The sequence below is a fragment of the Coenobita brevimanus genome, chromosome 47, assembly GCF_032717465.1.
Source record: "Coenobita brevimanus isolate Jiangsu-jjx chromosome 47, ASM3271746v2, whole genome shotgun sequence".
Taxonomy (NCBI): domain Eukaryota; kingdom Metazoa; phylum Arthropoda; class Malacostraca; order Decapoda; family Coenobitidae; genus Coenobita; species Coenobita brevimanus.
This window is the reverse complement of record NC_137000.1, coordinates 1079550-1223728: the sequence shown is the minus strand read 5'-3', so window position 1 is coordinate 1223728 and position 144179 is coordinate 1079550. Positions and strand designations below refer to the sequence as shown.

The 144179-nt window shown below is 44.0% G+C and overlaps 1 protein-coding gene across 1 annotated transcript; it reads left to right on the top strand.

Moving 5' to 3' along the window:
• Positions 1–55010: 55010 nt before the first annotated feature.
• myo (growth/differentiation factor myoglianin) lies at positions 55011–143323 on the top strand. Its single transcript, XM_080271637.1, has 4 exons — positions 55011–55587; positions 127963–128162; positions 142384–142566; positions 142940–143323. The coding sequence occupies exons 1-4, from the start codon at positions 55011–55013 to the stop codon at positions 143321–143323; spliced, it is 1344 nt and encodes a 447-aa protein (XP_080127763.1).
• Positions 143324–144179: the final 856 nt, after the last annotated feature.

Below are 144179 nucleotides of genomic sequence, written 5' to 3'. Positions count from 1 at the left end.
GTTCATTCACACCCACCACCCTTGGCCTTCATCCACCACTGTCAGCTCCAGAAACATCATCAGCTACTGACTATATTTCGTTCACCTTAACACTGCGGTTCCCCCCCTCCCCCCCCTTTTTTCTTTGCAGGGTAGTTCCCGTTGCTCAGTGACAGAAAAAAACACAATACGACGTCTCTACACCCTTTCTATAACACTTCTTCATGACTAGTACCTTATTCTTCTACCAATCTTTTGTTACAGTTCAGTACTCAAGATGGATGAATGACAATCTGAGGCTAAGTTGAAGCAGGCAGAGTATATGTTCCTCTTTCAACGGCCTGGCATCTCCGTGTCCATAATCACCTCTTACATCCTCTTCGTCATTTCTTCTTCCTCCAGCCCAACAACCTGCAGTGCAATGGGTAAAACTGCACGGGTAACTTGTACACCACCTTCAACATTTTGATCATCCCTTCTAAGTACCAACACTTTGTATATTGTCTGCCGCTGCCTGACAAAGAACACACCAGGTACACTGTTATGAATTGTTCCTTACTGGGAAGCAGCCATGCCTACTCTACAGTGCACTGCCTAGTAGTGTGGTATGAAGCTACATTCGTAAAGAAACAATGCCTTGAGTAATCAAAATCACTGTAGTCCTTCTTTTGAAACACAGCACAGCAAATACTAGTATAGGTATTCTGTTCACGAATGCATCAGCCTCAAATTTAACTCTGTACTGGAATTTTCAAGGTTACAGTGAATCATAGTTTGAAGTTACGCATTCTGGTGTCTGGGGGTAATCGAGTGTTCTGCATGAGGGCGTGTGCGTGTGCGACGGCAGTGTGTCATTACCACCACACATTCCTCTTTCCCTCCTGGACATTGCCCTCGTCCCCCTCCCCTCACTACACTAAGGGGGCGCCGTCCCTGTCTCAGTCCTCAACTCACGCCAGGAGGGTTAAGAAAGGTCAAGGATGGAAGGCGTCATTAATGAAGGTGATGGTGAGGGTAGGATGGTGGGTGATAGTGATAATGATGCTAATGGTAATGATAATGACGATGATAGTAATGGTGGGAATAACTTCAGGGTTGATAGTGAACGTAGACTGGTAGGTGATGATGCTAATGACTCAGAGTGATAATGGTAGGCGTAATAAGTGATAGTGATAGTGTTGATGACAATGAGAGTGAGGGTGGAATAACTTCAAGATGATGGTCATGGTTGTGTGGTAAGCGATAATAATGGTGAATCTGGATGATAGTATTGGTAAGCGTAGTAAGTGATAGGCTAATAGTGATGATGATAATGAAAGTGAGGGTGGGTGTGGCTGGTGGTAGCGGTGGGGTGGTGAGTGATGATGACCAGTGAGGGTGACAGTAATGGTGTGCGTAGTATGTGATAGTAACGGTGACAGTGATTATAATTATCGTGAAGATGATGGCGATAGTGCGGAAGTGGGTGATGATAATGAATCAGTATGATAGTAATGAATTGCGTCTTTAAGGCCCAATTTCTCCAGTAAAATAAATTAAAAAACTTACAAGGCCCATAAAAATCTAGTAACTAGATCTATTAGCATACTGCTTATAAAAATACATTATCAAATACACTTCAGCCGAAAGACAAAATTTAAATTTGTTTGTGTAGAAAAATGTCAGATTTCTATAATGCGTTGATGGTCTACGCGGATTAGGAAAAGTCTAGGTACTTCCACAATATTTGCCAAAATATCATTGGATATGAAATGCTTTCGTACGAGTATATCTGTTATCCCGATGATTGAAGAATCCTAAATATAGCCGTTTTCTTCCTCACAGTGAATTACATAATGCCAAAACGTGTGCAAAAACTTGGAGTTTGCCTTTGCTGTTTGTCGTGACATGTGACGTGGTTTACAAACTTTCAGCGACAGTCACTGTACAGGATAACCTGAACTTAGTAACAGTAATATCGAGACTTCTTTGATGGCAGGTAATCGTAAAGCTTTTTTGTTTTTGTTTTTTTTCTCCTCTGCTTAACACCGATGACAAATGGAGAGTCTGTTATCAAATTGGCTGTTTTTTTTGTCTGATAAATTTTGTCACTATACCTGTGTATGGCTTTCTTCATGCCACTTATGTGCAATTAAAGTGTATTCTAGTCACTCGGAGGCTGACGCTTCCGCCACTTTATCAGTTCTTTCATTAATGTGGAAGCTAAAACATTGCACAGGATCCATACCAATGAGCTCTAACACTGAGAAGTTAATGGCAAGTGACGATGATGACGAATGAAGGCGAATCTACAGGAAGTGATGGTGGGGAAGTCAGTAAGTGGTAATGTGGACGTTCTGGTGAGTGGCTATGAGAAGTGATCACAAGTTCGATATGGAGTCACGAGTGAAGAAAGTGAGGAGTGTGCTTGCGGTGGCGGACAGTGATGACAGGTGTGAGCCGTGGTGAAGATGTAGGTAAGTAATGGCGGTAGTGGTGATGCGTGGGCCTGATGGTGAGGGTGGTGAGGAGTGATTATGATGAAAGTGGTGAATATCAGTATGTATAGGAGCGGGTGAGAATGATGAGTAATGGTGAGGATGGTAAATGACGGTGGTGGCAAGTGAGAAATGATGAGCTTAGTGATGAATGACAGTATGAAGATAATGAGAGTGGTGATGAAGGATATGAAGCTGATGAGGTGAAGGCATGAGAAAAAGATGCCAAAGACAAAGTGGAAGAAATATAACTGCTAAAGAGAACTGCCATCACCATCCCTATGTCCTGTCTTATCTATTTTAGTAAACTTTTCTTACACACACACACACACACACACACACACACACACACACACACACACACAGATCCAGCCACCTTCCGCACACAACGTCGTAAAGAATTATGTAAGCGTTCGATTCTCGCGTGGCTCAACCCCAACTACCAATCTTGTTACAAATAAAGGGTTAAGACGCCTTCCCCCCCGCATTACACACACACACACACACACACACACACACACACCACCCCGCTCTGCCAACTCCCCTGACCTACCACAACACCACAGCTCAAGTCATGCAGGCTCAGGAGTCACGTTCATCTTTTCTTACTCATAATCAGGGGTCCTCTCTCATCAAGTGCAGTAGCTTTGTGTTCTAGTCTGGCAGCCCTTTTGTTCTGACTTTTATACAGCGTTCTCATATCACCCAGTTTTGTCTCTTGCTATGTTTTTACACTTTATACACTGCTGCTCTTACGTAATTATTTACTCAGTTACTCACGCATATGTATTTACAATTACACAAGTTAGATTACCACATTATCATTTACTCATTACCATTTTCCCATTCAACATAATAGCTTTATGTTATCCCAAGGGATATGGGGTAATGGAATCTACCTACTTTTTTGTTTTAGTGTGTATATATATATATATATATATATATATATATATATATGTGTGTGTGTGTGTGTGTGTGTGTGTGTGTGTGTGTGTGTGTGTGTGCGTGCGAACGTGCATGTGCGTGCGATAACAGCCAGACAGCCACTACTAATCCTTCTGTCTACCGTCCCAGTATCCAGGCCACGCTCCACCTCGTCCTAGTTCCCAGCAAGTCAACACCACAACGCTCAGTGAACCTCACCCTCGTCAACAACACCATTTTATACTAACAAGATTTTGATCCGATGTTACTAAGTTTTTAATCCTGCCAACCTTTTCTCCATTCCCTCTCTGGAAACCAAAAAATACTAGCTATATATATATATATATTACATGAGTCATAAGAGTGACTTGTGGTAAAAGGATCAATGCTCGGGTCTTCCCCCACTGTGCAATGTAGCTGTCCCACACAACACCTGCAGTTCAATCAATTTCAATTAGACTCTACAGCAAAAGAAGAGATATGGAAATGCAGCTTTCCAGGAGTGAACAAGAATCTTTTTAAACGATTGCCAAAGTCTATATAAACGTTGGGCTTTAAGTTAAAATGACAGTGATAATGCTACAGCGATAACGAATATAATAAACTTATGCTTGAAAGAATTTAGATTTATGTTTGCAATATTTTAGGAGATTCCATCAGTAATACATAACCTGGATGATTCTCCAAGGAAATATCCCAATCGAGGGGTCTTGTTGACGTTTCCATGGCGGTAAATGAGACAGAGTTCGGATCCTATCCAATACGATGTCAGATTTTTTGCCAAGCCAACCGAGTCTTCTCCGAATCGCGAGCTGACCGTGATGACTGATGATGATGATTGATGGTAATGATGACAATGACGTCGATGATGATGATGTTGACGGTGATGACCCAAAGGAAATCATTCGTATCACCATATAAGAATATTTCGATCAAATGGCATTCCGAGCCCCGTAGCAAACCAGGCGCGTCGGAACCGTAGTGCGACACCCACCTCACGTTACGACTAGCGATGCGGAGACAGATCGATTTAATGATTTTTTTTGGTCCGCCTCACCTCATTAGCGTCTCGTCTATATGCGGGGAAGCGGTGCATTATTCAGCTGCCCGGCTACAGTGTTCCCTCTTAAGTGGCTGCATCGCGAACATAGTAACCTGCACTTCAAATGGCTCGATCAAGGGAGGGCAAAGGAGGGGAACAGAGAGAAGGTGAAAAAGAGGAGAGGGAAGATGGGAGAGAGGGGAGAGGAGAAGGGGAGACATGGAAGGGAAGAGGAGTAAAGAGAGGGGATATGGCGAGAAAATGGAAGAGAGAGGAAAAGAAGGGAAAGGTTGAGGAAAGGGATGAGAAAAGAGAGGGGACCGGGGGAAAGATTGGAGGGAAAACGGGGATTATGGAGAAAAGAGAGGAAGAAAGGAGGGGAAAGGGATGGGAAGGGTAAAGGAGGGAGAGAAGGGGAACAAAGTGTGAGGAAGGGAAACAAAAGAAGGGAAGTGAGTGGAGAGAGAGAGAGAAAGACAGTGTGGAGGGGAAGAGAAACAGGAGAGACGGATAGAGGGTGGCATGACAACGAGGTGGTGGATTGTTAGGCAACCGGGTATTGGATATTGGTAGGACAGTTAGAACCGATATGGTGATTAAAGGAGAATGACACCAGCCCTGTTATCCTTAGAGGTCTCCATTTAGCTGAATAAGAGAGAGAGAGAGAGAGAGAGAGAGAGAGAGAGAGAGAGAGAGAGAGAGAGAGAGAGAGAGAGACAGACAGACAGACAGACAGACAGACAGAAAGGAAGGGGGAGAAAAACGGAATGGTAGGAAGAAGAGAAGCGAGAATCAAAGGGTGACGGAAAGTTAAACACAGGAAGGGAGGCAGGGAGGGAGGGAAGGCTGTAGGGAGGGAAGAGAGAAAGCAAGAGAACTAAAGAGGTAAAAGAAAGAGAAATTAGAAAGACAGAGCGAGGAACGAAGGGAGAGAGGGAGGAGAAAGAACACGAAAACCAGAAAATGAAAAAAAGAAAGAGAAACGTAAACAAAAAAATTGAGATGACGGGGAGAGTACGATGACGCAGAAGGAGAGAGAAGACTACGCTGCCATTTAAGACGAACCTGCGTCAGTTTCCTACGTGTTCCATCTTTTATTCACTGACTTGGCGACGGGGAGGCGGAGCAGAACAAGGGAGAGAAGGAGAGCAAGAAAGGAGGAACAAGAAGATGAAGAAAGAAACTGAAAACAATCAACGAAAGAAAAATAGAAAAGGGGAGTGGGAAGGCAGAGAAGGGATGACTAAATTATAAGCCGGAGAAAGGATATAAAACATGAGAGAGAGAGAGAGAGAGAGAGAGAGAGAGAGAGAGAGAGAGAGAGAGAGAGATGAAAAACTACAGTGAGATGTCTGTTACTTCACTGATGCTACGAACAGACATTTTATTCATCAGAAAATGGTGGTAACACTGGTGGTGGTGGTGATAGCTATGATGATGGTGGTGGTGGTGGTGGCGGCAGTTGTGATAATGATGGTGGCGCTAGCTGTTATGGTGTTGATGGTGGTATCTGTGATAATGATGGTAGTGGTAGTAACTGTGATAACGATGGTGGTGTTGGTGGTGGTGGTAACTGTTTGGAAACGGCACTCATTTGGACAAGTGCTTTGCAACCCTTCTGGGTCAGAGGATGGCTCTAACTTGGACCACGAGGCTCACGAGCGCGCTCGTGTGTGTGTGTGTGTGTGTGTGTGTGTGTGTGTGTGTGTGTAGATATATACAGATAGGCAGATAGGAAAATAACACATTTTGTGTGTGTGTGTGTGTGTGTGTGTGTGTGTGTGTGTGTGTGTGTGTGTGTGTAGATATATACAGATAGGCAGATAGGAAAATAACACATTTTGTGTGTGTGTGTGTGTGTGTGTGTGTGTGTGTGTGTGTGTGTGTGTGTGTGTGTGTGTGTGTGTGTATTACTGTACAAGTATGAATGAAAAACTTGAAAAGTTTGATTTTACTGCTAATTAAACTATGAGAAACATTTCTTTGAATGAACAGTCAGATTGGAAGGGGTGGGCATTTAAACATCTCTCTCTCTCTCTCTCTCTCTCTTCTCCTCACCCACAAATTGCTGAGTGGCACTTCAGTGAGCTCCTGCAACATGGCACCAATGGTTATGTCCATAAAATATAGCTGTGCTCAGTAGTATAGTTCTGTCACAACACACCCACTCTCCCTGGAGGAGATTACTAAATTTAATTGTCCTCATTTCGACTACAAATGAAATTCTTTTGGTAAAATTAAGTATTTCTGTTGTGTTTATCATTCCCCTAATGCCCCTCCAAAGCCGAGTTTATGTGACTCTCTGTCTTCACAACTAAGTGTCTTCAACATTAATACTGAATCAGAAATTACTATTCTGGGTGATTTTAATGTCCATAATGTTGAATGGCTCACTTATTCAGCCAGAACTGATGACTCTGGTCTTGAATGTGAGTTATTTGCAGACTCATTTAATCTCACCCAGTTAGTCAGTCAACCCACCCGCGTACCAGACAACCCCGATCAAAATCTCCACCTATTGGACTTGTTTCTAACAACTAATTCAGATAATTATAATGTCGAAGTGAAGTTCCCCCTCGGATCCTCGGATCATTGTCTGATTCAAGCCACCAGTTTAACACCTACCACACCCTCCTGCTCTGAACCTGTCTTGGTGACTAAATGGCACTACGACAGGGCAGACTGAGAGGGACTCCAAAATTTTTTCATGGATGTTCCTTGGACCTCCTTTTTCTCCTAAGATGCAAATTCCACACTGGGCCACATACAGAATTTCATTAAAGTCGGCATGGAAACATTCATTCCCCATCATAGCTACAGAAAAAGATGTAATTCTCCTAAATGGTTTGACCATAATTGTGCTAGAGTAACAGAACATAAAACAACAGCCTATAGCACTTATACAAGGACCAAAACCAAAGAAGCCTTTACCTATTATAGAAATATCAGAAACCTTGCCAAACCTATTATCAATCTTTCTAAATCAATCTTTCTACATAGGCAAGCATACAGACTGCTAAACAACCCAAATGATAACCAAATATTCTGGTCAACCCTTAATTCATTCAAAACTAACTTCACTACCACCTCTTCCATTCCACTGTTACAGTCCCCCAATGGAAATCTACTAAGTGACCCACGTGGAAAAGCCAACCTTCTTGTTGACATTTTTTCAACAATCTCAACCCTAAATACAGAAAATCACAATATTCCTGTACTTGATTTTGATTCCCCTCAAACACCTCCTTTCATGATTCACACCAGATACGTACAAGCTGTATTACAGAATCTCTCAGCAGACAAAGCTACTGGTCCAGATGAAATTCCTTCAATAGTACTTAAAAATTGCTCCTCAGTGTTGGCTCCTTGGCAAACTTTTTCCGCTTATGCTTCCGTACCTCAAGTTTTCCAGCCTCTAGGAAAGAAGCAAATATCCATCCTGTTCCTAAAAAGGGGGCAACTTCTGATCCATCAAACTAAAGACCAATTGCAATAACTTCCGTTCTCGGTAAAGTTTTTGAGACACAAATTAACAAACACATAATGAAACGCCTAGAAATCAATAAATTAATCAATGACCGGCAGTACGGATTAAGACAAGAACGTTCAAATGTACACACTCTTTGCCTTCTTACCCATCAGATTAACAAAACAATAGACCAACACGGTGAAACACACACAACAGCACTTGATATTTCAAAAGCATTTGACAGAGTATGGCACCGGGCCTTATTGTCTAAGATGTCAAACTATGGCCTTGCATCTCTGGTTCCTCTAATTTCTTCTTACCTTCATAACAGAAAAATACGGGTCATGGTAGATGGAATTTATTCTCAGTTTCATTCCATAAATGCTGGCGGACCTCAGGGATCAGTTTTGGCGCCAACCCTCTTTTTCATTCATATAAATGACCTCCTATCTGTCACTCACAACCCAATACACTCTTAAGCTGACGACTCGACCCTTCATAGTTCTTTCACATTTAGTACCTCCTTTACACAATTTGATATAAATTCCCAAATAAACACAGCAATTTCTCTGAACCAGGACCTTTCTAAAATTAATCAATGGGAAAAAAAAAAAAAAAATGGTCTCATTTCATGCTAAGAAAACTAAATACATTAATTTCTCAAAAAAAAAAAAAAAAAAAAAAAAGAATCCCTCAGACTCTCACATAATTTTAAATGATGTCAATATTCCCATATCCACTACAACTGATATCCTAGGTGTTACTCTAAACCCCAACCTAAGCTGGACAGCTTATGTTAAATCCCTTGCTAAAAATGCTCCTAAATAATTGGGACTTATGTACAGATTTCGTGAGTTCTTCACTGACGAGCAGATGGCCACAATATACAAAAGTCATGTGCGTTCTCAGATCGAATACTGTTCACCACTGTGGAGTGGCTGTGGAGCGGTTGCACTGAGGCAGTTGGACAAAATTCAAAATAAAGCCATTAGATTAATCAATAATCCTGCCATTACGCAGGACCTGCCTCCATTATCAGTACGTAGAGATGTTGCTTCTATAGCATTATTTTATTGATATTTTTACCGTAAGTGCTCTGACGAACTGGCTTCAATTGTGCCTCCCCTTCACATTTTCTCCCGAAATACTCGGGCAGCTGGGAGCGCCCAAGAACTCACACTCTCTCCTTCGCAATGCAGAACCTCTGCTTATCAAAATTCATTTATCCCCAAAACTACTACTCTCTGGAATTCACTTCCTGGATGTTGCTTCCCACAAACATTTAATCCACTTCAATTTAAATCCAGTTGTTATAAACATTTTATGAATGGAGGATGCCTTTAGGCACAGGGACTTATTTTTTTTTCTTTGTTTTTCCTTTCTCCATTCATTATCCATAAAAAAAAAAAAAATGAACACCTACATCACACCTCCTTGAACCCCTTCAGTATTATGCCGCACTTAACCCCCCCCTCTTGATCGCACTGTGTTAATATGAAACACTAGACGATTTTATGCAGGTGAGGGTGAGTCACCTGACTTATCAGTATGGTAGGGAACTCTTCCGAGAAACTTCAAGATACCATCAACATACCTAGTGAAGCATAAACTTCTGAAAAAAATGGTGTCGTTAATTCCTATATTAAAGAGATAAATGTCGTCAATAGTATTATAGCAGCAACAGGGTTGTATGCATAGAGCAACCGTAGTCTACCTTCTTCGTCAATAGCGTAACTCTATCTCCACCTTTGCCTCAACAGCATCCATATTCTTTATACTCTAAGACATGAGTATTAAATATTGTACACTTTTAACCTGCATAGTAACGCATTAGCAAACTTCTACTCAAATGGAACCAGATCTTAGCGATAACTAGATTCAGAATTGGCAGCGCTGATCTCAAAGGCTCGTCTACGTAAGAAGGAAGCCAAAGTCTGTGCTCTCTGTCCGAACATTAGTTCGACTTCCCTCCAAGGTATACAGAATAAAACGAGATCTAAATAAGAATATTATATTGTATGAGGTAGTCATGCCTTGTTACACTAATCTACATCATTACTATTACCCACGTAATGATCGATGATAATGTGCTGTGGTGGGTGCAAAATATTGAGACCGGTTCCTCTTACTGGTGCTGTTTCATAATATTTATCAGTATCCGTTTCTTTCGGTCACTGGACATTTGAGCCTTATCATAACTCGTTTCAGTACGGTTCATCGCACCTTTCATCATACGGTTTCATAACCTGCTTTTCGGCAAAGGGCCGTACGTTTGAGTCGATAGAGGGAGAGAAGGGGAAGGAGCCAGTGTTAGGACACCTGACCGGCATTTTTATTCCTGGTCAGGTCTAAGCTTACTAGTACAGTACAATTAAAGAGCCTCTGTCCCATTAATGGAACGATTATGACAGTGTTTACTGAGAGGTTTATGCTTCACTTGTCCTGTTGATTATATCCTGAAAGTTTGTCGGAAAAGTTCCCAAACACCACCCTGTTTATCATCTCCATTAATGCGCTAATGGTCGGGCTAGCTCTATAATTTTATCAAGTCTAAGATTATTTAGTTCAACAGGAGGTGAGTCACTGGAGCCTGACTTAAAGTAATTTCATTCTGTCAAATGGTAGGCGATTTTACTCACCTGAGGGAAACCCTATCACACAAATGATTAAACAAGGTACTCTACAATATGTCAAGAGACATGCCTAGCTTTTGTAATTTTGTGCAATCTGAGAACCACTTCAATATGTTTTTAACTATGGATATTTACTATTTATAGCTAATTTACTTTTAAGGATTTATTAAATATCACCTTACAATACTCATGAACAATAACATCCTCTAATGAAAAACTGGAAAGTGTTATCTTCTTCCAATATTCTCAAGCTTTCTAATCCATATCTCGTTTTACTCTTTGACAACTGGGAGTTCTATCAGATGAACTAAATCGTCCTGTAGAAGCCTAAATATAATATGGAAATGCATCTGCTATTCCTTCCTCAACCTACTTTACTCTTCAGTACAGTACTCTCGTTTCCTTTAGGCTTCCTTCTATATTCCCCCCAGGGGTTTTTATCCTTCTCCATCCTTATATATCCCTTCCCCACCTCTACCTTCGTGGTCCCACTCCCCCTACATATTTTTAATACTTCTACTCCTATTAGGCCTCGTTCTCTCTTTCCAGGAGCTTACATTCTCCTCTAGCTGTGTGCTCCACCTTGCCATCTTTATTTTATTGGGATAGATAGATAGATAAATGGGGGCCTGTGCCCGTATTAATAAAAACTCCTAGGAGTACAAGTTTCTCTCAAAGTGAAATTTGTCTCCTAACTTCTAGAAGTACTCCTAAAAGTTACTTTCAGCTCCTAAGTTTACTCATAAAATCGCTAAAAAATAAAAGTCCTCCACAAGGACTATTAAGGAGTTAGGAGGGCTTTTAGTGACAGTAATCACAGTAGCTGCGTCCCTCAAACACCAAGAGACAAGACTACATAGACCATGGCTGACCGACACCACCCACCACGCAGAAATTTTCGAGCTCGGAAGGATGCATTCATGGAATATGATGATCAAGAACTTGTAAGAAGGTACCGTTTCGATCGTGAGGGCATTCTGCTTATTACTGATTTAGTAAGAGATGTACTGGAAAGACCCACACATTGAAACCATCCTCTCACACCCGAGATGAAAATGTTGATACTATTTACCTACCTTGCAACTGGAAAAATGCAGCAGTGTACTTGTGATGACTTTGGACCATCGCAGCCATCAGTGAGCAATGTGATAACGGAAACACTCTATGCTCTAACTGCTCCACACATTGTTAAGAGGTTTGTGAAGGTCCCTCGTACACTCCCTCCACCAGTTTCTTTCTCCTGAACTTATCTGCAGCCGTGGAATCTTGAAATTGTGCCATTGTTGACGGTCACTGTACCATGTACACACGATGCCCCGATGGTAGCAGGCACGATCAGCTGACCACACGATGTGTTTACATTTTATCCATTTCATCGACATTCGTAAAGAATCATAATATAAGGTCAAACAGATGTTGTTTCTGTATATAAAAACTAGTTTTTCATTTTTAAACTACATACTGATACTCTAAGGCTTTGTAATGGTAATTTTTTAAATATATTAAGCAGAGATTCTTTGTGTTGGTAACACTTCATGGTAGGAGCGAAATTACTACTACAAGTCCTCCTAGGAGGAACTTTTAGAGGCAACTCTCAGCTACAACCACTTTTAGTAGTAATTGTAGGAGTACTTCTAGAAGTTTTTATTAATACAGGCACTGTGGTCTATGAAGGCCTTGATAAGAAACAGAGGCTTGAGTGTTGCAGCTGCAAGAGGCTTACATGAAGGAGAGTTAGTGACAGCTTTAATATATGGATGCGAGCCTATGTTGTGGTATGAGAATGAAAAATCAAGAGTGTGAGCAGTGGAGATGGTACTGCTGAGGAATGTATGTGGAGTACAGAGAGAGGATAGGATACGAAATAATGTGATTCGTGAAAGATGCAGAGCAAGGAAGACTGTGGACACCAAAATCGAAGAGAGTACTGAGATGGTATGATTATGTGGAGAGAGTGGATAACATTGGAGTGGTGAGAAAGATACATCTGAGCGAATTTGAAGGAGGGAGGTGAGGTAGGCCAAGGAGAAGGTGTAGGGATGTGGTGGATGAGAGTGTGAGGATGAGAGGTATGAAGTCGGTGAGGCTAGGGAACTGACAAGAGATTGAGCTGGCTGGATGAATGATGAGAAGTGCATGATCAGGGATGTGGCACCCATTTTTAATGTGACAGCATCCGGATTGACTCTATCGGATACGCTTATGTGAAGCAACAGAACGTGGTGAAAGCTCTTGGCGTATCAGATGGAGCCAGGATTCCGAGGACTTCAATGATGAGTCAGTGGAAGCGTGGCCCACTGGACTGGGCAAACTTGAGCTGTCTGGATGTTGCTACTCCTCACCCTGCTCTAGGGTGGGAAAGGAGGTCTGAATGATGACGATGATGATGATGATGATGATGAGATAGACAGACAGATAGATAGACAGGTACGGTGGTTAGTGGGAAGAGAAGAGGTTCAAGAGGGTGAGTGGGTGAAGTAGAAAATGCAGAGGCTAGTAGCATGTATAGTTATCATGTTGGTGGTGGTAGTGTTGGAGATGAGTACTTTTTGTAGCCTAATTTTTATACACCCACGTACGACAGTCTGTGTGTGTGTGTGTGTGTGTGTGTGTGTGTGTGTGTGTGTGTGTGTGTGTAGGAAAGAATACTTCACTTGTTGCCGCTCCTTCCTACCCTTTCTATCCTTCCACCCCAGTTCCACTCACCCTTCCCTCCACGTGACTCACTACAGCCTGGAATCCCTTCATCTCCACCTTTTTTTTTTTTTTTTTTACCCCCCCCCCACATTTTTCTTCCCATCTTCCTCACCTCTCCCTCCCTCCCTCCCTCCTCTCCCACAGTTCTTTGACCCTTCCTCACGCCTCACGCCCCTCTCCCCTTCCTCCTCCCTCTCACCCCCACATAGAAGACCTTGACTCCCTCACCTCCTACTTCACCCCTTCCCCTACCCCCTCATTCGACACCTGGTCTCTCTCACTCCCACTTCTCCTCCTCCTCCTCCTCCTCCTCCTGCTCCTTTTCTTATGGATTGTAACTTTTCCTTTTCAGTCTTTCCTGTGAAATTTCCATGTCAGTTTTCCCATGCTGCATGGTGGTCCTTCTCACTTTTTCCTGGCAGATTTAACTGGAGGGTATGGAGGCGAGGGGCGCCTTCTTGCTATACTATCCTTATCCTTCAGCATGTACAGTACAATTAGATTTTGTAGTCGTAGTCTATTCAGTAACAAGCAGCCTCTAAAGGACCACAAGGTCTGTTGCTATTTGCTTTCCTTTGTATTCCTCATCCCCATCCACAACCTCATCCTCCTAATCCTTCTAATCCTCCTCTTATTCTATAGCGCACTTTCCCTGCCTCTCGTCTTTCTCTCCTGCTTTGTTCCTTTACCCTATATCCTCAGTACTGACCATTGGCTCCCATCTCCTTTGCCCCGAGGACGTCCTTTCTACAATATTTAAGATAACGCAAGATGATAAGTGGAGGCACTTGCCGTTCACTCAATGCAATAGTGTCATCAGGTGACTGCATCAGGAAACTGCACTGAATGACAAACAAAACTATTTACTGCTACCCAGAACACCACTTACTATGGTGGATAGCAACCGTAAAACCAAACAGACGCCTGGTGTTCTGGTGGATTATAGCACTTAAGCTGGATGGGCCCAGTAAAGGTTTTCATCCGAGGGTTGGTTGGGTGTTTATTCTCATATACTCTCATTCAGGAGTGAGCTAGGGTGGTCATTCTCGGTTTAATGTCAAGCCTCTACACTGCTGGGTGGGCAAGCAATAGTTGGATGGTAGAAAGGAAAATCAGATTTTATTCAGGTCAGAAAGGTAAGGATGTGTTATAGGCGTTCATGGATTTGGAGAAAACGTATGATAGAACTGAGAGGGAGGCTTTGTTGGTCTGTTTTGAGATTGTATGGACTTGATGGTAGGTTGTTAAAAGGTGTAAAAAGTTTTCGTGTAAATAGTGGAGCATGTGCAAGAGTGGGAAATACTGTCAGTGATTGGTTTCCTGTAAGAGTGGGGCTGCAGCAGGGATGTGTGATGTCGCCTTGGTTGTTTAATATTTGTATGGATGGTGTTCTAAGGGAGGTGAATGTGTGAGTGTTAGGTGGAGGTTTAAGTCTGGTGAATGCTGATGGTAGAGAGTGGAACCTAAATCAGCTGCTGTTTACAGATGATGCCGCACTGGTGGCTGGTTCGGAGGAGAGACTGCGACAGTTGGTAGAGGAGTTTGGAAGGGTGTGTGAAAGGAGGGAACTGAGAGTAAATGAGAATAAGAGTAAAGTGATGAAGTGTGCGGGGTTGGTAGATGGTAGAAGGATGAATATAGTTTTGAATGGTGAACTGCTTGAGGAGGTAGAGTGTTTTAAGTATTTAGAGTCACATGTTGCTGTGGATGGAAGAATAGGTGTAGAAGTGAAGTTTAGAATGAACGAAGTAGGAAAGGTGCTGGGAGGAATGGAAAAAAATGTTTAGATGTTGTTTGCTTAGAATGGACGTAAAGAGAAGGCTGTATGAAGGTGTAGTGGTACTGACTGCATTATATGGGGCTGAAACATGGAGTATGGGTGTAGCAGAGAGGAAAAGTTGGAATGTATTGGAGATGAGGTGTCTGAGGCGTATGTGTGGAGTGACACACATGGATCGAGTGAGAAATTATGAAGTGCGAAGGAGAACTGGACTTATGCTGATCGTGTTGAGCAGAGGGTATTGCGATGCTTTGGGCATGTGGAGAGAAGAGCAATTGGTGAAAAAGATAACTGGATCGGATGTCAGAGGTGTAAGGCTGAGAGGAAGACCACGAACAGGATGGATGGACAGTGTGAAGAGAGCGTTGGATGCAAGAGGGATGTCTGTAGAGCAAGGAAGAGTGGCTGTGCGTGACAGGAATGATTGGAAAGAAACTGTGAATGAATAAATGATGACGCGGCCCTGAGGGGATTTTCTCCCGCATTTGGTCTGATCAGCTGATCAGGTCAGGTGCGGATAAGGGGATGGGTCCATTATGATGTAGCAAGGGTAAACCAGCTCTGACGTCAGGCCCTACTGCGGATGTCGCTGATTGCAGTGCGCAGTTGACCCTCGTGCAGTGTTGTGCAGTGAAGATCTGTTCTTTCTATCTTTGGGGCTACAATACGAATAAATGTGTGTGTGTGGATGAGTAGATTGGGAGTGTGTCGTCCTGTTTCGGCTACCCCCTTTCCTTTGGGGGAAGCATCCTACAGATAGAAGAGACACCTGGGGTTGAAGAAGCAACCCCTCACTTCACCCTCGATCAACATTTCATCATAACTGACTCCTCTCTTTAACTCCCCGACCTTCTGACTACCTCCTCTGCTTCCAAACTACTTATACTACACCGACTGTCACTCATCAACCTTTATCCTCTTCCCCTTACTCAGCATCTGACTCCAGTGCCCCACCCTCTCTCCTACCACTTGCACCGCAGATGGAAACCTTAACACTCCCTGCCCCCTTATCATTACCACCTTAATTCTTGCCCGCTCTATGCCTCCCTAAAATACACCACCCAAAGTCTCCCCACTCTGTGCCAACTCACCCTACACCACACAGATTCTCCCTCACTCCATACCCACTCATCACACGCCACCCCAATTCTTCCCACTTCTCTGTCCAGTCATCAATCACCCAACGTCTCCCACACTCTATACCCATTCTCATACATCACCCAGCTTTCCCCGCACTCTATACTCATTCATAGTACATGACCCAACTTCCCCACTCTATACTCATTCACCATACAGTACATCATCCAACTTAACCCGAACTCTCTACCCATTCATCATGCATCACCCAAATTCTCCCCCACTTTATATCCATTCATCATACATCACCTAACTTCTCCACCACTATATATCCACTCATTATACATCACTCAACTTCTCCCCCACGCTATATCCATTCACCATACACCACTGTAATTCTTCCACATTCTACACCCACAGTACTCTTATTCTTCCAGACCATTCCAAGCCCTACCCCTGAGCTGCAGGCCACTCCCATCCCCAAGCTACACTTGCTCGTCGTCACACTCACTCCTCTCACACCATCTATTATCTACAATCATAACAAAATCCAAAGTGAGGAACGAAAACCCAGAATCCCTTCGCCTACGCTGGCATTTAAAAGAGACATCGTGGCAACGTACAAATTTTTCACACGCTTCTGTATTACAAATAGTTATTAACTCAGCTTCAGTCCAAGTGATTAGAGCTGTGCATTCTTCTGTATTCTCAAAAGAAAACTGTTATTTATCAGACTGGCAAGATTATGATAATTTGACCCAGCCACGCTGACTGGCTACCGCTGCAATGATCCAGATTTCCAAAACCTCAGTGCCACTTCGAGTAATGCAACACGTGAAATGTGACAAGTTATAAAATGTCCCTTTTCAAATAAGATCAGAAATATCATCTTTATCATCTTCTTCATTATCATTTTGGCTCATTATCCCAACCTATATCACTCCTAAATATAAGAAAGACAGGACCCAGAAGCAAAGAAACAGGCTAATAAGAAGTGAAAGGACTACAAGCAGCATGTCCGGTGAAACTGTGCTATAAAGATTAAGGCATGACACTCGTCCCATGATATAGTAAGGCATGACACTCGTCCCATGATATAGTAAGGCATGACACTAGTCCCATGATGTAGCAAGGCATGACACTCGTCCCATGATATATAGTAAGGCATGACACTCGTCCCATGATATAGTAAGGCATGACACTCGTCCCATGATATAGCAAGGCATGACACTCGTCCCATGATATAGTAAGGCATGACACTCGTCCCATGATATAGCAAGGCATGACACTCGTCCCATGATATAGTAAGGCATGACACTCGTCCCATGATATAGTAAGGCATGACACTCGTCCCATGATATAGCAAGGCATGACGCTCGTCCCATGATATAGTAAGGCATGGCGCTCGTCCCATGATATAGTAAGGCATGACACTCGTCCCATGATATAGTAAGGCATGACACTCGTCCCATAATACAGAAAAGTATTGTCCAGTCAAGGAACACCACCAAGCGGGGGTCAGGAGGGTCAGGGCGAGGCCTCGTGTGCTGGGAGAGATAAAGTTCCAGGGGACGTATTTATAAACTTTCTTATCTTACCCCCTTCAGTCCGATGGCGTCTTGTTTTATCCTACCACCGTACGTTTTTGCTTAGCTTATGCGAGGCCTCTTATACTGAAAAGATTAGTGCAGGTTATATCTAATCCCTCCAGCTTGGTCAGTCTCTCCCAAACTGAAGGAAATCGTCTGAAGGTAGTAGGAACACCATGAAAAGTACCTCATGGGACTGAGAGAATTAAGTTGTGCCAAAGGTTACTTATTTTCACTTCACCCCTGCACCTAACCTGACATTTCACATCTAAACTGAAATTAACCTTAAGATGAACGATTCCACCAAACACAGTGATTTCCAACAGCACTGTACTGCGATTAATTCATGGCTTGGGATCGTACAGTTAAGGAAGCTCCCTACCACCTTTTCCTTGCCAGTTTATTTTTGCATACAGCTCATTAATAATCCCGTATATGTAAACTTTGCCTTTCGTATTGCTGTTAAAAAAGTACAAACAACGCACAAGAGGGCAGCACGGCGTAATATGGAAAATAAATCGTTAAGGAAATGGTATTAGGGAGCTTGTTGGGATGGGTTATAAATATGGGGCAGGGAGTCCGCGGTGACGTCAGGCGGGGAGCATGTAGGGGTGCGGGAATTATTCAGTATTTGGGTGCGGGGATGATGGATGAGAGGGAGGCACAGGAACATCAGCCATACCTGGACTCAACTACAGTATCTGTTTAGCAAGTCTGTGTGTGTGTGTGTGTGTGTGTGTGTGTGTGTGTGTGTGTGTGTGTGTGTGTGTGTGTGTGTGTGTATGTGTGTGTGTGGAGAGAGAGAGAGAGAGAGAGAATCCTCCATATCTCACTCAGTCACTGAAAACATACTTGAGTCACTGAAATGCTTTACAAGATTTAGATTCATCTGGTCAAGACTGACAAACCTGATCATATACACGTCATACAACTCATCTAACAAACCGAGGGATTCACAAGTTTTGCATTACCTTGTCAGCCATGTGTATGTCAAACTGTATAACAGAAAAATAAAAAAATAAAACACTCCACACTTCGCTCAGTCACAGTAATTCACTCGAGTAAATGAGAGGTTTTACATACCTTAGATACGATTAGTTAACGTCCTCATTAAGATGGTGTCATTGTTAATCCTGTTAGCCGAGACTCTGAACTGGAAAAGTTTGATATAGGCATTGTCAACCTCATTCACATATAGGGGACACTTCCTAAGATTAAAAAAAGCATTCGACAGTGGCAAGAAAAAATATATAATCCGTCATCACTGAGAAAAACCTATGGAAGACGGAGTGATTAAAGAAACTTACCCTGGCAGCGAAACAGCCGTCAGATAACAAGAAATAAAAGTGAATTAAAACACAGTACATACATCTCGCCAACACACTATAAAATCACACATGTACACATCTCCGTCACGGAGTCTTTTCGTAGTACTGTAACATATTTTTCTATCTATCTATCTATTGTCAGAGGTGGCCACAAACAAATCGCCTCCATGTCGCCCTGTCCCCTCCCATTTCACTGCCCTGCTCCCAGCTCACACTCCCCTCTCTCATATACCTCTCCACTCCATCCCTCCATCTCATCCTTGGCCTCCCCCTCCCTTTCCCCCTCTCCACCTCACTCACATACACTCTCCTCGTTAGTCTCTGACTCTCCATCCTCTCCACATGGCCAAACATATTTTTGCTGCCAGATTATTAGCTTCAATTTCCGAAAGCCCCTGGCAGATATGTTAATGAAGGTTACAACTATCCCTTTTAGTTCGAAAGGCTATCCTGAGGTGAACAAATTCGTCCGGAGAGGGCAAGGCCAAAATAAACACACACACACACACACACACACACACACACACACACACACACACACACACACACACACACACACACACACACACACACACACACACACACACACACACACACACACACACACACACACACACACACACACACACACACACACACACACACAACTGAACGGGTTAACATACACACCGACTAATGGGCAAACACTTAACAAATAGGGAAGAAAACGTCGCTGGATGTTAAAAGATTAGTAATGCTGAAGCAAGGTTAAGAGACTTCAAATATTCTTGTGGTGAGAACAACACTCTACACCCTCACCCCCTACGCACCTCACTCACCTTCCTGCCTGACCCCTCCCTCCTTCCTCACCCTCCCATCCCATCCCTTCTCCAATCCAGGACAGAGTGGTCAGTGCCCTGCGTGTGTGTGTGTGTGTGTGTGTGTGTGTGTGTGTGTGTGTGTGTGTGTGTGTGTGTGTGTGTGTGTGTGTGTGTGTGTGTGTGTGTGTGTGTGTGTGTGTGTGTGTGTGTGTGTGTGTGTGTGTACAATGCGCACATGGGAGCTATGCCGGGACTTGTGTTGTAATTGATCCCACTATTCTTCCTTGCTCCAGTCTACCTGCCGTAAGGACACCCCTGCTGTTGCCAATACACCGCATCTCATGAAACGACGGGGATAAGCAGGACCCAAGCTGGTGGTGTTAGATGGCGTGCAGTGACCCCATCTAAGGGCGTGCCATGGAGACAGGGACTGCTGGGCCTCAGGGAAAGAACTGATTACTATCCGCCCAGAGTCGAATACGCACATACGCAGGCACGTGCGCGCAAAAAAAAAAAAAAAAAAGAAGATACAAGTTCAGTATTCTCTCTCTCTCTCTCTCTCTCTCTCACACACACACACACACACACACACACACACACACACACACACACACACACACACCTGGTGGCGCGGTTGATAGAGCACTCGACTCTCAGTTTAAGTGCCCCGAGTTAAAGCCCCGCTAAGACAGCGCCATTTGCGTGGGTGAGGTGCGCTCCCACCTGTCAAGTGCAGCTCAAGGCGCGCTGTGGTGGAAGACCTGCAAGAGTTCGAAACCCAGAAGGGTAAAGATTAGGCGATCTGAACCCTTGCGCCTACGCCTCACCCAAGCCTCGGTGAGGGTTGGCGGTGTAAGGGCGCTCCTCAGGAGCAGCCGGGGTCAGCCTGTTGGCCACCTTAGGTTAAGACACTAGATTAAGCACTTGTGTATTATCAGTCACTGACTGTAATGAATATATAAACCGAATATTATTATACTAGAACACACACACGCATACACAAACATACACACACGAACATACAACACACACACACACACACACACACACACACACACACACACACACACACACACACACACACACACACACACACACACACACCGGTCCTTCCCCCCTACTCCGGGCCGTGAGCCACCGCGACCTTGGCCAAGATGAGTCAAGATAACACACCTGGCGACAGGCCCGCGCGGGGGGCGGGGGTGTGGGGGACAGGAAAGGGGGAGGGAGGGGGCCGGGAAGTGCTGGGGAGAGAAGAACAAGAGGGGGGGCAGAGAGGAAGGAAAAGGGTTTGGGAGAAGAGCAGGGAGAAGGAAGAATAAGGGATGGGTGAGGATGAGCAGCACAGGAGGGAAGAGGGAGACGAGGACTGGGAGGGAGCAAATAATAGGAAGGCATGGAGAGGACAGAGAGTGGGGAGGAAAGACAAGGAGGGAGGAGAATAGTGAGTGGAAAGTGAGTGGTGAGAGAGAGAGAGGGGGGCTTGGAGAGGGAAGGGGATAGGGAATGAAGAGGAAAAGAGGGGAGAGTGGAGAAAGGGAAGGCAGAGGAAGAAAGGAGCGAGAGGGGGGAGGGTGAAGAGGAAGCAGGTAGAAAGAAAGAGGCCAGGTGAAAAAAAAGGTGAGAGCTGGTGATAAAGGGGTGGAGAGGGGACAGCATATGGAAGGAGGGAGGCACAGGGAGACAGCGGGAGGAGGAACGGGAGAGAGGAGAGTGAAAGATAGAGACGGGAAGAGGATGGAAGTGGGAGAGAGGACAGAAGAGTAAAAGAGGGAGAGGGGAAGAAAGGAACAAGGGAGGAAGAAAAGGAGTAGGGTAGAAGAAAGGAGGAATGTAGAGAGGGTGGGTGGAGGCGTCGAGATGCGCATAGGGCAGAGGGAGTGACACAGCTAACGGGGGAGAAGGGGAAGGTGGAGCAGATAGGGAACGTAGAGTAGATAGGGAAAGGTGGGGTTGAGAGGGGGTGGTGGGGTCCAGAGGGGGTAGTGGGGTTGAGAGGGGGTGGTGGGGTCGATAGGGGGTGGTGTAGTGGAAAAGTCAAGAGAAGCTGATATGAAAACAGAATATTAAAATAAAAGGGAGATTTGTAAAGATACCTTTACCTTAAAAGAGAGAGAAAAAAAGAAAAAGTTCATATGAAAATACAATTGGATTCCTTTTAGTAGAGCAGTTAGAAGGTGACACTTTTTTTTTACACTGCCGTTGAGAATTGCAGATGTTTCGTGATGTCCATGATGACCTAAACCTTCAGCCTATATAGACGGTTTATATTAGCATACGCTTCCTCATGTCACTGTGAATACTACACATATCTCTATCTGTCTATCTATCTATTTATCTATCTATATATCTATCTACACACACACACAGGACTGGAGAAGCGGGATGAGGACATTGTGCGAGAGTAAGGGGTGTGGGTCAGGGGTAAAGGGAAGGGAGAGTATTGCAGAGGGGAGAGGTAAGGGGAACTGAAGAGTTTGAGAGATTCGGAAGTGATCTTAGGGGAGGGGATGGAAAAGGTTGGAGAAGAGAGGTATTGTTCAGCAGACTGGCTGAGTGGAAGAGTGGTAAAAGCTGAAGAGGTGGGGTGAGGGCTGGAGAGGAGGAGTAAGGTAAGTGGAGAGCTTGGAGGTTGGAGGTCTAGGGAGATAAACTGGGCGCTGGGGTGATGGGGTGAGGGCTGGGGAAGAGAGGTGTGTTGAGTTGACGCGTGGGGATGTGGGACAAGGTCTGGGCAGGCGAGGTGAGGGCCGAGGTGGAAGTGAAGTGGGATAAAGGCTAGAGACCTGGGATGAGGGCTGGAGAGGCGGGGGAAAGACTGAGGAGGTAGGTATATGACGGAATGAGGGCTAGAGAGGTGGGGTGAGGGCTGGGGAAAGGGTGTGTAGTTGGGAGTGAGACGAGGTGAGGGCCAAGGAGGCGGGAGCTGCGAGGGCGATGGGCTAGAGAAATGCAGAAACTATGGCTGGAAAAAATATCAGGAGCATGAAGAGTGACGGGGGGAAGGGATGCGAGTGGCGGTGATGGAGAGGGGGGCGTGATAGAGGAAGGGAGGCAAGGGGGGTGAAGGAGGGAAGGACGGCGAACGAGGGGAGGGACGCTTAGGGAGGGAATGAGGAGAGGGGGGTTGGGGGAAGGAAAGGAACCGAGGGGGGGAGTGAGGGAAATAAGAGAAGCAAGGAGAGGAGGAAGGGGGGAGCAATCTAAACTTAGCGTTGACTCGGCCACACCCGCACCTTGGGAGAGGTCGTGGCCCTTGAGGTGGTCACTCAGGGTCACAGCGGCAGGTTCTCGGTCATATAAGGTAAAGCTCGGAGGGGTGGTGAATGACTCTAGCTCTGAAGGGACAAGGCAGATAGCACTAGGCGATGAGAGTCTGCAAAAGTTGTACCTTTCAAATAATGTCATGGAAGAGAAAGAAAACACCACTATATTTTTTTCGCCATGTCCGAATACACTGCGTTTAAAAGCCTGGAGGTCATAGACAGATGGAATACAGACTGACGAACACTATGCCAACATTATCCGAAAGCAGCCTTGGAATGTCAGTGTAGCATCATACCAGTTTAGGATTGCCACTGCCACTCCACACATCTGTAATAATACTGGGCTTGGCCTAGTAAAACACGTGAAGGAGCAGAATGTTCTTATACACACAGACCTTACAGTATGTCTATAATAGGTAAAATCCAGCGGCGTTTTTTAGGCCTGAGAGGGTGAGGGAGGGGCGGGGCTGAGTCACAGGTGGCGGGGGACAAGTTTTCCAGGCAGGCGTAATGGAGGACCAGATATGATACGGCGGCCCTCATCAGTCTCACTCACTCCATCACACCATTATGTTGGTAAACCTGTTAATTAGCTCATCAGCACAACACACATCAGATCCACATCATTTCCCGGGCCCAACTGAATAAAGAAAAAAATGGTATTCTCTTATATACGCCAGTATCTCTTTGAGGAAAGTACTGGCTATTGAAGCAGAGTAATAAATTATACAACTTAATACGATCCAGTCATCCATTTTTTACTCCTTCATTGGTCCATTACGATCACAGGGTCCTTGGGTTAGATTAATTAGTCCAGTCATTTACAGTGAGAGTGACCGATCACTTTCCTTTAGTGGCACTGTGTGACCAATAAATCCCCAACCAAACTCGGAGGTAAACCTTACAGGCTACGTCCGGCTGGAGCAACTTAACCTACTACACCATCAGGCGTCCAATTGATTACATGGTTACCCTCCAGCGCAGTATATGGTTTCCTGCGTTACATGAAACCACTTGGCTTGTCACTTAGTCCAGTGTCAGCTGAAGGCAACACTACAACAAGTGAGTGGATAGTGGGTGTCCGCACGTACGACGAGTAATGCGATCCTATTTCAATAAAATTGTTATCAACAGCTTCAAGTTGTTGATTTGGCCCGAAATTCAAACAACCATATTGGGCAAGATCTTAAGTGAGAGCTTTAGGAGAGGGATGCAAGTAACATATGAAAATGTATCTTGTGTAGAACGACTGCTGGGCCTCAGGGAAAGGCCTGTTCAGCCTATTCCCTGTGTAGGAAGCAATAATAATAATAATAATAATAATAATAATAATAATAATAACTGATAATTATTTTTAAGGTCACGTTCAATTAAACCCATCTTAACTATGAAACAGTTAGATGACGACTTCACAGAGTATAGATTTGTAATTTTTTCATTCACATCCAGTTTACCTCAAGGTTTTTCAAATTGCGTCATGTGTTTTTGTTTTAATACTAAACAGTACCGCAGAGGAAATAGCCAGGTCAGTGATTTTCCTACCTACATTTTATGCTCTGTGTAGAGACCAGCATAACAATAACAACAGCAGTTGCTATTCACTACTACTACTACTACTACGCCCTAGATCACTACAACCGTTACTACGCCTACGCTATCAAAGGTAATCTCTCCACATACCAGCATGCCTAACCCCCCAACCACCTTCTCCCTCCTCCTCCATTCCCTACCTAACGCATACCTACCCCTCTGCCTTATGTCTCCTTCCTTGGCCTCACACATTTTCAAAAACTTTCTCTTCTCGGATGTTTTTTCCCCCTGCTTTCTTCCCTAGCAACATCCCTGCTTTCGTTCTACCTCCTCCCCTACCCTCCTTCCTCCCTCTCTCTCCGTCTCTTACACTTCTCCCTCCTTCTCTTCCGTCCCCTCTTCCTACTTCTTTCCTCCCGTACTCGTCTGTTTTATGTAGGGCTTCACGATTAACTCTTTCAGCACTCTAACGACACATGCTTATTTTATTTAGCCTACCTGTAGACGGTTTCATTTAGGAAGAAACACCTCTCTGGCGGCAGGGATTAAAAGCATTTACTGACTTCTTCACTACTACGCCGGTTTTCCAAGTGTTAGAAGGCCGCTCAAGCTGGAGAGAGAATTTGTGTAATTTATATATTTTTAACTGACACTGTGTAAGTAATATACGGAAAAATATCAAACTACTAAGTCCCAAAATAAACTGATAAGAAAGAGGTGCTATACTCCGTTCGTCGTCGCCTGACAAACCATTCTCACAACCTGAATACCATTATACTAAGTCGTGGTTACATTAAATTCAATGAGCCTTAGTTGTAAGATAGGCCTGAGTTACCTTGGTTGCAAGTTAAACTGAGCACCAAATCTGACCATATGTGGCCATCAAATGACCTGATGGGTTAGGGATCTCGGTCAGATTGGTAGAAACTCGCCAGAGTGACGAGAACACAGCCAACTGACTCGTCCTCATCCTAATGACCACACCCCTCAGGTATTTCTTGTGTGATATTGTCAGTTTATATCTTAGCGCGATCAACTTCCTCTCCATTATTTTAGCTCTACACACAAACACAGACCAGGAGGAAGGGTGCAAGTTGAGGAGGGATAAGGGATTGGGCGGAAAGATAAGGAGACAGATAAGAATGGGTAGGGTGGCAAGAAGGGTGGGACAGAAGGAGAACGAGATGTACAGACGAAGTGAAGGATAAGCGGTGAGAAGGAATCTGAGCTCACTCACCAAGTAGTCTTCTTGCAGCCAAAATCTAAAGATTAGTCTTTAGATGTTGCTAGCAGCCTTTGTAGTTAGACCACTGATCCGTGTCAAGATCATTAGATCCCCAGCCACCTTACTTCCTTGAACCAGTTAATTCTCCTTTACACCTCTCTTTACTGCCACTACACCTAGGTGTTTAAGCGCTTCCATCACTTTCAGTTTTTTTCATTCACCAATACATCGCACTGAGCCACCTGCTCACTCAACATGAATTATGCTACTTTCATGTTCATTTATTTTCTGACCACCCAGTCTCAAACATCTACAAAAGTAAATTAGTCTACAAAGACTCGATTTACTATTAGCAATAAGTACAGCACAATTTCCACTGGTCCACTTAGTGTTTGAAATACGAGTTACGCACAACTTTCTTTCCTGACACGTCTTTCTGCCGACGTCAATATCACTTTCTCGTGACACAGTACATAATGACCCTTTATATCACACAGGATTCGTACTAACTGTGCCGCCCAGGTTATACATCACAAAGACTCTAAAGACCTTTTAAATGTGTTATATCACTGTACGAAGTTATTTCGAACCTTTTACTGAAATAATTTCGTATGCTGTCCACACACAATTACCATACTTGATAAAACTTAAAGATACCAGTTCATGAAACACGCAATTGCAAAAGCACATTTTCGGAGACCTGCATGATGTGCTAACGATTGTGTTGCCAAATTCACTCGTCATGCTGTTTGATAATTGTCCTGTTTACAAGCTTTCTCTTCATATGTTTTTAAATCCTCCCACACACCCATCTTTGAGGAAGGCATTAGGGTCGGGTTAATTATGGTGATAATAATTTGTGCTTTTTTTTTCCATAGCCAAGACTAACACCAAGGCATCCTACAGTCAGGCAAAGAGATCCCAAAATCATCCTTCACTTACATCCTTCAACCTCACGCTGGATCATGTGTAGAGTACAAAGTTTACGTTCGCCAAGCAGTTACTACAAGCCCAGAGTTCACCAAATATCTCAGGTGTTTTGGACAACTGATAAGGAAGAAGAATGTCAGGCCTGAACTTGGAATGTCGGGGTGAGGGACTAGGGAGGAAAAGTGGGGGGAGGGTAGGGGAGGTGGAGTGTGGGGTTGAGGTGAGGTGAGGGAATGGGAGGAGGGGAAGAGACTGGGTGAGTGGATGGACGGAGAGGTGGAAAGGGAGTGAGGGGAGTGAGGGGATGGGTGGAGAGGGGGAGGAGTGAGGGGATGGGTGGAGAGAGGGAGAGGGTGTGAAGAGATAGGAAGAGGGGAAGAGACTGGATAAGGCGATGAGTGGAGTGGAGAAGATGGGGTGAAGGGATGAGTGGAGAAGATGGGGTGAAGGGATGAGTGGAGAGAGGGAGAAGGGGTGAGGGGATGGGTGTAGCTGGGGTAAGGGACATGAGATGATGGGAGGTGAAGGGGTGTATATAGTTTGATTTAAGTGTGTGTGTGTGTGTGTGTGTGTGTGTGTGTGTGTGTGTGTGTGTGTGTGTGTGTGTGTGTGTGTGTGTGTGTGTGTGTGTGTGTGTGTGTCAGATATGAGTGAGTGAAATAAGAAGAAAGGGAAGCGAAATGTGGCAATAAGAAGGGAAAAGAGAGAGAGAGAGAGAGAGAGAGAGAGAGAGAGAGAGAGAGAGAGAGAGAGAGAGAGAGAGAGACGAGGAAGAGATAGAGAAGAAGAGATTAAAGAGAGGGGAATGAAAATGAGAAATGGGAATGAGAAGAAACGAAAGGGAAGTAAGCAGAAGAAGAGGGATGAAGAAGAAAAGGGAAGAGGGAGGGAGAAAAAGTGAAGTGGAGGTAGTTAGGAAAAAGGAGAAAGATGACAGAAGGGGGAAGAGAGAGGAAAGGAGCAAGAAAGAGAGAGAGAAGGAGCAAGAGATGAGGAAGGGGAGAGGGGAGGAGGAAGATATGAGGAAGAGAGGGATGTGTTGGTAACCCCGAAGCCACCCGCATGTCCTGTTAAGGCATCTGGCACGTGTTGACGAGGAGTTACCCATCTTCCCCCATCCTTCCTCGACCTTCCCCATACAAGTCTCATCCTACCCTAGCCCTCACCTTCTTTTTGCCTCCCCATCCTAACCCATCATTTCCTGGTCTTTCCAATTCTTTCGCAGGCCTCTCGATCCTATCTATGGCCTTTTCATCCTTCACCACCCTTCCCCAGGCTTCCTAACTCCATCCCCATTCCACCCTTCCTTCAAATCCCTATACCATTTCTCTTCTTCGTCCTACCCCACGCCTCAAGGCCTCTCCATCCTTCCCACGCCTCTCCATCCTTCCTAAGGATTCCGCATACTATTCCAAACCTCTCTATCCTTCTCCAGGCCTTACCATCCTTCCCAGTGACTTCTCATCCTACCCTAGGCCTCCACATTATTCCCCATTCTACTCCAGCTCTACCCATCCTTTCCCACCCAACACCGGACCTCTCCATCCTTCCCCACCGTACATCATGACCTATCCATCCCGAACCATTCCTGCTATCGTCCCAGCCTACACTGCCACCACAACACTTCTCATACTGCAGCACAATCCACCACCACCTCTACACTCCCAATACCACAGCTGTTCTTTACCACCACTACCAGTACTGCCCTACGAAACTTTTTACATCACCACTGCAACAATTTTACAGCACCATCCTACACCACCACTACAGTCCTATTACTGCACTGCGGAACTTCCTCGAAATCACAGCTATACCAGTACTACAATAACATCACAAACTACAGTCACCACAACACTGCCCAGCACGAAACACACACTTCTCCTACACCTCCACCCGAGCACCGCCATTATGCCACTTCACACAGCGGATAAGTCAGCACCATAGATACGCACCAGCTGCCGAAGATGGATGTCTCCCACATGCAGTCAAATTACCTTGATTAATAATACAAACTCTAAGAATGTTACCACTTAACACTGACGTACTGCGGGATGAAAATGGCTTCAGCTTATCAGACACTTACTGTATAACTTAATCTCTGGAAGATTTCAGTCTCCTCAAGACGAGTCTCCCATAGTAATGGAGTTGAACTATTGAACGATACTTGACGTAGATGCAGGAAAACATAACCTGCTTACAATGCTTGGCTGTACTGGAAGGTAATTAGCGATTTCCAATAAACTTATCAACAATTGCTTCCTACCACCGGATAAAACTGCTACATAGAGTAACACTGATTTGACTCAAGATGTACGGCCTTTGTTAGCTGAACGAAGTTGCCTCTCCAACAAGTGACAAAGCAAACCAAAAGTACCAACAGTGAAACACCAGCCTCAGGTACTAAATCTCTCAACAAGGCCGTCCTTCCAAAAATTGTTACACAGGTTGTCCTTCATGGAGGTCATATTAAAGATAAGCGATATTCCTCGACGAATACCAGGCATACTCAAAACCTGTCTTGAGCATATTGATGAAAAGAAATAAACAGAGGGCAAGCTTTGAAAGGTCGTCATGTCCCTTCATATTTATCTATAGTCTCTTCACAGTGCAACTAAACACCCGAATACCATCAGAGTAAGAGAAACAAATTCTTGTATATTTTGAGAAGCTACGACCTCGAGCAACGTGTTGTGATGGATGATTAGAGGGCTTGGTTTCTGCCACTGCCACATATAAAGCTTGTATTGTATATGAGTGATGTCACAGGTATTGTAACTACGATAATATAAACGTATTTCGAGAGCCTGTGAATGTCTTAAGAAGAGGCACTTCTGAGAAACAAAAGACCACTTATTATTATTATTATTATTATTATTATCATACCGTATTGTAGTAGTAGCAACAGTTGTTCCCTAGGCGGTCTGGCCGAACAGCCGAGACCGGGTTTTCCCACAGAGCTCTCAAGGAGTGTATGTTGTGTTGTTGGTGCGGGCGATTGTGTACAGGGAGTCTTCCATAATGTGCTTAATCGTATGGGGTGTTGTGTTGCATCCTGGACAGGCATCAGCGACGGAGTCATCCAACCTCTTCTGATAACTCAAGAGGGCTGTATGATGCCCACATCTCAGCCTGGCCAGGTGGACCCTGTTCTCACGAGGGAGGTAGTATTCAGAAGGGTGGATATCAAGAGGCCGTGCTTGCAGCTGTGTGTTGTCTTTGAGTGAGTGAATGGAGCGGCGAGTGACTTGAGCATGGATATGCTTCTGGAAGCTGGTTTGAGGCGGGCGAGGGGAAAGAGATTACAGTGATTGTGTATGATATCGAGTGCTGGATACTGTACTGATGTTCCTTGGTGTGTGTGGATGTGCTGCCATGTAGTGTAGTGGCTGGTGTGGCTTTGCGGAGGCTGCAGCATATAGAATTTGTCTGCCTCTCATGTCAAGATGATCCTTGACTTTGAGGACTTTGGTTTTTGGTGTAGGTGGTCTGTGGGTGTAGTAGCTGTGCAGCCTGTGATTATTTTTTGGGCCTTGTTCTGTATGGTCTGTAGGGTCTTGTAGTGTGTTTTAGTGAGGTTAGAAGGCCAAGCACGGCCTGCATAATTCATCACTGAACATATATATTGTTTGTATACTGTGGTGGTGGTTTCTTTCTTGTGTCTGAATGTTGTATGGGCAAGTGACCTTAGGGCGTTGAGTCTTGGTATTAAATTATTTTTAATGTTTGTGATGTGTTGTTTAAAAGACATTGATGTTTTGTATGTTACACCAAGGATTTTGGGTGTGTGTACGTGTGTGGTAGGGGGGTGTTGTTTATGATGAGGTGTGGAATGTGACTATGTTCTGCTGTCCAGTTTGTGAGAAGGGTCACTGTAGATTTGGCTGGAGTTACTTTGAGTCTGTTTATGGTGAACCATTCGTGTAATGTGTGTTGAGGTAAGGTTGGAGGATGTGTGCAGCTGTGTTTGCGTTTTGGTGTGTACATATAAGTGTTATGTTGTCTGCATAGGAAGCTATATGTATCTGTGGCGTGTGGGGTGTGGGTACGTCGTGCATGTATAGGTTAAAGAGTGTAGGGGACAAAACAGATCCTTGAGGGACGTCGTTTGTGAAGTTTCTGATGTTCGATGACTGACCGGCAAAAGTTGCATGTGCACATCTGCCTGCTAAGTAGTCTGCCAGCCATCGTTTTGTGTTAATGTGCATGTTTGTGTCGAATATTTTGTTTGTGAGGTTATGGCGGGGGATGGCATCAAAAGCTTTGCTAATGTCTAGCGTGGTTAGGGGTGTTCTGTGTGGTGGCCTAGCTGAATTGATGCCATCAAAAACTCTTTATGTAAGGTCTGTAAGAAGAGTGTTTGTGGGGTGTTAAGGCCAAAACCATGTTATGATAGGGCTAGGGAGATGTGAGGTGTTATTAATTGTAATACCAGTCATTCAGTGACTTTGGAGGGAGTGCAGAGGAGTGTGATGGGGCGGTGTGAGGAAGGCAACGTGGGGTCTTTGTTGGGTTTGGGCATATTGGGCATTATGTTGTGTGAGTTGCTCTAGTTTAATATGTTGGTGAGTACTTGTATGCCTTATGGTCCAAGGCGTTGAAGGTGTATGTTGCTTATGTTGTCTGGGCCACAGGCAGATGAGTGTTTAAGGTTGCTGATGATGTGCTTCGTCTGGTTGTAAGTGAAGGGTGCGAAGTCTGGGTCTGTGGGGAACTGTGACTCCCTTGCATCGGATGACACGTCGGTCGTCGCGTTGGGGGTTTAGATGACTGACGTGTGAAGAGTAATTGATGAGAGTGTTTGCTTGTTGTTTGTTTGAGGGTATGATGTCTGTTGTTGTGATGGCAGCGTGTAATTATGTAGTGTTGCTGTTGGAGAGTGTGATGTTGTTTAGTGTTTTGTAGAGTTTGCTTGTGTTTATTTTATGATCAAGTGTTTGGAGATAATTATTCCAATTGTGTTTGCCGCTCTGATATTTTATTGTTTATTTGAGAGTTGAGTGCTTGTATTTGTTGTTCGGTGTCTTGTGTATGGGAAATTTCTCTAACAAGAATCCTTTCATGCAAGGGTAATGCTATTGACTGCGATATTCTTGTGCTAGCATGTAATGTAATAATAATAATATCTGTGAATAAAATATGTGGGTTTAGCAGGAACTTGTTATAGTTCAAGGGCATATTATATCCATTCTAAATTTCCGAAGGCATCTTCGGGATCGGCACTACAAGCTGGCATCTCCTAAAAGCCTGAAGTAGGTCGGCCGATAAATAGGACGATGAAGTGAGTCTGGGGCAATATAAGCGTTCTCCTCGCACTGTCAGCGTGCTACGCAAAGTGAGAGGGATAAACTGAGAATACCAGCGTAGCTAACGAAAGAAGCGAAGAAATTTAGAAAACAGGAAGAGGGCAGGTTACCAAAGGATACAGAGACTGTAAAGTGAAATGAAGTGTCAGGAGGTGCAACTGGAAAACTGGTATCGCACACAAGCATAAAAACAAACTGCAAGCAACGACCAAGTAAATGTAAAACAGGAGGAGGATGCGAGGCCCATATGACAGTAGGAAAGCTTGAACTCGCTGCGTTCATCAAGGAAACTAGTAGGGCGAGGTTAGCTGTCCTAGCATGTCCTTCTGCCTGCCTGCTTGCCTGACTGCATGCCTGCCTAATGGCCTAATCGCACATTATCTCCAAACCAGTTTCTCGGTACAAAACCAGGTCTACACGAGATATTAAGCAAACTCTTGGCTTGGAAACTAAACCCACTTGATTTTGCAACACCAGCTTCTATTTTGTTCAGCTGCGTAAGCCTTTTTGTAGCTTATCTGTGTACAACACTCTGTTTAATCACTTGAAGAAATCCTTTATAACTTCGCCATTGCACTATCTTCTGTTTTAATCTGTTTCGTAAATAGCCTACATAGTAACTTCACCAATGCATTAACTTCTATCCCAATCAGCTGCGTAAATCTTCTGTAATTTCATATTTTTAATAATTAGGATAAATCCTTTGTAACTTCATCAGCTTCTTACCGTTTATTCTAAACAGTTAAGAATATCCTTTGTATCTTCATGAATGCAGCGTTGTGGCACCATTGCGTGTCTCCATTCACCTTCAGATGAATGGGGGAATGAGATGGGAGGCATCTGTACGCCTGAGCAATGTCACAACCCTACGGTCAATGTGGTACCGTGGCGTGAAGACGTCATCTCGGCCACCACTTGGTGGTATGTTGTTGGTCTACGGAGCTTAGTCGTTCACGCTGTATTCAGTGATATCCATCATGCACTTCACCACATTACAGTGAGGCCATCACCCTCTTGTAAATCAGTACCGACAGAGAGTACAACCCACACACAACCCACTCAGCCTTCATTGTCATACCGCGCAACAAACCACACCACATTTGTTGTATCTTTCACACAACACAAGACAGTCCTTCAACACAACTTTTACAAAGGCTCTGTGGAACTGTTCCTTAGGCTGCAGTACCGGTATCTGTCAGCCACCTGATAGTAAACCAAGCAAGCAGCAGAAACACCAGCAGCAGCAAAACAAACAAGAACAACAACAACAACAACAACAATAATGATAATAATAATAATAATAATAATAATAAATAATAATAATAATAATAAAAATAACAAAAACTGTTACACAAATAAGTATGCAGTGTGAAATACAAGTAAAAAAACAAACACCAGATGATGCTAGATGAACTCCCTCAAATCACCTGAACTCATCTGAGACTATTATACAGATAGGAACCTTGCCTACAAATAGCCGGGGCTATGCGCGCATCGTCGGCTGATTTATCCGGCCTCTCTCTTCATTAGCTCATTGCCCTCTCAAGGTCTCCCGCTGGACTACACGCATCCTTAACCCAGGCACCCCCACCCCAGTGTGTTTCCCCCCCTTCCGTGCCTGCTTTGGCGGATGAGAGCTATTTTTATCAAGCCCATGTTGTTGTAGGTGTGAGGTGAAGTTATTTATATCGCGGTGACGATGCGGGGCTGGTGATGGTATCTGAAGGGGCGGTCACACACGCTCCGAAAATAGCTCACACCAGGGAAGGGGATAGGTTGGGGGTGGCAGGCCGAGAGGGAGGAATGAGGTTTAGCTTGGTTTGTGTCTTGATTTTGTGGGACAGAGAAGAAGCTGAGGAATGTTTGTATCACCAGGCAAAATCCGTTGATCGCTTATCTTGGTGTCATAGTAGTAAATAGGTTAAATATAAGTTCATAAATATGATTTAAACTATTAACAGATTATCAAGTATTATATGGTCTATGAATGTGCGTGGATGTAGTACGATTGAGGCTCTAACAGGGAGGAGACTGGGAGAATGTTTGTGAGAAGAAAGTTGGATGTGTTAGCTTTGAGTGTGATAAAAATGAAAGGGAAAGGTGAGTCTAAGTTTGGAAGTGTAAATGGAAGATTGTCAGGTGTTGATAGAGGAAGGGCAAGAGAAGGTGTGGCCTTGTTAGTGAGCCCGGAAGTAAAGCAGTGTGTGACTGAATGGAAGGAATGTCATCGAGGCTGTTGTGGGTGAATGAGAAATTTCAACGTGAGTTGTGGGTATTTGTGAGTGCATAGTAGTGAAAGGGAAGCAGAAGCGAGGGAGTCTTTCTGGAATGATGTTGATGAGTGTCTTCAGAGCTTTGGAGCGAATATCAATGCGTTAATGATAGGAGATCTGAATGCTAGAGTGGGAAATGTAGCAGTTGAAGGTGTAGTTGGTATGCATGGTGTGCCTGGAGGAAATGAAAATGGGGAACGAATGCTAGGGATGTGTATTGAGCAAGAGATAGTGATTGGAAATACCTTGTTTGGGGAGAAAGATATTATAATTATACATGGGTGAGACAGGAGGGTGGAAGGGTTGTTGATAGGGCATTGATGGACTATGTGGTTGTGGCCAGAAATGTAATAGAAAGATTGTTGGATGTGAGAGTTTTAAGAGGGAAGGGTGGAGGTATGTCTGACCACTACCGGGTGGAGGGAAAGTTGAGAGTAGGTAAGAGATGGGTAAGAGATAGGAGAGGTAGGTGTGGAAGGGAGGTTCTGAAAGTGAGTTGGATAAAAGAGAGAAAATGAGAGTATCAGGAGAATTTGAAAGATGAGTGGAATGCAGTGAAAGATCAGGATAATGGCAGTGTGGAGGAGGAATGGCAATTGTTTAAGAGTGCTGTGGTGGGGCATGCCAAAGAGGTGTATGGTGTGAGACAAGTGGGTGGTGGTGCAAGTAAAGGAAGTGAATGGTGGTGTGAGGAAGTAAGTATGGCTGTGGCTGAGAGACGTGCATATGAAGTGTGGCTACAGAGGAAGGATGAGGTGTCATATGAGAGGTATAAGGAAAAGAGGAATAGGGCGAAAAGGGCTGTGCGTGATGCTAAAGTGGCAGTAGATGAGAGGTGGAGTAGGCGGTCGACTGAGAATTTTCAACAGAATAAGAAAATGTTTTGGAAGGTGGTGAAAACGGTGCGAAACGGAGAGTCTGGGAAGGAAGAGCAAGTAAAAGCAGAGGATGGAAGGATGTTAATTTAGATGGATGCAGCAAGGAAGGGATGGGCGGAGTGTTTTGAAAGACTGTTAAGTGTAGAGGAGGAAAGGGAGGCTGAGATTGTGGCAGATGGAAGGGTGCAAGGAATAAATGTGTTGGGAGAGCTGAATGATTCTTTGATCACGATGGAGGAAGTGCAGGAGGCAGTAAAGGAGATGAAAACAGGGAAAGCTGCAGGTATGAATGGGGGTGCTATGGAATGCCTGAAAGATGGTGGAGCGACTATTGTTGACTGGTTAGTATGACTGCTGAATGTGTGCTTGGTGCCAGTTGACTGGGCAAGTGCTTGTGTGGTCCCGCTGTACAAAGGTAAGGGTGATAAATATGAATGTACTAGCTTGTTGAGTGTTGTAGGTAAGGTGTATGGTATAGCGTTAATTAAGAGGGTTAGAGAGGGTACAGAGGGAGTGATTGGTGATGAGCAGTGTGGCTTTAGCAGAGGGAGGGGATGCGTGGCTCAGGTGTTTGCTGTGAGACAGGTGTGTGAAAAGTATTTAGCGAAAGGTAAGGATGCGTTTTGGGCATTCATAGATTTAGAGAAAGCGTATGATAGAAGTGATGGGGAGGCTTTGTGGACTGTTTTAAGATTGTACGGACTTGATGGTAGGTTACTAAAAGGAGTGAAAAGTTTTTATGTAAAAAATAGAGCGTGTGTAAGAATGGGAAATACTGTGAGTGATTGGTTTCCCGTGAGAGTGGGGCTGCGGCAGGGATGTGTGATGTCACCTTGGTTGTTTAATATTTATATGGTTGGTGTTGTAAGGGAAGTGAATGCAAGAATGTTAGGTGGTCTAAGTCTGGTGAATATTGATGGTTGAAAGTGGAATCTGAAGCAGCTGCAGTTTGTGGATGATACTGCACTGGTGGCTGATTCAGAGGAGAGATTGAGACAGTTGGTAGAGGAGTTTGGAAGGGTGTGTGAAAGGAGGAAACTGTAAGTATATGAGAATAAGAGTAAAGTGATGAAGTGTGCGAGGTTGGTAGATGGTAGGAGGATGAATATAATTGTGAATGGCAAGTTGCTTGAGGAGGTAGAGTGTTTTAAGCATGTAGGGTCACATGTTACTGTGGATGGAAGAATACATGAAGAAGTGAAGTTTAGAATGAATGAAGTGGGAAAAATGCTGAGAGAAATGAAGAAAGTGTTTAGATGCCGGTCACTTACAATGGAGGTAAGACGAAGGGTGTATGGGGGTGTTGTGGTACCGACTGCGTTATATAGGGCTGAAACATGGAATATGGATGTAGCAGAGAGGAAAAGTTGGAATGTAATGGAGATGAGGTGTCTGAGGAGTATGTGTGGAGTGACGCATATGGATCGAGTGAGAAATGATGAAGTGCGAAGGAGAACTGGAGTTGTGCGGGAGATGGCTGACCGAGTTGAACAGAGGGTGTTGCGATGGTTTGGGCATATGGTGAGAAAGAATGATGAGCGATTGGTGGAAAAGATAACTAGATCTGATGTGAGAGGTGTAAGGCTGAGAGGAAGAACATAAATAGGATGGATGGACAGTGTGAAAAGAGCGTTGGATGCGAAAGGGATGTCTGTTGAGCAAGGAAAAGTGGCTGTGCGTGATAGAAATGAATTGAGAGAAATTGTGAGTGAATAAATGATGATGCAGCCCTGAGGGGATATTCTCCCGCATTTTGTATGATCAGCTGATCAGGTCAGGTGAGAGTAAGGAGATGGATCCATTATGATGTGGCAGGGGTAATCCAGTTCTGTTGTCGGGCCCTGCTGCGGATGTCACTAATTGCACTGCGCAGTTGACCCTTGTGCGGTGTGGTGCGGTGAGGATCTGTCCCCTCTCCCCTTTGGGGCTAAGATGCGAATGAATGTGTTTGAGTTGATGGGTAAATTGGAAGTGTGTCGTCCTGTCTCGGCTACCTCCTTTTCCTTGGCGGAAGCAGCTTGGGTAAACAGATAGATAGAATCAGACATACGATGAAGTACAGCTTTCACACTTCTTTGCCATGTATATTAGAATATAAACAGGAGGAGCACTCAGTGAAGCGCATCTCTCCGACAAGGGCAACGTAATTTCTCATCACTGATTAGGTTTTCACGAAAAATGTTTTCCGGATCCAGAATCTGTAATACGATTCGGATCAGTCCCCGAGGTTAATAAGACTGTTTCCTAGGACATGGACCATCTATTCACCAAATTTGGTCCAGATCTCTCTTTTAGTGTTTGAGCAGTCCTGTTAAAAGACAAACTAACAAAGAGATAAACAGACAGGGATGAGAATACAGTATACTCTCCATGTCGGAGTGAACTACAGGGCAAAAAGCTATATTATTATTATTAGCTTCTGCAAGGTCACACTACACTCAACACACACATGAATATGAATGTTCATACTAACACAAATAATGATGTACAGTATGTGCACACACTAATACTCTCATTATTCCACACATACTCAAATTTCATACTCAAATGGGCAACACACACACACACACACACACACACACACACACACACACACACACACACACACACACACACACACAGATGAAGTTATGTAAGACGCGAATGTGAGGGGTGACAGTGAACCAGCAAAGGAGGCCACGGCGGGGGTGAGGCGAGCGAGGGGTGGGGTGAGGGCGAAAAGGGGTGAAGGGAAGGAGAGTGTGATGGGAGGAGAGGGTGAGAGGATGAGGAGAGGGTGAGAGGATGAGAGGGAGAGGGTGAAAGGAAGAGGAGAAGAAGAAAAAGAAGAAGAAGAGAGAAAGAGAAGAAAAGAGTGAGGAGAAGAGGGTGAAGGGAAGAGAAGAAGAAGAAGGAGAAGAGAGAAAGAGAAGAAAAGGGTGAGAGGAAGAGGAGAAGAAGAAGAGGGAAAGAGAAGAAAGGGCTGAGGGGAGGAGAAGAAAAGGGTGAGGGAAGGAGATGGAAAGGGTGAGAAGGAGAAGGAAAGGGTGAGGGAAGGAGAAGAGTGAGAGGAGAAGGGGAGGGATGAAAGGAATGAAACTCTGAAGGGGAGAAGGACTGTTCCAAAAAGGGAAATGGTGGCAGATGAGAACGTATAAGGGGTGGGTAAGAAGGGAGGAAGGAAAGGGTGAGGGTAAGGGCGCGTCCACACGTGTTATCGAACAAGTGCTGGCAATATGTAAGCAACACAGTAAAGAACAGGCTGCAAACATGTTGGGAACAGCAGCGTCCAGATCATGTTGGCAACATCATGATGAACTCTCAGCTGCCTGGTATGGACACACTTATCCCACTGCCTCTGCCGCCAGTGTTCGAAGCTGCACTGAAACATATTTGCATACATCTGTCCAAACACTGCTACATACATGTACTCGAACATGTTGCCAGCTGTGTTGCCAACATATGTTCGAGGGCTCGTGTGGACGCACCCTAAGAAAAGCTAAGAGTGAAGGGAAAGGAAAAGGAAGGGAGGTATAAGGGAAGGAAATAACTGGGAGGAAGGTCAGGGGTAAAGGGAAGGAAGATATGACGAGAGGAAGGAGTAAGAAGAAGGAAGTGTATGGGGAAAGAAAAGAGTGAAGAGTGAGATGGAAGAACAGTGTGAGAATTCCGGCAAGGTTGAGAGGATTAGTGGAGAGAGGAAGGGGAGTAAGGGGATGAGTGAAGGGAGAAGAGGGAACAGTGAGAGAAGAAAAGGGAAGATAAGGGAGGGAAAACAGAAGAGTGGGGAAGGAAAAAAGAAAACAGTGAGGAACAACTTGAGGGGAAGGGAAAAGTTGAGGGGAAGGGGAAGATTGAGAGAAGGAAAGTTATTTGGGGAAGGAGATGAGGAAAGAAGAGGGAAAGGGTAAGGTGAAGGGGGTGGGAAATTGTAGGGGAAGGTATGAAAGATGATTAACTGTGAAGGGGGAGAAAGTGTGAGGGAAAGGGAAGGCATAAAGGGAAGGGATGAGTGTGAGGAAGGGAGGATTGAGGGGAGGGGAAGAGTGAGATGAGGGGAGGTATTAAGGGGACGGTAGAGTGAGAGGAAGGGAGGTAAGAGGGGATGTGTAGAATGAGAGGAAGGTAGGTACGAAGGCAAGGGAAGAGTGATAGGAAGGGAGGTATGAGGGAAGGAAATAAATGGGAGGAAGGTCGGGGGTAAAGGGAGGGAAGATGTGAAGGGCAGAGGGATGAGGACGCGTTGGAGGAAGGAAGATGAAGGGAGAGATGAGGTGAGGGGATCCGAGAGAGTGAAGGGAAGGGAAGGGTGAGAAGAGGCAAAGTAAGAGGGGGAGGAAGGGTGTGGGGAGGGAGGAGGAAAGGGGAGGAAAAGTATGACGAAGCAGAGGGAGTGAGTACGTGAGGGAACAAAAGAGAGAAAACATGACGGGAGGGTAAGAAGGAACTAATGTGTGAGAGGAGAGGAGTGAGATTTGACGGGGGAGGGGAGAGGCGGAGGGGAGAGGAATTATGAAAGGGAAGCGCGTTCAAGGGGAAAACCCGGAGAAAAAAAAGTAGGGTTTAGCAAAAAAGCAATTTAGATTTGGTAATGAGGAAAAGGGCATGGGTTTAACGAAGAAAGAAAAGGAGAGACGTGTGAAGGGAGTGGAGGAGGTTGAGATGGGATAGAAGGATGAATGAGAAAGAGGAGAAGTAGGAGAGAGAGAGAGAGAGAGAGAGAGAGAGAGAGAGAGAGAGAGAGAGAGAGAGGAATGCAAAGAAAGCAGTTGTGAGCGGAGAGAGGAGAGGCTGGATAAGAAAGAGGAGTTTGAAGAGGAAAAGGGGGGGACTTGGAAAGGAAGGGGGGAGAGGTTAGACAGAAGAGTAGGGAAAGGTGAAGGGATGGGTGAAGAGAGAGGAGTAAGGGGAGAGAGAGAGAGAGAGAGAGAGAGAGAGAGAGAGAGAGTGAGGACCGAAGGGAGAGAAGAGAGGACGGAGGAATAAAAGAAGATGAGTAAATACAGGAGACAAATGGGAAAGGAGAGAAGAGAAACAAGGAATGGAGAGGGAAGATTAACCCCTCCTAAACTTAATAAAATCGTCTGGATGAAATAAGAAGAAAGCAGAGAAATCGTCCCGCTGGTGAAGGGGTTGATGGAAACTGCTTTTAATCCATTAATGATAAAGGTCGTTTTGCGTTAGGTGGCCCAGAGGATGCTGTAATAAGGTAAATAGGTGTCATCGTACTGAAGATGATAACACAAGGTAGATGAGGAGAGGGAAAGGTGAGGGAAGAGATGTTTGTGGGGAGGGAACAGTAAGGAAAACTAAGGTCTTTTAGGGAGAAATAATTAGAGAGTGAGGGAGAGGTGAAGGTAGAGAGAGGGAGAGGTGAAGGGGAGAGGAGGAGAGGTGAGGGGGGGAGAAAGAGAAGGCGAGGGGAGAGGAGGAGAGGTGAGGGGGGAGAAAGAGAAGGCGAGGGGAGAGAGGGGTCTGGGTGGAGGGTGGGGTAAGGGGAACTAGACCGCGCGAGAGGGGAGATGAGGAAAAGGTGAGTGGAGAATGACGAAGAGAAAAGAGATTGTGAGGACATGAACTCTGAGATGGAAGGGTGTTATGTTTTCACCCCTGGCTGTGTGTTTCTGTCCACAAGATTACAGGAAAACCGACTGGAAGATCAAGATAAAAGTTCATTAGAAAGATTCATCTAATCCAGGAACGAACAGTTTAAATTTTTGATGAAAGTTAGTCCGTTCTTTTCACTCGTTTATGTCTGTTTGTCTGTATGTTCACTAAACAATAAAACACAAAAAGAGGGACCATGATGCAAATTTATGATGTCTCTAAGGATTGAAGGATAGGGGATTCAAACACTGAAGAAAGTAAGCCTGATGTCAGTCATAAGGTAACTTGTCCCAACCAACGACCTACTCACTGCCTTTCCTCTGACGAAGATAGTCACCAGGTGCAGGGGTAATCTACAGTTACTCTTCAGCCTGGTGTAATCCTGGGCAGCGCAGAGAAGAGACCGAACATTGGAGCATTGCTATAGACGTTCTCACTGCTCTCTGCTGGTTCGGGGATGGACCACAGAACCACAAAGACGAGTGAGTTCTGTCACGGATATACTTAAAAATGGTTAAACAGCAAGCAAAGCATATAAGCACATCGGTTTGAGAACTATTTCATTTACTTTTGAAACTCGCTGGCAGCATACACGAATATGGAAAGAGTTTGTACATTTACTACTAATACATTCGTAACCCCAAACGAAGTTTTTAATCAAACGGCCATTTATAGTCTTCACACACACACACACACACACACACACACACACACACACACACAGCTGCGACCACATACACAACCAATTATACACACAAAAACACATCCCACTTGTCCAGCTGTTCACTTTTTCACTAAGGTAACGTCCTTTACTACTGCTGCAGCCGGACGATTTATTCAACGCTGGGGAAACGTCTCGCAGTGATGGGGTTAGACACGACCTTTATTCATTAAACTCCCTAACTCTGAAGTCTCCCAAAAGCTAAATAAAATCGTCAGGAGATAACAATAATGAAAGGAGAAAAATGAGGTAATTAAACGATAGACACAATTAAGGCATGAAAGCATAAGAAAGACAAATAAAGAAAGGAGAGGTAAGCACACTCGAGAGGCAAGTAAATACAAGAAAGGGAAATAAACATAGTTAAGGTAAGTAAACACAGTTAAGACAATCACAGTCAGGGGACGTAAACACAAGAGGCAAGTAAACAGAAGAGAGAGGCACCAGAGAGGCAAATACTATACACACGACAGACATGTAAACACAAACATGGCAAGTAAACATGGGAACAGCACGTAAACAGAGGCAAGTCAAAACAGTTAAGGCAAGTGAACATGGTAACGGGAAGTAAGCACAGGAACAGCATGTAAATACAGGAAAGGCAAGTAACGGAACCCCAGCAAGCATCAGCCTCTGTTGACCTTACCTCCACCTCACGTCCTTGCCTACCTGGCCGTCCCTGACCTCTCCTCACTACTTCCTTTACGTCGTACAGGCAGGGGCATAAACTATCATTATATTCCACTACTTCTGATTCACACTTAGGAAATTTCCGTCATTTTCCTCCCTCACGTATCATATTAATGAAGGGAAAATCATGTGAAGACGAAGCCGCCGACTGAAATTGCAAGTATTGATGTTTCCAGGAAGACAACAACGAAACTAGTTGCGGGCGTGTGCATACAATCTTCATATGACTTCCATAATTATTTTGCAGCCAAATGACTTCGTGTTAGCTTTATATATTGATATGTTTGAAAATTTTATTTGATTAACACTGTATTAAAAGACATTACTACAGTAGAATGTAAGTAATCGGTTTCAAGCTACGAAGAATAACTGTCCTGAGGTTTAGATGTTTAGTTTAGGTAGTTTAGTGGCTCCCTTCATCTTAATCATGCTGAAACTTCTTTTCCTCATTTTATTGAGTAAATATGTTCATACAATTATACTTATGAAAGAACTGATAAAGGAAACACTTCTATCTATCTATTGCCAGACGCCTCAATCCCGTTTGGGGTGGCCACAAACAAATCGCCTCCAAGTGAAATGGCGGGGGACAGGAAACACTTACAGAACAGTAATTTATTTGACAGCATGTTTTTTTCTTTTCTTTTTTTTTTCAATTTAAGTTATCAGGTGAAGACTGGCAGCTCTGAGGGAGTTCGTGAACGCTCCTATTTTGCTCTTAGAAAGCCCCATATACTTCCTTGTTTCTGTTACATCTTTTCTACAGAATGTCAGTGACAATATTAACTAAACTAGATTGTGATCCTATTTACCTTTTTTTTTTTTTTTGCCAGTTTCAGGTAGAGGACTGGTATATGTGTGTGTGTGTGTGTGTGTGTGTGTGTGTGTGTGTGTGTGTGTGTGTGTGTGTGTGTGTGTGTGTGTGTGTGCTCTTACTTGACCACATGTATTTACCACCAGAGGAGATACCATAGCCATGTCCAACCCTATGACAGCCTGTTATGGATGCATAGATCTACTGCTGTGTGCTTGCAGCTGTACCCCATTGTATTCTCATTACATACTGGCAATACAATCCCATCTCAAAACACTAGGGTTGACCTGGCTTTCAGTGGCAGTAGGGGTTTGGTATCAACTACACTGTTTCCTGCAGTCTACTCCCACTATGTTCTCAGCCAATGGGAGGTGTCAAAATCAACCTTAAGTTCCATCTACTAACTTACCCAATCAGTGTGACGAGCCAGTACCCTTGACGTCACACCCACTGGCGCCTATCACACCATACAGTACTGTAAGCTACTTATGGAAGGTACATTGTCACTTTCCTAAGCTCCATCACCAGGATGACTCAGGAAATTCTTACACACACACACACACACACACACACACACACACACACACACACACACACACACACACACACAGGAAACTGAGAATACAGACGCTTTTACAAGAAGAAAAAAAAAGGCTTTAGTCCTTTTACCTTGGTCCAGATTTTTGTCCTATTGTTGTTTTTTTCACGTATCCCATTGGCAAAATAAGACAATACTATGTTCTTTCCGTAGAACTTTTTTTTTTATGACTAATAACATTCTAGAATTAATCTCCTGCTACAACTCTATAATCAAGCTGGAGTGATGGTAATTTTAGGCCAGGCTAGAATGAAAAAGGTATAGTTACTGATCATCAAACTTTGCCCGAACGATATTCTTGCACTTTGCAATCTGAACAATGGTGCAACAACACACAGAACCATCTGTTGTCGTGATGGGACTTCTGCCATATTCACGCGTCAGCTATCAAGATTACTGGTTAAGATTCGTCAGCTTGCTAGTCCAACCTATAAGAACCAAGGTCCGGAGATCTGGACTTTGGTAAGAACCACTTTCATTTTTCCACTTGAAAACGAATGAGTCGCCAAGGAGGAGGAAGGCCTCTAGCTCTGCCTCACTTGCATGGATTATGCGAGTACTAGCCTTGTCCAAATCTTACAGGATTCTCATGCATATCTTTGAGGTGCATGACTTCTTTGCCCAAGATCATTTTCAGCCTGGCAACCTCTGGTAACCTTTCCAGAGTCCTATATCAGTATACCTCTGACGGGTCTAAAAGGATTTGCTATGACAAACCTTTTCCAGCCTTCCCTTGTCCCTCACTCCCACATCAGATACAACAACGCGAGTCTTGTTTAATATTCAGTGCATAAGTAGACGCTACATCACCCACGCCTCCAACATCACCTGACCACCGTTCTGACCCAAGGTGAACTTCCATAAGAGGATACAAGGGTAGAAAAGGGGGAGAGGGAGTCACTCACTTCCTCTTGGCACTGACATTCACCCAGGCAGGAACAGGAAGTATGGTGGAACGGGGTATACAACTGACGAGGCGAGACAGGATCAACGGTGTGATTGGAGCGGCAAGACAAGAAGCAGTGACGTGGGGTAAGATTGGACGATGCAGGGGTGTCGCGGGGTAGACTGGGACGGGGAAGGTTGTAACGGGGTAGAATGGAACTGGGTTGGGTGTGACAGGGCAGGATGGAAAGGGGCTGGGTGGGGCAGGATGGAACGGGGTTACGTTATGCGGGACGGGATAAGACGGTGTGGGGTCGGGAAGGGCGGACGGGGTAAGGTGGGACAAGATCGGGCAGGGTGGGACGAGGAAGGAATGAACGTAAAGGGTGGAGCAGGATGGGAGGGGGTAGGGTGAGTGGGACAGGATAGGGTGGGATGGGATGGGGCAAGTTAGGACAGGAGAGTATAGGTTGGGTCTGAACGATGTGGGGTAGGGTGGGTCATCAACCTGTAACGGTGTCTGCCTCACTCTCAGCACTCCCCTCACCTGCCTATGTAACGCCTGCCTGCCCACCCCCCACCGCCTGACCTGACCTAAGCCGGTGAGCGTGAGTCACTGCAGCAAGCCGGATGTGGCCACCTGGCGCCCGGCAGGTGGCCCTCACTCTGGCTTTCTATGGCTCAGGGTTGTCGAGCCAAGGGTCCATGAAACCACATGATAAGGTGCATGGAAAGTTCACAAGAGCGTATTAGTTTCTGCTTCTTCTTAGCAATTAACTCAGTTTTAATTTCTCAAAGAAGTGGATTATGACCACTGTTTGCTGTTCATGAAATATTCTTTTTCTTAGATTTTGGGAGGGTAAAAAATGGGGAGATCAAATAGTTTTACTGTGTAAAACATTTTCCTTGAAGCTCCTCAGGTAAATCTGATACAAGTTCATTATCCTACAAGATGAACTTAAGGTCTGCAGTGGGTTACATTCTTGATTTGGTCAAATTTAGAGCAAAGAAGATTTATTACGTTATCCTCATCCTCATCCTGTATAAAGCGACTTCAATGTATGTCTAGGGACGGGCTGTATCCAGTCTCTCTTTTCCTGCCACAGACGTTGATGGACGGTTGGGCAGGGGTGAAAGGGTGGCCATGTATCTGGTGTGGAAGTGGATGATCTGTTAAAGATGGGCATCATTGTCCTTCACCAAGAAGCGTGACTTTGTGTCAGCACGAATGTCTATACACCCGCCCACACGATAGCGTGAGCGAGGTATAGTTTTACTTGGTGTGTGTGTAAATCAGTTACATATTATATTGCCTTGGTTCTTTCTCCTTATGTAAACAATCCGTGTAGTGCTAAGAGGGACCGGATGCAACTGACCTCAGACTAGCGGCACCGACCTTGCACCCCGCTCCTCACCCCCCACGCCCACGTATGCTGGTGGTGATGGCAGAAGCTGTCTCACCACCACCATCATAATACTTCATCATCACCTATGCGCTACACTAGGGGTCTATCAGTTATCGTAATCTGTCTATCTTTCTATCTGTCTATCTATCTATCGTGCCCCGTGTCTAACTGACTGTCTGCCTGGCTGTTTTTCTATCTGACTGTGTGTGACTACATGATTGTCTATTGCCGAACGCTGCAGTTTATGTGGGGCACGTCGATAAACGAACCTCCTTAGTTTTTTTTACTCTTCTGTGATAAAACTCTCCTCTCTCTCTCTCTCTAAGTCTATCTACACACACACACGGCTTGCATACTACACACACACACACACACACACACACACACACACACACACACACACACACACACACACACACACATAAACACAAAGCACACAACAATACACAGGTGTACACAAAACCACAATCACATGCAATTAAAAAAAAATCACTCACACTCAAACAAAAACACACAGTCATAATCACACAAACATTATCACAAAGATAAAAACAAACGCACATGCACAAAACACACAGAAACAAAACACAAACATCAAAAACAAAATAAACAAAAAAGCACAAACACAAAGACATGCACACACACACACACACACACACACACACACACACACACACACACACACACACACACACACACACACACACACACACACAACCGCACAAAAACACAAAACATACAAGAACAAAACAGCACACAAGCACAAGGATAATTGCACTCAAACACAAACATACACAGAAACACGCACTCAAACAAACACAGACACACACGCAAGCACATACATGCATCCATACAAACAATACACACAAGCACACAGATAAACACCGTAGAGAGGTGGCCTGCAGTCCTAACGGACCCCGGTTCAAACCCCGGCTGGGGCAGGCAACAGTTTAAGGATTTGAATTGCATAAAATCAGACTTTACTGATCTACCAGAAGACCCGCCGACATGTCGTAAAAGTACCCCCGCTAATACCAATACACCAGTCCTGTATGAGACAGCCCTAGCATGTATTCAATATGGACGGTGGATGTTAGCGCCGAAGTGGTGACATGTAGAGGTGTATGGTATATAGGAGGACTATTGGGCCTTGAGAGCAGGCTGTGAAGTCTATGCCCAGAGTCAGACACATAAAAAAAAATAAAACAAATAGGCAAAAACACATATAGGCGCACAAAAAGAAGCACACATGCACAAACACTCACAAACAAATACACGCCAGTAGACACAAACACACACTACCACAAATTAACACACATAAACACAAAGACACACACTCACAAAAAAACACAAATAAAAAAGCATAAGAAAACGCACAAACACACAGCACGCACAAACACAACACACAAACACAGACACGCAAACACAACACACACAACCACACAACACACTAACCACACAAACACACAACACACACACACACACACACACACAGCACACACACACACACACACACACACACAAACACACATAAAAACACAACACGCAAAAACACACAACTCACACAAATACACAACACACACAGACACACAACTCACAGTAACACACAACACCACACACAAACAGACAATTCACACAAACACAAACAAAATATAAAAACACAACCACACAAACATAAACGGACACAAAGATGGAATAAAAAAGGTCGCGGTCATATACCCTTTGATGAGCGTCTGTGTGTGTGTGGTGAAGTCCAGACAGAAAAGCATGTAGCCTAGTGGAACAGTGTACACTGACGCAACATGTCACGGACACATACTAGTTCCCTGATATGGAACAGTTGTTTTCAAATAATTTTACCTTAGACGTGGCCTGTAAAATATTACATTTTGATCACATATGACTGATAGCCAGAGCTTATCCAGTGTTATTTACTGGGCTACAGTTATGTCAGTTGGTACTGAAGTTATAATGCAGATAACACTGTATGTTAATGTTCATTACTGACTGTCAGCGTTTATTCATTGTTACTTTCTGGACAACAGTTATTGTATTGAAGATAATATTGTAATGTATTTTGAATTCTTGTGGTCAATAAGACGATCTTTCTGTCTGTTTATCTGTGTGTGTGTGTGTGTGTGTGTGTGTGTGTGTGTGTGTGTGTGTGTGTGTGTGTGTGTGTGTGTGTGTGTGTGTGTGTGTGTGTGTGTCTGTCTGTTCGGCTTCCCACCCACCCACCTGTCATCACCTGGTCCCGTGGCTGATCAATAACTAATTGTGCTTGCATGTCCCCGCCGCATCCGCCCGCCTCCCTTCCTTCTCCCTCCTACCATCCTCCTCCCTTCCCTCTCCTTTCTTCCAATATCCTCCCTCTCCCTCTCCCTCTCCCTCCGTCCATCCTTCCCCCTTCTCTCTCTCCCTTCTTCCACCCTCCTCACTCTCCCCCCACCCATTCTCCTCCCCTTCCTCTCTACTCTTCCCTCAAGCCTCTCTGCCTCCACTTTTCTCCCTCTTCTCTGTGTCCTGTGTAGGTTGGAGATACCACCATCCACTCAGCTGGTGGTGCTATCTTCAAGTAACTCAATATGGTGTGACAAGCCAAATGTTTTCTTGCAGAAAAGAAAACCGTTTACTAAGTTGGGTGGTGACCATATAACTAAATGGACGTCTGATGGTCTAGTGGGGTAAGGTGCTTCAATTTGACAGAGGGGGGGGGGGAAGGAGAGGTATATCATAAGATCACACAAGTAGAGACTTTAAAAAGTTGGGCAGAAATACTTTAAGTGCAACACTAGAAGTGGTGGGTAAGAAAGGCAAGAAAGTTTTGAAAGAAGTGATGATTTACAAGGAAATGGCCTGGCCCCACTGGTAGGCGGGAAAACGGGTCAACATAATGATGATGATAGGAAAAGATGGTGTGAAGAAGGCATAAGAAATTAAGATTATAATAAGTTCAGCTAACAGGTGAGATATGGTTGTATATAATGATGGAGGAAATAAAAGTGGGCTAAAATGTGACAAAGTATCTTGTACAACATAGGAGTGTAAGTAAGGTTGAGTGTGTGTGTGTGTGTGTGTGTGTGTGTGTGTGTGTGTGTGTGTGTGTGGTGTATGTGTGTGAAGGAGAGAGGGAGAGAGAGTGACAGACACCAAGGCAAGGAAAACATAAGTGAGGTTGTTGCTTCTGAGTAAATAAGAATGGTCCTGGTGAGAAAAGGGATTTGTGGGAACGAGTGGGTCATGTGGGGGGGAAGCGCAGCGATGGTGAGTAAATCTGGAAGAGGATGAAAATCTGGTTTAGCCTCTTCAGTCTGAGGACGTACTTCTGAGGTCATTCTTGCTCTCCGAAGACCATTTTATTCAGCTTAGGGGCTGCCTTTGCAACTGGAGGTTATTGATGCATACTTCACTAAATCTTTCATTACCAGGGTGAGCTACTAAGCAAAATAAGATCGTCTTGTAGCAGTAGGCATAGTTGAAGTACAAATGACGTACTCTGGGTGAAGAGGTTAAGGAAGATGTGAGCGAGTAAAAGCCTGTGAAAAAGCGAGACAGAAGCAGTGAAGACCAATGGGACAGTCCAAGCTAAAGATCCGAGAAAGCAAGGCATGTGGATAAAAGCTGAGGTTAGGATGGCGTGAGTAAGCAGAGACAATGGCCCGTATGGGGTGGCATAGGAGGCTTCGTAGCACATTTGCCTTGACGATTTAAAATGCATACTACACCTTTATAATCACTAATGCCATTATACTCGCTTTAATATTGACATAGTTTGCATCCATAACATACAAGAGGATACTAAGTTGTAATGTACAGAAGAAATCGCTATGGAAGAAGTGTTACGAAATCCCCAGTGGCTACTTATAATGCGATCCAAAGCAACAGTTAAATATGAGCGATAAGACCCAGGAACGGTGAGAAAGACTGGGTCAGTGTGAGTTTGAGGGCAGTGATGGGTCTGAGTGGGATAATGAGCGAGAAACTGAGAAGGATGTGAGAAAGGAAAGGCAGAGAAAGAAGGAAGTATGAACACTGAGAAAGAATGTGACTTAAAGAACAGCTATGGTGTGAAAGAGCGTGCTGGGGTAATACTCAGTGACTCGGGAAATGTCGTAGCATAATCTTACCTACACACCTATTACACCTAATTTCGTCGTATATTAGTTTTTGGTGCAAACTATGCCGACATTAGAAAGATATAAGATAATGCCAAGTTGTAATGAGCAAAACAAATCGCTGAGGAAGAGAAGGTATGAAGTTTGAGATGCTGGAAGGGGCTTGGTTTCTCTCTCTCTCTCTCTCTCTAGTAATATGCAAAACAAATCGCTGAGGAGTATGTGCTAGGTATCCAAGTGAGAGAGGTCATGTTGATGAGAATGATTATCTGATTTAATGACCCGCTTGAAGTCAAGATGAATAAATTTAATCTTTATTTTACAAGCAACTTCCAAAATAAACTGCAAAGGAAAGGATTATGGAAGCCTTCCTAAGCTACAGTATGGTTATCTGACGGAACTGGATCACTTTAACTTCATTATTAATCCTGGTTGCCTGAAATTCGAGTACTATTTGGTATCACGTAGGAACAAGTCTCCCTGGTTACTAGTCAACTCGAACCTCCACCCTGACAAAACTTCTGCTGAAAAGGGTTAGGGATCTTCGTCAGGTTAGAAAAATCGCGCTGCAGGGATGGTGAAGCAAGGGATTGTTTTCTAAGAGAGACTTCGTAAGCCCTCTTCCTCACCGACGTTTGTGCATGTTACACCTCAGTGTCCTCTTGTATGGTGGTGGGATAAACTATGCTGTTATTAAGCAGATATACATGACATACAAGAGAAAGCAAGGTGTAAGATGGAAAATATGTGGCTAAGGTAGAGGCCGTGTGATGTCTCCTTCGCCAACCTGCACGTCTCTGAGTGAGGACTAGTGCACCGTGCTCCAATGTACCATTTGTGTTATTTAGGCAAACTGTGTCAAATATTAAAGCGATATAAATAGCGTAAAAAATACAGTGTAATGTGTACAATTGATTATACAGTGACTAATCAATAAGGACGAAGCACGAGGAAGTCTGCTATGGCAACGTGAACTCGGGCCAGAAGGTCGCATTCTGGGTGTCTTGAGAGATTTCGTAACACCTCTTTTTTTGGCTGTTTATTCTGCATATGCCACCTCACCTCAGCAACCACTTATATTGATGCAAGTCATGTTGATAGTCGAACGATATCAATAACATGCAAGAGATTGTTAAAAATATCCCATACAAAAAAAAAAAAAAAAAAAAAAAAAAATCGCTAAGGAAGATGTAATACGGAGCCTCCTGTGGCAGCCAGAATGAGGGCCAGAGAGTGAGGACAAGTTCACCGTGCCACCACCAGAACCACTCTGGCCCGTCAACCACACCACCACACCACCACCATCCAAGCCCCGCCTTCCTCCACACCCCTCGCCCCTCCCACCTCCAAACCACGCTCCGCCCCAGACTCTCCTTCAACCCTTGGACCTGTTTTCTTCCTGCTGCCTCCAGACGATTTTATTCAGCTTGGGAGAGATTTGTTGAATTGAGGGGTTAGATGTAACCTTACCACGCTCCGCCCCAGACACCTTCAAACCCAGGACCTCCTTTTCTCCTGCTGCGAGACGATTTTGAAGGAGGGTTAGATGTCGCACGGCCCATCTTTTTTTTCTTTTTTTTTTTCCTGCTCTCCAAAGACGATTTCATTCAGAGTTAGCATGCGTTTTCGAACTGGAGGCGTTATACTGAAACCTTACTGAATCCCCTCTCTGTTCCAGCACTTCAAGATGAGGACTTCGTTTAAGGTTTTATTTCTGCCATCTCCAGACGATTTTATTCAGCATGAAAGAACCCCCTCGTAGGGAAAGAGTTAACAAAGGTTGCATAGGACCCCTCCTTGAAAAGCCTCTCCTGTGCCAAATAAACTTGCCTGGAGATAGCAAGAGTGTTTCGACAAAATACATGACGTGACAGAAGAAGTTAAGTTCCGCTTCTTTTTCACTGCCTTCATCTCTCTCTCTCTCTCTCTCTCTCTTTCTCTCCTAATTTTGTGGATATTTTGCCCAGATTAGTTTTATTTCTTTCACGCACAAGAATACTGTACTTCTTTCCATCAGCCTGAGAGGACCGTATCTTCAGTATTTCATAGTTGTTGCCAGTGGACAGGGATTCAGCTTGGGAGAGCCCCTAATAGAGTAGAAGCTGATTAAGGCAATATCTAACCCCTTCAAGGTCGAATACTCTTAGGCTGAAAAAAAAAAAGAATTGACTAGTTATAGCAAAGATTGAAATATATCCTAAAAGAATTCCTCTTGTGCATTGAGTCCACTCGTAAAAAAGAAAAAACAAAAATCTTTCTCCAAATTTAATTGGTTAGGGCCGTCTTGACTAACTAATCCGATACAACTTTTTCAGTTTGCCATTCTCTTACTGCCACTTCCTTGATCACTTTTCACGTTAAGCTTCATGTCAATAAAGCAGTTTCTCTTGAATTTCTCGCAATATATCCTGTTCCTTTTTTTCATGGAATTTTATACGACAGCTAGATTTAACTTTACTTCTACCTTTTTAGTCTAATTGATCTTCCAGCCGCCTTCCTTTCCTAATCATCTGTTAGCTATTATACTGTATGTCTTTAAAAAAAAATGGATTTCTCCTCATTTAGTACATTCATTTTTTTACTATATATTAGTGCTTGGACAGAGTTATACTGACACATTTTACTCTTAATTTGCTACTGCCCACGTGATGTGTTAGTGTCTATGTGTATGTACTGCATGGGTGTGTGGCCATATATGAGCTGAAAGACATTCGTGTGTGGTTGAAGAGTGTAGCAGTGAAATCATAGTCATCTGTGCATCAGTTTGGGTACATAATATATCTGAGAATAAAGGAATGGTATGCCACTCTTATGAGCAAGTGTGTTTCTGGAATTTAAATTAGTCGATTAAAATACATCCCACAGTAAAGACGTCCTTGAGAGAAAAAGTGCTCTGATGATAAATACCCGGGTAAGTATATGGTGACAATGCAAGAAGGTTGTATCTGGCTTCATATCTACTTCTCTATTACCTCACGTTTTATGATTTTATGGTCCCTTAAACTACTGTAAACAAGTGACAACATCGCAGTGTTCTCTTTTGACCATTACTACTCTGGCAGGACCTACACTGATGTTTCATGGTTTAGTAAAGAATCTGCACTTTCGTTCAAGGAGTGAAGACAAAGAGGAGGATTACCGAGTGCAAAAGGATTAAAACAAAGTGGAAAGGGTCGAGAATGGGACTTGTTAAGGATGTAAAGAGCCAGCAAGACGAAGGATGAAACATGAGGTGAGCGCTGGAGAGGAAGTGCGACAGGGGAACCTAAAGAACAGGTTAAGGAGGGGAAGCCGGAAGTAAGGACCCCAAGGCCAACAAATGGTAGGGCACGAATTAATAACTGCCAACAACATTCTAACTCAGGATAATATCTGATAACTGTTGACAGAAATATAAATAAGACTAAAATAAATCAAATCACCTTCATCTTGGTGTCTTTCCCCACGTGAGGGTGGTGTGAAAAAAAAAAAAAACTTCTCTTAGTCATAAAAATCCTTATAGATATTCCCCTGAAGAAAAAGATACATCCGTAATATCGTATAATCTGATCGCATGCAGGACGATAGTGGCTATAAAAAAATAAAAGAAAGATACTAATTCCATGTACTCATCATTACCCTATGATATTTACTTTCTCTTCCATCCCCATCGTAAAATATAAAACATCAGCGCATCCGTACCAGTAATATAACTTTTAAATTTCACCATGACGTGACTTGGCAGATATTGATTGTCTGTCTCAATGACCCTCGTCCAGTCGATACTAATAAATATTTACGTCATCAGTATATTGCAACACTTACTGATTTCACAGTCATACTGGAAGTAATATCATCATTATACGAGACTGATACCATGACTCAGTGCCTCTCTCTCTCTCTCTCTCTCACACACACACACACACACACACACACACACACACACACACACACACTGTTGCCAGTAGCATTAGAGTCACCACAGCTTCCATTAAATTACTAATGATAAGCACCACATCACTACTACACCAATCATTGCCACCAATAACATCAGTCACCACCATTCCACAAACCACTAAATGCCACATCAAAACTAGCACTATCCCAGTTACCACCACAGGAAAGATCACAACCATTTCAGCAAATGCCCAAATACCGATACATCACATAAAAATAATCACGTCTAAACAAACTTGAAGACAAAACAACAATAATGACAACGACGCGTACTACAATGGCGTCACACCAACCATAATCGCACCAAAACCAGCACTACTTGGCTCAACCACTACCTAGCCACCAACACCATCAGTACTACCACGAAAGCACCACAGCTATCAATTCCCTGTATTTTGTTTTGCAGGAAAGAGGAGGATTGTGCAGAATCTTCTCAGTTTCTTTTTCCCGCCAGAAATAAAAAAAATATTGGCTGAGCAAAAAATTATCGTAAGTTACTTGATTCATCTCAGAAAGAGGTCCTTTCCAAGTTCAATGAAATCGTCCAGAGGTAGTCAGAAAAGTACTGTACAACTGGTCATGTCAGTGACAGAGTTGGGTGGGCACAGACACGAGCAGAGGGCCAGCACCAGACCTGCAGGCCCTCTCACCACCACTGCTGAATAACGTGTATCTATAACAGATGAGGGGAAGGCCAGAGGTGGTGGTGGCGGGCGTGGTGGAGTGGGCGGGGGCTGGGGCGGGGTGAGGCGTGGGCTTGTCTCCCTCCACCGGGTCATGCAGGCCGCCCCGCTGCCTCCACGCCCGTGACCACGCCCACACCGAGCAAGACGCGCGCTGAGTGGCTGGGACTCTTCCTTCAAGTGCCTCGACAGCCAATGGCACGAGGAGTTAACTCACTTGACAAGTTAATTGGTTCGAATATCAACAAAGACACTCCCCTTGTACTGGTAGCGATTAACTCCCAGACATTATGTATAAAAGCGCTTGTCAATCTTGAATCGGGTCTTATGGGTGTACCGTGAAGCAGTGTGCGAGACGCCGGCTGCCCCGCCTAACATGCAGTGGACGCGCTGCCTTCTGCTTGCCCTGGTGCTCCTGCAGTCGCTGACGGAGGCCACGCGCACGCACAGGAGGAATACCCACAGAACTAGACAAAATAGAAGGAATCACCAAGAACGTGTTCGTGACTCAGACACGGGGATTAGTGACTCAGAACTGGTGAGGGAGGAACAGGGTGGCGAAGGTGAAAACCACAGCCCTCGCCGCGGGCCTCACCAGCGCAACCGTAGGCCGCACCGCCACCGCCCGCGGCCCGAGCAAGATGACCAGCCTGACGAGGAGGACGAGGACTGCCCCGAGTGCTACCAGCTGCAGCTGCGTAAGAGCCTGAGGTTAGCACAGATCAAGGACCGGGTGCTGACGGCCACAGGACTCATTACGCCTCCTAACATGACCGGGGTAGTGATCTCTAATAACCCCGATGTGCAAAACATAATTGACTTAATGGCAACAGACATGCCGTTTCCCGCCGACATGCATGAGCCGTCCTACAGTGACGACGACGAGCCAGAAGTCAAAACGGAGATGGTGTTCACGCCAGTAGAAAAAGGTAACTTCTACACTTCACACTCAGGTAACTCATAGTCCACACTGGTTCAGCCCCAAGAGGCCTCGCCAGCACCCATACACTTGAATTATTTCACTCATTCGGTCCCACATTAAACCTTTACTCATGTTCAAGCAAACAATCTGGTCAAAGACCACTGCTCATTCAACATTCCTCAGACAAAAATATCACCACAGAAAAATGTTAATTCGAGTATATGAGGGCCAACTCAGCTTGTATACGTAGCTTCCACATGCTTCTTCGCAAGTATAACTTTGGTCTGCTTCTTAAGCACTGACCACTGTGCCTTCTTCCTCACCCCATCACACACGCCACCCCCCCTTCTCCCTCCGTTCCATCCTTTAATATAGATTCCCTGTTTCCCCCATTCCCTCTTGCTCGTATATTCATCCCTTACCCTCTCACACACCTGCCAGTCTTTTCTCTTACCTGTTTCCCTCTTGTCATTAATTTGGTACGCTTGATATGTTCCCTCCCTCCCCTGCACAATTTTATTTGGTATCTAATATCGACCTTCTCTGGCCATGTCCCTCCCCCGTGCACCTTCCCTTTAGTCATCACTTCATTCCTGCAAGTCACATTCTTTCATACGCACAGACAGACGCACACGCAAGCACGCTCATATACACAAACACGCACACACGCACATACTCTTATTCTCTGCCTCCCATGTCCATTTACAGCCTTCCCTCTCCCCCATAGATTCTTCACTCCTCGTATCTTCACTACGGTACCCATTACTATTTTATCCCACTAAAACTTTTCACTTCTTTTCTCCTATATAATGTTCAAAACCCATTCAACATTCTTACACTCATTCCCTCATGCCTTTTACTTTCTCTCAAAATTCTTTCATCACTCTACTGTTTTTCCTTATCCATTCTTTAGTATGCCTTCCTCCTACCTTTCTTCTTTCTATCTTTCACAATCCCTTCACTGCTTCCTCATTTTCTTTGCATCATGTATTCGTTAGTATACCTTCCACCCTCTTTTATTTCTCTTACATGGTTATGCATTTGCACCCTTCCTCACACTCCAAATACATTCTCCTCAAATAGTCTAATCTAACTATATAATTTCCTACAGCCTACACCTTTCTTCGTCCTCTGTTCTCTCTCCCTCTCTCTCTCTCTCTCTCTCTCTCTCTCTCTCTCTCTCTTTCACGCACCTTCCCCGTCCCTTCACCCCCACACGCAACACTTCCCTCCTCTTCCCCACCCCTTCTCTCCCGACCACCTCTCCTCTACTCCCCACACACTCCTCCACCTCACTCCCTTGCACTTAATGCTCCTACTTCCCACTCGCCTAACACCCGCTCTCTCTCCTATTATTACCTTACTCCTTGCTTCCTCGCCCCTATATACCTACTATTTATCATTCCCCACAATCTGACCCTCACATCCCCGTAATTTACACATCATTCTCCCTTAAACACACACACACACACACACACACTCACACACAAAACCATTACACCTACACCCCAGCTCCAACATCCTTACATATGCAGTCCACTCCTGCCTGTACATCATACTCCCACACCCCTGCCTCCAAATACCTATTTCATACACGGTACCTACACCTACACCCCTGCCTCCATACACTAGCCTACTCCTACCTCCCTGCCTCCATATCCTTGCTCCTCGTACCTCCATGCCATTAAACTTTCATCTGTACTTACACATCCTTACTCCCGTATCCTTACCCCCACACCCCTACCCTACACCTTTGCCTTATACACTCCTATCCTACACCCTGACTTGCTCATCCCACCCATCTACATCTGTACACTATTTCCCCTGTCCTTCACTCCCTCGACCCTTCATCTGTAATTCTCACCCACACTGTCCTGTCCCCAGCGCTGTCACTGTTCCCTGCACTGTCCTGTCGCCTTCACTACCCTGTCTCTTACATTGTCCTGTCCTCCCACACTGTCCCTGTCCCCCGATACTGTCACTTTCTCCCAAACAGTCCCTTACCCCTACATTATCCTTTTCCCCCCACACTGTTCTTTTTCCCTCACACTGTCCCTGTCTTCCACAATGCTCCTTTCCCCCACACTGTCCTGTCCCTCACTCAGCCCCTTTCCCTTGCACAGTCCCTTCCCCCATAGTGTCCCAGTCCCTCACACTGTCTTGTTCCCCCACACTGTCCTGTCACCCAGACTATACTGTACCTCACGCTGTCATTACCCTCACACTTCTTTGTTCATTATGCAATCCTCATACCGTCCCTGTTCTCTGCACTGTCACAAACACTGTCCTTGTTCCTCACTGTGACTCTCTTGTTTACGAGTATACCCCTAGTTCTCACCCCCTCATTTTTTTGACCTCTCACCACTAGGCTGCTTTCTCACCTCTATCCTCTTAGCCCCCCCCCCTCTCTCTCTCTCTCTCATTCACCCCTACCCGTCGTTTTCTTGCCTTCTCATCTTTACTTCTAACCCTTACCCCTTTCTTCTCCTCCCCCTACTCTTTCACCACTACCCGTCACTGTTACCCTTCACATTTATACAGTGCGGTACTACTCATTATCTTGCCCTCTCTCCCCTTACTCCCTCACCCCTTACCCTCACTCTTACGTTTAACCTTTCTCTCCCCCTACTCTGTCATTCCCCTACCATCACCCCCTCCCTCAGTCCTCCACTCCCCTGCTGCCTCACCCTGTCTCCATATTCCTGAGCCTCACTCTCATACCTCTTCACTCTTACCTTCATATTACCTTATCCTATATCTTAATTCTAAAAGCCTACACTTCCTTGCGCTTCTTTCCCCATCACTCCTCCACCACACACTTACCCCCACCCCCCCGCCCCTCGTTCCCTTTTCTCCAACTCCCCACCCTTCACTCCCCTGCCGCCCTTCACCTTCCCTTTATTCCTTGCTCCCTCAGATTTCCACCTCCATAGCCTACACTCAAATTTCCATACCCCTCACTGCCCTTCTCCCTCACTCCCCTGCTTTTCACTCTTCTATTCCTCTCGCCTACTTCTCACTCCCCTGCTACCTAACTCCCCTATCCCTCACCACCCTGCCCAACACTACCCTACCCATCACCTCTCTGCCCCTCATTCCCCTACCTCATATTCCTCTGCTCCTCATTCCCCAACCTCGCACCCTCTGCCCCTCACTCCATTGCAACTTACTCCCCTGCCACACCTCTCTCCTACCTCTCATTCCCTTATCCCCCATTTCTCTGCCCCTCAACTCTGATCCTTATTCCCGTCCCTCACACACCTGTCTCCTCACTCCCAGGCCTCTACCCCTCACTCCCCTGTCCCCCCCCTCAGTCTCCTTCCCCCCATTCCCCTGCTTCTCACCCTCACTCCACTGCCTCTCTCTCTCTCTCTTTCCCCCCACTCTCTTTTCCCTCACCCTTACTCCCCTGCCCCTCACCCTCACCCCTGCCCCTCACGCACCTGGCCGCCAACGTACCATCCGACTATTGACCAGACAGGCGTGGACTCCCCCTGGTCGCTCCTCCATATTGACCATTCATGACCCTACACCTTAAACTGTCGCTTCTGGCAGGCCTCTTAAAGGGCGTTGTATATTTTTTTATCTCACTTTTACACCAAAAAGACCAATGTTTACTTACTCTGTCATCCAAGCAAAATACGCGATGATTCGATTATTGTTTTGCATCTGTTGCATCTCAAAGCACCTCGCCTCACGCTTCGCTCTCCCGCCGTCAGCCTTGCTGGTGATCTGTAACAAGTTGCTTATTGTTGCTGTCCTGTTTGCTGCTCCTCTGTTGATATATAGCTTTTTGTTAATTTTTAAAAGTTCAGTTTGGGAGTACTGTGCGTTGTGTACAATACTTTTGCAGTGTGGCAGCTTCCGCAGCTAATATTTATAAAACTCATTCTGGTGTTATGTCAGTATTGAATTGCAGTACGACTTCTTACATAGAGTCAAACATACTGTAAGTTTTTTTGGACAGCAAAGTTCTATATTTAACGAGAACATTAGTTTGCCAGAGGAGATCCCTTAAGATGTGGCCGGTTAAAGTAATGAAGCTTAAAGTTACAATAAATAGTATGTAGAGTTCAGTACACCTCTTGTGAAATGGAACACAACACAACCTGGCTAGTGAACACACACACACACACACACACACACACACACACACACACACACACACACACACACACACACACACACACACACACATTCATTTTCACCAAATCGTGACATCATCTTCGATTCTTCACGCTATTCAGGGTTAATGTTATTTCTCGGTTATTCACAAGGCATATAAAGTTTCAGTAAGTTATCAAGCAGCCTGATATTGTGGTATGCACTGCACTTTGCCTGCCTGATACTATAAAAATCTTGGCCTCGGAGTTTGGCCAAGAAGTGCAGCAATAATAACCAAAAATACAAGTTTGCTTCATTTAGTATTCAGGAAAGTTTCGTGGGGAACAACTCCGGCAGTCTTGCAAGCTTATTTTCAGTAAAAGTTTATGCATACAGAAGTTAAATTGAACTTTGTGCAGCGTACATCACTAGTTAAGAGTTCTGGGTATTCAAAAGCGCGTCTGAAGTAGCCTGCAATAGTTCAAGAAACTAATATATTGTATATGTAATTTTTGTATACGTGAAATGAAAAGGAATATATAAAGGATTAAATCACACTAGTTTGCACTATAAAACGCAGTGTTCAGAATGTACAGAAAGAATAAACAGTGAGTAGACTGAACCTCGGCAACAGTTCGGCAGAAAACTCGGTAACAGGCCGACTTGGTAACAGGCCGGATCATCTTGTTTTTGTGGCACTAGAATATTAGAGCAGCGGGGAGAGACGGCGAGGCGGGGCCGCGGTGTGGGGGCCAGGCTCACTTAACTTGTCGATTTATGCACACACTCTCACGCATACCGCACACGAATACACTCTGTACACCTGACGCGCACACACACACACACACACACACACACACACACACACACACACACACACACACACACACACACACACACACACACACACACACACACACACACACACATACCTAGTCTAAAGAGCTTACACAGCTTCACATTATGCCAAGACTTGATACACACACACACACACACACACACACACGTACGCGTTCAACATCACCACACATACTTTGATCTCATTAAGTTAAACACACACACACACACACACACACACACACACACACACACAAACACACACACGTACGCGTTCAACATCACCACACATACTCTGATCTCATTAAGTTAAACACACACACACACACACACACACACACACACACACACACACACACACACACACACACACACACACACACACACACACACACACACACACACACACACACACACACACACAGTCTGTACGTTCACATCATGCATACGCACACACCACGTTTAATATTCTCACGTGTACATGGGTGGGCGGGAATGTGTGTACCAGATCAATATTTTGGTTGCAGTCAGCTGGCCGTGAACCCCACCTCCCTCCTCCCTCCCTACCTCTTACCCTCCTCTTCCTAACCCATTCCACTTCCATCTCAGTCAACCCTCCTCCCCTCTCAGATGTTACCCACCCTCTCAGCTGCCCCCATCCCTTTCCATTCCAGCTATCTATACTCTTTCTACTTTAACGTGGCCTAAAAAAGCCATCTCTTCATCCCGGATACAATGACGTAGCAAGAGATCAACACTGGAATACCTGTACGGTGCTAGTATCGAATAAGTGCTATAGGAATGATGTAAGGGGATAAGAGCTAGACCTTGAGAGATCTTATAGCCCTGCTAGGGTTAAAGGAGAGCGCTACCCCTCCAAGTAAAGGCGCCTACCCGGACTGGGCGCGAACTCTCGTCCTCGCGATCTAGAATCCAGCGCTCTACCACTGAGCTATCCCGCTCCTTATGATGTAGAACTGTTGTATCATCTTATTCTGCCACTGAGGCGTAACGAGAGATTAACCCTAGAATAGGGAGCTGGTGACGAACAAGCGCTCTGAAAAAGACGTAGAGCCGTAAGTGTTGTATTATTTTGTCACTGAAGTACAGGACGTGAAATAATCTGCAAAAGGGCTAGAATCTCCGAGGAATTTAGGTGGAGGAACAATTAATACTTTCTGTGTTACGCCAATCACTCAGGCTTCAGGTCTCCCATTTGATTAGTCTGTTCATCCTGTCACCTCCCTCTTGTCCTTTCACTTCATTCTCCCTCATCCATCCCTCCCATATTACTTTTCCCTCTCGCTGCTCACTCCTTACTCTACCTCTTCTCTCTCTTCTCCCTCCCCAGTCACCTCCCTCCCCTCTGACTTGTTCCTCCCCTCTACAGATCCCTCCCTTATCACTTCTCCCTCTCCCTTCCACTCCTCTCCACATCCTGGACCTCCCAGCCTCTTGTCTCTGTAACGTCCTTACTCACTCATTCTCACTTTTTTGGTCTCCTCTCTCCTCCCTTTCTCTCCCGTTTTCCATATACCTCTCTCTCTCTCTCTCTCTCTCTCTCTCTCTCTCTCTCTCTCTCTCTCTCTCCCTCTCTCTCTCCCCCTAGCAAACCCCTTCTCTCTCTCCCCACATCTCGTCTCCTCTTCCTTCTCCCCTTCTCCCCTCTCTCAAATTGGTCCCTTGATACTCAGTTCCCCTCCCGTTTCCTCCCCCCCCCCCGCTTCTCTCTCTTCCATCATCCTCTCTCCCCTTACTCTATCCATCATATCTCTCCTCTTCTTCCTTCCCTTCCTCACCGCCTTCCTTATTTTCGCCTCCCCATCTCTCCACTTTCTCTCTCTCTCTCTCTCTCTCTCTCTCTCTCTCTGCACAGCGTACTATAAATGTGCATATGTATATATGTGCTAATCCATCATTCAATCTACATGTCATTTCATCCACGTCCCTCTATTCCTCTCTCTTAACCATCCTCCAGTTTATCCACATCAGTGTCTCTCCTCTCTTACCTCCCTGTCCCCCTCTCTCCTACCTATTCCCATGTACTCTGTCCTCTATATCATATTCTGTGTCTTACTCCCTCTTCTCCCAGTCCCCTTACCCCCCAGTTCTCCATACTCTCGTCCCCTTTCATATCCTCTCCCTCCCCATCTCCGCTCCCATCTCCCCTCTCTCCTCCCCTCCCCTCCCCTCTCCCCCACCTTGGCATTCTTATTAAACAACAGACTATGTGGATGTAGTGAAGGCTTCTAAAACCTCGCGCCCTTGAAATAGATGCCAAGGTCAAGGTTTAGCTGAAAGAGTAAGGGCCTGACGGATGACCAAGGACAAACTCAAGGGACAGATGTGAGGGTCAAGGGTTAACTTGAGGTCATCTAACAGGTCAAAGATTAGTTGGAAAGTCAAGGGTTAGACGTAAATAAAAAGACAGCTGTGAAGGTTGAGTCAGCTGGGTGGTAAAGGTCAACAGGGAGGCAAAGGGTCAGATGGGAGGTAAAGGTCAGATGAAAGGTCAAAGGTCATATGAAAGGTCAAGGGTCAGGTGGGAGGTAAAGGTCAGATGGAAGGTAAAGGTCAGATGGAAGGTAAAGGGTCAGATGGAAGGTAAAGGGTCAGATGGAAGGTAAAGGGTCAGATGGAAGGTCAAGAGTCAGATGGGAGGTCAAGAGTCAGATAGGAGGTCAAGAGTCAGATGAGAGATCGAGTCAGGTGGGAGGTAGAGTATCGTTTAAAAGATCAAGAGTCAGGTGGAAGGTCAAAGGTCAGATGAGAGGTCAAGGGTTAATGCAAGGGCCGGATGGGAGATCAAATGTCAACTGGGAAATCAAGGGACAACTGGGAGTCAAGGGTCAGGTGAGAAATCAAGAAACAACTGAATGGTCAAGGGATAACTCGAAGAACAAAAGTATTGGTCAAGTGATAGCTTGAACAACATTTATTTGAAGGATTAGCTCAAGCAGCAGAGGTCAGGCAGTAACAGATGACAGGCTCAAGGTCATCTGTCAGCTGTTCAATCGATTCAGGGTTGAAAGACAGAGGTCAGGATAAAACGTTACATAGAAAATAAAAGGTTGTTTCAGTGATCAAGCGATGGTTCAGGAGTCAAGGAACAGGTACAGACACAAAGGATAAGGTGGAGATTTTTTTTTTCTCACTTAAAATAGTTTATGATTGGGGTGGTTCCCGAACAGAGTCCAGGTCAGGCAGGAACTGTTGTGTCTTCTGTATTAACATCTTTTTCATAAGTGGATATAATTCTACCAGCTTCCTAAATTAATGTGACCTAAAATGAAGTCAGAAGTTTGAATTTAACCAGAGGAGGTCGTGTGCCAGAATAACTCTGTCCAAAAACGGGGCAGTCATAGAATCTTATCCACGGCGAGGTGAAAGGTCAGAATCAATGTAAAAAAAAAAAAAAAAATCTCATTCTTCAGATTAAAGGTTAAGGCATAAAAAAATGTAGAGAACAGTGGGCAGAGGCCAAAAAGCAGATAGAGGTAGCCTGAATAAATGGAAGAGGCTGTGTGAAGATTTAATTCATAGGTCATGGGTCAAGAATAGGTCAGGCGGGAGACACATGCAGGGAACAAGGAAAGGGTCAGATGTTTGAAGGGACGGTGAACGGGTTAGAGGGACGAGAGTAGAGTTAGAGGAACGAGAGTAGAGTTAGAGGGACAAGGGAAGGGTTAGAGGGGCGATGGAAGGGGTAGAGGGACGAGCGAGGAGTTTGAGGGGCGAGGGAAGGGTTAGAGGGGCGAGCGAAGGCTTACAGAGACGAGCGAAGGCTTACAGAGACGAGGGAAGGGTTAGAGGGGCGAGGGAAGGGTTAGAGGGGCGAGGGAAGGGTTAGAGGGGCGAGGGAAGGGTTAGAGGGGCGAGGGAAGGGTTAGAGGGGCGAGGGAAGGGTTAGAGGGGCGAGGGAAGGGTTAGAGGGGCGAGGGATGAGTTAGAAGAGCGAGGGAAGGGTTGGAGGGGTGAGGGAAGGGTTGGAGGGGTGAGGGGAGGGTTAGTGGGGAAAGGGAAGGGTTGGAGGGGTGAGGGAAGGGTTAGTGGGGAAAGGGAAGGGTTGGAAGAGTGAGGGAAGGGTTAGAGGGGCGAGGGATGGGTTAGAGAGGTGAGGGATGGATTAGAGGAACACGGGAGGGGTTAGAGGCGATGGAAGGGTTAGATGGGCAAAGGAAGAGCAAGAGGGACGAGAATAGGGTCAGAGGTCAAAGAACGGATGGCAGGTCAAGAGCAGGTCGAAGGTCGTATGACAACGGCGAGGAAACAAATGAAAAGAATGAGGAACATTATATCTAGGCAAGTAGTTTACGAAATTAGAGAGGGTGGTCGGAAGTGGACATTGGGTCTAGTGGTCATGACTTGAAACGGGTTAGGTAATGGTGAGCGTCGGGGCAGCTACAGGCAGCACAAGAAGTTTATCATCATTCTCAACCCCTTAATCCAGAGGGTTTTTTAAGATAATTTTTTCTATCTCCACACGCTTTTGCTTGGTCTAAGACAGACTCTTTCGAGACAATAATTTAATGGGAGTTACATCTAATCCTTTTAATTCAATCTGTACTCGGGTGAATATAATCTAGAAGGACAAATTACCGACCTCTCCAAGGGAGTGAAGAATGGTCTCCGCACCTCTATAGTACACTTGACATACTTCTGTTCAAACTGCCATGGTGATTAATGAACATACAAGAACATAGGACTTCAAATTTTGTGAGCCTATAAGGTCTGACTAACTCGAAAGGTCAAAATAAAAAGAAAATACTGAAAAGAGTGTCCAGACACAGAAGGCCATGGAAGCTTTATGCCAAGTATGAAGCGATTTGGTGATGAAACAGAGGAATTACGCTGGGCCAAGAAAAGTATTTGGAAGATGAAAGAAGAAAACTGAATTAACACAGCAGATCCCCACACCATGGTAGACCTAAATAGCAAGGACAATGTAGATGATCCGTCTTCGGTTTCAGGAATATGACTCATACAAAAATTCCGTAAGATGAAAATTTTCTGTTTGTTTTTTGCGATAGTTTTTTTTTCTTCCAGTTGTAAACACCGTATAGGCAAGCCATTCAAACTATTGCGATATATATATACGAGTTTCATCTCACACTCCGACATGAACAGTTCAAAACCAACAGAAGCTTTACTCTTCATTTTGAAAAGCATGGTAATCATGTGTTTGGATATACTTTTTATAACTATCTTTCGCTCCAAAAAGAAAAGCGAGGATTGTGTTTAACTGTCTTTTTCTCGGGGGGGGGGAGGGGGGCACCTGGGTCACGGTGTCACACATTCAATTCATTTTTTGTAGTGTTATCTTTTTTTTTTTTTTTTTTTTTTTTGTCTCGGGGCTTTCATATCGTCAGAAGCATACAGTACTATCATGGCCACAGATTTTCCATGTTTTTTTTCTTCTTCGCGCCCCTTGATTATCATCCGAGTACTGATTTCATACGCAGATTACGCAAAACTAGGCTTACGCAATACTGGAAGCGACAGCACTCCACCTCGTTGGCTTCTATTCAACACTACTTCATGAGTGGAGGAGACTCACCCTCGCTGCCACCAAACTTACGAGGAAAATTCGCGTTTTTTTCGGATATACCTGTGTTCGAAAGTTTCGCTGAAGTGGGGATTGCATACGGTTTCCAAGCCGAATGGTATTCATATTATGCTATTCTATTATTCTATCTGTTTTTATATATTTTTTTTTCTCCCATTTCGTCCTTACCAAAGCTTCCGTTCTTAACTTTTTCCTCTTTCCCTCTGGCTAAATTTATCACCTTGTCTTGTTCCACTTCTCAATCAAACAGCCACCCACACTCCCCGCTTCTCTTTTCTTCCTCTCTTTTCTATCTCTCCCTCCTCTTACTGGCCTTGACTTAAAGGGAGAGGAGGAGGGCTCTCACCTATAAGAGGGGCAAAACAAGGCCAGACTGGAGCTCCCTTCACCCCTCCTCCCCTCTGCCATTCACGCTGGAGCCGCTGCCTTTATGTTCCGCGTATTCCCGTTCAATACCCGACGTCTGACCCTCACAACCACCCGCCATCCTCCGCTCAATTGACCTTTAGGTATTTGAAATTATCCCGGTAAGAAAAAAAAGGAAAATTATATGCTTTTCAAGGTTCGTGTGCATCGTTTAATTAAAGAACCGCGGGGGCAAGACAGAGCCAAGAGAGAGTGCCGCCAACTGGGGTGAAGTGAGCAGTAAAAGCGACTGGATTACAGTCTTAACGGAAAACTGGTAGATAAGTCGTTATTCCACTGTAAACGGAGCGACCATCCCTCTTCCCTTCCCTTTCTCCCCTCCTTACCTAACAGCCAACCTACTCAACCATCCTACCTAACTACCTACCCTCCTACCTACCAGACGCCTCTACCTCCCCTACCTCCCATTTTTCCCTCTTGTTTTTACCTTTCCACCGGGCAATTAAGTGAGCGTGGAGGAGCATGTATGGCGAGGTGAGGGCGAAGGGCACAGCGGACCCTGAGTGTGTACCCTGAGAGACGTCGAGGTTGAGTCGTATACACCCTCCACCACAGCAATCACTCCCTATAAAGAAGGACCCTAAACTCTTCCAGTCCTCTGTCTCTGTTCTCCATATATCCTCCCCTCCTTATTTTCTTCCTCTTGTCTGTTCTTCATATACCCCTTCCTCCCAACTTTCCTTCTGCTGTCTTTCGGATACTCACACCCTGTTTTCTTTCCCCTGTCTCTGATCTTCCCCCCGCTCCTCCCTATTTCTTTTCTCCAGTCTCTTCTCCCTATAACCCGTGCTTCCTATCTTATTTCTCCAACAACTCTTCTACTCCCCTGTGTCACATTAAACTGGTTTCATAACTTTCCGATTTCAGTCACAAGAAGCTTAGATATCTAGAGTCTCAAATATACTCAGTTATCAAGTCTTCACATGATTTCTTTACAATGGACTGAATCATTAAGTCAGTGCTTATTAATCCTCCCTATTTCGTTACATTAGGCTACTTTTGTTTTTAGCTCATTTCAGTGGTCTTATAGACATTATTTTCATTCTCTCTCTCTCTCTCTCTATACACGTGTGTGTGTGTGTGTGTGTGTGTGTGTGTGTGTGTGTGTGTGTGACATCAGTCTTTGAGGGTATGTAGTGCACTGTTTACCTAAACCTTCACGTTTTCCAAGGTTAATTCTGCAACCCAGCTGTTCCTAACGGGTGAATGTCCTTATGATACCCAAGAAGGCTTACTCACATGCTCACTTCTCAGTAAATAAACACAAGACATCCATCGTCAGAACACTAATATACTGTACACACACACACACACACACACACACACACACACACACACACACACACACACACACACACACACACACACACACACACACACACACACACACTCTCTCTCTCTCTCTCTCTTTCTCTCTCTCTCTCTCTCTCTTACAAACACTGAGTATGTATGTTACACTGAGTATGTATGCTTATGCATAATGAGATAGACAGATATAGATAAAGAAATAGAGAGAGAGAGAGAGAGAGAGAGAGAGAGAGAGAGAGGGGGGGGGAGTTAATACTGATATACATACCTGTATAGCAGGAAAAAGCTATCTTTTCTTTCCTGTGCTGTATATACAGGCAAATGTAATAGAGAATCTGCATGTAAACACAAACTTTCCATTCTATACCCACACATATCCAACTACTCCGCCCGTACACACACACACACACACACACACACACACACACACACACACACACACACACACACACACACACACACACACACACACAATGCACAGCCTCAATTAAATTCCTGGAAACGGCCTCTTAACAACGGTGACAGGGAGAGATCTCATAAGTCGGGCACAAAGGCACGTCCATCCTCGTTGTGCGTTTGAGTGTGTCTTGGTGGAGGTGGCCACAGACAACTGGGAAACTGTGGCTCAACAAAGTGCCATGTGAAGTGTGTGTCTGTGTAATGAGAGAGAGAGAGAGAGAGAGAGAGAGAGAGAGAGAGAGAGAGAGAGAGAGAGAGAGAGAGAGATTTCACGTAATTAACTCATGCTGGCTTTTTTCTTTTTCTTTTTTATAGCTACGAGTATATGTTGGGAAGCTTTCACTGCATGAGAAAGTATGAAAAGAACGGTTTCGTATGTGTGCAAACCTAAACGTAAGAGTGTACTAGGATGGGTATATGCATATACGGTACGTGTGTGTCCACGTGTGTCACATGTGTACGAGAGTTGTTGTGCAGCACTGCGACTCACCAGAAACTGCGCAGGTTGTCGAGTTTGCTGTGTGTGTTGCTAGAGGGTCAGCTAAGGCCTTGCGAGATGAAGAACACCCTAAAGAACTAGACTTAAGATGCATTACTTTGCATTAATCAAGAACAGAAGCCATAAATTTACATCATTTCATTCAGGTTAATTAAATTGGGCAATCAATGTAATTTTTTATCCCCTGCAATTTCGACTAACCACGTAATAAAACTGAATAATTAACTCAGAGAAGTTACTGCAAATAAGTAAGATATTCTCTTGAGACTGATACCCCTATATCAATGATTCTTTTGCTTTACATTCGTGGAAGGTCCGTAGGAGCGTTCTTCACTTTATTTCCAATTCTCAAAATACCACTGCCATGCAGCCTAGAACTTCATAAATGACTATGTTGCGAATAAATGCCAGGATGCGTGGCGCTATGTCGGAAATGCAGTTTTCCTTGCGTTTTTCTGTACTCCCACGCACGACGCCTACGTACGGCAAACACCACTGCAAGAACATTATTACAGGACGTGACATTCCTCGTGCGACAATAACAGGAGAGGAGTTAGTGGAATTCCAGGGTGTGAGTGAGAGTGAAGGTCGCCAAGTGTTTCCGATTCAATAACTGGAGGGAGGGGAGGCGGCAGGGAGTAGGGGTGGGGTCGTGAGACTGGGGAGGACAGGGGGAACCAGAAGGGGATTAGAAGCTTACGCAGGATCGTACAGGGTTCGGGAGATTGAAACACAAGAATCACAGAAACTATGCGAAGGGATGGGCTTATTTATTTTACTCCGATGACTCATTTCCCATTTTATTCTGCTGCCTCCAACCATTTTTCTTCAGCTTAAGAGAGACTTTTCGGGCTGGAGAAATTAGATATGTCTTCATGCAGCTAAATATAACAGGCTGCTTTAGCAACAGAAGTAAAAGGATTGAGAAAGATGATGGGGTTACGACAGAGGCCGTGTGATAACATTCCGAACCGAGTACTGCGGGTGAAGAACAAGGCTAAGCAAGGCAGAAAAGGAAAAATGCTGAGGAGTGAGAAGAAAAGATATGAAGGGGGGAGGAAGGTGTAGGGAGGGATAGTGAGGAGCTGGGAGGGAGCAGAGATAATAAGTTGTGTGGAGAGGTCGACCCAAGAGATGTGTTGAAGGGGCAGGAACCAAGAGAGGGGTGCATAGGGAGCTGGGGAAGGGGGAGAGGGTGTTGTAAAGAGGGGGCACTGGGTGCGGGGTGAAGAATTTCAGAGAGGGACACAATAACTGACATCAATAACTGCAGTGTTATAAATACTGAATCATTACGAGTGATGGCGTCAGTAATAACGTAGTTTTTTTGTAATCATTGTTATTGTCCTTCCAGCTTAGTGCTGCTAGATATAGAAACATAACGTCATCAGCGTGTGTCAGGATAACAGAAAAATATAGAAGACAGGCAGAACTACTGGCCTATATTGAAGGATATAATTTACTGATTAAAGTCTGGCAGTACATAACAAACATGTACTCATATCAGTATGATCAACACGTTTACAAAATTGATTAAAGAGTGTAGGTTTGTATTAAGAAACGTAAAATAACAAACAGTACATTAATGCATTCCGATGAGTCCCCTCTCAGCATCCATGGGTCCACTGCCTCTAAATATGCTACCGTACATACATTCCCAGTAGGCCTGTTAAGCGCTCTGACAGCACCATTCGGATGAATGTAAATATAATGCTGTCGACAATTGATATTACTAACACTTATTCTTCTGAGCAGACACCTCACTGTTCCTCTCTGAAACCATAATAATGTATCATGAGTGAGCGCTGAATTAGAAGGAATAAAAGTGTTGAGGTATAGCAAAAAAAAAAAAAAAAAAAAGACTAAGGTGAGGAGGGTGATGAGAAGTTAGGAATTACCAACGGGAGTTCCGAGGGGCGACTGAGTTGGGAATGCTGATCTGAGTTAAGGAGCTTAGTAGCAAAGAATATACAAGGTGGGCCAAGAGTTACTTTACCATATTACAATATTTGATTAACACAGTTATATTACAACCAAAACACAGTTATATTTCAGCTTCCAAATTAATTTAGATGCAAGGTGGTGCACCTCCTCACTATGGTTGTAATGTGCTAGAATTTCTCGGTAACACTTTCGACACATGGGTTGGAAGTGGAGGTACTGATGAGTGGCCTCCAAGTCACCTGACCTAAAGCCATGTGACTTGGCAGTTTGGGGGACGATCAAAGGGAAAGTTTACAAGACAAAGCCTGGAAGTCTTCAAGAACTGAAAGAAAGAATAACAGCAGAATTTGACAACTTGATAAAAGATCGTGAGTTGAGAAGAAGAATTTGCCACTCCGCGTCTAAGAGGTGCCAATTCTGTTTAGGGGAAGAAGGAGGTCATTTTGAATATTTGATTTGAATTTTAATTTACTTGATGTAAACTGCATTTAGTTGAAATATAACTGCTAATTAAATAATATGGTAAAGTAGCTTTTGGCCTACCCGGTACTGTACTGGAATTTTGTATTATGTGGCGGTTGTCGAGTTAATATGAAGGCGAGTCAGGTATATAATGAATCCTAAGAAAAATCAAGCCTCCTCCGTTCAGTTCTGCTTACGTCCGTTGCTATCCGCACACATGCGCCTCTCTTCCCTGAGTCTCTGTCGTCTCATAAACAACAGATCGCACACTTCATATGTCACCCCTTTGACAATCCACTCTGCGTGCATCTACTACCTCCAGACAGATCCACTTACCCCTACTCCCATCCACACTCTTCTACTCTTATACGCCCTCCAACACCTACACACACACCCTCTCTTCACTCCCACACTGCACATATTCACTCCCCGTACACCCATTCACCCCCTCCCCACTCACAACTTACAGCTATCCACTCCCTCCCCATTTCCATCTTACTATTATCCACTCCCTCAACACTCCCACCTTACACTCATCTACTCTACTTACACCCTATCTACACTACCCAACACCTATCCACTCTCCCTATGCCCATACGCTCCCTTTACACCCGAACTTTCCCTCTACAACCATCCACTCCTCCTACATTCATCCACTCCTCCTGTGCCCATCCACTCCTCTACAACCACCCACTTCCCCTAAAACCATCCACTTCCCCTACACCCGTCCACTCCCCCTACGGCCTACACCCATCCAATCCCACTACAACCATCCACTCCCCCTACAACCATATACTTCCCCTACACCCATCCACTCCCCCTACACCCATCCACTCCCCCTACAACCAGCCACTCCCCTAAAACCACCCATTCCCCTATACTGCCATGCTATTCATCATCCCACACCCGAAGTACACCCCCTACACCAAGCTACTCCCCATTGTGGCTGAGTGCAGCAGTGACAAAGAAAATCAATGGGCGGGGGATGGATAATTAGCGTGTTGTGGCGGGGGTCATGTTTGTCAGCAAGCCAGTGTTGGGAGAGGGTAGGGTCTGCCGCCATGGAAAACTGGGGTGCACAGAGATACTGAGTTACTGACAGAAACACAGACGAGGAGAAATGTGCTGATATTGCTGTAGGTAGAGAAGAATACAATATATATATATATATTCTATGGGTAAATTATATATTCTATGGGTAAATTTGAATAAAAAGTCCTATAACAACATGGTTCCAATTTTCAACCATTACGGAGCTACTATTACTGATGACCTTGTGGGTGAAAATAGTCTCCCACACAATTAACCCGTAAGGCCATCAGTAATTACAGCTCCCTAACGGCTGAGAAATGCGCCTATAATGATTTTTCTCCTCACAATTAGCCTAAGAAAAACCTCCTGAAGTTTGACGGTCATATCCTGGGACACCTGTAAGCAGAGATATCAAGAATAGCAGAGATATAGATATGAACGGAAATAAAAGATATATGTATAAACAGATATGGACAGAAATATTGGTAATACATTAGACTGAGGTCCAGATACATAAAGATACAGTGAGGGATGCCAATACACGTACAGATACTTACAGATGTTTTATATGTGACACGTATTTTATGTAGCTTTCGAGATTTCGTAACATCTCTTCCTCAGCGAGTAATTCTGCCCATATTACACCTCAGAATGCCTTTGTATATTATTGAAGTTTGTCGGTACCCAAAATAGTTATATGACAAAAATGACATCAGCTACGTAAATAAGGCATGACAAATCTACTGTATACTAAAAAAACACAACGAAGCCTACCTAACCACACAATATACGAAACTATGTGCTGTGATACTAGACAAACCAACCAAGGGTGAGACAACACTATGAGTCAAATTCGGTTGTGGGGTTAATAATTGTAAATCTGAATTTCTCGTGAACCTGTGACAACATAGGGAGGTAAATAAGCAGATGCACTTTGTAGGTGTAGGTGTTAGTGTAGGAAATATTGTTGCTGTTCTGTTCTTGTGGTGTGTGTGTGTGTGTGTGTGTGTGTGTGTGTGTGTGTGTGTGTGTGTGTGTGTGTGTGTGTGTGTGTGTGTGTCAGACAGGCAGACTGACTTACAGAGGGTGGAGGGAATGTTATGAGTGCGAGTGAATGTGTATGAAAATGTGTAAAAGCACGTGTGTGTGTGTGTGTGTGTGTGTGTGTGTGTGTGTGTGTGTGTGTGTGTGTGTGTGTGTGTGTGTGTGTGTGTGTGTGTGTGTGTGTTCTTACCTAATGGTATTTTTACAGGAATGAGTCAAGCTCGTACTGTCCCGTGTATTAAACCATTTTTTTTTCTTAGATATCCTTAAATTTATGAATAGTTTTGGCACACACTTTCATTCGGTAGTGCATTCCACTGATCAACTGCCCTGTTTGGGAAAATGAATTTCCTTACGTCTTAATCGCCTCTTTTTTTACGTAGTTATTTGTTGTGTCCTCTTGCTGATGCTTGCCCATTGCTTATATATTCATCTGTATCTATTATCTCATTCCTTGAGATGCATTTATATAGCATAATCATGTCTCTTCTTTACCTTCTCTCCTGTAGTGTTGGTAGATTCAATTTTTCTAGTCTTTCTTTGTAGCTCAGAACCCATAAGCTTGGTACCCATCTTGTAGCTGCCCTTTGTACTTTTTCAGTCTTATCTATGTGTTTTTTGAGATAAGGATTCCAGACTACCGATGCATACTCCACGGTTGGTCTGATGAATGATGTTATTATCTTTCTCAGCATGTCTTCATTTATATATGTGAATGCTATTCTCACATTAGCAAGCAGTGTACAGTATACATGTTATGTACCTTCTCAATGATGTGGTCAGCCGGAGAGTGTTACTGATAATCACTCCTAGGTCCTTCTCCCTTTCTGATATGTGTAGGGTTGAACTTCCAAATTTATAATCCCAATTTGGTCTTTTTTCACTCTTACCAACCTTAATTACATGACACGTGTCCACATTAAATTCCATTTGCCATTTATTGCTCAATTCAAGAAGTTTATTTAATTCTTGTAGCTCTCTGCAAGAATCTGTGTTAGTAATTTTCCTTCGTATTTTTGTACCGTCAGCAAACATATTTAGATTGCTTCCATTTCCAATGTTACTGTCTATGACATTTATATATGCTAAAAACATAATTGGTGCCAGCACTGATCCCTGAACTCCGCTAGTCACATCCCTCCATGATGAATAATTTCCCCTTAGTACTGTTCTCATTTCCCTTTTTCTAAGAAAATCCTGCATCCAACAGTACAGGTTGCCTTGGAAATCTCCTTAATGGTACAGTTTCCATAAAAGTATTTAGTGTGGTACTCTGTCAAATGCTTTCTTGAAATCTAAATAGATACAGTCCACCCATCCTTCTCTTTTCTGTAATGTTTCTGTAACTCTATCGTACTTGTTAAACATTATAGAAACATGATTTTCTAAAACCGAACGGCCTTCCTGTTATCATACTGTGTTCTTCTAGATGGTTTACCTAAACTTTTCTTATCAGCTTTTCTAGAATCTTACAACACTGGTCAGTGATACTGGTCGGTAGTTGAGTGATTCCATCTATTCCCTTTCTTGAATAAGGGAACAATGTTTGCTTGCTTCCATATATCAGGCAGTTTACCTTGACCTAAGGATTCCTTGAATATTAAATATAGTGGTCTACTGAACTCTTCTGTACATTCATGCAGCACCCAACCTGAAATTTCATTAGGACCATATGCTTTTCCTTTGTGTGTGTGTGTGTGTGTGTGTGTGTGTGTGTGTGTGTGTGTGTGTGTGTGTGTGTGTCAAATGAGGCAGCTGTCGACACATTCACTGACTTGCAAATTCCTTTATTCATTGATTATCTCACCCCAGCTCCTGCTCACTTTCACTCCATACAGTTTCCCTTTCACTTCATGTAGTACGCTCCCTTTCACCACTACTCACATTCTTTCCTAGTTCTACATTCACCTTCGTTCTACTCTACGCTCATTTTCATTCCATTCATTTACACTTTCACTCTTAATGATAGTTCATTTTCACTCAGTACTACGCTTAGTTTCACTACCTATGCTAAAGTACCCTCACTTTCACATTAGCAGTACTCTTACTTTAAATTATTTCACTTTCACTCACAGTACTACGTTAGCCTTCACTCAGTACTATAGTCTATTTGACTGACCTGTGCACCTGAGATGTATAGGGCAAGTAGGGTGTGTTTGATTCGCGGCTGCTGATTGGCCGCCGATGATGTCACTGACGTAAATGCAGGCATGTATTGTACTGCAACATGCGGACGTAGGTGTACACCGTGGGTGGATATTATAGTGCAACAAGTGGACGTAGGTGTACACCGTGGGTGGATAATTTACTTCAAACGTCACTCATTGTTTCATAAAAATTTATTATCAACTTAAATTTCTTTGATAACGGTAATCTTTTAAAGCTAATTTTGACCTCTTTGGCTTCGGAAATTGCCCCATATTTAAACTGGCTGTTTATACTGCATGCAACTTATATATGTGCTAAAATAAGAAGACGTGTAAATTTACATCATCGGCGGCCAATCAGCAGCCGCGAATCAAACACATCCTACTCGCCCCATACATCTCAGCTGCGCAGGTCAAGTTAAAAGACAATAGCTCCCTTTCACTCCCATTACTGAGCCCATAGAGGTATTCCTACCTCTATGACTGAGCCCATTTTCGCTCAGTACCAAACTAACTTTCTCTCGGTACTAGGTTTACTTTCACTCAATACTAGGTTTACTTTGCTCACTTTCACTTCCATTGCTGAGCCCACTTTAATTCAGTAGAAGGCTCACTTTCACTCAGTACTAGATTCACTTTCACTCAGTACTAGGCTCACTATCACTCACTACTCGGCTCACTTTCACTCAGTACTAGGCTCACTTTCACTCAGTATTAGGCTCACTCTCACTCAGTATTAGGATCACTTTCACTCAGTACTAGGCTCACTTTCACTCAGTATTAGGCTCACTTTCACTCAGTACTAGGCTCACTTTCACTCAGTATTAGGCTCACTATCACTCAGTATTAGGCTCACTTTCACTCAGTACTAGGCTCACTTTCACTCAGTACTCGGCTCACCTTCACTCAGTACTAGGCTCACTTTCACTTGGTACTCGGCTCACTTTCCCTCAGTATTAGGCTCACTCTCACTCAGTACTAGGCTCACTTTCACTCCTATTTCTGAATCCACTTTCACTCAATACTAGGGTCACTTTCACTCTCATAACTGAACCCACTTTCACTCAGTATTTGGTTCACTCTCACTCAGTACTGGCCTCACTTTCACTTAATTCTAAGCTCACTTTCACTCAGTACTGGGCTCACTCTCACTCACTACTAGGCTCACTTTCACTTCCATTACTGAGCCAACTTTCACTCAGTACTAGGCTCACTTTTACTCTATACTAGGATCATTTTCACTTAGTACTAGGCTCACTCTCACTCAGCTCTAGGTTTACTTTCACTCCCATTACTGAGCCCACTTTCACTCAGTACTAGGCTCATTTTTATTCAGTATTTGGCTCACTTTCACTTAGTTCTAGGCTCACTTTCACTCACTATCAGGTTCACTTGCACTCCTATAACTGAACTCACTTTCACTTAATGCTAGGCTCACTTTCACTCAGTTCTAGGCTCACTTTCACTCCCATTACTGAGCCTACTTTCTCTCAGTACTAAACTCACTCAATTTCTGCTTCGTTATTTCACTTCTCGTCGCTCCCAACTTTGTGCTCACATTTATTCTCACAAAGGCGCTCACTTTCAGGCTTTACGACAGAACTCACTTAAGTCGCTTCACTACCTCACTTGTTGACACATTCACTTTCTACACTGATTAGTCTCACACTGCAATCACTTTCATTCTCATACTACAATCACTTTCATTCTCACACTGGTCACTTTCATTTTCATACTGTACAGTAGTCACTTTCATTCTCACACTAGTCACTTTCATTCTCACACTGGTCACTTTCACACTACAATCACTTTCATTCTCACACTGGTCACTTTCATTCGCACACTGGTCACTTTCATTCTCACACTGCAGTCACTTTCATTCTCACACTAGTCACTTTCATTCTCACACTGGTCACTTTCATTCTCACACTAGTCACTTTCATTCTCACACTGGTCACTTTCATTCTCACACTGGTCACTTTCATTCTCACACTAGTCACTTTCATTCTCACACTACGATCTCTCGCTCTCACACTACAGTCACCTTCATTCTCACACTAGTCACTTTCATTCTCACACCGATCACTTTCATTCTCACACTAGTCACTTTCATTCTCACACTACGATCTCTCACCCTCACCTTACGATCACTTGCATTCTCACACTATACGGTAGTCACTTTCATTCTCACATCACAATCACTTTCATTCTCACATCACAATCACTTTCATTCTCACATCACAATCACTTTCATTCTCACATCACAATCACTTTCATTTTCACGCTGCGGTCACATTCATTCTCACATTATAATTTTTTTTTTTTTTCATTCTCACACTACGATCTCTGTCATTCTCTGCTTTACGATCACTTTCATCCATTGCTTTACAATCGCTTACAATGCTTACAGTGCTCCCGTCATTCTCAAATTATTTACTGGCTTAGAATGTAAAGTTTTTTTTTTTTTTTTTTTTTACACAGCAACTACTGGCTGATGTGTCTTAATTGCAGGCATGTAAATTGGCCTATGCGAAATAAATAAATAAATAAATGAATTACCGATTAAATGACTGATTGACCCATTATAATTATTATTATTATTATTATTATTATTATTATTATCATTATTATTATTATTTATAAATTTTTTTTTTTTTTTTTATGTAGTGCAAGATACCAGTCAAGGTCACGTTCATGATCACTTACCTTCACTAGACTATGCACGCATTATCCATTATACAGTATACACTCTTTTAAGCTTAGGTAGTGTATAATATTGCTCATATATACACTTGGCATCAATGAACTGGTAATCACACATTTTTCAACCAAAGAACCAAACTACACTACATATTACAGAAAAAGATGCAAGCACAGAATATGGCCTATAATAATAATAATAATAATAATAATAATAATAATGATGATGATAATATATCACTTCTATGGAGACATGCTTATCGTTATGGAGACATACTTATCGTTAAAGCTGGATTAGAGCTCTTTATAAGTACACTCAAGTTCTAAATTTGCTTCAAAGTAATTCCTGGAGCACAACATTAATATTGCCGGGACCTTGAACACTACAACCCTTCACTACTTCAGTCTACATCAATAGTGCCATTCATAACACATCATTACTTATTCACGCATCCTATACGCATTTCACTTCACGTTGGCTCAAAATGCCGTTTTTCTTGCTTGAATGCAAAGCTGTAACAGTAGACTCATACTAAAATATGATGCCAGTCACGATGAAGTGCAACAGAAAGGATATAGAACCGTATACTCTCTGCCACCGAGGAATAGGAAAGATGAAAAAGAAAAAATCTGGATCAGTTTAAGTAAAAAAAAAAAATCCTGTGGTAGGTTTACTGGCCGTATTTATGGTGGCTTTGGGAATTTCCTGTCGCCTTTTCCTACGCGATTTATTCTGTTCATTACACCTCAGTATCCTGTTGCATGATATCGATGTAAACGAAGTCGATATTAAAATGGCATAAGCAACATTCAATGAAAATGTTAGGGCCTACCAAGAGGTGCTTTTACGTATTATTATTATTATTATTATTATTATTATCATTATTATTATCATTATTATTGTGGTAGGTGGGGGCGCTCACCATCTACTCACTTGATATAGTGCTGCTCTCAGGTGTCTGCCCTTTCCTCTCCTCCGTCCTTCTTTACTTCCATCCTCTTCTGTCTTTCTTTCCTTCATTCTTTCCTCGTCCTTCTGCCTACGGGTGACTTTACACTCCCTCTTCTGTCTTTCGTTCCTTCATTCTTTCTTCTTCCTTCTGCCTGTGGGTGACTCTACACTGAGTGACAAGCCAAATGGTTTCCTGTACAACAGGAAACCATTTACTACACTGGGTGGTAACCATATAACCAAATTATGGTGCCAGGTGGTTTAGTGGGTAATTAAGGCGCTTCAATCGGACTGAGCCGGTGAAGGTTTATATCCAAGGGATGGTTGGGGTTTATTGCTCATGTGATGCCACTCAGGGATGAGTGAGGCTGGTCACTCTCATCTTAAATGTCAGGACCATCTTGCCTAGCCCCGGGCTCCTACGCTCCTCATGGGGCGAAGTGGGATTGGATGATTGATGGATGGATGGATGGATTTTTTTTTTTTTGTTATTGTTGTTATTGTTCTTGTGGTGGTAATGGTGTGGCTTTCGTCGTCGTCGTTGTAGCAGTAGTAGTAGTAGTAGTGGTAGTAGTAGTAGTAATTGATGTTGTTGTTGTGGACAGACAGGTTAAGGACGGCTTTATCTAACTTCTCCAGGTCGAAAAGTCTCTCCTCAGCTTTTCAAAATCGTCTGGCAGCAGCAAAGATTAAAAATACGGTTGTCATGGCAGTACTGTACCAGGTTTTGGGGGTCTCCGTCTAAGGGTGGTATAGGGAACTTCGTAGCACTCATTCCTTAGAGAATTATTTTGCACATCACACCTCGAAATTCTCTCGTGTGCTATTTATGCAAACTATGCAGATAGAAAAAAATGCCATGCTAGAGAATGTTAAGGTGCAGTATACAAAATTAATAACTTAGGAGAGTTGCTACGAAGGTTCATATGTCACTCAGAATACGGTCTTAATTCTCCCTATGCATAAGTACACAAACTTAAGATGGTGGTAAATATCTGATTCCGTTCTAAGATTTGTTCATTCATTGTTCCACTTCCGCGTTCCCTAACTTTCACTTAATTTCACTCCTATGATGTATTTTTTCATTATTCTTGCTATCTGCAGGCAATTTCATTAAGCTCTAGTACTTCACTCTTCAGCGGAACTGCTTACCACTGGCGTTCCGAGATCTTGCTCGATTATAAGACGGAACCTGCAGCCATGAGCCAGGACGTGAAGGTCACTCAAGAATTAAATGGAATAACACGTCAGCGAAGGCTAATTATCAAGCATCGGTACCTTATTCTTCCATGGAACTGCATGCCATCGGCGTTCCGTGATCTTGTTCGATCCTAAGGCGGAACTGGCCTCACATGACCCCGGAGGTGAAGGTCAGGTCAGCATTAAGTACCTGAGGAATGTTAAGAGCATGTCTAGGCACCTGATAAGCTGGGCTCCGGCAGCACTAACAACCTTCAATTAGGTGGCTCCAAATTGGCGGTAGTTAGGTACTGTAATCAGGGGTTGCATTTATAAAGTCTTCTAAGTCTGAGTTGTGTATAAGATTACCAGAGTATATGCTTCTCTTTACTCATGCAGCTGCTAAATACTTCACGGTCAAATTAGAGTGAATATCAATAACGACACACACACACACACACACACACACACACACACACACACACACACACACACACACACACACACACACACACACACACACACACACACACACACACGCACGCACACGCACACGCACACGCACACGCACACACACACACACATACACACACACAAAACAATGATCTCTGGTGAATGTTAACTGTTATGGAGACTTGTTTATCACGTAAACTGGTTAGAATCCTTTGCAAATCTTTGGTCTGTATAAATTTGTAGTCTGCTGCCGGTGTCAGGAGTGGCAGGGAAGACGGTCGTCTGCCAGAACCGGCGAGACAATGCCAGGCTGCCCTAGGAAGGCTCGGGGGAGTGGGGAAAGGGTGGCCAGAAGTAACAGTGGGTAGAAAGAAGCACACAAACCTATATACATGCATCACTCTGGTCGTGGGGTCTCCAAAAGGTTAATTACACGGTGATGGAGAAATTAATGTGGCTCATGAGCAAAAGGTTTAACCCCTTGACTCACTTTGCTGCCACCAGTCAAGTTTGCAAACTGAGAAGAGACCGGACTGAAGGGGCTAGACATGGCATTAATTAGCTCCTTCAGTGAAAAGGGCTTTTCAAAATTGAACACAGTCATTCAACAGGAAAAAAGACTGCAATACAACAGTCGCCCTCAAACTTCTGGGGGGGAGGGGGGGTTAACTGTGATGTGTAAAGTTGATGGCAGTTAATAAAGACCATTTCACAGTTCTCCCGACTCGACAAGGATCTTGTGGATCAGGAGTCTGTCTAGCACCTCTTTAACGATTTATCTTACATACTACACCGCAGTAGTACCCTATGTACCGTATTACCGGCATTCATAGTTTTGCAGCATCGATGAAATACACATAATTACCACAGACGAGGAAAATACGTCCCATAATATGCTGAAATATACTAGTAAACAGAGGTGCTAAAATGCCCTAAGCCACCCCAACGTCTAACGAGTGGAAGATACCTAACATTTCAAAGACTAGGGAAATATTACTTCCAATTTCTTTCCCTCCCAAAACATACGGACTCCTACCCTCTTACCTATACAAAATCGTCCTGGGGCTGCCAGGAGAAAAAACAAGATAGTGGTTCTATTATATTGCTTTTACTTTAACTTGGTCTAAACAGTCATCTCTCCTCTTTGAATGCTGATTTGCAACATGAGGGTAACACTAGAATATCGTGCTAATCACGAAAAGGTGCTATGGATAAGAAAGAGGGCAGAGGGAGTGACTTTTTCTGCCAATGAAGTACATAAAATAAGCTGCAAAAGGACAAAAATTTAGACCACGTTAAGGTGAGAAGGGTATAGTCAAAGGATTATTGCCGACTCTTGCTATTCCCTTCGGTTTGAGATCTTTCTCAAACTGATCAAAATCTTCTGAAAGTATTTAGAAATATTATAAGACATCAGTTTAAAAAAAGAGTTAAATTACAGTACAACAGAGAAACAAGGTTCTATTAATGTTAGTCTGATTGAAAGTCTGCATTATCATGGTTTCGCTTGATACTGATGACCCATGAAAGGAAAAAAGGAGTGGCGGAGTCAGAATACTATCGTTCACAAAAGTGTCTTCCACAGTGAATCCTAAATATTCATATGAATTTCAATCGACGAAGCATATGTAGGGAATTCATACCGCAGTTTAATGTTTGAAGCTTATGTGATTTCAGTTATTACTAATGATTGGTGGCTGAGACTTTTGACAACCACAGTATCTCACCCATTCCAGTAAAAGGGATAAATGCAAAGCGAGGGGAGTAGAATAAAGACTTAGATTTATGCCTATCGAGAGCATGAAGGCCATCAAGGCAGTCAATCAAGTTTTGTCGCGTCTCAATATTCCCTCACAGTACTGGGTCTACCTTACATGTAGTCCCCCAGTTGTGTTGCTGGGTTAACAAGGACAGTGGAAAAATAAACTGAGCTTACCAGCCTGACTGGATGGAGAATCGGACGGATTCAAGGTATAGACGGTCAAACAAAAATAGTAAGGAAGCAATTAGAAAAATCATAGGGTGAAGGTTCGATTATTTGCTGCAGAGTGTCGTTATCTTTTGAGTATCCACCCTAGAAACACAGCGGCAGTCAAAGCGCCTGAACTCATGTCCGAGGGTCATTTGAAAATGAGGCAGTACTAAACAGACACAGCCACAGATCCTCCCTCCTCCACATTCCCCAGTCATACCCCTTCTCACATTCTACCGGATGCAAAAGCTTTCCCACGTTCACTACTAAATCATTCACTAGATTGAGAGTTCTGACCATCATTTTACAGGCCAATATTCACAGCAGATTATTCATTACAAGCCTAATCACTACACTCCTTACTCAGTAACATGAGGGTAATTGGTCAAGGGTACAAATGTGGTAGGCTTTCAAATTTATCATCTCTTTATCCTTTCATAATGGCACCTGTTATATTGTACAAGAGTATTCAAGAATATCTCATTTCAGTTTTTGCCATCACTTTCATGAACAGTGTTTTTTCACAATTTCTTCTAAGAGGTAAGAACAATTTGTAAACTAACTCCTTGTGACTCAGTGGATGAACGTAAATACCATCTTATATCATCGGATATTTCATTGTAACACGGACGTTCTCTTCCGAGTTCCTGAACTAATCCTCTCCAGATTAGTCTCGTGAACTACTCAACCCGGATATCCGATTCCCCTTCCCTTTGTTCACATTTGCAACTAATACGCCACCTCGGAATGTTTCTGATCTGCGCACTCCACAGCCACACTCACTCCTATATACAAACTCACATACCACACTCACAACCACACCTAACTATATACAAACTCATGTAGCTCATTCACAACCATATGTACTTATATACTTTTCATACAGCACATTCACAACCACAAGTACACCCCGTACTAAACCACACAGCACACCTACAGCCACATGAAGCCATATACAAACTCGCATATCAAGAAAAATATTAACTCGTTAGCCTATATTCATCAGGCGTGGTACCAGAAAGCATGTACGAGGATAACAAAATCCCGGAAGGGGGCATGCACTGATAAGGTTAAAGTGTGCATGGGGCGGGTGGCGTGCAGTGCATAGTCTGCCTGACACTGACTGCACCTGGACAGTCAAGGACGGTAATTACACAGCTGGGAGGGAGGGGAAATGAGGGAAGGGAACGGAGGGGAGGGACAGGTATGAAAAGGGAGGAATGAGGGTGAGAGGGACTGATGAGGGAGGGAGGGAGGGGGTGATGAGGGAGGGCAGGGAGTGATGGGAAAAGGATGATCGGAGCTGGAAAGTGTCGGAGGGGTGATATGAGTAGAGAAAGGTGATGGGGGACGGCGGAGAGGGAGGAGGAGAGAGGGTTGCGGGAGGGGAGGGAGCGGTGATGGGGGAAGGGAGGGGGTGATAGCAGAAAGCAGACAGAGAAGGAAGAGGTTGATGAGAGAGAGAAGACAGGGGGTGATGGGGAGAGCAGAAAGGGAAAGGAGAGGAGGGGGTGATGGGGGAGACCAGGAAGGGAAAGGAGAGGAGAGGGTGATGGGGGAGGTCAGAGTAGGAGGTAAGAATGAGAACAAGGAAGATGAAAGTTAAGTCAGGCGAGGGAGGATTACAGTAAACTTTCAAACGTCGAATATAATTCTGTGTATCACACATTCCGACTACTCTGACGAGACTAAGTACTCGTAAACATTACAATTTGCATGTCTATATGGCCGACCGCAGTAACTCATGGATGGGTGGGCCACGCACCTGCTCATTAATACACCTTAAAATATAATAAACCTTCAGACCAAGGAAGAGGAATGTGTATTAAATAAAGCCAGGGCCAGACAAGGAACCGAGCGCGACTAGACAGAGGGCGTGCGGGTAAAAATAAAATAATGAAATGAGGGGAGTGGATTGAGGACGAGGTGGCACCAGCGTAATGCCAGACATTACGAGTGCCATACCAGTTATTTGGAGTGCCAAAGATATGTGCCACACCTGTCAGCACGCAACATACGCGCGCAGACATACACACACATATAACCATACACACAAATCAACACAAGCGTGGGTGTTTCCAGGAATATCATGGCCTATGAAAAGGTTCTAGATATTTTGGAGAGATCATCTGTTACTTATTAGTATTGATATAGCTTCCAAAAAACAAGTTATACAAATCCAACGAAGCCTAAGTACCTTCCAAATCTATAGGGTATACCGTGCACAATTCATAATTTTTCCTTAAATATATTAATATGTCTTTAATTAAAGTGCAGTACCTATAACATAATCATTTTTTTTATGTAAGAAAGAAGGAACCAAAGACCAGGAGCCCCCAAACCGCTCCTTCCAAGAAAAAAAAAAACAATACAAAAGAGAGCCAAATTCAAGATCCGTTCATTTCGAGATGCGTGGACACACTGCGTTTGAAAGACTGGAGATCATAGGAAGTAGGAAATACAGACAGAGGGAGACAGTTCCAGAGTTGACCTGTTGCATAAATGAAGGACTGGGAGTAACGGTTAACTCATGCATTAGAGAGTTGGACAGAAAAGGGATGAGAGTTTGTTGCTAGATGGGTGCTACGCGCCCGTCGTAGATGTGGAGGGATGCAAGCAGACAGTTCAGAGGAGCAGTGACCAATGAAGTTGAGACAAAGGAAGAAAAATCTCTCTCTCTCATTTCTCAAGAGTATAGCTGCAGATAGGATTGTAGATAAACTGGAACCAAATAAATTATTGATTGACACAACAGCTTCGGATCCACTGTTGTGTTTGACCAAGGTGACTCAATCCTTCCACTGTATGCTCTTAATATGACGTGCTGGTCAGCTGACATTCTTTATCAGAACTTTCAAAAGCCGTTTGACAAAGCACCTTGTCGAAGGTTTTCGGTAAAAACTCGTGCACTTGGAATTCTAGAAGAACTATGTAATTGAATGGACTGAGACATAGCTGACCGATAGGCACCAGAGAGTGGTGATCAGTGAGAAGCCTTTGATTGATGTAAGTTCGCTACGAGTGGAGTGCCAGATGGTTCAGTTTTTGGTCCGTTATTATTAATCACTTATATTAATACTACAGATCTACGCATCGCCAGATGAATTGCAAAATTTGTGGATGACATAAACATAGGAGGCAGTGTTACACCACTCGTTTAGATAAAAGGAATATGCTGGAACTTGGTCATGACTGGGGAGTTGCCTGAACGGTGGCAAATGTCATTCAACCTGGACAAGTGCAGTGAGATGCAAATTGGTTACGCAGATCCAAATGTTCTCTGTTAGGAGGTTCAATCAGCAGCACTAACGAATAAATATTTAGGCATACTAATGAGCAGTTACCTCATTTTCTCCAAACAGTCCACTGAGGCAGTGGTAACTTCAGTGCAGATGCAAGGAGATAGTCCTCTCTCTGCACAGTTCTCTCGTATGGCCGCATCTGAAATATAGTGTGCAGTTCTGGTCGCCGACCTTGAAGAAGAATATCACGGGCTTGAGAGAGTCCAGTCATGTGCTGTTAAACTGATCTCATTCAGACACATGAAGTACCAGAGAAGGTTGCAGACACTGGGCCTCTTTTCGTTAGAGACTGGTTGCGTAGACAAATACCGGTAAATGAAGTTTTTAAATATCCTTCATGGATTTGAAAACACCGATTCCCAGTATATACAGTATTTACTTTAAACACCAACTGCATCAGGTGGGGAAGGTGGGTAGGGAGAGCCTTAATTTTCTCTCACTAGTCTAATAAGAATGGCAAAGTATATTTACAATACCGGTACCTCTTGGTATGGATTGTAAGACCTTTAGAGATTCTGCTTGTCCTTGTAACTCCTCACATCTCCCCGCTCCCCCCCTCTCATTCCTTTGTTTCTTCCCTCTCTCCCTCCTCATGTCTCTTTGTGCCACCCCTTTCTCCTTTTTGTCTCCCCCCTCTACCCCTCTCATCATCATCATCATCATCATCATCATTATTGATACCCTGAACGGGAGGGATTCAGAAACATAAACAAGAAACTACAGGCGACTATCGGAATGCCCAAATGAGAATAAACAGAATCAGTGAGGCAATATACTTGTGTGTAAGGCTTCTGAAGGCTTTGGTGAATATGGGGACTCCTAAAACGTATCCTTTTGCTATTATCACCAACATCCTTATTTGTTGCCGCTGTTGTTGTTCTTTATTATTATTATTATTATTATTATTATTATTATTATTTCACTCATCTTAAATGTCAGGACCAACTTGCCTAGCCCCGGGCTCCAACGCTCCTCATGGGGCAACACTAGGTTAGATGTTGGATGGATTGATTATTATTATTATTATTATTATTATTATTATTTTATTATTATTTGTTGTTGTTGTTGTTGTTAGCTATTATCGCTGGGATTTCGGATTATTCTTTGGATGGCACAATGCTCCGGGGTTCTAGTCTTTAACATCCATTTTCTTATTTTCCATGAGAAACAAATCTTACCCACTCCAGAATCCATCTCATTTCTAGAATTCAAATACCTGTTCCCTCTCGCTCAGATCACAGGCAGCAATTAACTTGATTCCTGCCACAGTCCCTGGGCATGTGTAGGTCTCTGTGCAACAATTTCTATTATGTACTTGATGTCTTAAGTGATTTCATTAACTTCCGCGAAAACTAAAACTTAATGTGTAGTGTAATAGCATTTTCATTCTTTCTGTCCAAACCCTCATCCTGACCTGCACTCTCCTACACGCCACTCGTCCTCACACACACCTAAACCTGCCCTCACTTTCACCCAAGTCTCTGCCTGAACTCACCCATATATGCTCACCCTAATGCATATTTTTCTCTCGCTTTTACTATCATACTCTTAGCCTCACCGTCCTCTTTGACAGACTCAGCCACATTCCCCCGGCCTGAACCTGGTCCTCACCATTACCTTCCTTTCATATCATTATTATTATCATTATACCTCTCTCTCTCTCTCTCTCTCTCTCTCTCTCGTGTGTGTGTGTGTGTGTGTGTGTGTGTGTGTGTGTGTGTGTGTGTGTGTGTGTGTGTGTGTGTGTGTGTGTGTGATGCCGTAACACAATTTATTACTAATTACAGAGGGTGGTGTGCTGGTGAACTGCCGGAGTAACGATTAGGCGCACAGTACTGTACAGTGTGCAGGGTAATGGACTCTGCTGCTGTACTTCGTTGTTTAGTATATCGTTCCTGCGCGTATAATCTACAAAATATTCTGAGCAGTGAGGGATTTATGATCACTTTAATTTCACAGGATTAATATGAACTATAGAAGGTTGTAGTCTTTCTGTGGCACTTGCATTCGTCAGTCAATGAATTTTTTAGCTCTCTTCTAATTTAAAACCAGAGTATTTTTGTGTATAAGTCTGCTGCCTAATTCCCTAGTCAGATACCTTAATAGGAATGATTTCGAACAAGATCACCCCCACGACCTGAGTGGCAAGGCCTTTCTTCAGTCCCTGCTACACATGGGATACTTCATAACTTTTTCCGTCCACATCATTGCCGGTCTGTGGTCCACGACAGTCTGTGGAGTATCAGATGGTAATCCAGCTGACAGCTTACATCTCCAGACTCGAGAGAAGCTCCAAGGAAAAATTTACTCAACGGGTTTAGGCGATAGCTGTCGTCTTTCTCTGTGGACAGATATATATACTGACAAAGAATAGACATCTTCTCGTTCTACCTATACCTGTCCACTTACGAATATTACCTACGGTACTAATTGTCCACCGAACAGGGAACATCTGTCGCTGAAATTGTTCAGAACAAAGTTTTCGTCTGTTGTTGCAGGTTTTCGTCTCGCATCGACGATCATGTTGTTGTGATTTCTCAGTCATTGCTTTAAAGTAAACAGATGTAGTAAATAGACGTCTTCGAATATTTTAAATGATATCATCAATCAGTATCATGAAAGTAAAAAACGAGTCCTCATACTGAAGGAGTTAAGCACAAGAATCTAAATACTGAGCTAGACTGCCTCATGGCTTCACGCTTTATCAGCAGACACTCGTAAAGGCTAAATAGTGCCCTGAATTTTGACGCAGCGACGGTGGTGATTATGACAGGTCAGTAATGAAGGTAGAAGTGAAGGAAATAATTACCGCCTGGTGTCCGCCCCTTGCATACCAGTGACATAATAGTTCAGTGCATGCCAGGCCGCACGCCACCGCACCTTCACCTGGTGCAAAGGGATACACTTTACCCTCTTTTTCAATTATTCAAAGCACAATGGGAAGTGGTGATTCTATGCACAGAGCATTTAGGATGGAACGATCTAAATGTGCAGCAGGAGGCTTTTCAGTCTTTTAATTCAAACAGTGGCATAGACCAGCCCTCAAGGTTCTGGGTTACTCTCTCACTCATTCACCACTTGAGACTTCGAAGTTCTCAAATCCCCCACAGGAGAAACCATTCACACTATCTACTGTACACTGATGTGGTTCAATGGATAAGCCACTCCAGGAAAATTTGTATCGTAGAGCCATTCCATTTCCCGTCAGTTTTAAAAATGGGTGTCACGTTTCCCACGTACATTTCGTGCATGGGCTACTTTATCCTTCTGTTTCCTTTTTCACTAGGCATGTGGTTTCCTCATCGTTCATAAATCATTTTCTCACACACTCATTTTCCACATCAACCAATTTCTTCTTGTCTTCCACGTACCCGATTCCTGTCTGCAGACTCATGTATATACAGCATACTCTATTTACCACCTTACATAAACTATTGCTTTCTATGTGAATATATCATCTACGCACACACTCTTCTACTTTCTGATAAACTGACTTTCCGCTTTACACCTTTCATGGATCTCTGCACTTCTGATTATTACTGTATGTTCAGTCCATGCATTCCACACATATTCCTCAACAGTCTTTTTTCCACTGCTCTCGTTCCTTTTTTTTTTTTTTTTTTCATACTCAAAATATACTAATATCTCACATCTAGCCTAATTTTTAACATAGACACTAACATATACAAGAGTCGTGACTGTAGATTTACCCACATTCCTGTTCTGCATCAACTTCTTTGTTCCTTCAATCCAATGATGTATTGTTTTTATTCCTGCTACCTCCACACAACTGTATTCAAAGAAAAAGAATACCCTAGCCGAGAAGCTGTTAATGATGGCTATATCTAACCTCTGCAGCAGGAATTATCTCTCCTGAGCTAAGTAATCACAGCTAGCAAGAATACGCTGGATAATACGTCATCGGATTAATGTGGTTTATTCTTCACCCAAAACATTACTCTTCCCTTCCCTTCTACTTTGCTCTATAACCTCTGTAAAGCCCCTGTCACACATACGCGACTCAAGGGCCGACCGCGGCGCGACTCAAGGTCATTTTCTACAGTAGTTGGCTCCCACGCCTCCCGACTGGCCCCGAATCTGCTCTGCTCATGACTGCCTAACAACAGCGTCAGGACTGCCTCACGACCGATCGTGACGTCCTCAAGAATGTGACAAGATTACAAGGCGACTGGAACGCGACGGAGCTACGAGACTTCAAATTTGAAATTTAAATCTTTGTCAGCTACGACCGTGACACGACCGCCCACGAACGCAAGACGACTTTGTGACGCGTTTGGGAAACGCACCCCGACCCCCCAGGACACCACCATGACCCCCCCGTGACCAACCCCCGGGGCGAGGCATCACTCCTGAACCACCAATGACACCCAGAGCATCACCATGGACTTCTCCTGTGTCTAGTCAGTAGATGAGGGACACACAGTCATAACAGTTTTTTAGTCGGTGACAGCATCACGACATCCAACAACCACATCATGATGCATCCAATTGAACTAAGACTGCTTCACGACTGACGTATGACACTCCCGACTGCAACGCAACCGTGACACGACTTTTGGCAAGTTGTGAGGCGGTCACAATTTTTTAACGTGTGCGTTAAAAAATCGTGAGGCCCAACAAGTCGTTCCAGCGGTTCACGAGCGCCCTAAAGAGTCCGGGCTTTGTCGGTGAATCATTGGACGATTGATGAAAAAATGCGTTACGATCTTAAGTCGCGCCGCAGTCGGCTCTTGAGTCGTTTGTGTGTGACAGGAGCTTAAAGGAAGCATTTTATCCATCTTTCCCCCCTCCCCGGCAGGTCTACGTTAGGTTAGGATTTCATAAGGTCTTTAACGATGACACCCTAACTCTGTGACTGATCCAAATTAACTTACGCAAGGCCTATCCCAAGACTAGTCTAAATTAGGCCTTGGTGTGTCCATAACTGAACGACGGATCCCGCTAATGTGTATCAAATTTGCATCAACATAAAGATGATCAAAACTGTAATAGGTTTACTATAAATATCCAAGCAGTTGCAAGAGACCTTTTTTTTACTTGAGGGTTCAAGCATTTCTAATTGTTTGTAAATATGCAATAATAATATGCAATACATTATTAGTAAAGTAAACGTACCGGTATTTATAGTTTTACTCTTAAATAGCCTGCAGTATTCAAGCACGGTACACTACCTGGTACATGTAAATTATTTATCAAGTACATAATTCCCCAATTAGTTAAGCTGGTACATTTAAGACGTCAGTATTCAAATACGTAGTATATTATTCATCAACACAGGTATCAACACTGCAGCAACAAAGGTAACAACACAGCATCAACACAGGTAACAACACAGCATCAACACAGCTAACATAACACAGCATCAACACAGGTAACATAACACAGCATCAACACAGCTAACATAACACAGCATCAACACAGCTAACATAACACAGCATCAACGCAGGTAACATAACACAGCATCAACACAGCTAACATAACACAGCATCAACACAAGTAACATAACACATCATCAACACAAGTAACATAACACAGCATCAACACAAGTAACATAACACAGCATCAACACAGGTAACATAACACAGCATCAACACAGGTAACAACACAGCATCAACACAGCTAACATAACACAGCATCAACGCAGGTAACACATCCAGTAACCATTTACAAGAAATACATAACACAGCATCAACACAGATAACATATAAAACAGGCAATAAATAACACAGCACCCAAGTAACATGACACAGCATCTGATAAGAAACACAGGTAACGTAACACAGCACCCAGTAATGCACACAGGTAACATTACAGCGTTCAATTAGACACACAGCACAGCATCAGCACAGCCACCATCATCCTGCGTAAATAACACAAACAGCAGATAACACAGCATCAACAAAGGTAACAGATACCGGTAACAGCATTCAATCAGGTAAGAGCTAACACAGCATTCATATAAACAGCAGGTGACAGCATCAAACACTTAATTGATAACACAGCACCCTTTCAGCGTAACACAACACTCAGCGTACAAAGAGGCTAAAAGAAGGGACGGCAAGGATATCATTGCGTCCAGTCAGATAACACACTATCCATAAGGTATCCGTTGTACATAAGTCACACATGTTCCAGAGAGTACACCAAGCGATATACACAGGGTGTCTCGAGATTTCACGTACCGGCACTGATTTTATATATATATATATATATATATACAGGAAGTGGACAGCCAAATATTCCCCATACCAGCACCACCAAATATACATGAGACCTTTAGTTCAGCATATAACGCATGTAATAGATAACACGTAGAGAGAGAAGAGATATCACTGCACTGCATCCATCATGTATATATAGGCCACCAGAACGAACGACCTTCAGCGCAGACATGTTGTTTCTGCCCGTCAACAACTAGTTTACCCCAATCAGAACACTTTACCCGCATACTCACCCACCAATAAGGTCTGCCCGCCTCAACCCTGCATTCAGCGGGCACAAAGGAAGATCTGCGCATATATATAATGGATTCACTTTCTCCTCTATCCATCGCCATTATTTTGCATCATAATCCATACCATAAAATAATGGGGATTTATGAGATTATACTGCATTCCTTTTACATTAACTCCACCTAAAATTCCCATCTTTTCGTCTTGAATGCTGAGTTGTGAGAACACCATAGATACTAGATTATGATGCTAGTCACAATGAAGGGCTATGGAAAGTATGTAGAGCGGTAGCTTTGTATCTTTCTGGCAAACAGCTACGTGAAATAAGCTGCAAAAGGAGGAAGGTCTGGGCCAGGTTAGGGTAAAAACGGTATATTCTCGGCTCCACTAGGCCTCTTCATAATGTCACAAAAAATACCATTAACCCGTCGACAGGCTGAGTCTTGCTACCACCAGACGGTATTACTCAACTGAAGATAGATTCTACATTGGAAAGGTCATATTATTGCCTTCAATAACCTGAATAAAATCGTCCGGAGATAAAAGTTAGAAGATGAAAACAGATGTCATCTTACTGAAAGGCTGAAACCGATAAGTGATTCTACTCACCACCCTGACGAAGCTGATCCTCGTGTTAGTTGATTCTTCCCGTTACACTCAGAATCGTCAAGCTCTTCCTGTGCTAAATTATTCCGTATTCATTGATCACAGCATCAATTTCATCACTGATTAGAGTATATATGGTAATCCGCAATCATTTATCAAGGATTTAATTATCTGTCATATGGGAATTTCGTATTCATCACATCATATTAAATTTCTATGACATTTTACGGTTACTTCCAAATACATGTATCACTAATCACCACTGTGGCACATCCGAGTATATTGCAATCACTTAATTATTGATCGCGGCAGTCAGTATCAGTTTAGCACCTGTACAGTAAGTCCACCCGTATTCATTTATCACAGCATAAATCATGTATGTATCGCTTCAGATGGTGATTACGTATTCAGTTACCACAGAAATAAGTATCGTCACAGGTATATGGTGATGCCGTATTTATTTATCAAAGCCCTAATTTCTGGATGTGTCACATGTAACTCCATAGTCACGTATCACAACACCAAATATCTCCGGCACCAACATAGTGGTTTCGTATTCATTTTTCGTTTATTATCATTGCGGCCTTTATATTGTAATTCCATCGTCATTTATCACTAATTATCGCCAGAAATAATATTACAGCACTTAATTCCATATTCATATACCTCTATCACTCTGGAACTAACCTGGTAAGTCCATTTTCTATAGCCTATATCTATTGCCAGACGTCTCATTCCCGTAAGGGATGGCCACAAAAAAATCGCCACCATGTCGCCATGTCTCCCCTCCCCCATTTCACTGCCCTCCCCCCAGCTCACCCCCCTCTCTCATTATATCTCCCCACTCCATCCCTTCATCTCATTCGGCCTCTCTCCCTTCTGTCTCTTAACTTCTCCAATACCTCTGCTTCCCATCCACTCACTATATACTTTCCTCTTTTGCGCCACAGTTTGTCTCACCTCTTCATTCCACCATGCCGTTCCTTGCATCCCCTTACGTCTTCTCTTCACCCCACACACCACCCAACAGGCAACTTGGATTTCTTCTGTGGATGTCTTGCACACACTTCCACCTCCCCCAGCTCTCCAAATCATATTTACCCTATCGTTCCTCCATTTCTCCCTTACATTATGCCTTTTTTCCATCTTCTTGCAACCTTTCTACCCTCCTTGTAAGGACTACTTCCTTCTATTCTTCACTCCTTCTATTCCTCCATAGCATTTGAACCTTGACTTTCACCAACACCAAGTGGTGGCCCAAAAGTTCCTAACCTCTGTATGTTCTTGTATCTATTACACACCTTCTCATTCTCTCATCCACACACACATAATCAATCATCATCTTTCATTCATTCAATTCGCCTCCTACCCTTCTCATGACTCGCCACATATTCCTGTGGATTATTTTGTGCCTAAAGAGGATACTGGCTATCACCAACCCCCTCCCTGCACAAATGTCCACTAGAGCACTGCCATTCTCATGCACTTCTGCAAGCACACCCCACTCACCAACTATTCCATCCACCTTCACATTCCCTACTTTTCCACACACATCTCCAATCAGAAACACTCTCTCATTCCTCTCAAACTTTTCCATGCATGATTCCACATTTGCCCAGAACTCTTCTTTCACTCTGCTTGCACTATCTTGCATTGACGCATACACACACAATCGCCCACGTTTGTAATACTACTTTCAGTCTCTCCCACACAATCCTTGAACTAACTGATCCATACTCTTCTATATTATCCTTCCATCCATTGCATACAGTACATACACCCTCTTTTGCCGTCTCATTCTCACCTACTCCCGCGCGTTTACCCCATCCATACTCCTACTCTTTCACACACTCGCCACTTCATTTAGTCTCAAGTTATTCCACATATGTCCACTTTTGCACCCTCAAGCACGTGGACAATCTCTCTTTAATCTCATCAATTCGCACTCCTTACATTCCATGTCGCTCTTCGAACCATGTCCTTTGTACGGTCCTTGGTCGTCACCATTTTTATTTATAATTAACACTGCAGTATTGATGATAGTTTCATATCCATTAATCACCACTGATTATCACTGTTGCATTTATAATTCTATATTCCTTTATGACAGCAGTAATGTCACTAGCACATAAACGGTAATTCCGTATTCATAAAACACCACGTATATGTATCTCACAGGATAAAATCATCTTCATTTGTCACTATCACATTTCCGATAAAGCCGTCTTTATTTATCATAGCAGCAAGTGTCAATGTGGCACTTTTATGGTAATTCCGTATTTATTTAACACTAATAATTATCTATGCTGCATCGATGTCAGTCCTGTCTGTACAATGACGCTACGACGCATCTTGTTCTTGCCACCTCCAGAAGACGTCATTCACCTCAGGGAAGACGTCTCGTACCGAAGGTGTACATGGAGATTGCCCCTGACCCCCTTCACTGTTAGACGCCTCCCACCAGGTAAAAGAAAGAAAAAATGTCAGGTGGTTGCATGAATAAAATGTGAAAGTGGTCATTGTAGTGAGAGAACTGACATACTGGTATCTACTGGTCAGCTGACACATCACGACAGAAGGAATGCAAGTGAGGCTGATCGCTTGTTCCTTTCGACCAGGATTCACCAAAGGCAATATTATTAAAACTGAATGCATCAAGTGTGAACAAGTTCCTAGTTTTGCAGATAACGATGCTGACAGAACACGACTGACTTTTCTGTACTGATGCTGACTACACTGTTATGTGGGGTGCTGGCTGATTACATCTGAGAATTACAACTGTTTCTTGAATGATCATCAAAATATACGAGTTCACTTAAACTTTAACGCAACCAGTTTTAATAAGTCACAAAATGGTAGCGAAAAGGGCTCGTTTGCCCGACCCCCTATGAATTTGTTGCTGTCGAGTCACCCCTTCAAACGATCACACGAACACCTTGGCAGCAACGGAAGCACTGAGAGCAGAAAAGAAACACCAGCATCAATTCTGACCAATCACGCTGCAAGGATATCTGATGGGCGGTGCCTAGTCTGAGTCGAGTCGTCCTAGGAGAAAAGGGTTCGAAATAATGATCTCTGAATCTTCCCTCCCACTGTAGCCAGTGTTTTTTGTGAATCAAAATACAGATCCATTGATCACACTTGGGATTACAAAAACAATCATTGGCATATTTCTGTGGAAAACATAGTTGCATTTCAACAGGCTTTGTCTGAAGGAACCGTTCACGAAGTTTTAGTTCGTAGACACGATTCAAAAGAACGTGCGAGGACTAGAACAACTGAACTGTCACGGCAGATCTGTATAGGAAACCTTTTATGCATCATTTTTGCCACCAAAGTATGGCAGTACTATAGTCTATTTGATTGGCCCGTGCACTTGAGATGTATGGGGCAAGTAGGATGTGTTTGTTTCGCGGCTGCTGATTGGCCGCCGATGATGTCATGGAAGTAAATGCAGGCGTGTACTGTAGCGCAACATGCGGAAATAGGTGTACACCGTGGGCGGATATTTCAGTGCAACATGCGGACGTGGTGTATACCGTGGGTGGACGCAGTGCAACATGCGGACGTGGGTGTACTTCAAACAGCACTCATCGTTTTATAAAACTTGATAATCAACTTTTATTTTCTTTGATAACGGTAAACAATTTAAGCTAATTCTGATCTCTTTAGCCTCGGAAATTTTCCATATTTATAATGGCTGCTTATATTACAGGCAATATAAAATTACAAATACATACATATATATATATATAGATAGATAGATAGATATATATATATATATATATATATATATATATATATATATATAGATATATATATATATATATATATATATATATATATATATATATATATATATATATATATATATATATAAAGATATATATATAGATAGATAGATAGATATGTGTGTGTGTGTGTGTGTGTGTGTGTGTGTGTGTGTTAAACTAAGAAGAGCTGTAGATTTACATCACTGGCGGCCAATCAGCAGCCGCGAAACAAACACACCCTACTCGCCCCATACATCTCAGCTGCACAGGTCTATCAAATAGGGTATAGCAATAAAACTTGTATAAAGGATATTGCTTACGGTTTGTTCTGAACTATTGGGATACTCTGGACCACCTGTAACTCCGTCCCCTTTTACCTCTTCACTACTAGACATCCTTCATGAACATGATATAACTGTTTGGTGATAGCAAGAGTAATATATTTGTATACTCTGGTCACCTTAACATGGCCCAGATTTTTCGACTTTTGGAGCTTATTTCACGTACGGTAGCTCAATGGCAGAAAAAGCAATGCAGTGGCTTTGCATCCCTTTCAGTCACTTCTTCATGACCAGCATCATATTTTCTACAGTAGTGGTAATCAATTACAGCAAATCAGTATTCAAGAGGGAAAGACGGCAAGTTTAGGCCAAGTTAAAGTGAAACGAGCACAGTAACCGGGGTGGCCTCGACAAAGATCTCCAGAGATTTCTGTCCCTATTCAGTAACGACCTCTCTTCCCAGGACACATGTCTTATTTTCGGTCTTCCTTTCTCTGCACAACCACCTCACTCATAAAGTCACTCAGTCCGTCTCGCTCTTCAGTTGCTTCACGTGGTCAAAACATCTTAGCGTTCATTGTGTTCCTTCCAACTCACGCCTCCGTCTTTCCCTTCATGGTGATGGAAGTTGTTTTTAATATAATCAGTCAGACTTCCTTCCTGCCCTGAACTACGCTGTCTAAATGTACCCACAATGAACTAGAAGAGGCTCTGTCCTATGTGCACAGTCTGAGAGCCATTTTAGTGATAACGTGTAGTGGCTGATTTTCCCAAGACGATCATCCTTCCATATTTTTTTTTTTTTAAGTAACCTAACTTTCCGTAATGTAACAGATTAACCTAACTAGTTAACAAACTAACCTAACTTGATACAAAGAACACAACAAACTAAAACTAACAGACTTTTCTGAATGAGACAAATTGTTAAAATGGTACACTGAACGGAAATCGGCACCAGGGTCCATGTGTACACTGTCCAGGAGATGCAATATTGTACAGGCAGTAAGGAAACCAGACTGGGATCTTCACCCAGTACATCTGCACAACCATGATATGAGAGATTTCACGAAGCAAGGAAATACTACTCATATAAATTTAACTTTAGATTTCAGTTAACGTCATTACAGCTCTCATTACAATGGAATATGCAGTCTTAATACACCTTCCTATTTGTGTGTGTGTGTGTGTGTGTGTGTGTGTGTGTGTGTGATTTTTTATTTCAGTTTTTGGCGAAAGGTACCGAATGCTGCAATTGTAAATCTACTTCTGGTTTAGCCCGTTTACTACGATAGCCTCCTTTTTGTTTCATGTATGTGACCACCAGACGATTTTACTCAGCTTACGAGTGATAGTTTTCGTTATTCACACTATAAAAGAAATTTCCCCTAAGCCAATTAACATCGTCTGGAGGTAGGAAGGACAGACGATCAAAATACCTCGCCGTACTGAAGAAGCTAAAAGGCAAAATATATAACAACACTTTGATGACCTCTGCAGTACAAAAAGTTACTCCGTCTTACCGAAGGGATTAACGCAGACAGTTTGTTACCCCTTCACTACGAGCCCAGTACAGTGCACATTAAATATAGGCTGGGGTTATATCTCTCAGGACTGACGTGGTAATATAAAAGAGGGAGTGCTTATTGCATGTGAATGGGTCTTGTGGGAAATCATCTTGACTGCTTAAACGAATATCAGATCCTCAGATTGTCTCCTGTGCCAGCCTGGGACGAATTTGATTGGACTTGGCCAAGCCTATAATTAGAGTGAAAGGCACGAGAGGGCACCTATGTCTGTCTCAAGTCTCTCTATAGTTCTAGTGACACGTTGCATAAGCTCAAATGTGGGTAAAGTATCAGACAAGTTTGGCATAACAACCTGTTTTCTAATTCACGTGATACTCAACACTTAGGTTCGCTTCATCGACTACGCATCTTTGATTATTTATAGTAAGGGAGGGAGGCGGGATAGGGGCACCAGTCTCTGACATCACCACAGTTTCAATGACAAGTTCTATTTTCTTGGTTGTAACGAGGCGTAACGAAACTACCTACCTACCTACCCATCCATCTATCTATTGTCAGGCGCCTTAATCCCGCAAGGGGTGGTCGCAGACAAATGGCTTCCATGTCGCCCTATCCTATGCCATTTGGCTGCCCTACCTTGAGCTCACACCCTCTCTCTCATATCTCGATTCCATCCCTCCGTCCCATCGTTGGTCTACCCCTCCACATCACTCACGAACACTCTCGAAGGCAGCCTCTAATTCTTCATTCTCTCCAAATGGCCAAACCATTTCAGGGTGTTTCTCAGTGTTTTCAATCACATCCACATCAGCACAAAACAACACCTTTCTTTCTGGGTCACTGCTACTCTACCATCGCTTCATCGCCAAGGTATCTTAGCCTATGATTACGGAGGGAGGCGAGGCAGGACTGCTGATGACGAGATGCATTACCTCTGACACAGCTACAGTTTCAGGGAAGAACGAACAAACGAACGATGGCAAAGGTAAAGATGAGAAATATAACTGTAGACGATTAATAAAGGACGGGGAACTGAACTGGAAGAGATGTAAAGGGATCAGGGAAGGAACAGAAAAATTTTGTCCTAACATAAGGTACAGTTTGAAATAGGAAACATAGCTAAGGAATAAGAGATCTTGGGCTCAACTAAGGCGCTTCATTGTATTTTTTTCCCCCTGACAGTGTCTCAGTGTTACTCTCCTTGCGTTCTAATTTAATTCTGGCCAAGCATAACGAAGGACCCTTTTTCTGTTTCACGAGATAAGCAAAAGTTTACATTCGCTTCACCGACTGCATATTTGAGCCTATAATTAGAGAGGCGGGGAGGAGAGCACACCACACTGTATACCAGGGTTTACCAGGGTTCACGAGGCGCCATTAATCAAGGGGATCTGGCATCTTAGACTTTTCGCCCAGGTACTTAACACACTTCCATTTTTTTTTTTTTTAATTTCTCTCCCTCCCCCGGCTTTATGACAGTTTGCTTAATTTCCCAATTGAATAATTATCTTCGAGTGTTCATATTAATTTTACAGTTTGGTATTCAGTCCTTGTTTCACTAATTTAAGCAAGTGTATTATCACATATGCTGGGATTTGATTAAGTAGCTAGCACTGTACTTACATAGTTTTTGAGCAGTATTCCTTTAACTTACACCGTCTGGAATTTTGAGAGATATATGAGAGGGGGTGTGAGCTGCAGAGAGGGTAGTCAAATGGCGGACAACAGGGTGACACGGAGCCGATTTGTTTGTGGCCACCGCTTATGGGACTGGCGTACGGCTATAGGTAGATAGGTAGGTGGATAGGTAGGTAGACAGATAGATAGATAGATAGATAGAAAAATCATTAATGCCTGGGTCTACTGGGGAGTATATAAGTCGTTTATGGAAACTTGAATTCACACAGTCTGGGAATCACTGTTTTGTTCAAGTATCGTGTCGAAAGAAAAATCATTTATGTTTGGGTTAAGTTAGGAGTCATTCAGTTCAGACATTAAACAGGTAGCATAGAAGGCTTCGTAACACCTCTTCCTTTGCGATATATTTGGTTCATAACACCTCATTATCGTCTTGTATTTTACTGATCCAGACCACGTCGATATGAAAACAAACTAAATAGCATAAAAACCCCAAATTAATTCCTCACTGTTCACACTTTCTCCCAACCTGTCTCTATTTCTCATCACTTTTCCTTTCCACAGTGTCCTCCCAGCTCGTTCTTTTATGCACTTCTGTTGATTATTTTAAATGCTTCCCTCTCCTGCTACTCTCATTTTTCTTCCCCAAGTTTCTCCTTCATCATCATCATCATCATCATCATCATCACCAAGCATCATCATTATCATCATCATCACCATGCATCATCATCATTACCAAGCATCATCATTATCATCATCATTATCATCATCATCATCACCAAGCATCATCATTATCATCATCATCACCAAGCATCATCATTATCATCATCATCATCACCAAGCATCATCATTATCATCGTCATCATAACCAAGCATCATCATTACCATCATCATTAACACCATGCATCATCATTATCATCAGCAGCATCACCAAGTATCATCATTACCATCATCATTATCACCAAGTATCATCATTATCATCGTCATCATCACAAAGTATCATTATTATCATCATCATCATCATCACCAAGCATCATCATTATCATCATCATCATCACCAAGCATCATCATTATCATCAGCATCATCACCAAGTATTATCATTACTCTCATCATCATCACCAAGCATCATCATTATCATCATCATCACCAAGCATCATCATTATCATCATAATCACCAAGCATCTCTCCGCAGCCCTTGGCTCCTTTTACCAAGAAAACACCTGTTTAATTCTTTCTACCTCAGGACGATGCTGGTCTCCCTCCCTCTCTCTCTCTCTCTCTCTCTCTCTCCCATTTCACCCCTTCACCGTCTTTCTCTAAAGTGTATCATTTACAATATATTACATCCGTCTTTACACGTCTCTTACTTCTAACACTTGTTCTGCATTTCCCCTTCCTTCCGTTTCCTACTATTCCCACTTTGTTTTTTCTCTACGTCTTCCCGCTCCCTTTCTCTCCGTCATTCCTAAGCCTCTCTGCAATCTTCTACGTTTTTCACATCAGCATACGAGTATTTCACACATGTTCTTCCATCCCTTTCCTGTTTCTCCCACCCGTGTTTTCCACGTCTCCTCTCCCTCTCCATCATCGTTGTTAAGTACCTCTCCGTATTAATTATCTTATTCTGGCTAACTTCTGACAGATCTATTCCCCTCAAGAAAGAAATCTGTCTGCCTGAAGCGATTTAAGACCATTTCCATGGATTTTTCTGCTTTATTCCCACTACCACCAGACTATTATATATTTAGGTCGTACTGAAAGGGGTTTTATTTCATTCCCTCTACTGACGGACGATTTATTCAGTCTAAGAAAATTCACTCGTAGTGACGACGGTTAGCAAGTCTCTAGACTACCTAACACAGCCACGCCTCTACTATTTCGCTCCTAATACCGCCAGACAATTTTATTCAGCTTAAGAAGGACTTCTCGTAGTTGTTGTTTTTTGTTGTTGCTTAATTCCTGTCTGTCTAGCTAAGCAGATCCGTCGACCACAGGTAAGCAACTGTTTCTATGGGCCGTCCCATTGGTACAGTATACACACCACGCAGGGAACCGGCGCGCCCCTGGGGTAGACAGCACTTCGCCAGGGAAGGATCAGGGTCCTTCCCACGGCGAGGTGCAGGGAAATCTGAGGTCAGACTCCCTGGTTGACTCTGCAGCTGCTCCACCCAGGATCACGGCGCCACCACAGGAAGGAGTCCTTCTCCAGCAACTCTTCTCGTAGTGAAAGGGTTACGCAACATCCTCCCCCATCCCCAACCTCACTTTGCGTCATCGCTCCCAGTGTATGTTCGAAATAAAACAGACTAATAAAATGCAGGAAAGACCCGTATGTCGAATGAGGGCGGCAGTGGCAATTTTCTTGTAAACTTAGTACGCTCTCTTAGCTCCTTTTCCTAGCCGATTTATTTGGTTTATTTATTTGTGTGCCCAGGAGCGTATTATAAAATGATCTACCTACCTACCTATCTGTCAATCTATCTATCTATGTGTTTGTCTAGCAGTCTGTCTGTCTTAATCCTTTAAGGCGTGGCCACAAACAGTCCCCTCCATGTCTCCCTGTCCTCTGATATTTGGCTGACTTCCCTCCAACTTACACACCTGTCTCTTACATATCTCTCCACTCCATTCCTCCATCTCATCTTTGGTCTCTCTTTCCCCTCTCCATCTCCATCTCACTCATGTACACTCTTCTACTCAGTCTCTCATTCTCCATCATCTCCACATCTACTGTAGGATATTGATGCAGACGATGTGGATATGGAGGTGTAATGTGAAAAATCAATCGCTCTTGGGGAGGTGCTTATACAGACTCCTTAAACAGAGAAGATGCTATAATTCTTTCACCTGAACTTGGCCCAGATTTTCGACAGTATGCAGCTTATTTCACATAGCTCAGTGGAAGAAAAAGGCAGTTTTACGGCTCTACATCCTTTCCATAGATCTTCCTCGTGACTTTCACTAGTGTTAATTTCATGCTACAATTCAGCAGTGAAGATGGAGAGAGAGGGCAGTTTTAGACCAAGTTAGAGTAAAAGGAGTATAGCTTATTTCCTTAGCCAACAGCAATTAATTATGTTTCCTGTCAACCGCCTCGCATAGTCCTCCCCTGCAATAATCCCAGGCTTTACGGGATTAACTCTATCAATCCTAATGTCTTTTACGGATTTATTCCCTCCCCCTCCAGACAATTTTAGTTAGCTTTAGGGTGACCTTTTGAGGTGAAGGCAAAAATTAAGGCTATTGATCGCCTCTCTAGTTCGAAAATTCATTCCAAAGCAAAGTAAAATTGTCTGGATAACAAACAAATAAAAACGTCATTGGACTGAAGGAGTTTAGCACGGTTAATTAGCCACGGAATTTCCATATCAATTTTTAAGGCATCCTTGTAACAGCTTCGTCTTTTTAATGCGTGTGGCAGCGAGAGAACTGGACAGGTTTAGCCACAACTGACGCCTGACAAGTACATGGTAATCATTATAACACGCCACCTCCAGTCCGCCGGGCGATTCCTCGCGTGTTGCGGTAACGGCTTAGAGTTATCAGTGTCTATATTACATCATTTATTCACTAGTCCCGCTGCCACGCCCACACCAGCAGACTGAACCGCCGCCATCACATATACGATACCTCCAGATGAGCGTCTAGTGGAGCGCTATTCATGGACAACCCTGCAATTAACGCCAAACCTTTACACTCACCACAGAGATGAATATTTTCGCCCAAGGGTTGCCAGCTATCACCACTCACTCTCAAAGCACGGCTGTTGACTTACGTGCTACAGATGTGCTTTATTCTGGCTGTCAGAGGCTATCACTCGTCACAGGGAAGGGTGGGAGACGGACGACCTCTTTTTAAACAGAATGCAAACGAATTCTGGTCGGCATTACGCAGGGCAACGATGTGCTCCCAAAACTCAGCTTAAGCTTTCCTAAAATATACTTGTTCCCCCCCTTCTCTCTCTCTCTCTCTCTCTCTCTCTCACACACACACACACACACACATCTATATATCCATGCTTGTGCCTGTATGTATGTATGTATGTGAGTCAATATGTGTGTATGTGTGTCCGTGTATGAATGTATGTATATGTGTGTGTGTGTGTGTGTGTGTGTCTGTGTGTGCATGTCAGTCATTTAATGTGCCAGTTAATCTTGCCTAATCCACATGCCATGAACTGCCGGGTTGATTAACCAAAAAAGACCAAGATACCACAATACCGTCCATATTACCACTGTTATGGAGGCCAAGGCAAACCCCAGCACTGGCGCCTAAGCTGTGAGTACTGAGGCTGTTCCTGGCTGGCTGGGTCTGGCTTTTGTGCTTGCCCGGAGAGGTTGGCTTAGCGATCAGCACCACGCTCAGCCCGGCCTTAACCAGGAGGAGGTGGTGGCGGTGCGTTGGGATGCCTTTGACAACACACTCACACAAAGCATCATATTTCTTAGTGATGGTTAGGCTAAATCACACAGACAGTGCTTTTAATACATTTAGTTCTCGTCTGCTTAAGAAAGAAATAATAATAATAATAATAATAATAATAATAATAATAATAATATTAATTATAATCTGGAGCTTTGTTGTAAATCTTGGTATACGTCAGACCTCAAATATATCTACAAAATGAACTGCTAAAACGTCTATGCTACACCATGCTCAGTTTATCTATATCAGCGTATTCGACTGCATATTGACCTGTTAAAATTACTTGCTTTAACGCCAGACGGTTTTACTTAAGGATAATCTCCGAGCCAAGGAATCCATAGACAAAAATCCATTAAAAACCCTTATAATGGGGACATCAGAATCTCTCTCTCTCTCTCTCTCTCTCTCTCTCACTGACCTGGACCACTCTTCTACGTGACTGGGAGAGGGAGGGCGCGGCACCGAACAAGATGACCCTAATTCAGTCGCCAATGGCTGTGTGTGTGTGTGTGTGTGTGTGTGTGTGTGTGTGAGAGAGAGAGAGAGAGAGAGAGAGAGAGAGAGAGAGAGAGAGAGAGAGAGAGTCATGGATGAGTACAGGGAAAACAAAGTGGAGATTAAAAAAAAAAAAAGGTGAAAGGAAACTGCGAATTTATGAATTAGAGTAGAGTAAGCGTTTGAGGAAACATGGATGGAGGAAGAGCACCAGATGAGGGGGAAAAAGAAGTGTGAGGAAGAGGCACGGAGACAGGGACGAGAGGGCATAGGAAGGAGGAACAGCAGAGAAGAGAGGGAAGAGAAAGAGTGAGGCCGAAGCAAGGAAGAGGAGAGCGAATGAAGGTCGAATGAGGGAAAGAACGAGCGGAAAGGATGCGGAAAAGAAGAAGAAAGTATGGGATGATGGAGCGAGGAAAAAGGGGCTAAGGAGTAGAGGACAGGAAAAGGGAAAGGGAAGAGGAGACAGAATTTGCGAGAGGCATGGGAAAACAGGCGTAAGAATGGAAGGAGAAACGGAGCATTGAAGTTAAAACAAACACGCAGGATGATAAAGGAGTATGTGGTATGGAAGGAGGATGAAGAAGGAAGAAGGAAGGGAAAAAAGGCAGAGAAGAGGAAGGGAATAAGGTATGGATGAGGAGAAAGCGAAGGATTGAGAAGAAAGAAGCATAAAACACCAAGCAAACAGTGATATGAGGAGGGAAGGGAGATGAGAAGATGGAGAAGAGATAGTAACGAGAAAGAAAGAGAGAGAGAGGGGGGGGAGGAGAAGAGAGAATAAGGAGAAGAGAGAGGAAGAGGCAGAGACAGTGAAGGAAGGACATGGAAGAGAAGAAAGCGCTGAAATGAGGAAAGGAAGTCACATGAAACCAAATGACCTGGGGTAAAGGAGAGGAGGGAGGAATAAGGAGGGAGCAATGGAGGGAGGAGGAGGAGGGAGAGGAAGAAGGTGGCGAAGGAGAGGAGAAGTAGTTTGCATGCAGCCTCATATTCAAAGGGATGTGAAGAGGAAGGGAGAGGGAAAGGAAAGAGAGGCGTAGGGAGAGGATGGATAGAGGAGGGCTTAGAGAGAAGACGGATAGGGAAGGACGTAAGAAAAAGGAAGGATAGGGAAGGGCGAAGGCTAGAGGAAGGGCAGAGAAGTGAGTAGAAGAGGGGAGGAAGAGAGAAGGTCATAGGGAGAGGAAGAGAAGGGGGTAGGAGAAGGGAAGAATAGAGAAAGCTATAGGAAAAGGAAGGGCAGGAATGGGTGTAAGAGAGAGGAAGAACAGAGAAAGACGAAGAAGAGAGGAAGAACAGAGAAGGGCGTAGGAGAGAGGAAGGACAAAGAAGGGCGTAGGAGAAAGTAAGGACAAAGAAGGGCGTAGGAGAGAGGAAGGACAAAGAAGGGCGTAGGAAGAAGGAATAATTGGGCATGGCAAAAAAGGAAGAAGAGTAGAGAAATGCACAGGGGAGAAGAAAAACAGAGAATATCAAATAAGAAGAAGAGAAAAAGGGCGTAGCGGGGGGAAAGGTAGAGAAGGGCGTAGGAGAGAGAGAAGAAAAATGAGAGAAAGGTAAGGGAAGCATAAGAGGAAAGAAGTCTAGCGGAGGGAAACAAAAACAAAAAGAGAAGGGGAAGAAGGAGTCGAAGGGATAAATGCAAGATAAGATTTTGATATGAAAATGAATAAAAGGGAGAGAGAAGTTGGAAGAATGAGAGGAAGGAGAGAGGCTTGTTGGGAAAGGGAAAAGACGAGTGGGAAGCAAAAACAAAAGAAGTAAAGGAAGGCGTGATAAATACAAGAAGAAAAGTTTGTATAAAAGAAAGGAAGATGAGAGAGAGAGAGAGAGAGAGAAACTATGAAACAATGGAAACGCAGGAGGTGAGGAAGACATCATAAAATCAGAGGAAAGGGAAAGGCAAGTCACAGTTATGTAATATTTACCGAATTTCATGTTCCTGCCCTTCTAAGCTCTAAAATATTAATACCCGTCTTTCATTATCAGGTGAATGTTAACATTTTAAGAAGCACATTATATGTCTTTTACGTTACTTACATTCATACTATACTCTTCTATCACCCTTATCATTTATTCATATTATACTTACAGTTCCAAAAACATGGTAATGATTTGAATTTTCTATAGTTTCCACGTCGAATATCAGCTCTAGTAAATATACAATATAAATGTTTAATAGTATAACTGTATTAATATAGGAACGGCTCCAGCAGCAACTCATATAATAATTTAACGCTACTTTCAGCAAGAAAATTATTGCCACAGAGATGTGTCATACTGCTGCCGTAAAACTATATGATTTGCTGCCCTCCGGTCCAGCGTCAACCCCCTGGCTCTCCTGCTGAGCTCAGAACAACCCTCCCCGCGCCGCGCCAGCTACATAACACATACAGGAACATGTTTTAGCTCCGTAAATCCGGTGATGATTTTTTTTTTCTTAGTTCGTTCTTACTGCTCCCAGACGATTTCTTAAGCTTTGGAGAAATGATCTGTCGTGACGATTAGAAGTGATATCCATTAGCCCCTTCACGGCCTGATATTTCCCACTAAGATGAAAAAAAAAATCGTCTGAAGGTAGCACAAACAAAATTGACAATAAGTCATTGGATTGAAGGGTTAAAATTTCAAATGTTTCTGTGGTCGAGACATTGCGGCCGGCAGATGTTACCAACAGCATGTAATGGCTGAGCATGAGAAGACTCGGAGTGCTCAGTCAATGACTCCACCTCAGAGATGTAGGTTCTGAGTTTGAGTTCTAGGTCAGTTAGGCTGGTGAACAAAGTATGCTTCTGGACTGTCCCCATGTTCACCCAGCTACATAACTAGCCACCTGGAAGTACAGTAATAGGACTGTTGCCGGTCGTCTTGTAGAGGAAAACGTGAATATTACAAAAATGTGATTGCATTAACAACCCTGGTGTAATCGATAAGCATTAATCCAATCCTTCTTCTTATTCTGACAACCCTTCTTCCTCTACTTATTCTCCATCTTATTTGCTCACCAGCATAGAAACTAGCACAAATGTAGTATGAGTGCGGGTCCCAATGAGGGTATAGAACAAACGGGTGTAAAGATTCTTTGACAAACGTAACATTTTTGCGGATATAGGCTATTGTAGACATAGTCTGGCAGGTGAATGTTTCCTCAGATACATGTGAACGCCACACCAGGCCAAGGAGTGGTGTTGCTGCTGGGTAACTGTGCTGGCACTAGGCTGAACTGTGGACGTCAGTGGATGCTTTCATGGCTTCAAGGTTGATCATGAGAGTGAATGGCTCCACGGCCTTGGTTTGGTTGCGTGAGTGAGCACCTCCATGTACCCAGGACGCCCTGTGCTCTTGTAGGTGGACGTGACACTGACCCAAGGATGTTACTGTGGGATGGGGGTTGGGGGTAGGTTCTGTGACGGTATCATGGATGACACTCTTGGAAGGCGTGACCACGAACAAATCACCTCTGTGTCACCCTTTCCTCTGCCATCAGGCTGCAACTCTCTCATTCATGTACCTCTCCACTCCCTTCCATCTCATTCTCGATCCTCCCCCCCCTCACTCTCCCTCCACCTCACATACTCTCTTCAAATAAGTGTGTACAGTATGATGATGTAATTATATAGCGCAAACGGTTAGCAGTGCCATAATTACACGAAACACTGAAATCAACAATCTAGATACAACAAATGAAAAGCATTGATGGAGTAAAAATATTAAAACAGAGCGTGATACAACAAAAGATGCTGTGCAAAGCTAGAGGGAAGGAAACAAAGCACAAACTAAAAAAGAACAAGGTAGATTGTGAAGGGAAAGAAACTGTACAGCAGATCACTGTGAAAGAGTGGGATAAAGAAATGAGTGTGAAGAACCAAGGGACGGAACCATAAGAGAGTGTGTAATCAAAAGTAAAACAAAGTATGAACGACAGAGGGATAGAAACAGTGAATGGAAAAGAAATATTGAACAGTGGGATAAAGAAGTGAGATAAGAAGTCAATCTGAAGGGACGGGAAACAGAAATAGTGGATGAAAAAGAGAGACTGAGAGACAGCAGTGGGGTACTGTAAGAATGTGTGTAACAGAAAAACTATGAATAGAAAAAACTACAACAGAAAATACAGAAGCAAGACGAAGAGAGTGTGAGGGGGAGAAGCTACGAAATAAAAATGTAGTAGAACGTGAAGCACTAAGGCAACGGAAGAGAAGTGTGAAGGAGTAATACGAAGAAGAGAGTGTAGGGGAAAGTAACTATGAATGGAAAAGGAAGCAGAATGTGAAACACTGAGATTATGTAAGTGAAGTGTGAAAGGCCGAGGGAAAGAAATGTGAGTCGTAAAGAACTACAGCACGGTGTGAAGAAGAAGAAGGATAAAGAAGTGATTGTGAAAGGCCAAAACAGTGTGAAGAACACTGTAAAGTGTAGGAATTGAGAAACTGTTGAATAGAACACAATATTGAAGAGTGTGAAGCAGTGACATATAGAAGAGACTGTGAGCAGAGAAGCTGTGGAAACTATATACAGAACTACGACTGTGTGGAAGACCGATAGAGTGAGAAAGACTGTGAATTTTGAAGAGTACAGAAAAGTGTAATGCAGTGAGATAAAGTGAGAGAAACTGTGAAGGAGCAAGGGGAGAAACAGTGAATGGGACAGAAGTACTGTATATTACAGCATGAAGCAGCAAGATGAAATAAGAGAACGCGAAGGGTGGAAGGAAAAGAAGGGCGTGAGTGTGGTGTGGTGCGGTATGGTGTGGTATGGTATGGTGTGGCGTGTGATGTGGTGTGATGTACGGTTGCTTAGGAGGACTGCAACTGGAGAACATGATGTGCACCTCCCTTTTACATTCGGTGGCCGCCTCACATCTGCCTGACGTAGAAGGGGGAGGGGAAAAGAGGACGAGGGTGCAATGGATGACGGAGGGAGGGGGGAGAGAACCAGGGGTGGGAGGGAGAAGAGGGAATATAAAGAGGCTTGGGAAGTAAGAGAGGAGGGGGGAGAAGACAGGGATGGGAGGAAGGGAGGACAAGGGTGCAAGGGAGAGACGAAGGTGGAGAGAACACGAGGGATGCTGAGAGAAAGGGTAGGGAGGAAACGAGGACTGGGAGGAAGGGACCGAGAGAAGACGAGAGGTGGCTGGCTGGGAGGGAGAGAGGGGCATGTCTCAGGGGTGGTAGGGAGAGAAGGAAGGGGAGTAGACAAGGGTTGGTAAAGAGGTAGGAAAGGGAGGGAGAGAACGCGGATTGGAAGGAAGAGGGTGAGTGAGTGAGGGACGAAAGGAAGACAAGGGTGGAAGTGGGTGAGGGCGTGAGAGAAGAAGGGGAAGAGGGATAGTACAGTGCCATACCACAAATACCCACAAAGCCGCCCATCACCTTGCTGTACCCGAGTCTTTCAGCATTATCGCCTACCGTTCATACACCCAAGCTTTTGTCTTATCTCCCTCCCTCCCTCCCTCCTTCCTCTATCTCTCGCTTCAATTAGAGTTGTGGGAGGTGGCTGTGGCTTAACGGCAAGGGGGTCACTTTTTTCTGCAGCTGCTTCGTGACCCACAGAAACCGAGACTGGCCTTAGACAAGCTCGTCAACCGCCATAACTGTTGTGTTGCTGAGGAGTTACACGTCCAGCCTCAAAAATCTATTTTAGGGACTACCCGGATTAAGGTGAGGTGGTGTTCTAGTGTTAAAAGGATGAACTACTGATGGAACATTGAAGGCTTAAATTCTAAATGCACGCCTTTGGACCAAGCGAGGGTCATTAAGACAGATAATCAATTTTTTGCTGTTCCAGTTTCCCCCAGAATACAGCCAGTAGTTGTCGGCTTATTTTCAGGTCCTCAGCTGCATTCTTAGGTGAACGAGAACACGAGGGAAACAATAGACTATCGTCCGACAGCCTAACCGGTTGACTGAAAAGATGCTAAATCATTCCCTGACTGGAACAGGTACCCGAGTCTGAATCTGAAATATCGTCAAAACAAACTTTAACAGGACCCATCTAGATATAAAACACTCGCTAATCCCATTGCACCAGACAGCCTTAGTGTGCATTCAGTTTGGACAGTGGGTATTCATGCCTAAGCAGTGATCTGTAAAGTTATGGCGCCCTTGTTGTGCATAGGCAAACTGCTGGGCCTCAGGAAACCAATTACTACATCTAGTGTATGTCCATGATCATAAACGGAAAAAAATGGCTATGTAGTTTCGTTTCACCTGAGAAAGACAGGAGAGAGAGAAAGAAGGGAGACGGAAGAGAGGAGGGACAGAGGCGGGATAACTGGGTCGTATTTATTCAAGGATCATGGCTGCCGCTGTGTTGGCCACTCTGCAAGATGACATTCTTTGCTTACATCATACCTTCACCAACGTCACGCTTAACTGTTACGAATGATCTAAGACCAGATTAGGTAATAATGTGTCGATTATAATACGCAAATATCTTCCTTAGCGTATTCGTCATGTTAAGTGAGTACAATAACCAAAGAACCACCAGGCCCACAGAACCAGCCAGATGAAGCCAGATTCACCCCAGAGCAGCCAAAACGCCGGCTCCCCACGAATGCATTCTCTTGTTGACGAGTGATGGAGGCTGACAACATCCATTATTACACTCAGGCCAGATTGTCGCGTTCCATTCATATATATACAGTATATATACACACACACAGTATATTCTCCTTCTCTACACATAAATTTTACTGGACATATACTAGTACTGTATATAATATATTTATATACATTAATTGTTTTCACGAACCACTCTGACTACTTGCAACTTAACAGCACACTCAGTAGTTTCAAACAACGCATTCAGCAAACTCTCTCTCTCTGTTACACAAGCTAACCAGTCGGTAAGTCAGTCAGTCCTGCATCCCATCCCAATTTTTTAATACCTTTCTGCTATTTTTCAACATGGCTCAAAGAGGGGTGGTGTGTGTGTGCGTCTGGGCCAGGCAATGCGGGTTGGGGAATCAGCTCTGAGACGGTCTGGCCCGCGTGTAATCAATGGGTGTTGTCAGCCACCCAGACAGACACAGTAAGAGTGCTGGCGTTTTGGGTGAGGAGGCTGGCTCTATGTGGGTGTTTGGGTGTGTGGGTGTGTTTGTGTGTGTTCGTGTGGGTGGATGGGCCTGAATGTATGTGTGGGGGGTGGATGTGTGTGTGTATGTGTGTGTGTGCGCGCGTGTATATGTGTGTGCACACGCGTCGGTGTGTGTTTGGGTGAGGTGTAGAAAAGTTTTTGTTGTTGCTTGACCCTGGTCTGTCTGGCCGAACAAACCTGTCGATCACCTACCGGCATTTGCTTCTGTAGGGTCATTTTATTGTTACGGGAATCCAGAACTCCCTTGTGGTAAGCAGCACTTCACCTGGGTCGGGCCAGGATCCTTCCCACGGCAAGGTGCAGCGAAATATGAGAAGGCTTGGCTCCTGGGCGAACGCCGCAGCAACTCCACACAGGGTACACAGTGTCACGACGTGTAGGCTCCACGTCAACGATGGTGTAGACTCGTCTGGATATTGTGTGTGTGTGTGTGTGTGTGTGTGTAAAACTATCCGGTCAGGTCAACCTTCATATATACCAATCTCAACATCGATGACAACGTGCAGGACATGACAACGTGCATGGTGAAGTGTGTGGGTGATAATGTACGTTAATGATAATTATGAACATGACGTGTGTATGCGCACAGTTGAATATGATTACTGTACTGTATGTGTTAACAGCATATCGTGTGGTTCACTATGTTTGCATGCGGATTTGTACTCCTGACTGAGTCTAAATGACCATACACATATACGTCACGCGAGTGCATGTCAGTGGTTCATTCTGACTCTACATGATGTGTGTGCTAATTTTAAAATGGCCATGACTTTATTCAAGCATATATACAGTAATACATTTGTGTGTGTGTGTGTGTGTGTGTGTGTGTGATATTGTTTATAACTGCACACTCATTAGCAGTATGACTGACCCGGAGTATGAGCGCGTAGCTGCGTGGCGGAGTGAGTGTAATGGTGTGTATTCATGCGTAGATGTTGTCAGATGCGGAAGGGGTTAGCGGGTCTGCATGCACGCTTGACCCAGTGTTTATGTCTGACTGGCTGGCCTAGTCTGAGTGCAGCCTACTTGCCGACGCCATCTACGAGTCGTCCCGAAGTTCTTGCGTCACCCGCTCCTCTCTCGTCATTTGCACTTGACACTCACAGCGTCATGTGTGTGTGTGTGTGTGTGTGTGTGTGTGTGTGTGTAAAATCGTCTAATTTTAGCTGGAACAAAATCCTTCAACAGCCAGTAATGGTGGAACTAGTGACCTGTGTTCTACTTCGATCTTTTAATAGTGTTCATTTTCAGCCTCCTATTATTCACCTTTGGCTAAATATAGTTGTCTGTGGGGTTAGGTGGGATAAAATTGTTGATGACGCGACTACGATGGTTTTACGCTTTGTACTTGCTACTTCGAGACGATTTATTGAGCTTAGGAAAGTTCTCTCATGCTCAAGGTAATATCGCCCTTCACTAACTGATGTCTTCATCATGCCCCAACGCAAGAAAAGTATTCTGCAGTATGAAAAAAAGTAATAGTATACAACATTTGGCCTTACCAATGGAGTTAACACACACACACACACACACACACACACACACACACACACACACACACACACACACACACACACAACGTACCAAGTGCAGAGCAAAACTAAACTCATTCGATAAAGGAATATAAGATATGACACTGTTATTGGATATATAACTAATTTTGCAAGTGGAGTTAATAGATATTTTATCAGTCAGGGACATTTTCCTTTTCTTTTTCCATTAGGTTTACCACAATGTTTACATTTCTCTTTCACTCCCTCCTTTTCTCGGTTATCTTACCCAAGAAGTATTCCCAAATCCTTCTCTTCTTTCTCGTGATTTTTTCAATGTTCTCTCCTTCCTTTCCTTCCTCTTTCCCTTCTTCCACACTGCTACGATCCTTATAACTATCTCGTCCTTCTCAGTCTCCGTCTCTCTCCCTCATCGCACGTCGACCCCTAAATCCTCAACCCTCCACATTATACAGCAATATGCGGCTTATTCATACACCCTCCCGCACTGCGCCATACACCTAAGGACTTCATAGACCCTTACCCTCCCGCTCACACTCTGGTACAACTGAAGGTCTTGTGGTCCCCCGTGCATGTACTGTCGGGACAAGAGTCCTGTCGTCTATCCTTGTTTTCTTTCTGTGGGCTCTGAAATTTAGTATCTTGAATCCATGGCCAAATGTAGCTATCAGTGTCTGCTGTTGTACATTCACCAAAGCAGTTTTCAAAGTCTTTAGATAGAGAAGCAGGATAGGCGACCGAACTTTAGTTGCTGATTGTACCTCAACTGCAAGAACGATGGTCCCCTGGGATGAAGATGTGCAGCTCAGTATTAAAATACGTTCTCCTTTCTCGCCTCAACCTTGTGGCTGGATTCACACACTTGAATATAACGCAGTGGACCGAGGTGCACATTATCATTCTTCTGCAGGCTTCGAAATGCATCTTTGACCCCTATGACTCATTCAAGCATCTATAAATCCAGCATTGAGAAACAGGCAGGGGAGTCGAACCAACTTTGAATTTGGCTGTACAACCAACTGGGCTGATGCGATCCCGCGCTGAAGACAAAATCTTGCCTGAACGTACATTTGACGTCGTGCACCACTCCCGCAACTTCTCCCAGTAAGAGATATTTGAATCAGGCACGAAAGTAAAAAGGATGACATCTTAGACTAAATGTACCTTAATTTTCTGGGAGCCTACGGTCTAAGGAGAGACAGTGAACAAACTCAGAAAAGTAGGTAGCAAAGCAAAGCATAGTTAATTATTGTAAGCCGTGAAAACCGTGTATGTGTCGAGTGTAACCATATATATATATGCTTATAGATTTGGAAATACAGTTTTCTACATTCTCCCCCTGTCCCTCCCATTTCATGATTCCTCCTCCATCTTTGTTACTTCTAATCTCACCTCCTTACTCATCCTTCCTCGGTCCCTCCCTCCTTAAATCTATTTAGGGGAATGTGTTCAAGGGCAGTGGTTCTCCCCGTGACCCCATTCTCCCTTCCCTCCCATTTAGTTATTTTCCACTTTCTTAATATGTACTTGCGCATATCCTCCCATCCTCATGAGCATTTCCTTTCTTCTCCACACTTCGTCTTACCCTCCCTACTGAGCCTCTCCTCCATCTCCCTCCACCCCTCCCCTCCCTCCAGCTGTTGGCCTCCGAGGGTACATTGACCTACTGCATACTCAGAAACAACCTCACCCATCCTTCTCTCTCTCTCTCTCTCTCTCCTTCTTCTTCTTCTTCTTCCTTCTTTCTTCCTTCCTTCCCTCTTTTCTTTCTGTCTTCTTTCTTCCTTTCTTTCTTTCTTCACTGCTTTCTCCCTCTTGCCCAGTTTAGCGCTTCTTGTCTCACTTCATCTGTTATTATCCTGTCCAGACGTCCTCATCCACATCCTGCCCGACCTCTCTCTACTTCCATCCCTCTTCCATCCTGATCTTATCCCTCAGCCTTCCTTACCTAGCCTTTCCCTTGTCCCGTCACACGTCCTGTTCCACTTTCCCACTAAACTGTCTCTCTCAATATCCATCCTCTCTGTCTGTCTGTCTGTCTCATCCTAATTCCCTTCCTTCTCCCATCCTGTTCACTTGTTTCATTCTGACTCCTGTTTTTCTGACCTTTCCCTTTCCATCCTCATTCTATCCTCTCTTCCAACCCCCTTTCTTTCATCCAGACTATCCTTTTCATTGTCCTCCTCACTTCCATTCTGACTTCCCTTCCATCCTGGTTCCATCTTCCATCTTATCCAATTTTTTTCATCCTGAACTCTCTCTCTCTCTCTCTCATCCTTGCTTTTTCCGTACTGAATCACTCATCAACCCTGCCTCTTCCTCTATACATCACTTTCATCCCATTCTAACTCTTTCTTTCATCCTGACTCCCTCCTTCATCCTGCCCTTCTTCAGTCCTGACCTCCATTCTTCCACCTTGCCCTCCTTGTCATTCTGGTCTCCTTTTCTGTCATCCTGAACTTCGCTCCACCCTGGTCCTATCCATCAAGATTTCTTTTTTCCATCCTGCCTCTCAGTTTGGATCCCTGTACCATCCTGACACTAACTCCACTCTGGCTCTGTTTCCATCCTGAATCTAACTCTCCACTCTGACTCTAACATCCATCCTGTCTTTCCATCCTGACCTCCTCTTTCTTATTCACATCCCTCTCGCACTCTGATCCCTATTCTTCCATTCTGAACGTCCTTCTTCCACCCTGACCTCCCATCTTCTATCGTGACTCTTTTTTTTCATGTCTGACCCCATTCTCACCCTTATCTCCCTCCTACTTCCTGACCTGTCTCTCCCTCCTGACCTGTTTCTCCCTCCCTTCTGTCTGATCTCCTTTCCTTCCATCCTGACCTTTTTCTTCTAACCTAGCTTCCCCGTACATCCTTACCTCCCTTCTGCCATCTTGACCTTTATTCCATCCTGACTACCTTTCTTCCACTCTGACCTCTTCCTTCTCATATCTTGTTATATCCTATGCCATCCTAATGGCTGTGCGTGACAGAAATAAATGGAGAGAATTTGTGAATGAATAAGTGATGACGCAGCCCTGAGGGGATATTCTCCCGCATTTGGTCTGATCAGCTAGTCAGGTCAGGTGCGGGTAAGGGGATGGGTCTGTTATGATGTGGCAGGGGTAAACCAGTTCTGCTGTCGGGCCCTGCTGCGGATGTCACTGATTGCATTGCCCAGTTGACCCTTGTGCGGTGTGGTGCGGTGAGGATCTGTCCGTTCTCCCCTTTGGGGCTAAGATGCGAATGAATGTGTTTGAATGGATGAGTAAATGGAGAGTGAGTCGTCCTGTCTCGGCTACCTCCCTTTCCTTGGGGGAAGCAGCCTAGGTATATAGATAGAGATAGATAGATCCTAATTCCTATTCATAGCTTACCTCTTTTCCATCCTGACCTCCTTTCTTCCATCCTGAAGGTTTATCCATCCACTTCTTTCTTCCAGTCTCATTAGTCGCCAAACCTGGCGTCCCTTCCCATCGTAGGATCCACTCTTCCATTCTGACCTCCCCTGCCACATCCTACTCAGTCCTTCTTCTTTCATACTGAGCTCTCCTCTTCCATGCTACCTTCCTTTCTTCCAACCTGGTCTCGCCTATCCCACACTATCTTTCCCTCTTCCATTTCCATTGCTCCCACTTCCATCCTGAACCCAATCGTCGCCCATGCTGACCAGGCAATTTTTCCCAGAGTGTATCCATTCTGACAGTAAATCCTCTCTGTCCATTCCTATCCACAGTTTTGTCTCATCTAAACCCATGCTATTATCCTCGCCCTTTTAACCCTCCTCATCCATCCTGACTATTATCTAAACCAACTTTCACTGATACTGATCCATCCTAACCTACTCTGACTAACCATGAAGTTACCATTTTTAGGTTGCTGTGACCCATTCTTATTCATTCTAACCAGCTATTCGCCATCCTGATCCATCCTGACCCACATTCAGCCAGATCCATCCATCCTACCCAACTGATGCATTCTTAAACATCCTGAGCCTTTTCAGTTTCCCATGATCTATCCCAACCCACTCTAGCTCATTCTAACCCATCCTGAGTTACATTAATACATTCTTCGGTACTTCACTCTGACTCTCTTTTATCCATTCTGATCCATCTCCGTTCATTTGGCTAATCTGAGTGCACGTTCATCCATCCTGCCTCATCCTACCTCACGCAAATCATCCCTACTCAGACTTCACACATGCTACTCCATCCTAACTCATTCATGTCATCTTCACCAACATTCATCCCTCCTGATTCACCCTAACGCATTCGGTGTGTATTTTGGGATGACATGAGCCCCCCCCCCTTCTCTCTCTCTCTCTCTCTCTCTCTGCACTTAACCTACTATAAGATTCCACTACTCATGCCCTGCCTCACTCACTCATACCTTGACTCATCGGTTCCTCTTCACTCGTACTCCGTCACACTCAAACTCACTTACCAACTCACTCACTCACTCACATCTCGTCTGCCCATTCCTATTCATTCGCAACGCCTCACTCAAACTCACTCAACGTACTCATTCACCATCTTTTCATATTCTTCATTCACACGCTCTTACTCACTCACTCACCGTCTCACCCTCACCCATACACTAAAATCTCTCAGACCCTCTTGTGCGTCCCTACTCATTCACTCTTACTCATAACACACACACACACACACACACACACACACACACACACACACACACACACACACACACACACACTATTTTACTCATTTCCATGCATTCACAAGCCGTCACAGTCACTTACTCACTCACATTTGTCTTTCCAAGCCATAAACATTTAAGTACTCAAACTCACTGTCAGTTTTATTTCTTATCCTGTCTACTCATACCTCACTCACTCACACGTCACTTTTCCCTAACTCACCTTCTCCCTCTGACTCGCTTACTCATAGTCTGCCTCATTCCATCTCACTCTCAGCGTGACTCACTGTAACTCAGTAGTAGTAGTTGCAATCCCAGGCTCAGTTGGAAATGAACTCAGTGGACTACAGGCTTACGTTCGTCTGTCAGAAGACAAGGGAGTATTTGACTGAGAGGCGTTTGTGTAATATGGTAGTTGAGTCCCCTGGCTATATTTGTGCCACCACGTGAAGGCGCCCCTCTCAAACACACCACTCTAACTCAGGAACTGCCTCAGCCGTACTCACTCAGTCTTTCTCTCACGGACTCACTCTAACACATCAACGTTTTAGCCTAGTCCATTCTAATTCACTCATTCACCTACCCTATCCCACCCACTATAACTCACTCACTCACCCATCCACTCCCACTCACTCTAACTAACTTACTTACTCACGTTATCCATCTAAGTCACTCTTTCGCCCACTCACTCACCGATCTTGTCGCACACACCACTCATTCACTGTCTCACTCACTCACCAGCCTTCCCCCTACATTAACTCACACACCCACGCTGTCCCACTCACCCTAGCACACTCTCACTCACTCACCCTGTCCCTGTCCTCCCAAATAACCTAGCGTGCCCCCCCTCCCCCCATTCCAACTCACCCAACCAGTACCACCCACCAGAACTCGGCCACTGTTTCACTCACTCACCCACCCTGACCCAGCCGCCCAAAACCCACTCACCCTGTCTCACTCACCCACTCTAACTCACTCAGACTCGCTCATTCTAACTCATTCGCTCTAACTCACTCTGACTCACCCCAGCTCACTCTATCCCTGCCTCTCCCTGGCTCAACCTGCCTCCCTTATGCAAACCCTCCCCCTGTCTCCTCCCACCCCACCGCCACCAAGTAGGCTCTTACAGCAGAATTATGTGCTAGTCACAGTCTGTAGTTAGCTGTGTGTGTGTGTGTGTGTGTGTGTGTGTTTTTCCCTGTGTACGTATGATTGGGTGGGACTGTGTATGTGCATAAATGTTTGTATATATGCATAAGTACTGGTATTTTGTCGAGTACATGTTTGTGACTATGTGTGTACAGCATATTCGAGTTCGTGGATGGAGTGTGTGTTCTTACAGTTACTGTGTTTATGGGATTTAACTGCGTATGTCCCTGAATTAATATCGTTCTCATGTGTTTGCATATTCATAAGTGTGTGTGTGTGTGTGTGTGTGTGTGTGTGTGTGTGTGTGTGTGTTATGTCTGTCTGGATGTGCGTATATAAGTGTGAGGGTCAGGTTCTTCCCTATGAGTCACACTTCCCCACGCGATCCTTCTCTCCCCTTCCTTCCTTCCCTTCCCTTCCTTCCCTCCCCCTCCATCTCCAGCACCTCTCCACCTATTCCTTCCCTTCCCTAGCACTACAGCCGGCAGATGACTTTCCCTCATTACTCCCCTTCTCTCCCTCCTACCTGCCCGAGTCACCGTTCCAAGCATCCCTTATACCTCATCTTTACCTCCATCTCAACTCTCCCTTCTCATCTTTCTCGTCATTGCCTTTTCCTCCCTTCACTTCCGACATCTCCCTCATTCCAACCCGCCCTTCCCTTCCTTCCTCCCTTTACCCCTCATTCCTTCATTCATTCATTCCCACCTCCCCACATCCCCCTTCCCCTGCATCCCATCCATTTCCTCTCTTGTTCTTTATCCCTACCATCCTTCTCTCATACGTCTCCTCTTCACTCCCTACCACCCCTTCCGCCTCCTCTTCCCTAACTTTATTTTTCGTCTTGTCCTCCAGCCCTGGCCTCCCTTTCTTGTCCATCACCCTTCCTCCTCGTCCTCGTCCTCGTCATCCTCCTCCTCCTAATGCCCCCCTCCCCCTCTCCCTCTCACATGGCGCTATTAGTTGCTACGTAACTCACACACAACCCCTTCTCTCTCCTCCCTCCCTCTCCCTCTCCCTCTCCCCCACTACTTCTCACTTTTCTCTCTCCACCCTCCTACTCTCTTCCTTCCTCCCTCCCCCCCTCTCTCTCTCTCCCATTACTGCTCTCACTTTTTTCTCTCCACCCTCCTATTCTCTCACCCTCATTACTTCTTTCACTTTACTTTCACCATACCCTTCCACTCCCTTTCCCATTACATCTCACCTTTCACTCTTCTCCCTTCTTCTCCCTCTCCCTCTCCTCCCTTTCCGTTTTCCACTTCCTACTCTCCCTATCTCTACCCTTACTTCTCCTCTCCCTTTTTTTTTTTTTTTTTTTGTTTTTGTTTCCACCTGGTACTGCCTCTCCCTCTACCCGTTACTTCTCCTCATCCTTTTCTCTTGCCATCCTCCTCCTCATCCTTCTTTCCAGTTACTTTCCTCTCCACTTGGATAACATTTGTTTTTTACCTCCGACAGCGAAGTTGGAGGAGGTTATGTATTCACGTATGTTTGTTTATTTGTCTACACGATATCTCCAAAAGTCCTCAATGAATTTCAGTAAAATCAAATCTTGTGAAAGAGTGGGCCATGTGTCATGGAACAATTGATTAAATTTGGTTGTGGATCCTGATCCTTTGTATTCCATACACTATCTCCACAGATCCGGATCCGGATGCCTTTTTAACGGCAATGGCATTGGTGGAGGTATGCGCTCTCTGAGTGCTTTCTAGATATCTATGTATTATTCTTGAAATTTCTACCAGGTATTTTCTAGCCGTTTACTGACAGGTCAGGGAAGAAAAGAAGAGAAAAACAAATAATTCAGCCTTGTTGTGTAAGAAGAAGTCCAAGATTAGCTGTGTATGTTCTGTTGAGAGAGAGAGAGAGAGAGAGAGAGAGAGAGAGAGAGAGAGAGAGAGAGAGAGAGAGAGAGAGAGAGAGAGAGAGAGAGAGAGAGAGAGAGACAGGCCACATTATCCCCAGGCCTGGCTCTGGTCTGCTGGTCATATAGGTCACATGCCAGCCACGTGAATGGACAGAAGGTCAGGGTATTTTTAAGAAGGAAATTTAGGGCAGCGGTAATTCTAGTCGCCACTGCAGGGCTAAAAATACTGGGTGTTTAACATGCCACGCCACCCCCACCACCATACTGATGCACCATACTGACACACACACACACACACACACACACACACACACACACACACACACACACACACACACACACACAATACTAACATACCCAGTGACACATGCATAAACTATTTGAGATGGAGAGATGGCAATTTTAGGCACAGAGTAAAAGTAGTACAGTCTCATACAAAAATAAAATTCTGAATAATTAAGACGACTGAAGCATACTACGTCAGTTAGTTGAATCCCCAATAAGGGAAAAAAATAGTGACAACCTACAGAGCACATAGACAGCCACCAGAAGCAGTGTGTAGGCTACCATCCAAGACTGGAGTGGCAGGACAACAGGTTACAGGATATACAACATTCCACAAGTTTAGGAAAGGTCAAGTCTTCACAGATGCGTGGAAGGATAGCTGGACAACATAATCATGGCAGTTCACATATCACACCACAAGTTCGTCAGTCTGGTTCAACAGAGAAAAAGGAAGACCTACATAGGATAAGTACGGCAAAGGGATCAAGACCAAATACATATCCACTGGGAGGAGTTCACCGTTCAGTGTTCTTCCACCTGTCTCAGCGAACGACACACTTGTTCCATCCACTCGGAGGGAACATGAGAAGACTAAGACGCTGGGCCTCACCACGGGCAGTTGAAACCCAGCCATCATCCATCCGCTGCTAAACCTCGCACATGCAGTAGATAAGCTCCAACATCGAGGACATTAGACACGAGGGCTGCAGGGTCACTCCACTCTCACCACACACTCGGTCTGTTTCGGGATGAGTGCCTAACGCTGTACCGAGCCTGTGTGTAGGAGCATACAGAAACCTGAACTTTTGGGATAAGGACACTTTGCAACAACTACCAGGGCTACGCCTCTTGTTGGTGTAGCTGGAATCCCCGCACCGGCTACTCCTGAAGGTAGTTCATTCAGGTGTCAGACGAATATCCTCCTAACGACTACCACTGACTTTACACCTCTCTCACATGTCACGAATATCTCATACCTCCCCACATTCGACACTAGTGCCGTGAATGTTTCAGACACAGAACACACAACATAATCGTAGAAGGCCTTCTATGAGAACCACTTCCTAACCTCCACAAGTGCCTACCCAAGCACCACAAACAGTACATATTTCACATTACTGTCTTACGTACGAGTACACTGTACAGCTGTGCCTTGCATATGTTCTTGTCCTATTTTGTATGCGCTATTCTTTATATAATATAAAGTTGAAGAAATACCTTGCCACATTTAGGTCAAACTCTCCTAATTTTGGAAATTTAAAGCAATGGAGAAAAAAATGAGAGACTTGGGCCAATGCACTGCATAAATCAGTGATCTTGTATAAAATTCCCAGCGTATAAAATTTACTACGGGTGTCTGTGAGCATTTAAAAGGAAAACATATATATGCGTTTCATAATTTCTTGTAGTGTGGAACCAAAAATTCGAAAGCTTCGATAATTTAATGAGTAAATTATTTTTTGGCCCATTTCACTGGTGTGCTGTTTCATGGTTCGCTTACATTAGCCCTTTCTCTTTGTTGCTGGATTCTATCTTACCCTACTTCTTAGGTGGCAATTATGGCTGGAATGATGGGGATCATGATGTCCCCCCTGTGGCGGGGGGGACACAAAATGGCCGCACTATGGGGTGATACTACTACTCTGCGGCCAGGTTGTGTTAGGAAGAATTCTGCCACCGTATTCCCTGGGTGTCGTATAAGGCGACTTAAAAGGGCGGGGTGAGGGGACTAAGGACCCCCTTCTCTGTTTTTTTAGTTCCTACAATGAGACAGGGAATAGAGAAAGGGATACGGGATTAAGTTATTCCCGTACCCTGAAGACTGGGTCTATGTGCTTGGATGTAGTACGTGATGCTACAAGGGAGGAGATTCAGAGAATGTTTGTGAGAAGAAAGCTGGAAATGTTAGCTTTGAGTGAAACAAAAATGAAAGGGAAGGGTGAGTCTAAGTTTGGAAGTGTGAATTGAAGATTGTCAGGTGCTGGTAGAGGAAGGGCAAGAGAAGGTATGGCCTTGTTAGTGAGCCTGGAAGTGCGGCAGTGTGTGACTGAATGGAATGAGGTGTCATCGAGACTGATGTGGGTGAAAACGAAATTTGGACGTAAGATGTGGGTATTTGTGAGTACATACGGGCCTGGTAGCAAAAGGGATGCAGAAGAGAGGGAGTCTTTCTGGAATGATGTTGATGAGTGTCTGCAGAGTTTTGGAGCGAATATGAATGTGGTAATGGTGGGAGATCTGAATGCTAGAGTGGGAAATGTAGCAGTTGAAGGTGTAGTTGGTATGCATGGTGTGCCTGGAAGAAATGAAAATGGGGAACGAATGATAGGGATGTGCGTTGAGCGAAAGATGGTGATTGGAAATACCTTGTTTGGGGAGAAAGATATTTAGAAGTATATATGGATGAGACAGGAGGGTGGAAAGGTTCTTAGATACAGCATTGATGGACTATGTGGTTGTGTCCAGGAATGTATCAGGAAGATTGTTGGATGTGAGAGTTTTGAGAGGGGAGGGTGGAGGTATGTCTGACCACTACCTGTTGAGGGAAAGTTGAGAGTAGGTACGAGATGGGGGAGAGCTAGAAGAGATACGTGTGGCAGGGAGGTTTGAAAGTGAGTGAGTTGGATAAAAGAGAGAAAATGACAAAATGTATCAGGAGAATTTGAAAGATGAGTGGAATGCAGTGAAAGATCAGGAGAATGGCAGCGTGGAGGAGGGATGCTTAAGAGTGCTGAGGTGGGACATGCGGAAGAGGTGTGTGGTGTGAGACGGGTGAGTGGTGGTGTAAGAAAGGGAAGTGAATGGTGGTGTGACGAAGTAAGTATGGCTGTGGCTGAGAAGAGACGTGCATATGAAGTGTGGCTACAGTGGGAGGATGAGGTGTCATATGATAGGTATGAGGAAAAGAGGAATAGGGCGAGAAGGGCTGTGTGTGATGCTGAAGTGGCAGCAGATGAGAGGTGGGGTAGGTGATTGACTGAGAATTTTCAACAGAGTAAGAAAATGTTTTGGAAGGAGGTGAAAAGGGTGCAAAAGGGAGAGTCTGGGAAGGAAGAACAAGTAAAAGGAGAGGATGGAAGGATGTTAACTAAGAGGGATGCAGTAAGGAAGAGATGGGCAGAGTATTTTGAAAGATTGTTAAATGGTTAAATGCAGAGGAGGAAAGGGAGGCTGAGATTGTGGCAGATGAAAGGATGCAAAGAATATATGTGTTGGGAGAGTTGAATGACTCTTTGATCACGATGAAGTGCAGGAGGCAGTAAAGGAGATGAAAACAGAGAAAGCTGCAGGTATGATTGGGTGTGCTGTGGAATGCCTGAAAGGTGGTGGAGCAACTATTGTTGAGTGTTTAGTAAGATTGTTGCATGTGTGTTTTTTTGAGAGGTATGATGTCAATTGACGGGACAAATGCTTGTGTTGTTCCACTGTAAGGGTGATAAGTATGAATGTACTAGCTTTAGGGGTATAAGTCTGTTGAGTGTTGTAGGTAAGGTGTATTGTAGAGTGTTAATTAAGAGAGTGAGAGAGGGTAGAGAGGGAGTGATTGGTGATGAGCAGTGTGGCTTTAGGACTGGGAGAGGATGCGTGGATCAGGTGTTTGCTGTGTGAAAAGTATTTAGCGACAGGTAAGGATGTGTTTTGGGCGTTCATGGATTTAGAGAAAGCATATGATAGAACTGATTGGGAGGCTTTGTGGACTGTTGTAAGATTGTAGGGACTTGATGGTAGGTTGCTAAAAGGAGTGAAAAGTTTTTATGTAAATAGCTGAGCTTGTGTAAGAGTGGGAAATATTGTGAGTGATTGGTTTCCCGTGAGAGTGGGGCTGTGGCAGGGATGTGTGGTGTCGCCTTGGTTGTTTAATATTTATATGGATGGTGTTGTAAGGGAGGTGAATGCAAGAGTGTTAGGTGGAGGTTTGAGTCTGGTGAATGCTGATGGTAGAGAGTGGAATCTGAATCAGCTGCTGTTTGCGGATAATACTGCACTGGTGGCTGATTCAGAGGAGAGATTAAGACAGTTGGTAGAGGAGTCTGGAAGGGTGTGTGAAAGAAGGAAAATGAGAGTAAATGAGAATAAGAGTAAAGTGATGAAGTGTACTAGGGTGGTTGATGAGAGGATGATGAATATAGTTTTGAATGGTGAGTTGCTTGGGGAGGTAGCGTGTTTTAAATATCTAGGGTCACATGTTGCTGTGGATGGAAGAATAGATGCAGAAGTGAAGTTTAGAATGAATGAAGTAGGAAAGGTGCTGGGAGGAATGAAAAAAGTGTTTAGATGTCGTTCGCTTAGAACAGATGTAATGAGAGGGCTATATGAGGATGTTGTGGGGGAGGCGATGGCTCAATCGGTAGAGAGGTGGCCTGCAGTCCTAGCGGACCCGGGTTCATATCCAAGCTGGGGCAGGGAACAGTTTAAGGATTTGAATTTCATAAAAACAGACATTTCCGATCTACCAGAAGACCCGCCGACATGTCGTAAAAATACCCCCGCTAATACCAATACACCAGTCCTGTATGAGACTGCCCTAGCATGTATTCAATATGGACGGTGGATGTTAGTGCCGAAGTGGTGACATGTAGAGGTGTATGGTATGAAGGAGGACTACTGGGCCTTGAGAGCAGGCTGTGAAGCTTATGCCCGGAGTCGGACACATAAAAAACACATTAAAAAAAATGCGTTATATGGGACTGAAACCTGGAATATGGGTGTAGCAGAGAGGAAAAGTTTGAATGTAAAGGAGATGAGGTGTCTAAAGAGTACACATGGAGTGACGCGTATGGATTGAGTGAGAAATGATGAAGTGCGAAAGAGAACCGGAGTTGTGCGGGAGATGGCTGATCGAATTGAGCAGAGGATGTTGCGGTGGTTTGGGCGTATGGAGAGAATGGATGATGAGCATTTGATAAAAAAGATAACTGGATCGGATGTGAGAGGTGTAAGGCTGAGAGGAAGACCACGATTAGGATGGATGGACAGTGTGAAGAGAGCGTTGGATGCAAGAGAGATGTCTGTTGAGCATGGAAGAGTGGCTGCTCGTGACAGAAATGACTGGAGAAAAATTGTAAATGAATAAATGATGATGCAGCCCTGAGGGGATATTCTCCTGCATTTTGGTCTGAAGTGCTGATCAGGTCAGGTGCGGGTTTGGGGATGGGTCCATCAAGATGTGGCAGGAGTAAACCAGCTCTGCTGTCGGGTCCTTCTGCGGATGTCACTGATTAGCACTGCGCAGATGACCCTCGTGTGGTGTGGTGCAGTGAGGAAGTTCCCTCTCCCCTTTGGGCTAAGGTGCGAATGAATGCATGTGTGTGGAATGTGTAAATTGGGAGTGTGTCGTCCTGTCTCGGCTACCTCTCTTTCTCTGGGGGAAGCAGCCTAGGTATATAGATAGGCAGATTTTACATTACTTAGTATAATAATCTTAAGCGTTAAGTAACAGCCACAGGTCTGCGCTAGTCATTTACTGACTGGTGCAGGACAGGCCGAATGGTGCACTGTTGGACACAACTTATTCTGACCTATCAAACTTTAGACGTAGTTGGCTGGCATAGGAGATTTCGTAGCCCAACTACGTGAATTACTTTCTATTTTATATAATTCTTTCTCATGCGTGTTATATATATATATATATATATATATATATATATATATATATATATATATATATATATATATATGTATATATATATATATATATATATATATATATATATATATATATATATATATATATATATATATATATATATATATCAAAATACTAAGTACTACAATCTGGATATATCCAGACGGCTATACTTTGCGATTTCCTTTCTTTTTTTTTCTTGTTATCTCACATTATAACCGAGATCTTTATTAGTCTAAGGTATTTGTAACAATGGTTTTCATTAACTGTGTTGTGAGCAGATTTTTACTTGGCTTGAATGAAGAAACTTGGTTTACATCATATATAACCTACACTCATCTTAGCTGATTATTTGTCAACAAAAATTGCAGTAATATTCCAACACTCACTTGCCTCTGAAGATATATGAAACAGAGTTATACATTTATGTTCATATTACTTCATTGCACTAGCGTAATTTGGATTTTCATTGTTATTTCCTCTGCTGAATATTCAGTCTCATATCTCGACTGTATTCATTAAATATTTTCCCGTAAAACTTCCCACAAGCTCAAATCCCACACAGGAGCAGTGATCATTACGCTCACTCTCACTCCATCCACAGCCCCGGATAACCTGCGCATCCCACCTAACATGGACGTCCTCTACTTCAAGCTCAACCACAACAAGCTGGCCAACAGGGCGAGACGGGCCATCCTGCACGTGTGGCTCAAGCCTATGCCCTCTGAGTTGGACCGCACCATCCTCATATCCGTATTAAAAGTGACCAGGCCGGACAACCCAGAGGACTACATCCTCACCGAAGTAGGTTTCCCGTGCAGTTTTAGTAAGCATGGGTTAACACGTGTTTCAGTATAGCTTTATAGGTAACGTTCTGGATTGTATGAAGGTCAGTGACATATTTTTTTTTAGTTCCATCTTTTCTTAACAGATCTGAGGAAAAATTACGTGTACTATGATCATGAGAAACTAACAAAATTACTGACAATTAATCTCACTACTTGACCGGCTAACTTTCAACCATAGTTTCTTTTCCCAAAGGAGAATTTATGTAAGATAATGTTTTTATTTTCTCTTTCCACCTCTAAGACATCTTAAATGTTGACATCCTTCGCATTTGACGACATTCTGGAAGACGAGGACAACACCCTGGTCCCCACCAAAACACATATGATAATTTCTGTCGCTAGAAGAAACAATTAATTTATATACTTATTTTTTTTTAAAGTTGGGCTCAGGCTTGTAACTGTTCACATGACGTAGATCTGAAACAGCTGCTGATTTCAACACCGAACTCAGTCTCCTTGATAAAGCACTTCAAAGTCTGTTGTGGTGCATGTGAGTATATTTTGTGTCCTCGTTCTGTGTCCGACACTCGGCAGCAGTATGTAGCCATAAAATATCCAACCGAATAAAAGTACTGTATCTACGGTGTATGCGGTAATGTTGCCAAAGTCGTCTGCAGCCCTTGACCTGCCACTGGGGTTCCCTTTGGATGTGAAAGTTGCCAGGAAAAAATTAAAGCGATTCAATTCCCAGAAAATGTCACTATGGCACTTATATCGTATGCCTTGCTTGAGTCGGGTATGCAGCCGAAGCACGTATCCGATTCGTGGTAGATAGACGCTCCTGCCCTGCATAGCTCTGGGTCACCCGTGTGCAACATGTAGCACCTGCTATCCCTCCAATGAGGTGGTAGGCGGGTGTTTACCACTGTCCCAGGAGGTACCACCGTGAAAGTGACGAGGGACCAAGGTTCGTAGTTAGCCTTGCACAACACTCTCAGGAGGAGAACTCAACCACATTTACCAAGTATTGAAAGTCTGAGCTAGGAATACTGCTCATGAACATCTGTACACAGCAAGTCTTCTTGAGGCCTATGCCTCCTCCTTTTTTTCCTGCAGCGTTCCACCTTCCTACCATGGCGAGGCACTGTCCGCCACAGGATATCGACTGCTTGCTTGTGGTCGATAGGTCTGCTCAGTCTGACAGATCGGGGTGAAGCAACAATAAGTTTTGGTTAAACCATTCAGAAAGAGGAAAGAAACAGTAAAATCTATCGTTGTCGAGACTTAACCGTAGTGGCTACACTGCCCTAATGACTGCAAGGACAGAGGATAGGCAGTAATTTTAATTCATAGAACACATTATATATAAGCTCTACCACTGGTGCAGTTTATGCCACTGATTTTGCATTAATTTTGATCAGGTATTGTCAATATGTCAATGTCTGTAGTACACGAGTACAACGACTTGTTTGTATCATTTATACATTCATTCATTGTACACCAGGTTTAAAGCACTTAATGTGCATCGTTTTCATTACCGCCGCCATCTAAAGCTGGCAAAAACACAATGTCTAACAGCTTCCAGACTAAAAATCACAGACTGTTCAACAGCTGAAGTAGAAGCTGTGAGCTGCTGTAGGTTAAGCTCCTCAATACACGGTACTGTTGACACTGTCTTAGCTTCGTAATCTCTTGCGTTAAATGACATTGCCTTTAACGCCCTTAACCAGGGGATTTCTTTCCTAAGCCAATAAAATCGTCTGATGTTAGCCAGAATAAAATGAAAGATAACGGGATTAATGTGTGTGTTCATTTAGTTCAAATCTCGGCTTTATTCATTTTCTCCTTAAGCTCCTGTAATAAAGCAACAGCGTTCAAACCAGTGATGTTTTTGACCAAGTATGTGTCTGGGATTAACGCCAGTTGTGTTGGAGTGCTGAGCTGTAGCGGGTGTAGGGGAGGGGGTGACTTTGATTGGTAACGAGAAAGCTAATCTGCAAAACTGGATTCATTTACATTAACATAAAGTTCCTAATGACGCTATTATAATTTCGTGGCAAATATCGGATAGCGTGTTAGCTGACACATCAAGGAGTATAAATCTAGTGTAATTGCTGCCCCATAACTGTTCCCATAACAGTTACCTTGACGATTACCTTATGTAAGCAACTAAATAACGCAAAAGCACGTGAAATGCTGTGACCACAATTCATTAACACGTTGGCTTGCTCAACAAGAAACGTAGCTCCTTGATTCATTGATAATTCCTCCAGGTCCAGTGATGCAACCAGAATAATAATAATAATAATAATAATAATAATAATAATAATAATAATAATGTTATAAAATGTATGAAACTGGAGGAATGCTACAATGTCAAGAACCCTGTAGGCACTGTACTCGTTTTACTCTAACTTATCCTAAAATTGCCATCCCTCCATTGTTGAGTTCTAGCAAGAGATTAACAAGAATTTGATGCTAGTTTCGAAAAAAGTGCCATGGAAAGGATGTTGAGCCGTAGTATTGTCTTTTTTCGCCAGTGTACTACGTGAAGCAAGCTACAAAAGGACGAACATCTGGACCAAGTTAAGGTGAAGCAACTATAGGCGGAGGCTCCATAGAGGCCAGGCAGGGATGATACAATGATAGTACGTGTAATCCCATTCCTAAATTTCTTTTATAATTTGCATTCATTTATATATTGCATGGGGGAGTAATAGTTAAGCCATAGCCATGGAAATTTTCTTTTTGAGTGCACAAATGCTTAAGTAATTGTTCCACCCTAATGGTACTTACATGTGCAAAAGAGGACAAAATGAAGGTAGGGGATTACGTGTGCTTATTATTACATCATCCCTGACTGGACTGCATAATGCCTTCATTTAGTTCCCATGGTTTTTGGAGCTGTACCATCCCTACGTCATAACACATCCTTAATTTCAAAAATGTATTTTTAAACTTGTTTCACTTTCTAAAACCTATATTGAGGGTCCATGAACGGTTAATAACGTTAAGGGCAATAGACGTGCCGGCGCTGTCACCACAGAAAATCTCCTGACCCATGATACATCTGTTTATTTTTATCTTTGATTCTATATACTTTTTAGCATGTCTGGGCTAGTACAGGTATGGATAACATTTTTTTTTTTTTGGCATAAAAAAGCTTATGGTAATACCGTGCTGTTTTCACTTCCAATTAATAACAAAGTTAACAGGAAGGAGCACACAGAGAGTCCAACACCCGCGCCCTATTTTAAATTTAAGGGAAACCTTTGACTCTGTCTTGTGATCTTGACCATGAACCGATTTTTGTAAAAATCAAATTTCTTCGTTCTTTCACCACCACGAACCTCTTCACCAAGTTTGGTCCAAACTGGGATGGAAGTCCTTAAGTTGACTTTGCCTTGTGCCTCTGGGCTTACACTTCTTTTTGAAACAGAATCATTTCGTCCTTGACCGATCTTGAACTCCTCCAAGAAGTCGTCGTGCTAACAGACACACAGGCAGACAGACAAACTGAAAACAATACCCGAAGGAGATTTTCATCCCTACTACACACCTTTAAAATTTTTTGATCCTGAGCGGTTGCGAAGTTATCGTGCTAACAAACACACACACACACAGACAAACACAGACAGACAGATTGAACACAATACCAGCTTCGCTATCGCGGCTGGTAATCAGACAACATAGTATCGCAAGGGGTAAATGCTTGAGTGAGATAAAGGTCAAGTCTCACAATGGCTCCCACTCCACAGTACCATCATACTCTGACCTTAGGAAGATCTTAGGAAGGACTCTTTGTAAGAGGTTGACGGAGATTATATATAACCTCTTTAATGCATAATATCGTCCTTAACTTGTTAAAAACGTTCGTGACTGGAATAAGTAATGCACAGACGTCATTGTACTGAAGCGGGTAATGAATAAGATTTTTTTTTTGTGTGTGCAAGGTTTTGAATGGTAAGTTGCTTGAGGAGGTAGAGTGTTTTAAGTATTTAGGGTCACATGTTGCTGTGGATGGAAGAATAGATGCAAAAGTGAAGTTTAGAATGAATGGAGTAGGAAAGGTGCTGGGAGGAATGAAAAACGTGTTTAGATGTCGTTCGCTTAGAATGGATGTAAAGAGAAGGCTGTATGAAGGTATTGTGGTACCGACTGCGTTATATGGGGCTGAAACATGGAATATGGGTGTAGCAGAGAGGAAAAGTTGGAATGTAATGGAGATGAGGTGTCTGAGGAGTATGTGTGGAGTGACGCGTATGGATCGAGTGCGAAGTTATGAAGTGCGAAGGAGAACTGGAGTTGTTGGGGAGATGGCTGGTAGAGTTGAGCAGTGGGTGTTGCGATGGTTTGGGCATATGGAGAGAATGGATAATGAGTGACTGGTGAAAAAGATAACTAGATCTGATGTGAGAGGTGTAAGGCTGAGAGGGAGACCACGAATAGGATGGATGGACAGTGTGAAGAGAGGGTTGGATGCGAGAGGGATGTCTGTTGAGCAAGGAAGAGTGGCAGTGCGTTACAGAAAAAATGGAGAGAAATTGTGAATGAATAAGTGATGGCGCAGTCCTGAGAGGATATTCTCCCGCATTTGGTCTGATCAGCTAATCAGGTAAGGTGCGGATAAGGGGATGGGTCTATTATGATGTGGCAGGGGTAAACCAGCTCTGCTGTCGGGCCCTGCTACGGATGTCACTGATTGCACTGCGCAGGATACCCTGGTGCGGTGTGGTGCGGTGAGGATCTATCCCTTCTCCCCTTTGGGGATAAAATGCAAATGAATGTGTTTGAATGGATGAGTAAATGAGGAGTGTGTCGTCCTGTCTCGGCTACCTCCCTTTCCTTGGGGGAACGGCCTAGGTATATAGATAGATAGATAGATACCAAGGTATGCTTCAAGGTAGTTTTATGTCACACTGGGTTTACGTAATTTTTCGCCAACATGTCTGTGATAAAAGTTCCTGCTATTTTATTAAATACAAAATCATATAACCTACCACGTACGTACCAGGTGTACAAGTGGCCTCTCCTGTTTTTTCCTCCATGGACTTTGGAAATCGGTGTAGTACATCCGTAGTAACTGAAAATGATGAATTTTGCCACAGAACAGAGTCATCAGTCACGGTTACTGCGGATTTACCACAGTGACTTTCAGAGTCTGTGGAGGGAGAAACAGGAAATGCGACGGGATTTCTGGTGCCCACAGTATGTATTTATTGGCTGAACTACAAATTTCGAGTTTTGATTAGAAATATAGTGAAAATTCCCCATGCATTGTCGGAAATAGAGTGATGGGATTCTGACAAGACTGTAATTATTTTGTGGTGTGTGAGGGGGAGTCCAATGCAGTGTCAGACTTTCCCGTGACTCACGCACCTTCCCAGTGTTAAAGCTAAAGAAGTCGACACGACGGCGGTGTGATCAGAGGGCATCCCGACGTAGGCTATTGGATGCATGATATTCCTAGTGTGATCACCTTAACTTTGCAGAGATTTACGCTCTTTTGCAACATACTTTACGTAGCTTGGTGTTAGAATAAGACAATACTACGGCTGTCATCCTTTCCATGGTACTTCTTCGTGATTAGCGCCATAATGTACTGCTAATATCTTGTTACACCTTAGTATTCAAGCTGGAAAATGGAAATTGTAGACAAAGTTAAAGGGGACAAAGTATAGTAGAACAGCACCGAGTATGCTGTGCTGTATCGTAGAATAAAAGGTCGTGCTATGATTATATAATTTGTGTAATCCTCTTAATATTTTCAGCGAGGGAAGTTTTTCCTTAGCAAAATAAATAAACAATATAAATGAACTAAAAATATATACAAAACGTCATCACAGACACACTGTTCCTGCTAACAGCTTCTAACCCATTGCAGTAGACGGGGTCATTCTTAAATTGAACATAAATATCCAGGGGTGTCAGGAGTACAGAAACAAGAACATCAACGTGCTATAGCTCTCTCTCTCTGTCTCTGCCTCTGTCTGTGTGTCTGTCTTTCTGTCTCTGTCTCTGTCTCTGTCTGTCTGTCTGTCTCTCTCTCTGTAGAATCGGTAGAGAGGCGGCTTTCAGTCCTGATGGACCCAGGTTCGAATCCAGGCTGGGACAGGGAACAGTTTAAGGATTCGAATTTCATAAAAAGTAGACTTTCCTGATCTACCAGATGAACCGCCGACATGTCAAAAAATTACCCCCGCTAATACCAATACACCAGTCCTGTATGAGACAGCCCTAGCATGTATTCAGTATGGACGGTGGGTGTTAGCGCCGAAGTGGTGACATGTGGAGGTGTAGGAGGACTACTGGGCCTTGGGATAGGCTACTGCCCCCGAGATATAGGCCCTAAAGCCTTTGCCCAGAGTCGGACACATAGGAAAAAACATAGCCTATATACTACAGTATAATATATATATATATATATATATATATATATATATATATATATATATATATATATATATATATATATATATATATATATACAGTATGTGTGTGTGTGTGTGTGTGTGTGTGTGTTACACAGCCCAGCCTATAGAGACGGTCACACAGACACCCACCACTCTTTACCATATATCAGACAGAGGGGCAGGTGAGTTCCCCCACTCCCTCATTACCTCCCAGCCCCTACTACATCTCGCAAGGGGACGGCCAGGGGGGGGGGGAGTGTTTACGGGCGTGGGGAAGGACTACCTGGGTCTGCTTGGGAAAACGGCCACCTTTAGTAATGGAAGAGAAAACACAATAAGAAAATAAAAAAGATATCTCATTTAAGCTGCATGTAATCTTCTGGTGGTTGCAACAACAACAAAATAATAATAATAATAATAATAATAATACTTAGGAAGCATTGGACTGAAAATTAACTAATGAAAGATGAAGGTTATCAAGCCCTGGTTGCAATATATATATATATATATATATATATATATATATATATAAAATGGAACGACATTCCATCAGCTGTAGCACCGTCGCCTCCAATCTACGTCTTCACTGAGCCTACATTTGAAACTCAAACCGTGATGAACATTAAACGTGGCTGCCGATAGTACATCCTTTCACATTCTGGCATATGTTCACTTCCCGTCACTCCATACCGACGAGCTGTACATATACTGAAATACTCACAGCCAATACAACGCTTCCTGTTTATCTTGCACCGTTCTCAGTTCAAGTACTCCTTCCTGATTCGAAATGAGCTAGCATGGTAATATATTAATTCTGGTTATGACATTTCCTCAGATAAAGAGGTCTTGCAGAGTAGTATTATGAACTAGCCTGATGTACATAACGGTTATGATCTACATGATCCGCTACTTCTCTGCAAACATGCGTACGCTACATACATTTCCCGTGTGTAGTTGCATGTGTGTGTGTGTGTGTGTGTGTGTGTGTGTGTGTGTGGATGAGGGTTGCCATGTGCGTGCATGGTGGGGTGTAAGGGAGCTCCGGTCTTTACAATATATGGGAAACTGACGTGTCCGGGTGACGGTGTGTACACAGTCCTGTATTTACTACCCGTACACACGTCACCAGGTAATTGTACACGTGTCGGGGCCATTACGCTCTCTCTCTTGTGTGTGTGTGTGTGTGTGTGTGTGTGTGTGTGTGTGTTTGTGTGTGTGTGTGGGTGTGTGCGCGCGCTCTGTGTTTGTTTGTCCAGGAGATGCCGGCATGTGAGTAGTTATTGTGTAATGCACCCACGTTCGTGTGAATGGGACACGTGTGTGTGTGTGTGTGTGTGTGTGTGTGTGTATACGGAAGGCCCTGCGTTTCCATATTTACACACAAACACACATACGCATAAACTGTTATTAAGTCAGCCACCACCTGTCTTCCTCTCTCTGCTCTTCATCAGTCTTTCTGTTTTACTTTGCCCCCCCCCCTCTCTCTCTCTCTCTCTCTCTCTCATAGAGACAGGTAAATAGATATGTATATGTTCAGTATATACTTCCCCTCTCCCTCTCCTGCATACAGATGTAAGCATCTTTTCAAGTACTTGCGTGGATTGTCTGCCTGTATCAGTAATTAGCCTCTACTTATCTGAGCAAAACTACCCGGCGGTAGAAAGAACAAAATAGATAATAAAGTGGCCTTCTTTGGGGCTAATGGATAATTTCTAATTCTTTTACGAAGAAGAATTCCTCCCAAGTTTATGTTAATCGTTCGGCAGGGATACGAATACAGTATATTTTGAGGACTTCAGTTTGTTGAAGAGATTGATTAGGCTTCCAATTCCTTCACTGTTAGGCGTCTCATCTAAGTTTAATTCAGTAAGCTGGAGGGAATAAAGTAAAAAAAAAAAAAAGCCCCTGTACTGAATGGTTAAGATGGTTATGACTGATTACATGACACAGCCAGTGGCACCGCTGTGTGGCATGGTCGTCAGTCAGTAGGTGGGGTCAGGGTAGGTTGCATTTTTACTGAAAGTGGTGTTGCTCAGTGAAGTTCTCTCTGAATATTGTTGGCCTGAAATTATCACCAGAGATGTCCTTTGGGTTCAAACTACTGATACTTACAGACAAACTTGACAGACAAAATCTGACTCATTTCTGGTGCCATATCATCCATACCTTCAGGCACTGATAAAATGTGGTGAATGAGGATTAGGCGTAGGTCCGATTACACGACAAGGAAAAAAACAGTCATTGAATCTGATGAGCCAAATGTCTGACTCGAGAGACTTTTCCCATAATACAAAATATGTATAGTCTCAGAAACATACCGAGGATCAATTGTGAAGATTGTGTGGCCTTGAATTCACCTAACCCAGCGTCACAGGCAGTCCCTACACACCAATGCCCTCAGCTGACTTGTTGTTTCTCATGTTTCTATGCTTCACTTTCACATCTCCTCTTTTCAGTGTTCATATTTCTTCCTCAAAAGGGCCTCAAACTTCCTGCGCATTATTTGGCAACGCGAATGTATTTCTTATGAAGTGCCTGATTTGTGTGTGTGTGTGTGTGTGTGTGTGTGTGTGTGTGTGTGTGTGTGTGAGAGAGAGAGAGAGAGAGGAGGGGGGAGAGTGTAAGGGCGAAAGAGAATGATGTACCTGTCATAATGCCGTGTTGCACCATATATAGGTATACCTCGTACATACCGTACCCACATGATCAAAGGGCGTGCACTATGGCTTCGTCCCCTTCATTTCCTCAATCTCATTATAATCACTCCCCCATACTCCTCTTTCGTTCCTCTACCTCCTTATTTTCTCTCCCCCACAACCCTTTTCTCTTCTTTTCTTTCGATCTCACTTCCTTTTCTCCATACCCCTCTTCTGTTTCTCTGTCACCTCATCTTCTCCACTCCATACTCCTCTTCCTTTTGTCTACCTCCTTATTTCGTCTTCTCCGTTCTCCTTTTCCGTTTCTCTCTCTCTCCCTCTCTCCATACCCTTCCCATTTCTTTTGTGTCTGATGTATGCCCTTCCATGCTGTTCTCTTCCCAGTTATTCATATTAATTCTTGTTCTCTCAGTTATTTTCACTTCCTCATCTCGTTCCCTTTCACTCCTCCGTTTCCTTCCATCGCATTCTTCCTCCTCTGTACTTCTTCATTCTTCGATTTCTACTCTTTCTCGTTTCTCTCATTCTCATCCCATTCTTTATTTTTCTCTTTCCATTCTCTCCCTTCTAGTTCCTTTCCCATATATTCAGCTTCTCAACCTTGTCCTCAACGGCATCTTTCGTTCGTTCTTTCCCTCTTCTCTTCCTCATTCGCTTCTTCCCTTTCGATTCTTTTCTCATGGTTACTTCCTCTCTTAGCGCCTCCTAACTTCCCATAAGATTCTTCCATACCCGTTCATTTCACTTCTTCCTCTTGTTCCTACAGCTCACCATTCTCATCTTTCTTTTCCCTCCGTCGTGTCTTCTCTCCCTTCTCCTCTGCGCCATTCCTTTCCGTTCCCTTAATTTCTTCCTTTCAGTACCTCCTCCTTTTCCAGCACCACAATTGCGTAGCCTTCAATTCCTATGCTCTCTCATAATCTTCCTTTCTCTTTCTCCCTGCCCTCTGATCCACTCCCACCCCACTTCCACCTACACTCGAGTCCACTCACAAACACCCCCATACACACATCCTCGGTTTTCACACATACTCATCGTATCGAAAGAAGGTGTAGGTCAGGGTATCTTGGACTTTACCCTAAACACAAACATCCCCCACCCTCAAACTCACAGTCACGTCCAGGCCAACACCTACACTCACACCCCACTCCACACCAACAATCTACTCCACACCATCACACACATAACAATCCGCCCTGCACACACACACACACTACACACGTCCCCCGTTTCACTCACTCGCTCATTCCGTCGTCCCATGCCTCTTCTTACTATATCTTTCTCCTCCCTACATCGTTCATCTGTACCCATCCATTCATTCCCCTCCCTTATTTTTCGATTCTCCCCTTGGTCTGTGGTCTGTCCCCTCCCCTCACCCCCTACACACACCTTCCCCACACCATTAATCCTTACCCGTCCATTCATATCTCTCCCACATTTTTTTCCATTCTCTCTCTCCATGCTCTCTGCTCAACACTTCCCCCCCAGACACACCACACACATGAGCCGCTGTTTTTCCCACACACTCATCGTATCGCCCGCTGCATGTAAAATGCTGAGGTGTGAGCACTGGCATTCCCTCCAAGCACATCCCCAACCACTCATCTCCACACACATACCGTCGTTTCACTCACATCTCTTCCCTACACACCCTCAAACGTACCCCCTTTAAATACACACACACACACACACACACACACACACACACACACACACACACACACAAACACACACAGCCTTGCCCTTAGATCGGACTATATGAGCTCTCAGGTAAAAGCTGACGATCACGACCATCAAGTGATCCTGACCGAACCGGTGAATTACACACACACACACACACACACACACACACACACACACACACACACACACACACACACACACACACACACACACACACACACACACACACACACACACACACACACACACACACACACACACACACACTCACACACACACACACACACACACACACACACACACACACACACACACACACACACACACACACACACACACACACACACACACACACACACACACACACACACACACACACACACACACACACACACACACACACACACACACACACACACACACACACACACACACACACACACACACACACACACACACACACACACACACACACACACACACACACACACACACACACACACACACACACACACACACACACACACACACACACACACACACACACACACACACACACACACACACACACACACACACACACACACACACACACACACACACACACACACACACACACACACACACACACACACACACACACACACACACACACACACACACACACACACACACACACACACACACACACACACACACACACACACACACACACACACACACACACACACACACACACACACACACACACACACACACACACACACACACACACACACACACACACACACACACACACACACACACACACACACACACACACACACACACACACACACACACACACACACACACACACACACACACACACACACACACACACACACACACACACACACACACACACACACACACACACACACACACACACACACACACACACACACACACACACACACACACACACACACACACACACACACACACACACACACACACACACTGCCCCATTCCTCCCAGCCCATACAAGGGAGAAGGTGGGAGAGGGCGCCTTGGTGAGTGTACCCTGGCATTCTCTCTGAGCACAGGACCATGGGAGACGCGGCCCCGATTCCCCGTAGTTAGAGGGAGAAAGGAGATCACGCGAGGGCTGTGTACATTACGATTTTTTCTTGTTATCCTCTCCCCCTTTTTTTTTTTTCTTTTTTTTTGAGAGGGGTACAATAGACGTCGGGACAGTGATGATCGAGAGAGGGGAGGCGTATGGTTGGTTGGGATTTGGGAGAGGGGATTAAATGAGATTGGAAAGGGGAGAGAGAGTCCATGAGGGGGGTAAAGGGGGAGAAAAGGGGGAAGCAGAGGAAAGGGTTGATAAAAAGGAAAGGGGACTGTCAGGAAGAGGTGAGTGAGATTGTGAATGTTGGAAGTGAAGGTGTGAGAAGGAAGGTGACAGGAGGGAAGAGGATGCAGTTGAAGGGTGATACTGTGTGGGGAGAAATGAAGGGTGTGGGGAAAAGTGGTGGGAAGAGAAGAAGGGAGAAAGGAAAGAAGAGGTAACAGAAGTAGGAGAGATATTGTGTGCGAGATGAAGTGATGGGACAGGAAGGAAAAGGAGTGAAATTATTAGGAAGAGGAGACAGGCATGGGAGGATGACCCACAGGCAACAGAGGTAGCAAGAGAAGAAGGATTGGGGAAGGGTGAAGTACTATGCTGTCTTTGTTCTCTTCTTTCAGTAAACTTATTTATATATTTTCAGCAGTGTTATTATGTATTGCTTCAGAATGAATAACGCATTACCGACTTATCTATATTATCAGTTTATTCCTGTCAATGTGACTTTTTTTGTTTGCTTTTGTTACCGGTACATGACTTCATCCAGCCTCAGAAAACTTCTGGAAGTGCATATGGTTAGAAATAACTACTATTAATCTCTTCAGTAGGATATACAAAACGTACAAGAGAATGTTAAGGTGAAATATGCAACATAAATCACTAACAGGTGGTACGGAACCTCCTATGGCATCTAAAAAACAGTTCTTGATCGAAGTTTTTGGTATACCACACCGACCAGAATGGCTCTGCTAGCATGGTGAGTAAGCAGGCATGGGTACAACGGTGGCAGGTGCGGTAAGTCTGGCGAACAGTTGTTTGATACGGGACAATGAATCAACAGCCGTACTATCTGTCCTCACCCTGGAATAGATCGTATGTAACATGTTCCTTATCACAAACACGCACATTTGTTCTCGGTTTTATACGAACGGTACTGTATTTATCATCATTACACTTCTTGATAGTGTGAGTAGGCTATGTGCTTGGTATTGTTTGTCTGTCTTTGTCCTTCTGTCTGTCTGTCTGTGTCTGTTCGTTAACAAAATTATGGAAAAGCTTCTAGATGAAACTGCACCATGGCACAATGCTTTAGGACCATCAAAGTATCAGTTATTTATATCTGACGGAAAAAGGTCATATGCCATAGGGTACGGGAAAGATAAAAAAATATTTCACCCGATTTTGACCAATCTTGGTGGAGGCGCTTAGGGACGGGAAGGATGATCAATCAGAGGTAAACATCACAGAGTTAGGTCAAAGATTTGGCCCTTCAACTCACATGGGTTTGATTCGACTTGGATCAGACTCCATTGAATAGTTTAAGGTTAGTTAGGTATGTAATGATTCTTCTTACAGAACAATAGCTCATGATCAAGGTTGCAAGATAAGATCAACTTAAATTTTGTTTTCAGATTTAAACTAAATTTGGTGGATGTGATGAAGGTCAAGCAAAGATGATGCAGTTCAATTTGAGCGTAATATCAAAGGCCAAGGGCACAGGGTAAGATTTAAGGTTTGGCCTCAAGGCCTTTCCACGCAATCGTGTCACCTGTCGTGTTAAAACACTTACTCCTCAGCTTCGAAGCATGGTGACGAATCACGCTATAAATAATAGCTCAGAAGCGAGGAAGGTGCTTCAAATCATACCGTCTATATGATGATCATTCCACCATTTTTTCACTACCATACATCAAAACCACAAGCCCTCACTGATCATATGGAAGGCCCCTTAGACTGTTTGCTCGGCGAGGGTGTTGCAATCTCTAAGTGCTCCTCGCTGTTGTCATGTCATTACTTATTTTAATCCCCCCATACACATTCATATGAAACAGTGTTAGGATGACGGTTATTATTATCTGCGCCCACTGAGAATACACTATGTTCCGTGCCAAAAATATGTAAAATTTTCCCTTACACACTAAGACCGGTGGTTTTTTTTAATCACCATCGACATCATTATGGTTATTATGCTCTTTTTGTGTGTGTTATCAACGACCTCACGCATCAGTGTTAAAATCATGATGGTGACGATGATGATGATGATGATGATGATGGCGATTACAGTTGAGATGAAGATAGTGATGTCGCTGATCATGTTCATTATTGTATATTACCAATGCGAAACTTTCCTAAGAACCTTCCCTTCGGCAGGACGTGACGACGGTTAGAGAAGAATTCAACCCCGACGAGGGCACGTGGGTGAAGATCGAGGTGTATCGACTGCTGCAGGAGTGGCTTACCAGGCCTGAGGAGAACCTAGGCCTTGTGGTCACAGCCTTTGACTCCCAGGGGCGGCAGGTGGCAGTCACCGACCCTACAGAGACACCATCCAACGTGAGTGCACTAACACTTTACTGCCTACTGGAAGGAATAAGTCCCCTTTGAGGACATTTCCAGTAAGTGTTACGGGAGAAAACCCCCAGGCATGGACCAATGAACCTTTTGAATATGAGGCAGTAGGTTCACAGTCACACTTTATCTAATTTCTGCATTTACCTTATCGAACTTTCTGCTGTACATCCAAGCTCAGTGCCTTAACTGCTAGTACTTATATCAGTGAGGTTCCTTAATGACAGGGTGCTCATGACTGTCATGGTTTCCCCTCCTGTCTCTCCTACTCGAGGATGAACTAAACTTCTGTATATTTGTTGTCACGAGGTGAAGGATGATGTCCAGTTTCAAAACACTAATGATGTTCATATTGCAGGCGCCGCTGCTAGAGATCCACACGGAGGAGACCCGCAGGAGCCGACCTCGCCGCTATAGTGAGACTTCCCTCTGCAAAAATAATGAGACAAGATGCTGCCGCCGCCCGCTGGTGGTAAACTTCGTCGACCTCGGGTGGGATTTCATTGTTGCCCCCAAGGTGTATGAGGCTTATTTCTGCAACGGCAAGTGTCCCTTCCTGTACGCACACAAGTACGCCCACACCACCCTCCTGCAGAAACTGAACAAGCCCAACGCCAGAATTGGGCCCTGCTGCGGATCAAGGAAACTTTCGCCCATGAGGATGCTCTACTACGACCATGACCACCAAATCAAATTCGACATCATATCGGAAATGGTGGTAGACCGCTGTGGATGCTCTTAAGCTCCACGCCACACGCCGCTAAGTCCGCTCTTTCTTATAAACATCTGTGATGGAGAATAGGTTTTTATACCCGGTAGTAATTTCACTTTCCCTTACCCACAGTGGAGCAAAATGCATTCTTTGGTGCCCTTGGGAGAGTTGGAAAATCCTGCGAGTTGCCTCCAGTTGCATACATTGTTCGTGCAATCTAGTAGACGTGGCCCACACTCCAGGGTTGTTCACGGGGCCCAGGTGAGATTCGCTGTGGTTCCCTCCATGCTCCCTAGAAAACACATAGGCGTAATGAATCCTTTCTAACGTATTCAGAGAACTGACTTTCAGTAGGACAAGCATACCCTTACTTTTTGCTTGATTGCTTTGTTGCCATTAATTCAAAGGTGATGTTCTCAGAACATATGTGGCACATGTTACTGCTGATATGTGGACGTGCTTCCTCATGAAAATACCCTGCCATTGTAGTTCTGAATTTCTGAGAGGGAAGCAAACATGTAAGCTAGCAAGTGAGCCACGCACGAACTCGGCAGAGACTCCTTTTGGACAAGGGTCTGGAGTGTTCGAGGCAGAGTTACGCTGCTCTTCTGCTCAAGTACCCAGACGAAGTTGACACTCCCCGGAATTTCTGTTTCAGACACGTCTTACTTTTCTGAATGAACACTGATTCTCATTTCTTCCTGTAATTAGCTCTAGCTTTGTTTCTGTTTTACTGTTCCCTTATCTGCCCTTGCAGCTCTTCACCAGTCTAAGCTGAGACTCCTTATGAGGCCACCATCACTTTGGACGAGTGATATTGGAACCTAAACTCCATTTTAAACGTTTTCTGCCCAATATGTAATGCTCTAAATTCCAGTCGAGCTGC

Bases quoted from the DNA above. Each gene is read 5' to 3' on its own strand.
- myo (XM_080271637.1), top strand. From the start codon at position 55,011: ATGCAGTGGACGCGCTGCCTTCTGCTTGCCCTGGTGCTCCTGCAGTCG. The intron at 55,588-127,962 runs GTAACTCATAGT...CTCCATCCACAG, and splicing joins CTTCTACACTTCACACTCAG to CCCCGGATAACCTGCGCATC. The intron at 128,163-142,383 runs GTAGGTTTCCCG...TCCCTTCGGCAG, and splicing joins AGGACTACATCCTCACCGAA to GACGTGACGACGGTTAGAGA.